This window comes from Salmo salar, chromosome ssa19, assembly GCF_905237065.1.
Source record: "Salmo salar chromosome ssa19, Ssal_v3.1, whole genome shotgun sequence".
Lineage (NCBI taxonomy): Eukaryota > Metazoa > Chordata > Actinopteri > Salmoniformes > Salmonidae > Salmo > Salmo salar.
The window spans coordinates 31,365,251-31,509,429 of record NC_059460.1 but is presented as its reverse complement, the minus strand read 5'-3'; the positions used below and the strand labels follow the sequence as shown (position 1 = coordinate 31,509,429).

The following is a 144,179-nucleotide window of genomic DNA, read 5'->3' as shown; positions in this document are numbered from 1 at the left end:
TAGTAATTTATGAAAACGGATTTAAACATATGTTTAAAAAAATACAATGTTGACACTGGTATGTTGAGAATATTGGGATGTCGAGAAAAAAACTTTACTACCTGTATCAGCTAAGTGGGATGGGAAATACTGAGTAGGGTCTCTACTAACCAAATAGGGGGCAGAGAAAAACCAGCAGCAGGCCATGCAACACAGTCCCCCTCAAAAACGAAACATATTTGGTTAGTAAAGATCCTACTGAGTATTTCCCAAACCCACTTAGCTGAGACAGTTAGAAAAAAAAGTATGTCAACAACCCAATATGTATTACAGTGTATTGCATTGTGGGCTATGGAGGGCTGTAAAAAGGGCCAGCAGCAGGCAGTGTGACACAATCCCACTCAAAAGACCCAACTGAGGATTTTTCCACCCCAGGCATGTTGGCATTTATTGACATGAATCTTGCCCTGGTGGCAGCTCTGCTGAGTGGTCACTAGCTAGCACCCTAACCCTAACTGATTTGAAACCTAACCTTAACCACACTGCTAACCTTAAATTAAGCTAATTTCTGTTTTCATAAATTTTTACAAAGAAGCCCATTTTGACTTTGCAGCTTCCCCATCTAGTGGAAATCGCTCAGCTCTGCCTCCAGGGCAGAGTGAGAAAGAAAAAAATGCAGCAGGCCATGTGACACAGTCCCCCTCAAAAAGTAACCATGTTAGGTTAGTAGAGACCCTACTGAGTATTTTCCACCCCAGTTTATATGAGATGGTAGTCATTTTTTTTCTCTACAACACAATAAGTATCCCATATACAGCAGTGGAGGTTGCTGAGGGGAGAACGGTTCATAATGGCTGGAACGGAGTAAATGGAATGAAACACATGGAATACTGTGTTGTGTTTGATAGCATTCCACCTATTCCATTCCAGCCATTACCACAAGCCCATCCTTCCCAATTAAGGTGCCAACAACCTCCGATGATCTACAGTATATTGCATATGGAGGGAGCAAAGTAAGGTGGTAACAGCATTACGTATAATGTTGCGTTCACATGCCAGTCGGAACTTGGAAACAATGACATTTCTCATTTTCTAACTCGTTGTACTAAGATGATCCCAGTTTCCCACTATCAGAATCAACCAATCGGAAGCTCTACGCAAATAACTTACACTCATTTTAACTTGGAGGTTCCGAGTTTCCGATAGCATATGAACACGGCATTAGACCTGTTGCCCACCAGAAGAGATCTAGTTTAATTATACCAATTCTATTGAGTAATTACAGTAATATACACTGCCGTTCAAAAGTTTGGGGTCACTTAGAAATGTCCTTGTTTTTGAAAGAAAAGCCCAAAAATGTGCCCATTAAAATAACCTCAACTTGATCAGAAATACAGTGTAGACATTGCTAATGTTGTAAATGACTATTGTAGCTGGACACGGCTGATTTTTAATGGAATATCTGCATAGGCGTACAGAGGCCCATTATCAGCTACCATCAAACCTGTGTTCCAATGGCACGTTGTGTTAACTAATCCAAGTTTATCATTTAAAAGGCTAATTGATCATTAGAAAGAAAACCATTTTGCAATTCTGTTAGCACAGCTGAAAACTGTTGTTCTAATTAAAGAAGCAATAAAACTGGCCCTCTTTAGACTAGTTGAGTATCTGGAGCGTCAGCTTTTGTGGGTTCGATTACAGGCTCAAAATGGCCAGAAACAAAGACCTTTCTTCTGAAACTCAGTCAGTCTCTTTATCATAAATAGTCCGGGTGGCCATTTGATTAATTGTTCAGTAGTCTCATTTCTTGGGGGTAGAAGCTGTTAAGGAGATTTTTGGACCTAGATTTGGCACTCCTATACTATGACTTGGGTGACTGGAGTCTTTGACAATTTTTTGGGCCTTCTTCTGACACCGCCTGGTATATAGGTCCTGGATTACAGGAAGCTTGGCCCCACAGATGTATTGGGCCGTACGCACTACCCTCTGTAGCACCTTATGGTCAGATACCGAGCAGTTGCCATACCAGCCGGTGATGCAACCGGTCAGGATATTCTCGATGGTGGAGCTGTATAACTTTTTGAGGATCTGGGGACCTATACCAAATCGTTTCAGTCTCCTGAGGGGGAAAAGGTGTTGTCGTGCCCTCTCCACGACTGTCTTGGTGTGCTTACACCATGATAGTTTGTTGGGAATGTGGACACCAAGGAACTTGAAACTCTCGACCCGCTCCACTTCAGCCCTGTCGATGTAAATGGGGGGGCTGTTCTGCCCTCCTTTTCCTATAGTCCACGATCATCTCCTTTGTCTTGCTCACATTGAGGGAGAGGTTTTTGGCCTGGCACCGCACTGACAGATCTTTGACCTCCTCCCTATAGGCTGTTTCATCGTTGTTGGTGATCAGGCCTACCAATGTTGTGTCATCAGCAAACTTAATGATGGTGTTGGGAGTCGTGCTTGGCCACACAGTTGTGGGTGAACAGGGAGTACAGGAGGGGACTAAGCACACACCTGAGGGGCACCGGTGTTGAGGATCAGCATTGCAGATGTGTTGTTGCCTACCCTTAACACCTGGGGGCAGCCTGCCAGGAAGTCCAGGATCCAGTTGCAGAGTGAGGTGTCCCAGGGTCCTTAGCTTAGTGATGAGCTTTGTGGGCACTATTGTGTTGAACGCTGAGCTGTAGTCAAAGAACAGTATTCTCACATAGGTGTTCCTTTTGTCCAGGTGGGAAAGGGCAGTATAGAGTGCGATTGAGATTGCATCATCTGTGGATCTATTGGGGCGGTATGTGAATTGGAGATGGTCTAGGGTTTCCAGGATGATGGTGTTGATGTGAGCCATGACCAGCCTTTCAAAGCACTTCATGGCTACGGACATGAGTGCTACAGGGCGGTAGTCATTTAGGCAGGTTACCTTCACATTCTTTGGCACAGGGACTATGGTGGTCTGCTTAAAACATGTGGGTATTACAGACTCGGTCAGGGAGAGGTTGAAAATGTCAGTGAAGACACTTGCCAGTATACGCCATGGTAATTCATCTAGCCTCGCAGCCTTGTGAATGTTGACCTGTTTAAAGGTGTTGCTCACATTGGCGAGATGTGAGCTAGAGAAAGTGATAACACAGCCGTCCGGAACAGCTGTTGCTCTCATGCATGCTTCAGTGTTGCTTGCCTCGAAGCAAACAAAAAAGGTATTTAGCTTGTCTGGCAGGCTTGCATCACTGGGGAGCTCGCGGCTGGGTTCCCTTTGTAGTCCATAATAGTTTGCAAACCCTGCCACAACCGATGAACGTAAGAGCCGGTGTAGTAGGTTTCAGTCTTAGTCCTGTATTGACACTTTGGCCGTTTGATGGTTTGTCTGAGGGCATAGCGGGATTTCATATAAGTGTCCGGATTAGTGTCTTGCTCCTTGAAAGCAGCAGCTCTAGCCTTTAGCTCAGTGCGGATGTTGCCTGTAATCCATGGCTTCTGGTTGGGATATGTACGTACGGTCACTGTGGGGACGACGTCCTCAATGCACTTATTGATGAAGCCGGTGACTGAGGTGGTATACTCCCCAATGCCATTGGATGAATCACGGAATATAATCCAGTCTGTGCTAGAAAAACAGTCTTGTAGCGTACCATCCGCCACATCGGACCACTTCCATATTGAGTGAGTCACTGGTACTTCCTGCTTTAGATTTTGCTTGTAAGCAGGAATCAGGAGGATAGAGATATGGTCAGATTTGCCAAATGGAGGGAGAGGGATAGCTTTGTATCCATCTCTGTGTGTGGAGTAAAGGTGGTCTAGAATCTTTTTTCTTCTTGTTGCACATGTGACATGCTGGTAGAAACTAGATGGAACAGATTTAAGTTTGCCTGGATTAATAAATCCTCTCAGGGATAGGCGTCCCGCTAGCGGGACAACTTCCGTTGAAACTGGAGGTCACGCAATTCAAATAAATAATCATAAAAATTATGGATATTAAACATTTATGTACATACAAGTGTCTTATATCGGTTGAAAGCTTAAATTCTTGTTAGCCTAACTGCACTGTCCGATTTACAGTAGCTAATACAGCGAAAGCATGCCATGCAATTGTTTGAGGATGGCGATCAAATATTTTTACACCGGCACAGGTTTCATAAATTCACAAATAGCGATGAAATATTCACTTACTTGTTGAAAATCTTGCTCTGATTTGTCATCGAAAGGGTCCCAGCTATAACATGTAGTGTCGTTTTGTTAGATAAAATCCTTCTTTATATCCCAAAAAGTCAGTTTAGTTGGCACCATCGATTTGAGTAATCCACTCGTTCAACATGCAGAGAAAATAATCAGAAAATCTACCCCTAAACTTTGTTTCAAAAAGTCAAAATACATTTCTATTTACTCCTCAGATACCCTAAAATGTAATCAAACTATAATATTTCTAATGGAAAGAAGTATGTTCAATAGGAAACCGATTTTAGCAGGTGCGCCTTGTCTTCAAGGTGCGCCCAAACACGAATTTCCAAGACTGTGTCCCTGTACTAAAACTGATATTTCTTATTCGTTTTGGAAGTTACAAGCCTGAAACCTTGAACATGGACTGCTGACACCCTGTGGAAGCAATAGGAATTGCATCCTGGGAACTAGAATTCAGTATGCCCCTATACTTTCCATTGTAAGAGCATGGCTTCTCAACAAACCAAAAAACTCAGGTTGGTTTTTCTTTGGATTTTCTCCGACCATAGCTATTGTGTTATAGTCTCCTACATTATTTTAACATTTCTACAAACTTCAAAGTGTTTTCTTTCCAATGGTAGCAATTATATGCATATCCTGGCTTCAGGGCTTGAGAAACGGGCCGTTTACTTTGGGCGTTAGTCAGGCGGAAATTTAGAAAAAAAGGGGCCTAGCCCTTTTTTATTTATTTATTTCACCTTTATTTAACCAGGTAGGCTAGTTGAGAACAAGTTCTCATTTGCAGCTGCGACCTGGCCAAGATAAAGCATTCGACACATACAACAACACAGAGATACACATGGAATAAACAAAACATACAGTCAATAATACAGTAGAACAAAAGGAAACAAAAAGTCTATATACAGTGAGTGCAAATGAGGTAAGTTAAGGCAATAAATAGGCCATGGTGGCGAAGTAATTACAATATAGCAATTAAACACTGGGATGGTAGATGTGCAGAAGATGAATGTGCAAGTAGAGATACTGTGGTGCAAAGGAGCAAGATAAATAAATACAGTATGGGGATGAGGTAGGTAGATAGATGGGCTGTTTACAGATGAGCTATGTACAGGTGCAGTGATCTGTGAGCTGCTCTGACAGCTGGTGCTTAAAACTATTGAGGGAGATATGAGTCTCCAGCTACTCGGAGCGCCGCTTCTGGATGAGCATTTTCTTGTTTGCTTATGGCCTTATACAGCTCGCTGAGTGCGGTTTTAGTGCCAGCATCGATTTGTGGTGGTATATAGACGGCTACGAATAATGTAGATGCTAGATAGTAGATAGTGTGGTCCACAGCTTATGTTATTAAAGGGAAATTCCTTAAATATACATAATTGGTTTAAAAATACCAGTATTTATGTAAACTTTCAAAAGAATGCTGGTATTAATAATAATTGTATCTGTATTTGTTTCCTATGTGGTTGCAATGCTGTGCAACACAGTTGTACTGCACTAGTGCAACAACAACAAAAATCGATATTCCCAGGCTTAGCGTTTTTGCAGGGTGACTCTTATTTTGAAGAAAATAAATCCGTGTTTGCACTGCCAGCATAATGATCTGCTGCCAGCAGAATGGGTAATACCAGACTAGAAAAGGCAAAGCGAGAGGGTTTACTCCCCCGGAATCTGTCCATGAAAAGAAGACCAAGAAGTCAATAAGTGCCAAATTTGGTCAACAAAAATGTTATTGCTAATTTGCTACGTGAGGCTTATTTTATCGAATAGAAGTTGTGTAGTGGTTAGGTTGTTAGGAATGTACTGGTATAAGTGGACGCACGTGCCATTTCGGCCAAAATAATACAAACATGAATTCGGAGTTGTGCTGTTGTTTACAAGGCGTATCTGCCGTCTCACTGGCTAGAGAATGATCACACAAAGAAACACAAAGAAATACATGACACAGAATGTCCACCCCACATCACACCCTGATCTAACCAAAATAGAGGAAATAAAACGTCTTTCTCAGGTCAGGCCATGACACCATGTCATAGCTTGCAATGATTATTATTTTGCGGAAACCCAAATTTAGCTTCTAAAGTCGTTACAAGTTACTATGATATTCCTTCTTAATTGGCTAGATAACTGTTAGGGTTGAACTGGCTATTTGTTTGCATAACTTATATAATATACCAGGGAAGCTATGCTACAATATTAAGTATATAAACTACGGATAAATCAACTGTTGAAGAACTACAACCGGCGACAGGAAGTGCGTCACTAGGCTGGGACCAGCCTGCACGCCGACGATAGGAGGAGCAAGTTTAAACCACGCTCCTCCTCCCTCTGACAGGCCAGCATTGAGCGGGAACTATCTCTGTCAGAGTATATAAGAGAGAACAATAGGATGTGTCGCTCTCTTCTCTGTCTGCCCTGCGAGGTGTCACAGAGAGACCGTATATATACGAACCACCTATTTACCACACACGTGTTTGCATTAATTAAAGAACAAATAAATCAGAAGTTACTATGTGCTGACTATTTTGTTCTGATACCAGAATTGAATTGACACAACTTTAACATAACGTTATGGGGAAAATATATATATAGATATGGCAACTCCTCTCTTGCTCTAAAAAAAAAGTTTTCAGGCCTTTTGGGTAGGTTTTGAGTACTTATTGGGCTAGAAATGTTAGCTTGACTTGGGAACCCTGGTGAGCAGTGCTTGACGTGGACTGAAATAGTACGCATTTTGGGTGCCGGTACAATTTATATTTAGGTGCTGGAGCTCCACAATACTTTTGAGCTAATTTCCTATTAGAGGAACAGGAGCTCAAGCAGTCGGAAATTTTAGGTGCTGGTACTGCGCTCCGGTAAGCTCCTGCCCAAGTCGAGTACTATTTCAGTCCACGTCAAGCACTGCTCACCAGAGTTCCCAATTCAAGCTAAAATGTCTAGCCGAATAAGCACCCAAAACCTACCAAAAGGCCTGAAAAAAAAATTTAACAGGAAGAGAGGAGTTGCCATATCTATATTTATTTTTTTTCCATAACGTTATCTAGCCAATTAAGAAGGAATATCATAGTAAAGACTTTAGAAGCTAAATTTGGGTTTCCTCAAAAGAATAATCATTGCAAGGTATGACATGGCATAATAAAGGAATTTGAATATGTGACGAGAAAATATAATTTGTCTTTATTAAACTCGCCAGATTATTTTCCATCAATGGATGTTGATTTAACTAGTTTGACTGCTATGATTAAGCAATAAGGCACCAGGGGGTATGGTGTATATGACCAATATACCACAGTTAAGGGCTGTTCTTAAGCACGACGCAATGCGTGCCTAAGACGGTAACTACCGTAACCGTCAATCTAATGCATTCTTAATAACACAAGGCTACAACAACTATAAACTGAAGTTATTTATTGAATTGGTTTTCGATCTCCAGGTAGGCCACACAAGTGGCACAAATTGATTTGCAATGACTCCAGTGATATCGTAATTTCAACATATTTATTGTATCGAATGGTAGCCTAGAATTGCATATACTTTAAATGGCTACTTGATGGCCAACAAAGGCAAGTGTATAATTCTCCACATTTAGCCTAATGTCAGTTTCATTGAGGACTTTCCCCATAAAAATAACCACACGAGGGCGTTCCGTAACTTCCATTTCAAATTTCCACTCGGGCAGCCCCCAAAACAAAACACATGAGCATGCATAAAGCACTTCGCTTGATACCGTTTTCTTTAAGCAGTCAACATTAGAATGAAGTCTAAACCATCTCCGAGCGGATTTACAGTACCAGTCAAAAGTTTGGGTCACACCTACACATTCAAGGGGTTTTCTTTATTTAGACTATTTTCTACATTGTAGAATAATAGTGAATACATCAAAACTATGAAATAAAACAATTGGTATCATGTAGTAATCAAAATATATTTAACATTTGAGATTCTTCAAAGTAACCACCCTTTGCCTTGATGACAGCTTTGCACAAGCTTGGCATACTTTCAACCAGCTTCACCTGGAATGCTTTTCCAACAGTCTTGAAGGAGTTCCCACATATGCTGAGCACTTGTTGGCTGCTTTTCCTTCACTCTGCGGTCCAACTCATCCCAAACCATCTCAGTTAGGTTGAGGTCGGGTGATTGTGGAGGCCAGGCCATCTGATGCAGCACTCCATCACTTTCCTTCTTGGTCAAATATCCCTTACACAACCTGGAGGTGTGTTGGGTCATTGTCCTGTTGAAAAACATATGAAAATCCCACTAAGTGCAAAGCAGATGGGACAGCGTATCGCTGGAGAGTGGTAGCCATGCTAGTTAAGTGTGCCTTGTTACTTTTATTTTTTACTTATCTATTTTTTACTTAACACTTATTTTTCTTAAAACTGCATCGTTAGTAAGTAAGCATTTCACTGTAAGGTCTACACCTGTTGTATTCGGCGCATGTGACAAATAAAATTTGATTTGATTCGAATTCTAAATACACTGCTCAAAAAAATAAAGGGAACACTTAAAACCTCTTGAGGATACCCTAGGATAGGGTAGGGCCACAGCGCATTTTGAAAAAAAATCGTTCCCATTTTCAACGGCCTACTAATCAAACTCAGAAGCTAGGGCGTGCATATACTTATTATATATGGATAGAAAACACCCTAAAGTTTCTAAAACTGTTTGAATGGTGTCTGTGAGTATAACAGAACTCAAATGGCAGTCAAAACCCCAAGACCGATTGAAACAGGAAGTGGAATTCAGAATTGTGGACTCGACTTCTCATCTTTCCCTATAAATCACACCGTTAACCATGGTTCAGTGAGCACTTCCTATTGCTTCCACTAGATGTCGCCAGTCTTTTCACAGTGGTTTGAGCCTTATACAGTCGAAACTCAGTGAATGAGACTCATTGGAAATTGGTCACAGGGGATGGGCCATCACCATTATGACGCCGGCGGCCATGTCTACCCCCACCTTTGGAAACGGTTTTAAAGGCAATGAAATCATCCCCCTCGAATCTTATTGGCTCTCTTGGTGTTACAGGCCCTGAAGATTAATGTTTTACAACGTTTGACATGTTTGAACGAACCTACAGGCGGGAGAATCTCATTTTATCCGGAACTTCAGCCCTGCGCTTGGAGAGAGCCCTAGGACGCGCTACCAACAGCAGGCTAATGGAACGTGAAGTATGGACTTTTTCGACCAAAAATACATCTGTTGTGGACCTGGGATTCCTGGAAGTGCTTTCTGATGAAGACAACTAAAGGTAGGCGATTATTGACAATATTATACAAGATGAGATGTGACATGCGATTGTTCCAAGATGGCGCCGAGCTCTGTATATTAGCTCATTTTCTGAGTATCGCATCTCCTTTTATCGCAAAGTGTGATTACCCAGTAAAGTTAATTTAAAATCTGGTATGACAGGTGTTCTCAAGAGATATTCATCTATAAATGTTAGATTGACAATATAAATTTAAAAAATCGTTATCGGATAGTAATTTAGGGAATTGTAGCATTGTTTACCGGGACGCATTTGAGGGGAAATTATTTAGTCAACGTCAGACGCCGATGTAAAATGCTGTTTTTATATATAAATATGACCTTTATTGAACAAAAGAATGCATGCATTGTATAACATGATGTCCTAGGTGTGTCATCTGATGAAGTTTGTATAAGGTTAGTGCTGCATTTAGCTGTTTTTTGATTATTTGTGATGCAAGTGGTTGGTCGGAAAATGGCTATGTTGCTGCTTTTTACGATGGACTCATCTAACATGATCTAATGATTTGCTTTTCCTGTAAAACCTTTTTGAAATCGGACGACGTGGGTCGATTCAGAAGAGGTGTATCTATAAAAAAAATATATATATATATATTATTATTTTTTTTTTTTAATTATGATTTTTTTTTAATGCTAATTGGCGATATGATTTTTCGCTGGATTTTGATCCCGCTGACGGGATGAGACGCTGAAGAGACAACACAATGTAACTCCAAGTCAATCACACTTCTGTGAAATCAAACTGTCCACTTGGGAAGCAACACTGATTGACAATACATTTCACATGCTGTTGTGCAAATGGAATAGACAACAGGTGGAAATTATAGGCAATTAGCAAGACACCCCCAATAAAGGAGTGGTTCTGCAGGTGGGGACCATAGACCACTTCTCAGTTCCTATGCTTCCTGGCTGATGTTTTGGTCACTTTTGAATGCTGGCGGTGCTTTCACTCTAGTGGTAGCATGAGACGGAGTCTACAACCCACACAAGTGGCTCAGGTAGTGCAGCTCATCCAGGATGGCACATCAATGCGAGCTGTGGCAAGAAGGTTTGCTGTGTCTGTCAGCGTAGTGTCCAGAGCATGGAGGCGCTACCAGGAGACAGGCCAGTACATCAGGAGACGTGGAGGAGGCCGTAGGAGGGCAACAACCCAGCAGCAGGACCGCTACCTCCGCCTTTGTGCAAGGAGGAGCAGGAGAAGCACTGCCAGAGCCCTGCAAAATGACCTCCAGCAGGCCACAAATGTGCATGTGTCTGCTCAAACGGTCAGAAACAGACTCCATGAGGGTGGTATGAGGGCCCGACGTCCACAGGTGGGGATTGTGCTTACAGCCCAACACCGTGCAGAATGTTTGGCATTTGCCAGAGAACATCAAGATTGGCAAATTCGCCACTGGCGCACTGTGCTCTTCACAGATGAAAGCAGGTTCACACTGAGCACATGTGACAGACGTGACAGAGTCTGGAGACGCCGTGGAGAACGTTCTGCTGCCTGCAACATCCTCCAGCATGACCGGTTTGGCGGTGGGTCAGTCATGGTGTGAGGTGGCATTTCTTTGGGGGGCCACACAGCCCTCCATGTGCTCGCCAGAGGTAGCATGACTGTCATTAGGTACCGAGATGAGATCCTCAGACCCCTTGTGACACATATGCTGGTGCGGTTGGCCCTGGGTTCCTCCTAATGCAAGACAATGCTAGACCTCATGTGGCTGGAGTGTGTCAGCAGTTCCTGCAAGAGGAAGGCATTGATGCTATGGACTGGCCCGCCCGTTCCCCAGACCTGAATCCAATTGAGCACATCTGGGACATCATGTCTCGCTCCATCCACCTACGCCAAGTTGCACCACAGACTGTCCAGGAGTTGGCGGATGCTTTAGTCCAGGTCTGGGAGGAGATCCCTCAGGAGACCATCCGCCACCTCATCAGGAGCATGCCCAGGCGTTGTAGGGAGGACATACAGGCACGTGGAGGCCACATACACTACTGAGCCTCATTTTGACTTGTTTTAAGGACATTACATCAAAGTTGGATCAGCCTGTAGTGTGGTTTTCCACTTTAATTTTGAGTGTGACTCCAAATCCAGACCTCCATGGGTTGATAAATTGGATTTCCATTGATTATTTTTGTGTGATTTTGTTGTCAGCGCATTCAACTATGTAAAGAAAAAAGTATTTAATAAGATTATTTCTTTCATTCAGATCTAGGATGAGTTGTTTAAGTGTTCCCTTTATTTTTTTGAGCAGTATATATCACCGACAGTGTCACCAGCAAAGCACCCCCACACCGTCATACCTCCATGCTTCACGGTGGGAACCACACATGCGGAGATCATCTGTTCACCTACTCTGCGTCTCACAAAGACACAGCGGTTGGAACCAAAAATCTCAAATTTGGACTCATTAGACCAAAGGACAGATTTCCACCTGTCTAATGTCCATTGCACATGTTTTTTTGCCCAAGCAAGTCGTCTTATTATTGGTTTCCTTTAGTAGTGGTTTCTTTGCATCAATTCGACCATGAAGGCCTGATTCACGCAGTCTCCTCTGAACAGTTGATGTTGAGATGTCTTTTACTTGAACTCTGTGAAGCATTTATTTTGGCTGCAATTTCTGAGGCTGGTAACTCTACCTTATCCTCTGCAGCAGAGGTAACTCTGGTTCTTCCTTTCCTGTGGCGGTCCTCATGAGAGCCAGTCTCAGCATAACGCTTGGTGGTTTTTGCGACTGCACTTGAAGAAACTTGAAAAGTTCTTGAAATTTTCCGGATTGACTGACCTTCATGTCTTTAAGTAATGATGGACTGTTGTTTCGCTTTCCTTATTTTTGGCTCCCGAGTGGCGCAGCGGTCGAAGACACTGCATCTCAGGGCAAGAGGCTTCACTGCAGTCTCTGGTTTGAATCCAGGCTGCATCACATCCGGCTGCGATTGGGAGTCCCATTAGGGCGGCGCGCAATTGGCCCAGTGCCGGCCGTGGTAGGCCATCATTGTAAATAAGAATTTGTTCTTAAATGACTTGCCTAGTTAATTTTTTTTAAAGCTGTTCTTGCCATAATATGGACTTGGTCTTTTACAAAATAGGGCTATCTTCTGTATACCACCCCTACCTTGTCACAACACAACTGATTGGCTCAAACGCATTAGGAAGGAAATAAATTCCACAAGGCACACCTGTTAATTGAAACACATTCCAGGTACCTACCTCTTGAAGCTGGTTGTGAGAATACCAAGAGTGTGCAAAGCTGTCAAGGCAAAGAGTGGCTACTTTGAAGAATTTGTTTAACACTATTTTGATTTCTACATGATTCTATATGTGTTATTTCATAATGTTGATGTCTTCACTATTATTCTACGATGTAAAACTAAAGAAAACCCCTTGAATGATTAGGTGTGTCCAAACTTTTGACTTATAATATCATGCGCTCTAGTGCGCCCGAAGTCGTTTTGTAGTGCTTTTTGTGTCCCTTATTTCTTGATGTGCATCAGTTCCAGAGTATTAATAGGTTTTATGGGAATAGGTTTGGAAATAGCTGTCACCATAATGACAATCTAAATAGCCTACCTACAACTGGTAAAAAGTTGTCACAATGTGTGCGCCTGCTGCTCTCTCCTCTCGATCACTTGCCTCAGCCAATACCTGTCGTGCTCGCTCAACACACCCAGCCCTCACCACCACACACTCAGCAACAGCCTGTATCACAGCTTGACAGTGAAGAGCAGGTCACAGTGAAATATACTGCTCAAAAAAATAAAGGGAACACTTAAACAACACAATGTAACTCCAAGTCAATCACACTTCTGTGAAATCAAACTGTCCACTTAGGAAGCAACACTGATTGACAATACATTTCACATGCTGTTGTGCAAATGGAATAGACAACATGTGGAAATTATAGGCAATTAGCAAGACACCCCCAATAAAGGAGTGGTTCTGCAGGTGGTAACCACAGACCACTTCTCAGTTCCTATGCTTCCTGGCTAATGTTTTGGTCACTTTTGAATGCTGGCGGTGCTTTCACTCTAGTGGTAGCATGAGACGGAGTCTACAACCCACACAAGTGGCTCAGGTAGTGCAGCTCATCCAGGATGGCACATCAATGCGAGCTGTGGCAAGAAGGTTTGCTGTGTCTGTCAGCGTAGTGTCCAGATCATGGAGGCACTACCAGGAGACAGGCCCGTACATCAGGAGACGTGGAGGAGGCCGTAGGAGGGCAACAACCCAGCAGCAGGACCACTACCTCTGCCTTTGTGCAAGGAGAAGCAGGAGGAGCACTGCCAGAGCCCTGCAAAATGACCTCCAGCAGGCTACAAATATGCATGTGTCTGCTCAAACGGTCAGAAACAGACTCCATGAGGGTGGTATGAGGGCCCGATGTCCACAGGTGGGGGTTGTGCTTACATCCCAACACCGTGCAGGACGTTTGGCATTTGCCAGAGAACACCAAAATTGGCAAATTCGCCACTGGCGCCCTGTGCTCTTCACAGATGAAAGCAGGTTCACACTGAGCACATGTGACAGACGTGACAGTCTGGAGACGCCGTGGAGAACGTTCTGCTGCCTGCAACATCCTCCAGCATGACCGGTTTGGCGGTGGGTCAGGCATGGTGTGGGGTGGCATTTCTTTGGGGGGCCGCACAGCCCTCCATGTGCTCGCCAGAGGTAGCCTGACTGCCATTAGGTACCGAGATGAGATCCTCAGACCCCTTGTGAGACCATATGCTGGTGCGGTTGGCCCTGGGTTCCTCCTAATGCAAGACAATGCTAGACCTCATGTGGCTGGAGTGTGTCAGCAGTTCCTGCAAGAGGAAGGCATTGATGCTATGGACTGGCCCGCCCGTTCCCCAGACCTGAATCCAATTGAGCACATCTGGGACATCATGTCTCGCTCCATCCACCAACGCCACGTTGCACCACAGACTGTCCAGGAGTTGGCGGATGCTTTAGTCCAGGTCTGGGAGGAGATCCCTCAGGAGACCATCCGCCACCTCACCAGGAGCATGCCCAGGCGTTGTAGGGAGGTCATACAGGCACGTGGAGGCAACACACACTACTGAGCCTCATTTTTACTTGTTTTAAGGACATTACATCAAAGTTGGATCAGCCTGTAGTGTGGTTTTCCACTTTAATTTTGAGTGTGACTCCAAATCCAGACCTCCATGGGTTGATAAATTGGATTTCCATTGATTATTTTTGTGTGATTTTGTTGTCAGCACATTCAACTATGTAAAGAAAAAAGTATTTAGTAAGATTATTTCATTCATTCAGATCTAGGATGTGTTATTTTAGTGTTCCCTTTATTTTTTTGAGCAGTGTATATGTCTTTTAAGATAAATGCCATGACGGCCGCGGTGCAATTTAGAAATAGCCCAAAAACCTTGTACCAATACATTTTCACCCGCGACATCGTTTTCAAGGTAGCCCAATTTACAGAAAACTACGAACATGGCAACACTGCAGCCCCCCCCCAGCCCCCCCCCCCGTTTCCTGACATATGAAAGCCACTCCCCTCCTCACGATTCCAGAGAATTGAAACCAACAACTGAGCTGAGACAGTAGCAGTAGGTTACACCGAGTCTTAGTAGTAATATCAAAGATCTTCCTCTCTGGTATGTATCGAATTCGCTGTAGTAATGTGGCTGAAACTATAGAACTTTTGAATCAAAAAAAGTTAAGTTGTCTAATCTGTGTAGGTTTACTGGATCCGCTGAGTATTCCCTGTGGACAGAGTTACTGTAAAATCTATAATGGTAACTGGGTTCAGGATCACCAAAATGATCCCTTCCACATCTGCCTTAAGTGCAGACAGACGTACACCCCAAGACCTGAACTATATAGAAACACCAAGCTTGATGAAGTGGTGGAAAAAATAGAAAAGACTGGACTGCAAGCTGATGACACTGGATCTGGAAACATAGTCATATACTCCAAGTCATATACTGAGGAAATACTGAGGAAACATACTGAGGAGATACTGCGCAAACATATGCTGAGAAGTCAGCACCTGGTCAGCATGAACAAGGTATGGATAATAACTATTTCCTTCTGCAGTGACAACTACATGGAGTAGATGTAGAAAGAAGGGTGGCTTATTATGAAATCATAGCTGTAGCCTACTTTGTACAATGTACTTTGGATGTGTCGGGTCGCGTAAATTCGAATCTGGTGTCAGAACAAAGAGAAACTCTGGTCTCTAGTACTGTTTCACAGTTGTTTATTAAGCTAAGTAAATAGTGATAAACGCAATGTTCGTATATACGGGCTCACTGTAGCACCTCGCAGGGCAGACAGAGAACTGAGTGACACATCCTTTGCTTTTCATTAAATACTCTGACAGAGATAGTTCCCGCTCACTGCTGGCCTGTCAGAGGGAGGATGAGCGTGGTTTAAACTTACTCATCCTATCGTTGGCGTGCAGGCTGGTCCCAGCCTCTAGACGCATCTTTGTTGCCAAGCATAGTTGTCTTCTAGCTTATCTTCGTGTGTGTACCCGAGAGTCAGACACCCAAGGACAGTGCCTGTTCTTGTGCCACAGCCATTCTCCCCTCTATTAGTTCCTCACATACACCTGTCCTTGAGCGGCCCCACAACCAGGCATTATGTGTGTGTGTGTCACGAGTCTACTCTGCCTACACTACTAGCCAGCAACCCTCCAGTTAGTCATGTCTATTATATGTTGCTCAATCTATGTTAATACAATATAAACCTCTTATGTTTAGCATTAGTATTCATAAGTTATGCACCACAACTAATTTTATTATATAGGTTTAAATAGTTTTATTATATTGGTTATGCAAACAAATAGTTGGTCAAACCCTAACAGATGTCATGTGAAGATTACACTGGCCCCACCCATCTACCAGACACAGTTCAAGAACAATCCAAGATTCAGGAAGAGTGTATCACACAGAGAATAATGTTCTAACACCACAGTATTATTGCCTCAATACCACTGTGTGTTTGCCAACAGAAAAAGATGAGTGGGAGCAAGACACGCAAACAAGAAGCCCAGTCACCAGCTCCCTCTTCCAGCAGACAGGACTTGGTAAGCTCTGGCAAGTGTGTACAGTGGTTCCTCCTTTAAAAGTTGTCAGCTTACACCGCAGGACTAAGAGGTAATTTGTGGTTTAGTACGGTACCCTGCGTCACCACTTCATTGCTCCAGACCAGAGCAAGGGGGAGTTAGAGCACTGATTGTGCTTTTGTGTCCTACTGTGTCTCTAACTGACAATGAATGGGTGTCATAAACCTGAATAGAAACTGGTAATTGTGCACGACTTCAGTATTACTTACTAAAACTGTTGTTACACTTAGATATTTATTACTTTATTTTGCTCTTACTGTAGTGCTGTAGGCCACTCCCGACAGGTCACATTGTACAGCGCCTGAGTGGCGCAATGTTCTAAGACAGTGCATAGCAGTGCAAGCTGTGTTGTTACAGATGCTAGTTCATTACCCGTGCCGGTCTTGACTGGGAGCCTTATGTGATAACAGTAGATTTTTCTCCCTCTTAAAAACAGAAATAAATCATTCTAAATAACAAACTGGATTTATTTACAAATTAGTAACAATGTCTCACCCCATGTTCAAGAATTGCCTTTTTCTCCCCACCCCACCACACTGGCAAAACTTTAAGGGGCATTGCACTAATAATGGCGCTGACTAGAGAAACGTTCCCACTGTTCTGTTCTTAGTGCCAGTCTGCATGTTCATACTAAAACAATAACTAATATTGGCATCTTTATGCTTTCATTAATAAAATAATGATAAAAATACTCTTTCAAAATACCAATGTTTATTTAGTTATGGATCCATAATGAATTACTATGGGAATAAATATCACTGAATTACAGAAATCCTCCAATCCTCTATATGTCCTACCTTAGGCAACATGATTCTCACTAGTGTTGAGTAATGTGTTGTTAAGTGGTGTAGGTCTTATTTATTTAAAGAGCACATTGAAGATAGAAGCAATAGGATTTGAGGCAATGGCCTTCAACTATTTTAGCACCGTTTTGCGCTGCTCTGAGACAAGCATTGGGACTGGTCTTGATAAATCAATAAGATTTTTATTTTCACTGAATCTCCGTTTGGGTATTAGTTAGCCTAGAATTAGAAAATTAGGGTGTAGAAGTGTTATGCTCTTAGTGTAACCTTTTTTTAACTAGGCAAGTCAGTTATGAACAAAATCTAATTCACAAGGACAGCCTACTCCTTCCTCCCCGTCAGGGAATTGGACCCCGGTCTCCCGCGTGCCCGCAGGAGACAGGATTTTTAGCTAAATAGCCCAGTACTGTAATCCCAACCGTCACGATTTCTGTTTCATCCTAATGGAAACCCAGGGGGTTCCTTGGAGTAGAAACACCATAATATTAATCAAATTAATTAAGCAAGTACCAGTCAAAAGTTTGGACACACCTACTCATTCCAGAGTTTTTCTTTATTTGTATTATTTTCCATATTGTAGAATAATAGTGAAGACATCACAACTGTGAAATAACACATATGGAATCAGTTAAAAACAAATTCCTATTTACAAGGACAGCCTACTCCTTCCTCCCCATTGGGGAATTGAACCCCGGTCTCCCGTGTGCCCGCATTCTCTAGTACAGCTGTTGTTGAAGGCTATCAAATGCTTCTCAAAGATGCCCTCTGGTGGTCAAACTAGCGCTAATTTAGCATTAATGGTACCAGTGGTTGGCACTTAAATAAAGTGCCATAGAATTCTGCAGCACCATGCAAGCTGTGCCGCAATACGCTGCAAGTTTTAAAGGAGAAACCACTGTATGTGCACAGTTGGTACATGTGTGTTCAGTAATACCCTCCTGATTTAATATTGTTGGTGATATCATGCTCCCCCCTTTTAACTTGAATGTCTGTATGTGACTGGCTCACCTGCCCCCAACTTATAACTTTAAGGAGTTTCAGGATCCAGAGCCAGGGAAGATACAGGAACTGTATGCCCAAATGGATGACATCCTGGATAGGGTGACTCAAAACAACTTCCACCAATCAATGAATGCAATAACTGAGCTCACCATGAACACAGAGGGCAGACTGAGGGCCATAACTGACCTCATATATGAGAGGGCCATAGCACACCCTGCCAGCTCTGTGGTCTATGCCAACATGTGCCACTACCTCATGGGGGTAAGTCTCTATCTGTACAATTCTCCGTCTGTCTGTATTTTGTCTGTCTCTCACAAAGGTGATTGCTATTTTTTTTGTAAAAATGCCAATGACCAGACATGGAGAACAGTTGGACATCTTACAGATTTTGCCTTTAATCATCTGTTACAGTGCAAAGGGTTTAACACTTTCTAGGGCAGTGTTCCCCAACTGGCGTGTCTTTTTATTTATAATTACATTTTATTCATAAAATCTGTTTTTATTGTTGGGCACAAGACTGACTGTAAAAACACCAGGAAATCAGCTCTAAGTAATTTTAATTTTGGAAATATGTTCATGTGATCATATACAAATGTATGCAAGGTTTGAAATTAATGTTTTAGTCCGGTTTCTTTCGGTCATTTTGCAGTCTACTAATTCTATGTAATTATGTTCCGGCCCCCCGACCATCCTATCAAGAAAAAAAATCAGACCAGGAATCTAATTGCTGATTCCTGGTCTAAGGGGTCGGGCATAGGCAACGATTCAAAGGTAAATGCACAGGAGCCAGGTGCAAACAAAAAGGCTTATAGTAAGAAAAGGCTAATTAAATCCTGGCTCTTAGACTTTAAATTTAGAAAACAAAAGCATGAAGTCCAGAGGACTAATCTATAGCGCAAACCATAAAGGTCTCAGCCATTCCGCTCTACCCAGCGGTGAGAGCTGCACACCTTTTAAGTCTTTAGGCAGTCAATTAGAGTGTTGCCACACCCTTGTAAGGGAACAATGCTCAGCTGGAGCTTGTTCTCCTAGCCAACATTCCTGGTGCTGGCTTGGCCCTGCTGCACCACACCCACTAATTTTTTTTTACCCCCCCCCCCCCCTGCATATCTTCCCCCCTCAGCTCAAAGTACCCACGGCTGCCGTACCAGGAGTGACACAAAATTTCCGCAAGATGCTTCTGAACCGAGTCATGACAGACTTTGAGAACATGGGGAGGGACAGTCATGAAATCTTGCAGAAGAAGATGGACACCATCACCAAGGTATCACATTCATCTCTTTCGACGCACTGCCCATTACATTATAGACCAACACTTTGAGAAATTCTGATCTAAATTATATTAATCCCTCAGCATTTTACTGGTGCTCTAATGCATAATTGATTATGTGCCTTAACCTTGCATGGTGTTCTTCCCCTGAATTGATCATTGGAAAACGTTTTCTTATCTAACTAGTCACACATCGTATACTATAGTTTAATTTGTTTACTGATTCCTTCCAGGAGGAGGATGGCCAGCAACTGAGGGAAGAGCTGGAGGAGGTCAAGGCCAAGGTGCGGAGGCAGTCTCTAGGCAACATCCAGTTCATGTGCGAGTTGTACAGGTTGAAGATGATTACGGAGGCCATCATGCACGACACCATCGTAAAGCTGTTGAAGAACCACGAGGATGATTCGCTGGAGTGTTTGTGCACCTTACTCTCCACCATCGGCAAGGAATTGGACTTTGAGAAGGCCAGGGTACAGCATTGTCTCTGTCCATCCTCCCATCTGTCTGTTTTTTATCTTTTTTATTTAGTTTAAATCCATGATAGCAAAATCCATGGCATTTAACAAGTACAGTGCATCATTTTTTATCACAAATGATCTGATAGATTAATCCAATAGATTCAAATCTATCAATCAGTCAAAAGCATTCACTTGGACTGTCTACTTCCACAGCCCAGAATGGATCAGTACTGCAACCAGATTGAGAAGATTGTGAAGAATAGGACAATCTCCCCCAGAATCACAAGCATGCTGCAAAATGTGCTGGATCTCCGAAAGGTATGACCAGTTATTCTTCTTATTGCTTTTAACATCCATATCTAACTTCTTGGATGTCTCTTTTTTTGCTCTATGCTCTAAAGCCCTAGTATGTAGTTTATATGCATCAATTTCAGGAATTAGTTCTGTAAGTTCTATAATTGATTCATTATTGCATTGTCGTTTATGTAATATTAGTAATGTTTTGTGTGTGTGTTGGGGGGGTGTGTGTATGCATTTTCTCTCTAGACAGAAATACCCCAGCTTGCTGAAAAGATGGAGAAGACCAGACTGCAAGCTGACGATCACACTGGACCTGCAGATACGGAACCTCTTTTGCGGCCTCATTATAAGTCATCACCCATGAAGAAACAGGAGCTGATTAGCATATTTACACCACTACAGGAGAACGTATGTCCTCATGATGATAAACTGAAAGCTGAAGACCATGAGACAGACTCTGCAGGGAGGGCTGCAGCAGGGCGGGCTACCAAGAAGGTATTCATGGGATACCGTTATAGGCTAAGGATAAGAGGTACATAGAAATGTTGCAGGCTTTACCCATCAGCTAGTGTAGATAGACATATGTCAACCTGAATAAAGATCATGCTGATGTATGTGTCACAAAGGGATATGTTTTGATCCATTGTGTGATGCCAATTACAACTGTCTGTATGTTTGTCCACAGAAAAAGGTTATTGTGCCCTTTAAAACATGCCAGCAGATAATCCAGGAGAGAGAGGAGGAGCTACAGAAACTGAGACAGGAAGTGGAGTCTCTAAAGGTCAGACATCAGGGGTGTATTCATTAGTCGGATTCCATTGCAAAACGTTTTGTAACGTAAACAAGAATTTCTATTGGACAGAGTTAAGCGTTAAAAAGAGGGGCAAAGTTCTGTTTTTTTTGTTACCGATTTGCCTCATGATCTGTCAACTCTCGCACATTTTCTCTGACCTTCACATTGGAGTGCTGCTGCAGGCTCTTTGCATATCTTGACCAATCAGATTCACGGAAATCACAGGTAGCGCAGACCATGCACAACGCAAAAAGCTCAAGTCGCGCTCTCCACTTTGCTCTGGTATTTATTTAACAAGCTGATAACACATCACTCCCAACAAACACAAGCAAAAACTCTTACATATATGTGGCAGCCTATACACCTATACATTTGCGATCTGACATGCTGTATTGCATGGAAACAATATTATTTTTCAGTCCGATCAACTAAGCTACTTACAACAGCAGCTGCGTAGTCTAACGTATTATGCACCCCCCACCCCCCCCCCCCATATCCTGCTTTTAAAAGGTCATTCATATGAACAAGTTCAAGGTTGCAGCAGTTTGACAGGGCTTTCATCTTCCCCAAGGCCAGGAGTTTTTCCAGAAGTTTTTTTTAAAGCATGTGACTTGATTAGAAAAACTCTGGTCCCATCAGGTGAATCACGTCATACTGTATAAGGTCCGGAATTTCTTCTCCTTCAATGAGGAATCAAGCAAGTACAATTGATATTCATCCCATGGCTCCGTTATTCTCCACCGTTCTCCCAAAGTGTGCAGCTGCACACTCCCCATAATGGATTTAACAATGATGGATTTAACTCCCTCCAGCCAATGCATTTCAATTATAATCAAGACAGGGAGTGTGCAAGTCCATACTTTGGGAGAAGTGTGGAGAGTCGGAACAAAGCAGATGCTTAACAAACTTTCTGAGACAAACACCTTGAAACGGACGACTCTTTCTCTCTCTCTCTGTCTTTTGACAGTGCTTATCTCAGGCTACACTGGAGGACGGTGAGAGGTTCTTCACCAAATTGATTGAGACAAGGTGCTCAGAGGTGAGAGAGCGGATCCAAGCAAAAGAGAAGGAGATGGTGAGTGAGGCTGAGGGACTCATACAGACACTTGAGCAGGAGCTTGATGAGCTGAAGAGGACTGAAACAGAGGGTAGGCAGCTTCCACACATAGAGGACGTCCCCCATTTCTTCCAGGTAAGATCAGGAGCTCTCTAATAAAGTGTTACAGGTTTTCAAAAGACAGATTGAGCATTGATATTAAGAAGTAAACATTTTTTGATCAGTTTGAACCAAAAGCAATTACTTCCTTGTATTGGTAGTCATACATATCGTTCTTTACATAAGTGGTCACCCCCTTGGGTTATTTTGTGGTGGGTAATATTTCCATATACGGTACCAGTGAAAAGTTGGACACACCTACTCATTCATGGGTTTTTCTTTATTTTTACTATTTTCCACATTGTAGAATAACACATGGAATCATGTAGTAACCAAAAAAGTGTTAAACAAATCAAAATATATACTGCTCAAAAAAATAAAGGGAACACTTAAACAAGACATCCTAGATCTGAATGAAAGAAATTATCTTATTAAATACTTTTTTCTTTACATAGTTGAATGTGCTTACAAAAGAATCACACAAAAATAATCAATGGAAATCCAATTTATCAACCCATGGAGGTCTGGATTTGGAGTCACACTCAAAATTAAAGTGGAAAACCACACTACAGGCTGATCCAACTTTGATGTAATGTCCTTAAAACAAGTCAAAATGAGGCTCAGTAGTGTGTGTGTCCTCCACGTGCCTGTATGACCTCCCTACAACGCCTGGGCATGCTCCTGATGAGGTGGCGGATGGTCTCCTGAGGGATCTCCTGAGGGATCTCCTCCCAGACCTGGACTAAAGCATCCGCCAACTCCTGGACAGTCTGTGGTGCAACTTGGCGTTGGTGGATGGAGCGAGACATGATGTCCCAGATGTGCTCAATTGGATTCAGGTCTGGGGAACGGGCAGGCCAGTCCATAGCATCAATGCCTTCCTCTTGCAGAAACTGCTGACACACTCCAGCCACATGAGGTCTAGCATTGTCTTGCATTAGGAGGAACCCAGGGCCAACCGCACCAGCATATGGTCTCACAAGGGGTCTGAGGATCTCATCTCGGTACCTAATGGCAGTCAGGCTACCTCTGGCGAGCACATGGAGGGCTGTGCGGCCCCCCAAAGAAATGCCACCCCACACCATGACTGACCCACTGCCAAACCGGTCATGCTGAAGGATGTTGCAGGCAGCAGAACGTTCTCCACGGCGTCTCCAGACTCTGTCACGTCTGTCACATGTGCTCAGTGTGAACCTGCTTTCATCTGTGAAGAGCACAGTGCGCCAGTGGCGAATTTGCCAATCTTGGTGTTCTCTGGCAAATCCCAAACGTCCTGCACGGTGTTGGGCTGTAAGCACAACCCCCACCTGTGGACGTCGGGCCCTCATACCACCCTCATGGAGTCTGTTTCTGATCGTTTGAGCAGACACATGCACATTTGTGGCCTGCTGGAGGTCATTTTGCAGGGCTCTGGCAGTGCTCCTCCTGCTCCTCCTTGCACAAAGGTGGAGGTAGCGGTCCTGCTGCTGGGTTGTTGCCCTCCTACGGCCTCCTCCACGTCTCCTGATGTACTGGCCTGTCTCCTGGTAGCGCCTCCATGCTCTGGACACTACGCTGACAGACACAGCAAACCTTCTTGCCACAGCTCGCATTGATGTGCCATCCTGGATGAGCTGCACTACTTGAGCCACTTGTGTGGGTTGTAGACTCCGTCTCATGCTACCACTAGAGTGAAAGCAAACGCCAGCATTCAAAAGTGACCAAAACATCAGCCAGGAAGCATAGGAACTGAGAAGTGGTCTGTGGTCACCACCTGCAGAACCACTCCTTTATTGGGGGTGTCTTGTTAATTGCCTATAATTTCCACCTGTTGTCTATTCCATTTGCACAACAGCATGTGACATTTATTGTCAATCAGTGTTGCTTCCTAAGTGGACAGTTTGATTTCACAGAAGTGTGATTGACTTGGAGTTACATTGTGTTGTTTAAGTGTTCCCTTAATTTTTTTGAGCAGTGTATTTGAGATTCTTCAAAATAGCCACCCTTTGCCTGGACAGCTTTGCACACTCTTGGCATTCTCTAAACCAGTTTCATGAGATAGTCACCTGGAATGCATTTCAATTAATAACAGGTGTGTCTTGTTAAAATCTAATTTGTGGAATTTCTTTCCTTCATAATGCGTTTGTGCCAATCAGTTGTTGTGACAAGGTAGGGGTTGTATACAGAAGATAGCCCTATTTGGTAAAAGACCAAGTCCATATTATGGCAAGAACATCTCAAATAATAAGCAAAGAGAAACAACAGTCCATCATTACTTTAAGACAAAAATGTCAGTCAATCCAGAATATTTCACGAACATAGAAAGATTTTCAAGTGCAGTCGCAAAAACCATCAAGTGCCATGAAACTGCGCCATGAAACTGGCTCTCATGAGGACCTCCACAGGAACGGAAGACCCAGAGTTCATTAGAGTTACCAGCCTCAGAAAGTGTAGCCCAAATAAATGCTTCACAGAGTTCAAGTAACAGACACATCTCAATATCAACTGTTCAGAGGAGACTGCGTGAATCAGACCTACATGGTCAAATTGCTGCAAAGAAACCACTACTAAAGGACCAATGAGAAGAAGAGACTTGCTTGGGCCAAGAAACACAAGCAATGGACATTAGACCGGTGGAAATCTGTCCTTTGGTCTGATGAGTCCAAATTTGAAATCTTTGGTTGCAACCACTGTGTCTTTGTGAGATGCAGAGTAGGTGAACGGATGATCTCCATGTGTAGTTCCTACCGTGAAGTATGGATGAGGAGGTGTGGTGGTGCTTTGCTGGTGACACTGTCTGTGATTTATTTAGAATTCAAGGTACACTTAACCAGCATGGCTACCACAGCATTCTGCAGCGATACGCCATGCCATCTGGTTTGCGCTTAGTGGGACTACCATTTGTTTTTCAACAGGACAATGTAAGGGCTATTTGACCAAAAAGGAGAGTGATGGAGTGCTGCATCAGATGACCTGGCCTCCACAATCACCCGACCTCAACCCAATTGAGATTGTTTGGGATGAGTTGGACCGCAGAATGAAGGAAAAGCAGCCAACAAGTGCTCAGCATATGTGGGAACTCCTTCAAGACTGTTGGTGAAGGTGGTTGAGGCAATGCCAAGAGTTTGCAAAGCTGTCATCAAGGCAAAGGGTGGCTACTTTGAATAATCTAAAATATATTTTGATTTGTTTAACACTTTTTCTTTTGGTTATTGCATGATTCCATATGTGTTATTTCATAGTTTTGATGTCTTCACTATTATTCTACAATGTAGAAAATAGAAAAAATAAACCCTAGAATGATTGGTACAGTATGTATATGGGTGAATCTACAGAAGTGGTGCAAATTACAGTCCCACCCCAAAAAAACAATAAACAAACAGTTAAGTCTTCAAACATGGGACATTTATTTACATAATGATGTGTTCTAATATAATTCAAGGCATTAACAAATTAATATTGTACAAAGTCATTGTTTATACACCTATTTATATTAAGGTGGCTGTCCCAAATCCTGACTCCTAAACTTCAAGTTTGAAAATAAGGCAATTCATGATTTTTGTAATAAAATAAAAAAAACACTTTCTTATCTTGGCGTCTGTGACGGCATGGGCAGTGCCATTGAGGTTATCTCCATTTTAAAAGTTGCTTGTCCCATACTCTACCAACTGAGCTACAGAGGACCACCATGTGGACAAGTGCACACTTCAGGAGAAAGTTTTTAAATTATAGAGATTCATAGCCAGAAGGGGGGCTTCAATCCTCCAAGATCCCAAACATTGTCATCTAATTGGCCAAAGCATAGATGTCTATAATGTGCTGTACTGTATTCTACAGTACTATGCTATACTGTACTCTATTGTACTCAAGTTTAAAAGTTGACTTGAGTTTCTTACAATTGAAGAAGGGGCCCATGGACTCTTGATCTAGTGGTCTTGAGACCACTCAAGACCACACATTAGGTCTTTAAAGAGCGACTGCCCCTAAATGCAACTTCTCGTTTTGAAAACGGCCTATGTAGCATCGATATGAACAGTACTGACTGGCTGAGTAGTAGTGCAGATGGATTTATTTCAAATTTCAACAGACATGCATTGCTTTAGTAGCCTGGCATAACCATCCTGATAATGGCTCTTATTCAATTCATTTCTATAAACTCTAAATAGAATAGAAATGGAGTTATATGCCTCCTCAGGCTGGTTAGGCAGGTTATTGGTTATTTTCAAATGTTCACATCAAAAGGCTATTGCACAGAAAAACATGGACAGTCGGGTGCATCGCAAGTTCAGAACGTGGACTGCTAGACAGTGACATTTTAAACTAAAGCACTGATCATTGGGAACAAAATCAGAATGACTCCTTAGGGAAAGAAGGCGTAATCCATACATCTAAATAACAAAGTAGGAAGCCTAGCCTACAAAACCCCAAATTTAAAAATGGTAAACTCTCTAAAGGCCTGACCGGATTATTATTTTATTTAACTAGGCAAGTCCGTTAAGAACAAGTTCTTATTTACAATGACGGCCTACCAGAAGGCAAAAGGCCTCCTGCGGGGACGGGGGCTGGGATTAAAAATAAAAAATAAAATAGAAATGTAGGACAAAACCTGGACAACGCTGGGCCAATTGTGCGTCACCCTGTGGGATTCCGAATCATGGCCGGATGTGATACAGCCTGGATTCAAATCAGGGACTTTAGTGATGCCTCTTGCACTGAGATGCAGTTCCTTAGACCGCTGCGCCACTCGGGAGCCCCGAGTGGCGCATGCATGCATACAGTGTATTCAGACCCCTTGACTTTTTCCACATTTTGTTACGTTAAAGTCTTGTTCTAAAATGTATTAAATCGTTTTTTCCCCTCGTCAATCTACACACTATACCCCATAAGGACAAAGCAAAATGTATAAAAGGTTTTTTATGCAAATGTTAAAAAAGAAACAGAACTATCACATTTACATAAGTATTCAGACTCTTTACTCAGTACTTTGTTGAAGCACCTTTGGCAGCGATTACAGCCTTGAGTCTTCTCAAGGTTTCTCAAACCTTGGCACACCTGCACAGCTATTTTCAGGTCTCCAGACATTCAGAAAATTGTCCCGAAGCCACTCCTGTGTTGTCTTGGCTGTGTGCTTAGGGTCATTGTTCTGTTGGAAGGTGAACCACTGCCCCAGTCTGAAGTCCTGAGCGCCCTGGGGCAGGTTTTCATAAAGGATCTCTGTGTACTTTGCTCCGTTCATCTTTCCCTCATTCCTGACTAGTCTCCCAGTCCCTGCTGCTGAACAACATCCCCACAGCATGATGCTGCTACCACCATGCTTCACCGTAGGGATGGTTCCAGGTTTCCTCCAGATGTGACGTTTGGCATTCGGGCCGAAGAGTTCAATGTTGGTTTCATCAGACCAGAGAATCTTGTTTCTCATGGTCTGAGAGTCCTTTAGGTGCCTTTTGGCAAACTCCAAGCGGGCAGTCATATTTGTTTTTTACTGAGGAGTGGCTTTTGTCTGTCCACTACCATAAAGACCTGGTTGGTGGAGTGGTGCAGAGATAGTTGTTCTTCTGGAAGATTCTCCCATCTCCACAGAGGAACTCTGGAGCTCTGTCCGAGTGACCATCGGGTTCTTGGTCACCTCCCTGACAAATGATTTTCTCTCCCGATTGCTCAGTTTGGCCCGGTGGCCAGCTCTAAGAAGATTCTTGGTGGTTCCAAACTTCTTTCATTTAATTAAGAATGATGGAGGCCACTATGTTATTGGGGACCTTCAATGGTGCAGAAATGTTTTGGTATCCTGCCCCAGATCCGTGCCTCGACACAATCCTGTTTCGGAGCTCTACGTACAATTCCTTCGACCTCGTAGCTTGGTTTTTGCTCTGACATGCACTGTCAACTTTGGGACCTTTATATATATATATATATACATACATACATACATACATACATACATACATACATACATACATACATACATGCATGCATGCATGCATGCATGCATACATGCATACATACACATACACACACACACACAGGTGTGTGCCTTTCCAAATCATGTCCAATCAACTGAATTTACCACATGTGGACTCCAAGTTGTAGAAACAGCAAGAATGATCAATGAAAACATGATGCACCTGAGCTCAATGTTGAGTCTCATAGCAAAGGGTCTGAATACTTATGCTTTCGATTTGTCATTATGGGGTATTGTGTGTAGATTGAGGATTTTATTTTTTTATAAAATTTTAGAATAAGTCTAACGTAACAAAATGTGGGAAAAGGGGGGATTTTTATATATTTTTATGTTTAGAATTGATCTTCCACTTAGATTTTTTTAGAGAGTGACGATTTAATCCATTTTAACCCCACTTTGTAACACACAGGGTGAATACTTATGAAGGGCTCTTAGGTTTCACTGTAACTATTTATATGGACACCTGTTGTGTTTTACCATTTCATCAGTGTATTTACTGTCTTTCTGAATTGGATTTGTACGGTTTCTGATTTACTGAATGTTTATTTGTCTGTCTGTAGAAATTGCCCAGCATCACTGAAGCTTTTGGAAAAGTGAAGAGGATATATGCCACTAAACTCCAAAAGCTATTTGAAAATACCTCCAAGAGACAATTTAAGATGTTTTATGAAATAGGTACTCATTAAGGATTATAGCTGTACTATTTGTTTTAGCATAAACCAGATTCCTTCAGACATAATTCTTATTATTTTTTTATCAACAGTTGAAGAAATGCTGGAACCATACAGTAAGCATTACCATTACAGCACAATTGGCCCAATTTTTTTAAAGGGGCAATCGGGGGCAACAACTCGTCAACCTGCCACTTTTTGGGGTAAACAGCTGAGGGATGGAGCTAGTGAAATGTAACTTCTCTCAAACTCTTAGCCAGTGCTATAGAGGACGAGGATTGACCATCCATGAGATCAAAATTATTGTGTTTTGTTTTTTGAAGCTATGTGATTATTTACAAACAAGTTTTTATATAAGCTCATATTTTGGTTTGTGGTAGAATTAAAAAAGTTGAACTACGCTCACATGGCATTTCTAACTCATGTTCCTGAAGAATCAATGGCTATATTTATAATTTAATTAAAATGGATGTACCAATCCCAGATTGTCTCTCTCTTGCCCTCTTTCTCTCGCCCTCTCTCACAGCCATCACTTCTCTTGACAGACAGGAGGTGGAAGAAAAGGACCTGGTAAGATCTGTCCAGAAAATGTGTGTTTAGTAATAATCTCCTGGTTCTATATTGTTTGTTTACTCCCCCACCTGCCCCCTAATTTATGACTTGAAGGAGGACTTTGTGGACCTAGATACAGTGAAGACAGAGGAAATATATGCACAAATGGATGACATCCTGGACAGGCTGACTCCTAAGAACTTCCATCAGTCGATGAAGGTAGTGAGTGCATTTACCATTGACACAGAGGACAAACTCAAGGGCTTTATTGACCGCATATATAAGAATGCCATTAAATACCCTACCTACGCTGATGTCTACGCCAAGGTGTGCCACCATCACCAACTCATGGGGGTAAGTCTACATGTTAAAGTTTTCTGTCTATTTCTCACCGTCTAAATCCCAGAGGTGATCGCAAAAAAATGACTTGTTTTTGTCTTTTTCCTTCTCTCTGTCCATCTTGCTCTCTCACTTGCTCTCTCTGACACAATAACAACAACCCATCAACCTTCAATGAGTTTTACCTCCCACATATCCTGCCTTTTCAGCTGAAAATACCCGGAGTGACAGTACCTTTCCGCAAGCTGCTGCTGAACCGATGCCAGAAGGGCTTTGAGAAAGACAATAGTAAGATCTTAAAGGAAATGCAGCGAGAACTGGACGCGATCACTGAGGTAGTCAAAATTACTTGAACTTGATCTATACTGAACAAAAAAAGAAAACGCAACATGCAACAATTTCAAAGATTTTACTGAGTTACAGTTCATATCAGTCAATTGAAATACATTCATTAAGCCCTAATCTATGGATTCCACATGACTGGGAATATTATACCTTACATGACTTGTCACAGATACCTTAATTTATTTTTTTAAAGTAGGTGCATGGATCAGAAAACCAGTCAGTATCTGGTATGACCACCATTTGCCTCATGCAGCGCGACACATCTCCTTCACATAGAGTTGATCAGGCTGTTGATTGTGGCCTGTGGAATGTTGTCCCACTCCTCTTCAATAGCTATGCGATGTTGCTGGATATTTGCGGGAACTGCAACAGGCTGACGTACAAGTCGATCCAGAGCATCCCAGACATACTCAGTAGGTGATGTCTGAGTATGCAGACAATGGAAGAACTGGGACATTTTTTTCAGGTTCCATGAACTGTGTACAGATCCTTGCGACATGGGGCCATGTATTATCATGCTGAAACATGAGGTGATGGCGGCGGATGAATGGCACAAGAATGAGCCTCAGGATCTCGTCACGGTGTCTCTGCATTCAAATTGTCATCGATAAAATGCAATTGTGTTTGTTGTCCTTAGCTTGCCTATACCATAACCCCACCACCATCATGGGGCAGTCATTTCACAACGTTGACATCAGCAAACTGCTCATCCATACGCCATACATGTGGTCTGCAGTTGTGAGGCCAGTTGCACATACCACCAAATTCTCTAAAACAACAGCTTATGGTGGAGAAATTAACTTTAAATTCTCTGGCAACAGCTCTGGTGGACATTCCTTCAGTCAGCATGCCAATTGCACCCTGTTTCAACTTGAGACATCTGTGGCATTGGGTTGTGACAACTGCACATTTGTAGAGTGGCCTTTTATTGTCCCCATTACAAGGTGCACCTGTGTAATGATCATGCTGTTTAATCAGCTTCTTGATATTCCACACCTGTCGGGTGGATGGATTATTTTAACAGGGATGTAAACACATTTCTACATAACATATGAAATAAGCTTTTTGTGCATATGGAACATTGCTGGGATCTTTTATTTCAGCTCATGAAACATGGGACCAACACTTTACATGTTGCGTTTTATATTTTTGTTCAGTATACATTACATGCACATAATTTCTCCTCATAATGCCTTATACTTTCTAAACAATTGTAATTGATTTAAAGGGAAAGTTTGAGATTTTGCCAATGAAGCCCTACTTTCCCAGAGTCAGATGAACTCGTGGATACCATTTGTATGTCTCGGTGTTCAGTTTGAAGGAAGTTGCTAGGTAGCTTTAGCGCAATAACTGGAAGTCTATTAGACTTTGTCATTGCGCTAAAGCTACCTAGCAACTTCCTTCAAACTGAACACCGAGACTTACAAATGGTATCCACAAGTTCATCTGACGGGGAAGTATAGTCGTGGCCAAAAGTTTTGAAAATGACGCAAATATTAATCTTCACAAAGTCTGCTGCCTCAGTGTCTTTAGGTATTTTTGTCAGATGGAACTATGGAATACTGAAGCATAATTACAAGCATTTCATAAGTGTCAAAGGCTTTTATTGACAATTACATGAAGTTGATGCAAAGACTCAATATTTGCAGTGTTGACCCATCTTTTTCAAGACCTCTGCAATCCACCCTAGCATGCTGTCAATTAACTTCTGGGCCACATCCTGACTGATGGCAGCCCATTCTTGCATAATCAATGCTTAGAGTTTGTCAGAATTTGTGGGTTTTTGTTTGTCCACCCGCCTCTTGAGAATTGACCACAAGTTTTCAATGGGATTTAAGGTCTGGGGAGTTTCTTGGCCATGGACCCAAAATATCGATGTTTTGTTCCCCGAGCCACTTAGTTATCACTTTTGCCTTATGGCACGGTGCTCCATCATGCTGGAAAAGGCATTGTTCGTCACCAAACTGTTCCTGGATGGTTGGGAGAAGTTGCTCTCGGAGGATGTGTTGGTACCATTTTTTTATTCATGGCTGTGTTCTTAGGAAACATTGTGAGTGAGCCCATTCCCTTGGCTGAGAAGCAACCCCACACATGAATGGTCTCAGGATGCTTTACTGTTGGCATGACACAGGACTGATGGTAGCGCTCACCTGACCTTCTCCGGACAAGCTTTTTCCGGATGCCCCAAACAATTGGAAAGGGGATTCAGAGAAAATGACTTTACCCCAGTCCTCAGCAGTCCAATCCCTGTACCTTTTGCAGAATATCAGTCTGTCCCTGATGTTTTTCCTGGAGAGAAGTGGCTTCTTTGCTGCCCTTCTTGACACCAGGCCATCCTCAAAGTCTTCGCCTCACTGTGCGTGCAGATGCACTCACACCTGCCTGCTGCTATTCCTGAGTAAGCTCTGTATTGGTGGTGCCCCAATCCCGCAGTTGAATCAACTTTAGGAGACGGTCCTGGCGCTTGCTGGACTTTCTTGGGCGCCCTGAAGCCTTCCTCACAACAATTGAACCGCTATCTCCTTGAAGTTCTTGATGATCCGATAACTGGTTGATTTAGGTGCAATCTTACCTGCAGCAATATCCAGTGAAGCCCTTTTTGTGCAAAGCAATGATCCTTGCAGATCCTTGCAGGTAACCACGGTTGACAGAGGAAAAACAATGATTACAAGCACCACCCTCCTTTTGAAGCTTCCAGTCTGTTATTCGAACTCAATCAGCATGACAGAGTGATCTCCAGCCTTGTCCTCGCCAACACTCACACCTGTGTTAATGAGAGAATCACTGACATGATGTCAGCTGGTCCTTTTGTGGCAGGGCTGAAATACAGTGGAAATGTTTTTGGGGGATTCAGTTCATTTGCATGGCAAAGAGGGACTTTGCAATTCATTGCAATTCATCTGATCACTCTTCATAACATTCTGGAGTGTATGCAAATTGCCACCACAAAAACTGAGACAGCAGACTTTGTGAAAATTAATATTTGTGTCATTCTCAAAACTTTTGGCCACGACTGTAGATAGTTTGGGATTGTGGTCATGAAGCCCCCTTTCACTTTTGGTCTCCTAGCCTTTAACCTTACATTGAAGAATTTATTCCCTTCAACTGATCATTGTAACGCTTGTAACAACTCACTAACTTGTACCTTGTTTAGTCCAATGCAATTTTGATTAGTTCAAGGCAGGCTCACCAAATCTCCCTGATTCCTTCCAGAAGGAGGACCAACAGCGACTGAGGGAGGAGCTGGAGGAGACGAAGGCAGATGGGCAGCGGGAGTTGCTATGCAACATCAAGTTCATGTGCGAGTTGTTCAAGCTAAAGATGATTATGGAGGCTGTCATGCACAACTGCATTGTAAAGCTACTAAAGAATGGTGATGATGGTTCACTGGAGGGCCTGTGCACATTACTCTTCACCATCGGCAAGGACTTAGAGGAGGATTCTCAGGAGGCTGAGGTACAACTACATATCATCTGTCTCTTGTCTGTTTGTCTTTCTGATTTATAAATGTGATCACTAATAGCCAGTCTATACTTCCACAGCCCAGAATGGATCAGCACTACAGGCAGATTGTGGTGATCATTAAGAAAAAGAGGACGTCCCCCAGAATCCGCTACATGCTGTGTGACGCGATGGACCTCAGAGAGGTATGACACGTATTAATGTCAATTGACCTTCAACTGCTGTTTGTCTTTGGTTGTCTGTGTGTGTCTCTCTCGCATATCCTTTAATCTTATATGGCTGATATTAGATTGTCATTTTTGTTGATGTTTTACACTGTTCTCTTTCTCTAGCTCAATTTGGGGAAAAATAAAGACAATTGAAGCCAAGAACCAGATGTTTTCTATGAGGTTAAATGATGTCCCGTGTAGCTCAGTTGGTAGAGCATGGCGCTTGCAACGCCAGGGTTGTGGGTTTGATTCCCAAGGGGGACCCGTATGAAAATGTATGGACTCAATACTGTAAGATGCTCTGGATAGGAGCATCTGCTTAATGACTTAAATGTAAATGTTAAAACACACATCGATCACATTGGAAAATTATATTGAAATATTGATAGTTCATAATAATTGAGTCATAAGATGTACCGTATCCTACAATAAATTCATTTTTTTCCTCTGCAAATTTCTGTCTACTTTATTTGTTTAATTACATGTAAATATAGTGAGACTGGAGTTGAGTTCATGAGATTGAAGGAGTGGCATGGGAAACGCCACCGTAACTCACATCAATATCGACTGGAGATACCATCCACTGGCACTAAGTGATACAACACCCACACACTACCTGGTTTGCAATCCACCCATTTTTCAGCCTTCTAGTAAGAAATTCACTACCATTCAAAAGTTTGGGGTCACTTAGAAATGTCCTTGTTTTTGAAAGAAATCACATTTTTTGTCCATTTAAAATAACAACAAATTCATCAGAAATACACTGTAGACATTGTTAATGTTGTAAATTACTATTATAGCTGGAAATGGCTGATTTAAAAAATAAAAAATGGAATAGCTAAACTCAGCAAAAAAAGAAATGTCATCTCACTGTCAACTGCATTTATTTTCAATAAACTTAACATGTGTAAATATGTGTATGAACATAAGATTCAACAACAGACATAAACTGAACAAGTTCCACAGACATGTGACTAACAGAAATGGAATAATGTGTCCCTGAACAAAGAGGGGTCAAAATCAAAAGTAACAGTCAGTATCTGGCGTAAGTACTGCAGTGCAGCTCCTCATAGACTGCACCAGATTTTCAAGTTCTTGCTGTGAGATGTTACCCCACTCTTCCACCAAGGCACCTGCAAGTTCCCGGACATTTCTGGGGGGAATGGCCCTAGCCCTCACCCTCCAATCCAACAGGTCCCAGATGTGAGATCCGGGCTCTTTGCTGGCCATGGCAGAACACTGACATTCCTGTCTTGCAGGAAATCACACACAGAACGAGCAGTATGGCTGGTGGCATTGTCATGCTGGAGAGTCATGTCAGGATGAGCCTGCAGGAAGGGTACCACATGAGGTAGGAGGAATTCATCCCTGTAACGCACAGCGTTGAGATTGCCTGTAATCACAACAAGCTCAGTCCGATGATGCTGTGACACACCGCCCCAGACCATGACGGACCCTCCACGTCCAAATCAATCCCGCTCCAGAGTACGGGCTCATTCCTTCGATAAAGACAAAACCACGACTCGTCAGTGAAGAGCACTTTTTGCCAGTCCTGTCTGGTCCTGCGACGGTGGGTTTGTGCCCATAGGCAACGTTGTTGCCAGTGATGTCTGGTGAGGACCTGCCTTACAACAGGCCTACAGGCCCTCAGTCCAGCCTCTCTCAGACTATTGCGGACAGTCTGAGCACTGATGGAGGGATTGTGCGTTCCTGGGGTAACTCGGGCAGTTGTTGTTGCCATCCTGTACCTGTCCCGCAGGTGTGATGTTCGGATGTACCAATCCTGTGCAGGTGTTGTTACACATGGTCTGCCACTGCGAGGATGATCAGCTGTCCATCCTGTCTCCCTGTAGCGCTGTCTTAGGCGTCTCACAGTACGGACATTGCAATTTATTTCCCTGGCCACATCTGCAGTCCTCATGCCTCCTTGCAGCATGCCTAATGCACGTTCATGCAGGGACCCTGGGCATCTTTCTTTTGGTGTTTTTCAGAGTCAGTAGAAAGGCCTCTTTAGTGTCCTAAGTTTTCAGAACTGTGACCTTAATTGCATACCGTCTGTAAGCTGTTAGTGTCTTAACGATCGTTCCACAGGTGCAAGTTCATTAATTGTTTATGGTTCATTGAACAAGCATGGGAAACAGTGTTTAAACCCTTTACAATGAAGATCTGTGAAGTTATTTTAATTTTTACAAATTATCTTCAAATGGCAGGGTCCTGAAAAAGGGACGTTTCTTTTTTTGCTGAGTTTACATAGGCTCACAGAGGCCCATTATCAGCAACCATCACTCCTGTTTTCCAATGGCACATTGTGTTAGCTAATCAGAGTTTATCATTTTAAAAGGCTTTTCATTAGAAAACCCTTTTGAAATTATGTTAGCACAGCTGAAAACTGTTGTTCTGATTAAAGAAGCAATAAAACTGGCGTTCTTTCGACTAGTTGACTATATGGAGCATCATCATTTGTGGTTTTGATTACAGGCTCAAAATGGCTAGAAACAAAGACCTTTCTTCTGAAACTCGTCAGTCTATTCTTGTTCTGAGAAATGAAGGCTATTCCATGTGAGAAATTGCCAAGAAACTGAAGATCTCGTACAAAGCTGTGTACTACTCCCTTCACAGAACAGCGCAAACTGGCTCTAACCAGAATAGAAAGAGGAGTGGGAGTCTCCGGTGCACAACTGAGCAAGAGGACAAGTACATTAGTTTCGTCTAGTTTGAGAAACAGACGCCTCACAAGTCCTCAACTGGCAGCGTCATTAAATAGTACCCGCAAAACACCAGTCTCAACGTCAGCAGTGAAGACGCGACTCCGGGATGCTGGCCCTCTTGGCAGAGTTGCAAAAAAAAAAAGCCATATCTCAGACTGGCCAATAAAAATCAAAGATTAAGATGGGGAAAAGAACACAGACACTGGACAGAGATATTACTTTTTCTGTGTAACTCTGCCTGGAAGGCCAGCATCCCGGAGTCGCCTCTTCGCTTTTGACATTGAGACTGGTGTTTTGCGGGTACTATTTAATGAAGCTGCCAGTTGAGGACTTGTGAAGCATCTGTTTCTCAAACTAGACACTCTTATGTACTTGTCCTCTGTCATCTCACATGATTAAATTAGGCACTAATTTATGGATTTCGCAAGACTGGGTAGTGGTGTAGCCATGGGTAGGCCCACCCACTTGGGAGCCAGGCCCAGCCAATTAGAGTGAATTTTTTCCACACAAAAGGGCTTTATTACAGACAGAAATACTCCTCACTTTCATCAGCTGTCCGGGTGGCTGGTCTCAGACAATCCCTCATTAGAAGAAGCTGGATGTGGAGGTCCTGGGCTAGCGTGATTACACGTGGTCTGCGGTTGTGAGGCCGGTTGGACGTACTGCCAAATTCTCTAAAACGACATTTGAAGCGGCTTATGGTAGAGAAATTAACATTACATTTTGTGGTAACAGCTTTGTAGACATTCCTGCAGTCAGCGTGCTAATTGCGTGCTCCCTCAACTTCAGACATCTGTGGCATTGTGTTGTGTGACAAAACTGCACATTTTAAAGTGGTGACCTTGTATTGTCCCCAGCAGCACAAGGTGCACCTGTGTAATGATCATGCTGTTTAATGATCTTGATATGCAACACCTATCAGGTGGATGGATTACCTTGGCAAAGGAGAAATGCTCACTAACATGGATGTAAACACATTTGTATCAGGTGTTGTTTTGTGTATCAATTCATAAACCATGTGCCATGGAATTGGCACATCAAAAATCTAGAGGTATCTGTGTATCAATCCACCGCATCCACCGATGTTGCACTTCCGCATCTGCGGTGGAAGGTGACACATCTAGAGTGATGTTTGTCAGACCATGAAACATCCTGAAAATCGGTCTTCTCACAAAATCGGCTGTAGCGTCCGAACGGTTTAGCCGACAAATTCTTATGACCACTCTATGGAAAAATGAGACTCTCACTAACAAGATGGTGTGCTCTCTACGACCCCACCACAGGCGTCTGAAGTCGGTACAGCCGATCTGCCAACTTCTGTCTGTAGCGTCCGAACAGTTTGGGCTACACACTAACCTGATCTTTCTTATATCTCTTATCTGTTGTTCCATGTAGTGAATCTGTTATTCAATGCATTTGTATTGGTTATTAGCAGTAAGGACAATTTTAAAAAAAATCAAAAACATTTTAGATATCTTTTTTTATACTTTAAGGGGTCTTAAAATTCTAAATGAAATAGTAAAATGATTCTTGTTATGACCTTCTGAAAATAATTCCATATACCTTAATAGACTGTTATGGGTTTTAATGCGGGGCCGACAGACAAGTTCATACGACTTCCATTTGCCTCCTCCATTTTTGTGGTAATTCTGATAGACATTTCCATATATTTTTGTTAGCTGCATGTGTGACATACAGTTGAAGTCAGAAGTTTACATACACCTCAGCCAAATATATTTAAACTCAGTTTTTCACCATTCCTAACATTTAATCCAAGTAAAAATTCCCTGTCTTTCAGTTAGGATCACCACTTTATTTTAAGAATGTGAAATGTCAGAGTAATGGTGGAGAGAATTATTTATTTCAGCTTTCATTTCTTTCTTTCTTTCAACTTTGGATTTATGCTTGGGGTCGTTGTCCACTTGGAGGACCCATTTGTGACCAAGCTTTAACTTCCTGACTGATGTCTTGAGATGTTGCTTCAATATAGCCACATCATTTTCCTCCCTCATGATGCCATCTGTTTTGACCATCGTGAAGTGTACCAGTCCCTCCTGCAGCAAAGCACCCCCACAACATGATGCCACCACCCCCGTGCTTCACGGTTGGGATGGTGTTCTTCGACTTGCAAGCTTCCCCCTTTTTCCTCCAAACATAACGATGGTCATTATGGCCAAACAGTTCTATTTTTGTTTCATCAGTCATTTTTCCAAAAAGTGCAATCTTTGTCCCCATGTGCAGTTGCAAACCGTAGTCTGGCTTTTTTATGGCTGTTTTGTAGCTGTGGCTTCTTCCTTGGTGAGCTGCCTTTCAGGTTTTGTTGATATAGGACTTGTTTTACTGTGGATATAGTTACTTTCGTCCCTGTTTCGTCCAGCATCTTCACAAGGTCCTTTGCTGTTGTTCTGGGATTGATTTGCACTTTTCACACCAAAGTGCGTTAATCTCTAGGAGACAGAACGCATCTCCTTCCTGAGCGGTACGACAGCTGCCTGGTCCCATGGTGTTTATACTTGCGTACTATTGTTTGTACAGATGAACGTGGTACCTTCAGGTGTTTGGACATTTCTCCCAAGGATGAACCAGACTTGTGGAGGTTTACAATTGTTTTTCTGAGGTCTTGGCTGATTTCTTTCGATTTTTCCATGATGTCAAGCAACGAGGCACTGAGTTTGAAGGTAGGCGTTTAAATACATCCACAGGTACACCTCCAATTGACTCAAATGATGTCAATTAGCCTGTCAGAAGCTTCTAAAGCCATGACATCATTTTCTGGAATTTTCCAAGCTGTTTAAAGGCACAGTCACCTTAATGTATGTAAACTTCTGACTCTTCTTGGAATTGTGATACAGTGAATGATAAGTGAAATAATCTGTCTGTAAACAATTGTTGGAAAAATTACTTGTGTTATGCACAAAGTAGATGTCCTAACCGACTTGCCAAAACTATAGTTTGTTAACAAGAAATTTGTGGAGTGGTTGAAAAACGAGTTTTAATAACTCCAACCTAAGTGTATGTAAACTTCCGACTTCAACTCCACCGATCCTATTTTATAATATGCTACATGACCAAAATTATGTGGATACCCACTCATCGAACATCTCATTCTAAAATCATGGGCATTAATATGGAGTTGGTCCCCTCTTTGCTGCTGTAACAGCCTCCACTCTCCTGGGAAGGCTTTCCACTAGATGTTGGAACATTGCTGCGGGGACTTAGTGAGGTCGGGGCCTAATGTTGGGCAATTAGGCCTGGCTCACAGTCGGCATTCCATTTCATCCCAGGGGTGTTTGATGGGGTTGAGGTCAGGGCTGTGCAGGCCAGTCAAGTTGACATTTTAGTCATTTAGCAGACGCTCTTATCCAGAGCAACTTACAGTAGTGAATGCATACAATTCATACTTTTTAAATTTTTTTACATACTGGTCCCCCGTGGGAATCAAACCCACAACCCTGGCGTTGCAAACACCATGCTCTACCAACTGAGACACACGGGACCACCAAGTTCTTCCACACCGATCTAGACAAACCTTTTCTGTGTGGACTTCGCTTTGTGCACGGGGGAAATGTCATGCAGAAACAGGAAAGGTCCTTCCACCAAATTGTTGAGCAAAGTTGGAAGCACAGAATCGTCTAGAACAGAGGTTCTTAAACTTTTTCAGCCTGGGTCCCAAATTAGAAATTCTGTGTTTTCCTGGGACCCAAGCTTAGGAAAATATGCAACTATACGTAAATAGCAGTACATTTCATTGCCCTAATGCCTAAAACAAATGCTATATAGACAAAACCAAAAATAACAATGAAATTAAATATTCATATAAATATCTATTTGTTTATTTCTCCCATTAAAAACACTCTTACATATCTGTCTAGGTTGGAGCTGTTGCTGTTAAAATATAATACATAATTTTCATTCTGAACTGGAATAAACTAATTGATCACATCACATAGATGTGTAACAGAACACACACACACACAAGTAACAGTACAGATGAAAAATGGTCAGGCCTACTGTACATCTTACTGTAGAAATTATTGTTAACAGTTCCAACCTAGACTTTCTTTTAAAATACAATACATAAGAAAACAAACACACACACACACACACACACACACACACACACACACACACACACACACACACACACACACACACACACACACACACACACACACACACACACACACACACACACAGAGTCCTAATGAGAGGTGTGTGGCTGGTTGAAGTTTTCAACAAGCATGTCTATTCTGGGCTCAGTATTTGACGGGGCAGCACTGAGGTCATGCTCAGCATTGAGACTGTTTCTGTACTTGTTTTTTCAGTATGTCAGAGTTGAGAACCCTGACTCACATAGGTATGTGATGCCAAACTGGATCAGAACACCTACTGCTTTCTTAGTCAGGCAGGAGACCGCTTCCTGCTGTAGATGAGCAACCCAGATCTGTGTGTGTGTTTGCTTCAAAAAGCATCTTGCTTCAATCAGTTTATTCCAGTTCAGAATACAAATTATCACTTGTATTTTAACGTCAACAGTTCCAACCTAGACTAGTTTAACAATAATTTCTACAGTAAGATGTACAGTAGGCCCGATCATTTTTCATCTTCATCTGTACTGTTTCTAAGGGATGCACTATCAGTAACTAGCTAGCTTGCTTTGGCTAATGTTAGCTATTAGCTGTGTACAAGGCCAGAGGATTGTTTGAAAGAGAAACTCACATCTACTACTATGAGAGTTAGTACGTACTTCTGCTTATCATTGCCTGTTATAAAATTACAACAATACCTTGCTAGCTGATTTACTGTTCACTCTCAAAGCACTGTTTCCTGAAGCATTCTGCCCTGTTCTAAAATAACTCCCTGGGTTTACCATCATGCTGTGGATGTTTGGTCAGGACGTGCCGTTTTATTAATTTGTTCGTTTTGAGAGACTCATTACTTAGCACTTCCCCGCACAAAACACATTGTGGACGCTCCTCGTTATTTCTCAAAGTTTGTATGAAAGAGAGAGAAACTCATCCCTGCATTTGCGTTTCATGACAATTTAGCTCAGTCAGAACTTGTGGCTAGCATGAGTACATTTGATGACAGTGATGAGTGATGGCGAGTAGGAATGACAAGTCAGTGGCTGACAGCACATCATCTGCTCCTGAATGACAGTTTTGTATCGTGTGTGTCGCGGAGTGATCTTCAAAAAAACTGCAGAAAAAAGATCAGGTGAACCACGAAGCACACGGGCATCTCCCACTCATGCAGCTGCAAAACTGAGCAGAGAGAGCGTAGATGCACTTGGCCAAATAAGTTCCAGTAATTAATGAAATAATTACAAATTTACTCTGACACATCGCGACACACCTTTAACAGGTCAGTGGATCGCGACCCATACTTTAAGAAAGGCTGGTCTAGAATGTCGTATGCTGTGGGCTATACTCGGCCTTGTCTCAGGATGGTAAGTTGGTGGTTGAAGATATCCCTCTAGTGGTGTGGGGGCTGTGCTTTGGCAAAGTGGGTGGGGTTATATCCTGCCTGTTTGGCCCTGTCCGGGGGTATCATCGGATGGGACCACAGTGTCTCCTGACCCCTCCTGTCTCAGCCTCCAGTATTTATGCTGCAGTAGTTTATGTGTCGGGGGGCTAGGGTCAGTCTGTTATATCTGGAGTATTTCTCCTGTTTTATCCGGTGTCCTGTGTGAATTTAAGTATGCTCTCTCTAATTCTCTCTTTCTCTCTTTCTCTCTCTCTCTCTCAGAGGGCCTGAGCCCTAGGACCATGCCTCAGGACTACCTGGCATGATGACACCTTGCTGTCCCCAGTCCACCTGGCCGTGCTGCTGCTCCAGTTTCAACTGTTCTGCCTGCGGCTATGGAACCCTGACCTGTTCACCGGACGTGCTACCTGTCCCAGACCTGCTGTTTTCAACTCTCTAGAGACAGCAGGAGCGGTAGAGATACTCTCAATGATCGGCTATGAAAAGCCAACTGACATTTACTCTTGAGGTGCTGACTTGTTGCACCCTCGACAACTACTATGATTATTATTATTTGACCATGCTGGTCATTTATGAACATTTGAACATCTTGGCCATGTTCTGTTATAATCTCCACCCGGCACAGCCAGAAGAGGACAGGCCACCCCTCATAGCCTGGTTCCTCTCTAGGTTTCTTCCTAGGTTTTGGCCTTTCTAGGAAGTTTTTCCTAGCCACCCTGCTTCTACACCTGCATTACTTGCTGTTTGGGGTTTTAGGCTGGGTTTCTGTACAGCACTTTGAGATATCAGCTGATGTAAGAAGACACGCTCCTCAGTGCGAGTGCGGGGAGCCGGCGCAGGACGTACCAGGCTGGGGAGGCGCACTGGAGGCCTGGTGCGTGGAGCCGGCGCAGGTTGCACCGGACTGATGACACGCTCCTCAGGGCGAGTGCGGGGAGCCGGCACAATTGGAGGCAGCTGAATATCGTTGCCTCTAATTGGGGATCATACTTAGTGTGTCCCTTTTCCCACCTGCGTTGTGGGATATTGTTTTGTGTGAGTGCCTTTGTGCGCTACGTTTTGTACGTTCGTTAATTCTTTGTTGTTTTGAAGTTTCACTGTAATAAATATGTGAAACTCTACTCATGCTGCGCCTTGGTCCGATGATTTATATAACGATCGTGACAGGAGCGCTGTTTTTTTCCCCCGTATTAGTCCTCCTGTGTATCATAGTTTTGGCCACCCTCACTAACGACGGCCATTTGCCTATTGGATTTCCTGTCATCAACCTCTTGCCTGATCTCCCGGACTACGTTACTAGCCTTTTCCCTGACTGTACTGTTTCCATTTTGGACCCCCTGTGTATGACCTTCTGCCTGCCCCTGGACCCAGCTACCTGCCTCCTCCTGTGGTTCTTTACAAATAAACACCTGCTGCGCCCTGCTCTTGAAACCAGCTCTCTGTCTCCCATCATGTTCATTACACAATTCTTCAGCCATTCCTGGACCTTTGACCAAAAACAAGCTACACATGGACAGTACCAACATAAATGATCAAATGGCTCTCTCTTCGCAGGAAAATTTGCAGAGCTGGGAAGATTGTATCCCCCATAGATATAACATTATATTGGTTGCTTGAATTTTGTATAATAATTGATAATGAAACATTTTGAGTTTTGAATCTGGTGTTGTTTTGCGTATAAGTTCATAAACCACGTGCAATGGAATCGATGTCAATTTTTTTATTCTTAAATTAAACTGGTATATATTTTTTTACCACAATATTCTTTAACCAATGTTGGTCTTTAATGCAGGGCCGACAAGTTCCTTACTTTTTCCGCCTTCCACTTGCCTCTTCCATTTTTGCCGTAATGCTGCAATTAGTTGGTTGATATTTTGGGTAGAGCAGACATTTCCATATAAAGATGATTTCGTTTTCAAATAACCCAAAGTGAGAGGTCATAATCTGAATAAAGGATGAAGGCCATTCTTGATCATGGGGTGAGACATTCTTACTAATTTACTAGAGAACCAGTTCGGATTAAAGTATAACTTTTGTATGATTGACGCCTTTAGTGAGAGGTCTAATTCTTTATTTTTCTATAATTTCTGCTCTCCGACTTCATGTTCATTATATAAATGGGCCCTTTTAATTTTGTCTGGCTTGCCATTCCAAATAAAATTGAATATTTTTCTCATATGATTTAAAAAACAAGTCGCTAGATGTAGGCAAGACCATAAGCAAATATTTAACCTGGGATATAACTAAGGAGTTAATGAAGCTGCCAGTTGAGGACTTGTGAGGTTGCTGATAATGGGCCTCTGTACTCCGATGTAAATATTCCATAAAAAATCTTCAGTTTCCAGCTACACTAGTCATTTACAACATTAACAATGTCTACACTGTATTTCTGATCAATGTTATGTTATTTTAATGGACAAAAAATATGCTTTTCTTTCAAAAACAAGGACATTTCTAAGTGACCCCAAACTTTTGAATGGTAGTGTATGTAGTGGGTATTCTTTCCAAGTCACAGTATTTCCTTTATAACATCTTTAATGACATCACAAAATAATAAACAAAATGACAGTGTTCTATAGATTGCCTCTGACCATTCCCCGTTATTAAAATTGTTCCAGTTTTCACTTTTTGAATGAGTTTCAGCATGAAAAAGTCTGTTGAAACAAAGTCATTTCTTTGGTGAATCTTGATAGCGCAGGCCTGAATCTTCTCCCTCTTTATTTACATCAGGGTGTGAGTTGTAAACCCCCTAGTTCTTTCCTTCCCCCTCTATGGTGAGAGGGGGTCTGATTTGAAGTTATTCATTGCAAACCTGATATGACCTATTTGGATTTTCGTGGACAGTCATGACAAAGGTCTGATTTCATTATTACTGAAACAAGATCCAAGTGGTAAATATCAAGACCCAGTCCATTCAAAAAAGCCTCTTACACTTCAGTGTTGTGATGCAAAAATTCTAGCAAAATGATTAGCGCATAGAATTTAAAAGGTATTTCGGATATTATTCATCCTAATCAGACAGGTTTTTTACATGGACATTTACATTGGAGATAATATAAGACAAGTACTAGAAACAATCCAACACTATGAAAAATCTGGGAAACCAGGCCTGGTATTCATTGGCGACTTTGAAAAGGCCTTTGATAAAGTACGACTGGAGTTGATATATAAATGCCGGGAATATTAAAATTGTGGAGAATCTGTTATAAAATGGGTTAAAGTTATGTATAGTAACCCTAGATGTAAAATAGTAAATAAGGGCTACTTCTCAGATAGTTTTAAATAGTACCCGCAAAACACCAGTCTCAACGTTAGCAGTGAAGAGGTGACTCTGGGATACTGGCCTTCTAGGCAGAGTTGCAAAGAAAAAGCCATATCTCTGTCCAGTGTATGTGTTCTTTTCCCCATCTTAATCTTTTCTTTTTATTGGCCAGTCTGAGATATGGCTTTTTCTTTGCAACTCTGCCTAGAAGGCCAGAATCCCGGAGTTGCCTCTTCACTGTTGACGTTGAGACTGGTGTTTTGCGGGTACAATTTAAAACTATCTGAGAAGTAGCCCTTATTTACTACCTGACCTGGCCCGGCTATCCTGGAAGGGTATTGAACTCATCCCGTCAGTAGAGGATGCCTGGTTGCTCTTCAGATGTGCTTTCCTCTCCATTTTAAATAAGCATGTCCCATTCAAAAAATGTAGAACTAAGAACAAATATAGCCCTTGGTTCACCCCAGACTTGACTGTCCTTTACCAGCACAAAAACATCCTGTGGCGTTGTGCATTACATTTACATTTTACATTTTAGTCATTTAGCAGACGCTCTTATCCAGAGCGACTTACAGTAGTGAATGCATACATTTCATACAATTTCATGCATTTTTTTTGTACTTGTACTTGTGCATTAGCATCGAATAGTCCCCGCGATATGCAACTCTTCAGGGAAGTCAAGAACCAATATACTCAGTCAGTTAGGAAAGCTAAGGCTACCTTTTTCAAACAGAAATTTGCTTCCTGTAGCACTAATTCCAAAAAGTTTTGGGACACTGTAAAGTCCATGGAGAATAAGAGCACCTCCTCCCAGCTGCCCACTGCACTAAGTATAGGAAACACTGTCACCACCGATAAATCTACGATAATAAGCATTTTTCAATAAGCATTTTTCCACGGCTGGCCATGCTTTCCACCTGGCTACCCCGACCCCGGCTAACACCTCAGCACCCCCTGCAGGAACTTGCCCAAAACTCCCTGCTTCTCCTTCACCCAAATCCAAACAGCTGATGTTCTGAAAGAGCTGCAAAATCTGGACTCCGACAAATCAACTGGGCTGGACAATCTGGACCCTCTCTTTCTAAAATTATACTCCGAAATTGTTGCAACCCCTATTACTAGCCTATTCAACCTCTCTTTCGTATCATCTGAGAACCCCAAAGATTGGAAAGCTGCCGCGGTCATCCCCCTCTTCAAAGGGGGAGACACTCTAGACCCAAACTGTTATAGACCTATATCCATCCTGGCCTGGCCAAGGCTTTCGACACTTTGCTAACAAACCTCCAAACGAGCTTCAACGCCATACAACACTCCTTCCGTGGCCTCCAACTGCTTTTAAATGCTAGTAAAACTAAGTGCATGCTCTTCAACCGACTGCTGCCCGCACTCTCCCGCCCGACTAGCATCACTACTCTGGATGGTTCTGACTTCGAATATGTGGACAACTACAAATACCTAGGTGTCTGGTTAGACTGTAAACTCTCCTTCCAGACTCACATTAAGCATCTCCAATCCAAAATTAAATCTAGAATCGGCTTCCTATTTCGCAACAAAGCCTCCTTCACTCATGCCGCCAAACATACCCTCGTAAAACTGACTATCCTACCGATCCTTGACTTCGGCGATGTCATTTAAAAAATAGCCCCCAACACTCTACTCAGCAAACTGGATGTAGTGCCATTCGCAGTGCCATTCGTTTTATCACCAAAGCCCATATACTACCCACCACTGCGACCTCTATGCTCTCTTTGGCCAAACCCACCGACTCCAGATCATCTATAAGCCTTTGCTAGGTAAAGCCCTGCCTTATCTCAGCTCACTGGTCACCATAGCAACACCCACCCGTAGCACGCGCTCCAGCAGGTATATTGCACGGGTCATCCCCAAAGCCAACACTTCCTTTGGCCGCCTTTCCATCCAGTTCTCTGCTGCCAATGACTGGAACAAATTGCAAAAATCTCTGAAGCTGGAGTCTTATTTCTCCCTCTCTAACGTTAAGCATCAGCTGTCAGAACAGCTTACCGATCACTGTACCTGTACACAGCCAATCTGTAAATACCACACCCGACTACACCATCCCCATATTATTACTTACCCTTTTGCTCTTTTGCACCCCAGTATCTCTACTTGCACGTCATCATCTACACATATATCACGTCAGTATTAATGCTAAGTTGTAATTATTTTTAGCCTCTATGGCCTATTTATTGCCTACCTCCCTACTCTTCTAAATTTGCACATACATAGATCTTTCTATTTTTCTTTTCCTTTGTGTTATTGACTGTACGTTTGTTTATGTGTAACTCTGTTGTTGTTTTTGTTCTTGGCCAGGTCGCAGTTATAAATGAGAACTTGTTCTCAACTGGCCTACCTGGTTAAATAAAGGTGAAATACATTTAAAAAAAATTAAACCTTTATTTAAAGTTTGATTTGATTCAGTCCTATTTTTTCATTTAGATTTGTACAATATTTATTGTACATTTTTTGTTGAATCCTGGGTTGAATTGAAACAATAGCTGTCGATGACTGCAAATGCTATATAGGCTTAAATAATCTAAAAATATATATAAATGCAACATGCAACAATTTCAAAGATTTTACTGAGTTAGAGTTCATATAAGGAAATCAGTCAATTTAAATGAATTCATTAGGCCCTAATCTATGGATTTCACATGACTGCAAATACAGATATGCATCTGTTGGTCACAGATACCTTAAAAAAAAGGTAGCGGTATGGATCAGAAAACCAGTAAGTATCAGGTGTGACCACCGTTTGCCTCATACAGCGCAACAAATCTCCTTCACATAGAGTTGTGTCACGTCTGCTCCCGCTTCTCCTCTCTGGCGCTCGAGGTTGCCAGGCTGCTCATCATTAAGCACACCTGTCACCATTGTTATGCGCACCAGCGCTTCATCGGACTCACCTGGACTCCATCACGTCATTGATTGCCACCCCTATATCTGTCACTTCCTCAGTTTCATCCCAGTTTCTGCAATGATGTTGTTGTGTTTCTCCTGTCCAGACGCTGTTCTTGTTTTCCTCTTCAATGGCTGTGCGAAGTTGCTGGATATTGGCAGGAACTGGAACATGCTGTCGAACACGTCTATCCAGAACATCCTAAACATGCTGTTAGGTTCTACATGAACTGTGTAAAAACTGATGGACAACTATAAATTCAGCTCTCCACCCTTATCAGTGACCATAACCATATGATTGCCTTTCCTTTACTCAGTACATTCCAAGCCCCTGGCTCATATTCAACCTTAACTGACTCCACCATGCACATTCCTCCTACAGATAACCATTAACTTCTGGTGTAGAAACAAGACTGTGGCCCTTCCTTTCCATAGGATACCTGATGATTAACAATATTTCAAGTTTAGAAGTCAGAACCCATCAATGCTCAATGGGTGACATGTCTGGTGAGTATGCAGGCCATAGAAGAACTGGGAAATATTCAGCTTCCAGGAATTGTGTACAGATCCTTGCGACATGGGGTGTGCATTATCATGCTGAAACATTAGGTGATGACGGCGGATGAATGGCATTACTATGGCCCTCAGGATTGCATCACCATCAATAACATGCAATTGTATTTGTTATCTGCAGTTATCCAAAATGCAGTCAGGACCCTGGTGAGGACAACAAGCACGCAGATGAGCTTCCCTTAGATGGTTTCTGACAGTTTGTACAGAAATTCTTCGGTTGTGCAAACCCACAGTTTCATCAGCTGTCTCTCAGATCATGTGGGAAGGTCCTGGCCTGGCAGGTGTGGAGGTCCTGCATGGTGTGGATACACGTGGTCTACAGTTGTGAGGCCGGTTGGATGTACTGCCAAATTCTCTAAAACAATGTTGGAGGTGGCTTATGGTAGAGAAATGTATATTCAATTCAACTCTGTTGGACATTCCTGCAGTCACCATGCCAATTGCATGCTCAAACAAAACTTGAGACATCTGTGGCATTGTGTTGTGTGACAAAATTGCACATTGTATAGTGGCCTTTTATTGTCCCCAGCACTAGGTGCACCTGTATAATGAAGCACCAGGAGAGGGGAAATATAGACTCATGGACTTTTGAGGAGATGTAAAGGTGCGTTCAGGATTCCTGGAGATGGGAGGAATTGCTCGACGGAGGTGGACCGTGGGCTCAGGCTGGGGAGTATCGCCGCCCGCAGTGGGAGATCGAGGCGGCGATAGCTGAGAGGCGCTGGTACGAAGCGAGGGAGCGCAACAGGCACGAGAGGCTTTTGGGGGGGCACACGGGGAGTGTGGCGGAACCAGGAAGGAATTCTGGGCCAACTCCCCGTGCTTACGGCAGGCAGCGTGGTACTGGTAAGGCACCGTGTTATGCTGTGAAGCGCACGGTGTCTCCAGTGCGCGTGCATAGCCTGGTGCGCTATAGGCCAGCCCCCCGCAAGTGCCATGCGAGTGCAGGCATCGAGCCAGGACGGATTGTGCCAGCTCAGCGTGTCTGGTCTCCAGTGCGCCTTTTCGGTCCAGGTTCTCCTGCACCGGCTCTGCGCACTGTGTCTCCAGGGCGCTGGGAGGGTCCAGTTCACCCAATGCCTGCGCTCCGCCCGTGCCGGGCCAAAGTGGGCATTCAGCCTGGAGTGTGGGTAAATGGCCTAAGTACCAGAACTCCAGTGCTCCCCCACAGCCTGGTTTATCCTGTGCCTCCTCCTCGGTCCAGGCCTCCAGTGGATCTCCCCATCCTGGTCCGTCCTGTGCCTCCTCCTAGGACCAGGCCTCCAGTGGGTCTCCCCATCCTGGTCCGTCCTGTGCCTTCTCCTAGGACCAGGCCTCCAGTGGGTCTCGCCAGTCCGGAGCCGCCAGAGCTGCCCGCCAGTCCGGAGCCACCAGAGCCGCCAGTCCGGAGCCGCCAGAGCCGCCCGCCAGTCCGGAGTCGCCAGAGCCGCCCGCCAGTCCGGAGCCGCCAGAGCCGCCCGCCAGTCCGGAGCCGCCAGTCCGGAGCCGCCAGAGCCGCCTGCCTGTCCGGAGCCGCCAGAGCCGCCCGCCTGTCCGGAGCCGCCAGAGCCGCTCCTCAGCCTGGTGAGTCCTGTGCCCAGGGCCAGGCCTCCTTCATGTCTCCTCAGCCTGGTGAATCCTGGGCCAGAGCCGCCAGAGCCGCCCGCCAGCCTGGAGCCACCCGCCAGCCTGGTGAGTCCTGTGCCTGCGCCCAGGGCCTTCTTCATGTCTCCCCAGCCTGGTGAGTCCTGTGCCTGCGCCCAGGGCCAGGCCTCCTTCATGTCTCCCCAGCCTGGTGAGTCCTGTGCCTGCGCCCAGGGCCAGGCCTCCTTCATGTCTCCCCAGCCTGGTGAATCCTGGGCCAGAGCCGCCGGAGCCGCCCGCCTGTCCGGAGCTGCCGCCAGAGTCGCCCGCCAGCCGGTCGCCGCCAGAGTCGCCCGCCAGCCGGTCGCCGCCAGAGTCGCCCACCAGTCCTCCGGCGCGGCCAGGGGTGCCACCTAAGTGGGCAACGCCGAGGGTGGAGCGGAGGCCACGTCCCGCACCTGAGCCGCCGCCGTAAAAAGGCCCACCCGGACCCTCCCCTTCAGAGTCAGGTTTTGCGGCCGGAGTCCGCACCTTTGGTGGGGGTACTGTAACGCCCTGGCCATAGAGGGGTTTTTGTTCTTTATTTTGGTTAGGCCAGGGTGTTACATTGGGTGGGCGTTCTATGTTTATTTTTCTATGGTTTTGTATTTCTTTGTTTTGGGCCGTGTGTGGCTCCCAATCAGGCACAGCTGTCGTTCGTTGTTGCTGATTGGGAGTAACACATAAGGAGCCTGTTTTTCCTTTGGGTTTTGTGGGGGATTGTTTCTGTTTTGTGTTTGCACCTGACAGACTGTGTGGCTGTCGGTTTTCTTGTTTTTGTATTGGGATTTCTGAGGTGTTTGTAATTCACGCCATGCTCTATCATTGGATATTGGCGAGGCGTTCCGCTAGCGACACATCTAGATGTAAGAGGTTAAATTGGGGTCATAGGGACTGTTTCGAAGGGCTAAAAAGGTCACATCTTTACAAAACTTCATATGTGTGATTAGGCAACCCTCATGAACTGTAAATCAGTCATTTCTCCCAACAGATGTCCAAGAAAAAAACTCACACACACATCCAGGATGGAGTGACACAGTGTGGGGCTTAAAGACACACAGAGCCTGCAAGAGTAGAAACCTATTCTAAAGCTTAAGTGGATAGTGCACGGCAGAAATCAACACCAAGCGAGCGATGGAGAGGAACCACTATCACTGCCCGGCCATCCCGAGTTCAACTGGCCAGTCAATTGGACATTTCTGCAGTATATTAGAGCATGTCAAATTCGTGATAGTAAATGCCCATTGAAAGACATTGCAAATGCACAGTACATTTGCAATAAGTTTAAACAGTGATAAATTGTCACCAAATTGACATGCTGAAATCAACACTAACGAGATATGGAGAAAAACCACTATCACTGCCCGGCCATTCCGAGTTCAATTGCCCATTTCTGCAGTATATTAGATCATGTCAAATTCGTGACTGTAAATTCCCATTCTATGACATTGCAAATGGACAGTACATTTCCAATGTTTTTAATGAGGGCTTTACCATCACCAAATGGACATGATGAAATCAACACCAACGAGCAATGGGAAAGAACCACTATCCTTGCCTGGCCATCCCGAGTTCAACGGGCCAGTCAATTGGGCATTTCTGCAGTATATTAGAGCATGTCAAATTCGTAATGGTAAATGCCCATTGAAAGACATTGCAAATGGACAGCCGTGCGCCTGGTGATCGGAACGGGTTACCAGGAGCACATTTTTTAAAGGGTTTGTAATGCCTTTAGGGGGGTGCAAGGGGTCCACGGCTGGGTAGGGAGCACCCCCACCCGTGCCCATCCAATAGGACATAAAAAAAATAAAAAATGACTATCACTTCTCTCTCATCATACATGACAAATAGACCATCTAGGTTGATTCAGGGCTTAACATAGTGATATATATAATTTGGTCAGTATAAATGCCATTTGGACATGGTTCACTGACTTTTGGGTTCGGAAGCCGACTTCCTATGATCATATATGGCAAATGGACATAACATCCTGATTTGGCACTTTCAATACTTATATGTGGCATTTGGACATTTCTTATGCCATTTGGCCATGGTTCACTGACTTTTGGGTTCAGAAACCGACTTCCTATGATCATATATGGCAAATGGACATAACATCCTGATTTGGCACTTTCAATACTTATATGTGGCATTTGGACATTTCTTATGCCATTTGGCCATGGTTCACTGACTTGACTTTCTATGGTCATATATTGCAAATGGACAAAACATCAGCCTTATGGACAACTCAATAAAATAAGACAAAGGTATGTTCATACAGTTGTTATATATGTATAATTGACAAAAATAAAACAAAAGAATTTCAAACACTGTCCAGAATGCACTTTTTTAGAGGGCAGGAATTTTCTAAATTTGACCTTTGGGTCTTGACTTTATGTCCATTAGCAATATGAAAATGTACAGTTGAGCGCGCTCGCCATCTTTGGGATTTTTGCTGTATGACACTTGGCATTTGCCCTATGCCAGTTGCCAGTCTGAATTGGCATCCATTTGAGTGGTATTTGTGTATATTCGTGTATATATGTTTCGCCCAATGGCAATAAGATGCCATTAATTTTTGTCTATTTCATGGGGGTCTTCCCTTACCCTAGTAAAAGGGTATTTGCGACCCCCAAAGTGTCCAGTCCCCACTCCCCCATGAGTGCTCTAGGGCACAGCGTCCCGCGGTGTTTTAGGGACCACAACCTGCCACCTCTCCCGTAGCTGGCTCCTTTCATGCCTGCAGTAGCACGCCATCATCCAGCCGCAGTCTCTCAGACTTTGACCACAAAGCACTCACTCACGGCCCTCTCTCCGCTCACAGTGGCGGCACCTGTCTGCAGTACAGGGCTGACGGGACCTGGCGTTGGCGTTGGAGTGGCGTGCCCCTACCCTGTGCACCACTGCGAAGTCATACGGCTGAACCTGCACCAACCAGCGTGCAACCTGCCCATCTGGCTCTTTGAAAGACATGAGCCACTATAGATTAGAGTGGTCAGTCCTTACAGTAAAGGACAGGCCACCCAGGTAGTACTTGAGGTGTTTGATGGAAGCCATAACAGCCAGGAGCTCCCGCCGGGTGACACGGGTGTTTGTTGAATGTTTTGCTGAAGTACGCCACCACTCTCTCCCCCTCTGGCCCCATCTGGGCCAGCACCCCACCCATGCTCACATTGCTCACGTCTGTGTCCAGGATAAAGGGCAAGGTGAGGTCAGGGGGGGCAAGCACAGGGGCCTTGATCAGTGCACGTTTCAGGGTGTTGAAGGTCTCCTCGCACTCCACTGTCCAAGTGAAGGCCTTGTCCTTCGGCAGCAGGCGGTTCAGGGGAGCAGCGATGCTTGAGAAGCCCCATACAAACCTCCTGTAGTATGAGGCCAGACCCAGGAAGCTCTTCAGCTGATGCTGGTCGGTGGGGGTGGTCCAGTCTCGGACAGCCCCCACTTTGTCCTCCATGGTGCTGATACCCTCCTTCCCCACTTGGTGGCCCAAGGAGGACACCTCTCTCATCATTAAGTGACACTTCTCGGGGTGGAGCTTCAGGCCCGCGGCAGCCACCCTCTCCAGCACATGCCATAGCGCCCCCAGGGCTGACTGGAAGGAGCTGTCATGGGCCAGGATGTCATCGAGGTATACCAGACACTCCTGTCGGGGGATGCTATCCAGCAGCCTGTCCATCAAATGCTCAAAAGTAGCTGGAGCGTTGCCCAGACCGAAGCACAAGACCTTGAACTGCCAGTGTCCTCTGTTAGTGGAGAACGCAGTTTTGGCTCTGGCCTCTGGGGAGACTAGTGCCGCCCACGGGCTGTCTGAGGTCTCGATGAAGTCTGCCCGCTGCATCTCCAACGCAGCCTTGTCTGCCGCCTCCTGGTGTGCCAGCAGGATACGGTGGGGATGCATCTTGATGGGCCGAGCATCACCTGTGTTGATCTCATGCTGCACCAGATGAGTATGACCCACCTCTTCCTCACTCAGCGCAAAGCTGTCTCTGAATTCAAACAGCAACTGTCACAACCGTTCCTGCTGCTCAGGCTCAAGACCAACACAGTTCCTCCCCCATATCTCCCTCACTGCAGACAGTGTCCTCTCCTCTCCCATCTGGAGTAGCTAGGCTGGGGTGGTGTGACATTAGGGGGGGCCATGGTGACTGCCGGCCTTCCTTAGAAGCTCAGTGTGCCCCTATTTAGGTCCAACTGGCAGCCTGTGCTCCTAAGAAAGTCCAACTCCAGGATACAAGGATCCTGCACAGCCGCCACCCACACAGGATCGTACAGTCCTGTCCCATACTGTCAGTGTCATTATTCCCTTCCCTTTCATGGGTGCCAGCTCACCTGTGACTGTGTGGAGCTGCACTGTTGTGGGCCCAGTGTCCACCAGGGCAGAGCAGGGCACCCCCTCTACAGTGACATGACAAAAGTTCCCAACACAGGTCAGGCCCACCACAACAACAGGCTCCATCTGCTTGCACTCGTCTGCTTCTGGAGAAGTGGAGCCTTGCTCCCCTGTCCGTGCCGATGGGCTCCTCCTGACGATGGTGGTGGTTGAGAAAGAGAGCCCCATCTATGCAGACCCTGAGCCATTTCCCTGAGCTCTGGGGGACCTGGGGCAATCCCGGCGCAGATGGCCTTGCTGGCCACACCTCCAGCAGACCATCGGACAAGGGCGTCTGGATAATTTTTTTTTACCCGATTTAATCTGGTTACTAATCCTACCCAGTAACTAGAATATGCATATACTTATTATATATGGATAGAAAACACTCTAAAGTTTCTAAAACTGTTTGAATGGTGTCTGTGAGTATAACAGAACTCATTTGGCAGGCAAAACCCTGAGACATTTTCTGACAGGAAGTGGATACCTGATGTGTTGTATTGACTTTAAACCTATCCCATTGAAAAACACAGGGGCTGAGGAATATTTTGGCACTTCCTATTGCTTCCACTAGATGTCACCAGCCTTTACAAAGTGTTTTGAGTCTTCTGGAGGGAGATCTGACCGAACAAGAGCCATGGAACGATGATGTCCCATTAGACACCTGGCGCGCGAGTTCATGTTGGGTACCCTCGTTCCAATACGTTATAAAAGAGTATGCATTCGTCCACCTTGAATATTATTCATGTTCTGGTTAAAAAAGGCCCTAATGATTTATGCTATACAACGTTTGACATGTTTGAACGAACGGAAATATTTTTTTCCCCTCGTTCATGACGAGAAGTCCGGCTGGCTTAGATCATGTGCTAACAAGACGGAGATTTTTGGACATAAATGATGAGCTTTTTTGAACAAAACTACATTCGTTATGGACCTGTGATACCTGGAAGTGACATCTGATGAAGAGAATCAAAGGTAATGGATTATTTACATAGTATTTTCGATTTTAGATCTCCCCAACATGACGTCTAGTCTGTATCGCAACGCGTATTTTTCTGGGCGCAGTGCTCAGATTATTGCAAAGTGTGATTTCCCAGTAAGGTTATTTTTAAATCTGGCAAGTTGATTGCGTTCAAGAGATGTAAATCTATAATTCTTTAAATGACAATATAATATTTTACCAATGTTTTCTAATTTTAATTATTTAATTTGTGACGCTGACTTGACTGCCGGTTATTGGAGGGAAACGATTTCCTCAACATCAATGCCATAGTAAAACGCTGTTTTTGGATATAAATATGAACTTGATAGAACTAAAAATCCATGCATTGTCTAACATAATGTCCTAGGAGTGTCATCTGATGGAGATTGTAAAAGGTTAGTGCATCATTTTAGCTGGTTTTATGGTTTTGGTGACCCTGTCTTTGACTTGACAAAACATTACACACAACTCTTGTAAATGTACTGTCCTAACATACTCTAAATTTATGCTTTCGCCGTAAAACCTTTTTGAAATCGTAAAACGTGATTAGATTAAGGAGATGTTTATCTTTCAAATGGTGTAAAATAGTTGTATTTTTGAAAAATTTGAATTTTGACATTTATTTGGATTCAAATTTGCCGCTCTTGAAATGCACCTGCTGTTGATGGAGTGCACCACGGGTGGCACGCTAGCGTCCCACCTAGCCCATAGAGGCTAGCACACTAGCACCCGTAGTGGCTCTCCAGGCTGCCTGCGTCTATTACTCAGTTCAGAAAACAGCGGCCCGGGCTGTACACACTGTCCAAAGTGTCTCCTCAATGCTCCCACTAAAGCCCCATAATCACGTCTGTTCTCGGGCTAATCAATATCAAACAGGACAGAGCATCATCAGTGAGGCACAAAGCCAACTGCAGTGCCATATCTTCATTCGACCACCCCCCAAAATGAGCTAACAGTTCAAACTGAGCATGAAAAGCTTCCCAAGCCGCCTTACTGGAGTACTTCAGGGTCTTAACAGATACAGACGCAATCGGGGACTCGGCGCCACCATTTATGTTTACATCCTGAGCCTCAGATTACTCGCCCCGCAGTGTCGACGTCACCCCTTCGGTCCGCCCACCAGAATGCGTGCAAAGCACAGTCGACGAAGCACTCATGCCCGCTTCAGCCGCCATCCTTCTACCGGTCACCCTCAAGCGACCTATGTGCTCCGATGCCCTGGCAATCTCCTCAGCCAGATCCTCCGACGTCCATGCATACGCACCTCCTTGGCCATAATTGTCCCCTACCTCCACCTTCTCTCAAAGCATTTTCAACCCCCGTTCTCACTTACGTTAGCTAGCCACGGTTGCCAGCTAGCTAGCTGGCTAACTTTTATCTACATTTTTACTTCTGACACCAATGTAAGGACTTGACTAGATCATAAAGGAACAATTGTCCAGAAAGAGGATGGAGTTTACGAATTCACGGTGTATTAACTCAACTCCACACAGGCTACTGTTTGGCCGTAGCCCATGCCAAATAAAAGAAGGATACCCATATAAAACAACCATGCCCATCTCTTGTGAAGACCAGACATAAGAGAGAGAACAATGGCTAAACATGGCCTTAGACTTGCAATGCTCCACCCCCCCTCCCAAGAACATTCAAGGCATTCCCGTGGTTGGGTTGGCAGATAGCAGGTTGATTGGCATGTCGGACCCTTGCGAACACTGGGAACTGGAAAGTACAACAAAACCAACGAACAGCATAACACACAGCTGTCTGTGCAGGTCGCTACAATATATATTGCACCTCACACAACGCGCATCAACACTGCCTGGTTGGGGAGAGCTGTGCGCACTGTGATTGACGTAAAGTTACATTTTTAGTAGCGCTGCACACAGGCATAAATGTTGGTCTAATTTGCTCGTAAGTCTACTAAAGTGAGCCATTGTCCTTGTGTTCTTGGCTATTTATATTGGTTTGTTCACAAGCTAGGTTGTTTTTCAATATTTGAATGTATGCTTCAACGAAGACACATCGGCTAATAGTCAGATTCTCATATCTCACAAGCAGGCACAAGGTAACCTCTTGCCCTTAAAGGGGCAGCTGAACATTTGTCTCATTTGTTTAATTTTGGTTAAAAGACTCGTCACAAAAAATCTAATAAAATTGAGCAATATACCACCACTTCTTATTAGCAATGTTTTAGAAACATTACAAAGCATGCTCATCCATTTTTTGTTTTTGGTGTAATTATGGCAAAAAGATATTTGGGCTTTTAAAAAATCTGAGTGACTGGTAGATTTTTAAATCTACCTGCCACAGGGGCTGGTGGAAACAACAAGTTAGTTTCAAGCCCTGAACTGATCTATTTTGTTTTCAAAGTTCGAAATATAATATGGTCTGAGAAGAACAATATTGACAATATGCTGTGATAATGTATTAAGCCTGCCTACTGCACAAACCTTATTCATACAGAACTGTTTTAATCAGATCAAATAAAATGTTATTTGTCACATACACATGGTTAGCAGATGTCAATGCGAGTATAGCGAAATGCTTGTACTTCTGGTTCTGACAGTGCAGTAATATCTAACAAGTAATCTAACAATTCCCCAACAACTACCTAATACTCACAAATCTAAAAGGGGTGAATGAGAATATGTACATATAAATATATGGATGAGCGATGGCCGAGCGGCATAGGAAAGGTGCAATAGGAAAGGTGCAATAGAATAAAGTATATTCATAGGATATGAGTAATGTAAGATATGAACATTTATTAAAGTGCCATTATTTAAAGTGGCGTTGTTTAAAGTGAATAGTGATCCATTTGTTAAAGTGACTAGTGATCCATTTGTTAAAGTGGCAAGTGATTTGGTCTCCATGTAGGCAGCAGCCTCTCTGAGTTAGTGATTGCTGTTTAGCAGTCTGATGGCCTTGAGATAGAATCTGTTCTTCAGTCTCTCGGTCCCAGCTTTGATGCACCTGTACTGACCTCGCCTTCTGGATGGTAGCGGTGTGAACATGCAGTGACTCGGGTGGTTGTTGTCTTTGATGATATTTTTTGCCTTCCTGTGACATCGGGTGCTAGAGGTTGGTTTCCTGACAACACACTCCTAGTGCCCTCACCTCCTCCCTGTAGGCTGTCTTGTTGTTGTTTGTAATCAAGCCCAATACTGTTGTGTCATCTGCAAACTTGATGATTGAGTTGGAGGCGTGCATGGCCACACAGTAGTGGGTGAACAGGGAGTGCAGGAGGGGGCTGAGCACACACCCTTGTGGGGCCCCAGTGTTGAGGGCCAGCGAGATGGAGATGTTGTTTCCTACCTTCACCACCTGGGAGGGCGGCCCGTCAGAAAGTCCAGGACCCAATTGCACAGGGCGGGGTTGAGGCCCAGGGCCTCCAACTTGATGATGAGCTTGGAAGGTACTATGGTGTTGAATGCTGAGCTGTAGTCAATGAACAGCATTCTTACATAGGTATTCCTCTTGTCCAGATGGAATAGGGCAGTGTGCAGTGTGATGGCGATTGAATCGTCTGTGGACCTGTTAGGGCGCTACGCAAACTAAAGTGGGTCTAGGATGGCCGGTAAGGTGGAGGTGATGTGATCCTTGACTAGTCTCTCAAAGCACTTCATGACGACAGAAGTGAGTGCTATGGGGCGGTAGTCCTTTAGTTCAGTTATCTTTGCCTTCTTGGGTACTGGAAAATGGTAGCCATCTTGAAGCATGTGGGGACAGCAGACTGGGATAAGGAGTGATTGCATATGTCTGTAAACACACCAGCCAGCTGGTCTGCGCATGCTCTGAGGACGCTGCTAGGGATGCCGTCTGGGCCAGCAGCCTTGCGAGGGTTAACACGTTTAAATGTCTTACTCAGGTTGGCCAAGGAGGTGGTAGGGGGGGGGCGCAGTTCCTGTTAGTGGGCCGCGATGGTGGCACTGTATTATCCTCAAAGTGGGCAAAGAAGGTGTTTAGTTTGTATGGAAGTGTGATGTCGATGTCTGTGATGTGGCTGGTTTTCTTTTTGTAGTCCATGATTTCCTGTAGACCCTGCCACATACATTTCACGTCTGAGCCGTTGAATTGTGACTCCACTTTGTCCCTGTACCGGCATTTCGCTTTTTTGATTGCCATGCGGAGGGAATATCTACACTGTTTATATTCAACCATATTCCCAGACCTCTTTCCATGGTTAAATGCGGTGATTCGCTCTTTCAGTTTTGCGCGAATGCCGCCATCCATCCACGGTTTCTGGTTAGGGTAGGTTTTAATAGGCACAGTGGGTAAAACATCTCCAATGCACTTCCTTATAAATTCAATCCCAGAGTCAGCGTATAGGTCGGTGTTATTCTCTGAGGCTGACCGGACCATATCCCAGTCCGCGTGATCAAAACAATCTTGAAGCGTGGATTCCGATTGGTCAGACCAGCGTTGAATGGTTCTAGTCACTGGTACATCCTGTTTGAGTTTCTGCCAATAAGACGGTAGGAGCAAGATGGTGTCATGGTCGGATTTGCCGAAGGGAGGGTGGGAGAGGGCTTTGTATGCATCGCAGAAGTTAGAGTAGCAGTGGTAAAGTGTATTACCCCCTCGCGTAGTGCAATTTATATGCTGATAGAATTTAGGTAGCCTTGTTCTCAAATTTGCTTTGTTCAAATCCCCAACTACAATAAATGCAGCCTCAGGGTATATGGTTTCCAGTTTACATAGAGTCCAGTGAAGTTCCTTGAGGGCCTTCTTGGTGTCTGCTTGAGGTGGAATGTACACAGCTGTGACGATAACTGACGAGAATTCACTTGGAAGGTAATATGGCCGGCATTTGATTGTGAGGAATTCTAGGTTGGGTGAGCAAAAGGACTTGAGTTCCTGTATGTTGTTATGATTACACCATGAGTCGTTAATCATGAAGCATACACCCCCCTCCCTTTCTCTTCCCAAAGAGGTGTTTACCTCTGTCGGCGCGATGCATGGAGAAGCCCAGTGGCTGAACCGATCCCGACAACATATCCCAAGAGAGCCATGTTTCCATGAAACAGAGAATGTTACAATCTCTGATGTCTCTCTGGACGGCAACCCTTGCTTGAATTTCGTCTACCTTGTTGTCATAAAACGGGACATTGGCGAGTAGTATACTTAAAAGTGGTGGGCAATGTGCACGTCTACGGAGCCTGACCAGGAGGAGCTCAGTCTGCCCCTTCTGTGGCACCGTTGTCTTGGGTCGGCTTCTGGGATTAGATCCATTGTCCTGGGTGGTGGTTCAAACAGAGGATCCACTTCGGGAAAGTCATATTCCTGGTCGTAATGTTGGTAAGTTGATGTCACTCTTATATCCAATAGTTCTTCCCGGCTGTATGTAATAAGACTTAAGATTTCCTGGCATAACAATGTAATAAATAATACATTAAAAAAAAATGCTGCATAGTTTCCTAAGGACTCGAAGGTTAATGTTACATTATTTAAGTCATGTTTTTTTTATCTGAGCAGTAGATCTCAGAAAAGGTTGGTGACCACTGGCCTAAGGGATTTCCATATCGCCCCTATGCTACACCACTGCTGTCTTCCTTTCCTACAAGCGTTTATTCAAGTTGGATAATCTTAGGAGGTCGACAGAAGTCGCACCATTGGAAGACATACACTGCAGCTTGGACTGTAGCCTACAAAAGTTTAGTATTCCTGCTCTTTTCCCGTGATCCATCAAACACATTTAGTGTGCCATCATAGTGGTTTCTGACTTGTGGTCAGACTCGTTTAGGTGGAACAAACTTACATTTGTTTTTTCTATTCTGATTTGAATGTCATTGAGAAAACAGAAAGGTGTCAAATATTTTTTTGCAAACATCCTTTCTGAATTTAAAAGTAATCCTACAAGAAGTCATCTAGTTTTCAAAAGTATCTTTAATCTGATTACAATATTTTTTTCTGGTAACATAACGTATTACAGTTACAGTTTTTTTTATCTATTACTCTCCAACCATGCCTATCAGAATGTTACTCCCCAACCCTGCCTATCAGAATGTGTTTGTGGTTGTCATTCAGTATCGCCATAGTGGCCTACGTTTTGGTATGGGACCATGACAACATTTCACCAGTGGCACTCTACTTTTACTCCAATTCACTATAAGTGACTTGAACGCTACTATGTTTTACAATGGTGCCTCAAATGCTCATTTGATGTGCCAAGTGTGCCAAAACAATTGCAACCTTAGACACCAGATGTATTAAATGTTTGTTTCAACTACGGGAGATGAACATGTAGGTGGTAACTGGGGTTTCCTGGACCAGATCGCCAGCCTTCAGTGGGTCTGTGATAATATCAAGGACATTGTGGAAGACCAGTCACCATCTTTGGACAATCTGCTGGGGGTATCAGTACCTCCATTCTGGTAGGTATGAAAGAGACAATATGACACAGCAGTGAGATGGTCAGGTGCAGAACAGGTGTGGTTGTCACCAAAACTATAGATAGTAGCATTTTTTGACCCAATGGCTCTATCTATCACCTGACAGGTGTTGTCTCCATTGGCTGAGGGCCTGTTTCACAGAACCATCGCTATGAGTGGAGTGGCACCACTGGTGGCCCATTACACCAATAACCCACTGGCCAACTCCAAGGTACCTATCTTCCCATGAATATCGAACAGAATAGGCCAGGTCCACGCCTCCCCTGTCCCCATTTTTGAAATTTTATTTTACCTCACCTTTATTTAATCAGGTAGGCTAGTTGAGAACAAGTTCTCATTTACAACTGCAACCTGGCCAAGATAAAGCAAAGCAGTTCGACACATACAACAACACAGAGTTACACATGGAATAAACAAACATACAGTCAATAATACAGTTGGAAAAGTCTATATACAGTGTGTGCAAATGAGGTAAGATAAGGGAGGTAAGGCAATAAATAGGCCATGGTGGCGAAGTAATTACAATATAGCAATTAAACACTGGAGTGATAGATGTGCAAAAGATGAATGTGCAAGTAGAGATACTGGGGTGCAAAGGAGCAAGATAAATAAATACAGTATGGGAATGAGGTAGTTGGATGGGCTATTTACAGATGGGCTATGTACATGTGCAGTGATCTGTGAGCTGCTCTGACAGCTGGTGCTTAAAGTTAGTGAGGAAGATATGAGTCTCCAGCTTCAGTGTTCTTTGCAGTTCGTTCCAGTCATTGGCAGCAGAGAACTGGAAGGAAAGACAGCCAAAGGCTTTGGGGGTGACCAGTGAAATATACCTGCTGGAGCGCGTGCTACGGGTGGGTGCTGCTATGGTGACCAGTGAGCTGAGATAAGGCGGGGCTTTACCTAGCAAAGACCTGTAGATGACGTGGAGCCAGTGGGTTTGGCGACGAGTATGAAGCAAGGGCCAGCCAACGAGAGCGTACAGGTCGCAGTGGTGGGTAGTATATGGGGCTTTGGTGACAAAACGGATGGCACTGTGATAGACTGCATCCAGTTTGTTGAGTAGAGTGTTGGAGGCTATTTTGTAAATGACATTGCCGAAATCGAGGATCAGTAGGATGGTCAGTTTTACGAGGGTATGTTTGGCAGCATGAGTGAAGGATGCTTTGTTGCGAAATAGGAAGCCGATTCTAGATTTATTTTTGGATTGGAGATGCTTAATGTGAGTCTGGAAGGAGAGTTTACAGTCTAAACAGACACCTAGGTATTTGTAGTTGTCCACATATTCTAAGTCAGAACCGTCCAGAGTAGTGATGCTGGACGGGCGGGCAGGTGCGGGCAGCAATCTGTTGAAGAGCATGCATTTAGTTTTACTTGCATTTAAGAGCAGTTGGAGGCCACGGAAGGAGAGTTGTATGGCATTGAAGCTTGTCTGGAGGTTAGTTAACACAGTGTCCAAAGAAGGGCCAGAAGTATGTTACAAAACTGGTTACAATATGAATAACATGATAGGCCTGAGTATGATCTGAAAGAGTAACCAGTCTTTCTCTGAAAGGGTATATTGTCAGGTGAATTCCTATCCCCTTCCAGATGATAGCCAATCTGACAGAGTGTGATGACAGCACTACTTAGAAGATTGTGCAGTGCATCAGAGGGAAACCCCAATAAAAAAGTAAGGTGATCTCTCTCACGCTTTTTTGGTTGCTACATGATTCCATATGTGTCATTTCATAGTTTTGATGTCTTCACTATTATTCTACAATGTAGAAAATAGTAAAAATAAAGGAAAATCCTTGGATGAGTAGGTGTGTCCAATCTTTTGACTGGTACTGTATATATAGGGCTGTTTACACCAGCAGTCACGAGTCATGAAGGCAGTCAAATTCCAAATGACTGTTTAGTCTTGGTAATTAGGCTTCTCCAAGCTCTGATGCTGCTGATGGTCATTAGTAGCCTACCAACTTGATAACTGCCTGGTACTCAGCACTCTATTGTCCATCTAATCAATCTGACATCAATGCAAATCTAATTAAAAATCTAATCAAACACTTCATGAGAGCCCATGAGCTCATATCGCGCCATATTTCTATAGGCTATGCAACTGGGAGACAAAAGAGATTGATGGCCGCTAATAAAAAGACGAGGATCACGTCAGCTTTCTGTAGGCTAGGCCTACTATATTTATTTCTCCACTTTCCTAATATTAAGCACATTGCTCATATTTACAACAGGAGTATAGCCTATCTGGCTGGCATAAAAATAAACCACAGGGAAAAGCGCCCTCCATTCATTATTTAAGTGCATAGATGACATGTATTTTTTCCCACTGCCCCTGTTTCGATACAGGTGCATGATAATGGTCCATTCTAAATCTAAACAAATGTCACACATATATATTATTTAGTATATGTAAAGACAATAATAAATCAAGAATAGTCTAATGGGTGACAATATTAGCCTGTCACTTGTTAATTACAGTTGAAGTCGGAAGTTTACATACACCTTAGCCAAATACATTTAGACTCAGTTTTTCACAATTCCTGACATTTAATTCGAGTAAATATTCCCTGTTTTAGGTCAGTTAGGATCACCACTTAATTTCAAGAATGTGAAATGTCAGAATAATAGTAGAGAGAAGTTTACATACACTCAATTAGTATTTGCTAGCATTGCCTTTTAATTGTTTAACTTGGGTCAAACGTTTCAGGTAGCCTTCCACAAGCATCACACAATAAGTTGGGTGAATTTTCACCCATTCCTCCTGACAGAGCTGGTGTAACTGAGTCAGGTTTGTAGGCCTCCTTGCTCGCACACGCTTTTTCAGATCTGACCACAACTTTCCGTTGGATTGAGGTCAGGGCTTTGTGATGCCCACTCCAATACCTTGACTTTGTTGTCCTTAAGCCATTTTGCCACAACTTTGGAAGTATGCTTGGGGTCATTGTCCATTTGGAAGACCCATTTGCGACCAAGATTTTACTTCCTGACTGATGTCTAGAGATGTTGCTTCAATATATCCACATAATTTTCCTACCTCATGATGCCATCTATTTTGTGAAGTGCACCAGTCCATCCTGCAGCAAAGCACCCCCACAACATGATGCTGCCACCCCCGTGCTTCATGGTTGGGATGGTGTTCTTTAGGGTGCATTACGGCCACCAAGGGGATGTCGCCGTGAAATTCGAGGCCTCATCAAGTGCTTGTCAAAATTGAATGACAGACTATTGGAGTGGGTACAGCCTGTGCAAGAAACTAAGCACAGCTAATGCCTTTCAAGCAACTTTTTTCAAATCATCATTAGAGTCTTACCATGCAGCCTTACAATGTATTAAAAATCATAACATATAGCCCGATGTTTGTAGAACAACTAAAGTTACATTAATAACTCTAAATTAAGTGTATAGGAGTACCTATTTCTTTGCTAACCGCTCAACACAGAATATGTGCCCACTCCCTCAAATCTTTTGGAGAAAATATTTATATTTTATTCAGCTTTGTTCAATTGTATTCTTCATACTATAAAATAAAATAATGCAATGAAATTATAAACAAACCTTGTCTGTTAAATGAACTAGTGTAGCCCACAGCCATTTGGCATAGCCACATCAGTACCTAACATAAGGACAACTCAGAGCATGCTATTCTTTTCTGAAATAGACTACATTTTCTTCATATAATGCTTCTTTAGACCTGTCTAAAATAAATAGATTTATTGTGAAGGTGTAGGCTATATTACATGGATGTATTATACCTTTTAAAATGGCTTGTAGGCTTTGTGGAAACCAGGAGATGCTAAATGTGTTTATGTTAATTAAAGGTAAATTAGCTTGAGACCGACAGTTATTTGCTTGACAATCACAGGCTGATGAAATTTCGTTACCGCAGCACCAGTCAAGAAGATACAGACAGCTCAAGAGGTATGTTTAGATATGCAGAAATATACATATATTTTGCCATAGAATAAGCAAAATGATAATGGCTCTAGATCACAGGAAAAAGCTGTCTCAGGATTTTTAAAAAGTGCAAAATAAGGAAGAGGGGCCTAGCAGCCCTCCGGACCACCCCCCCAGTCATCCTCACCTACTTTTGCCCCCTCAAATTTTTGTGGTGCTTGACACCTCTGTCTGTTTGTACTAGTGAAATTCTAACAACATCAGTGTACTCAAAATACTTATTAGGAAAGGTCAAGAACGGAGGGGGACATGCCATAAAAAATGGCAGAGATATAACAATTTAAAATTCACATGCTTACTGGCTTGTAGCTACTGAAAGCTTTACACAAAATTTAAGCGGTGGAGCAAGAATGTTGCATCACCAACCCCCGAACCCTCTCTCGCCACTTCGCATTCCATTGCTAATGTAACGGCCGTCGAAAGGAGTAGACCAAGGCGCAGCGTGGTGAGTGCTCATCATTAACTTTTAATAGAACACTTTCAACAAGACAAGAAAACAAACGACAGCTAAACAGTTCTGTCAGGAACATGAACTAAACAGAAAGTAACCACCCACGAAACCCAAAGGAAAACAGGCTGCCTAAGTATGGCTCCCAATCAGAGACAATGATATCCTCTAGAGGATCCCTTCCCGCTCTGATCCCGCTAACGGGATTTATTGACAAGATACCATGGCGGGAAATTCTAAACTGCAAGAATCTAATAATTTCAATTTCTCAAACAATCAACTATTTTTCACCATTTGAAAGATAAACATCTCCTAAATCCAACCACATTGTCCGATTTCAAAGAGGCTTTACGGCGAAAGCATAAAGTTAGGTTATGTTAGGAGAGTACATTGAAAATAGCTGTGTGTAATGTTTTGTCAATTCAAAGACGGGCGTCACCAAAAGCAGAAAACCAGCTAAAATTATGCACTAACCTTTGACAATCTTCATCAGATGACACTCCTAGGACATTATGTTATACATTACATGCATTTTTTGTTCCATCAAGTTCATATTTATATCCAAAAACAGCATTTTACAGTGGCGGTGAAATTCAGATTTTTTTTTCCCTCAAATGCTTCCAGTGAATCAGCGTTACAATTTACAAAATTACTATTCGAAAACATTGGTAAATTATAATATTGTCATTCAAAGAATTATAGATTAACATCTCGTAAATGCTACCGCATTGCCAGATTTCAAAATAACTTTACTGAGAAATCACACTTTGCAATAAACGGGGTGCTATGCTAAGAACAATAGGCTAGGATATACAGGTTAGCACCATCTTGTAACCATCTAATATCAATAATGCTATTGTAAATAATCCCTTACCTTTGATTATCTTCATCAGAAGGCACTTCCAGGAATCCCAGGTCCACAACAAATGTGGTTTCTTTCGACAAAGTTCATAATTTATGTCCAAATAACTCAAGTTTTCCATGTTGTTAGCGTGTTAAGTAGGCTCCTCAAAATGTAGGGCGGGGGGGAAAAAGTCACGACGAAAAGTAAAAAAAAAAATCTATTTACGTTCGTTCAAACATGTCAAACGTTGTTTAGCATCAATCTTTAGGGCCATTTTTAACGTGAAACATCAGTAATATTTCAACCCGACCTCTCCTGTGTCTTGAAAAACGTTTTGAAAAATGTCTCGCCTCACATGAACTCGCAGGTGCGCGCAATAATGAAGTGACGACATCCCAGGGACGTCAACTTCTCTTCCTTCTCATTCGTTCTCTGTTCATCATAGACGCTTCAAACAACTTTATAAAGACCGTTGGCATCTAGTGGAAGCCGTAGGAAGTGCTTAATGAATCCTTTGTCACTGTGTGATCTATTCGCAATGACTTGAAAATAGTACCGCCACAAAATTCTCATTTCCTGCTTGTATTTTTCTCAGGTTTTTGCCTGCCATATGAGTTTTGTTATACTTACAGACACCATTCAAACAGTTTTAGAAAATTCAGAGTGTGTTCTATCCAAATCTGTTAATAATATGCATATCCTAGCTTCTGAGTTGGTGTAGGAGGCAGTTAAAAATGGGCACATGTCACGAATTCCACCGAAGGTGACTCCCCTGCCTGCTCGGGCGGCGCTCGGCGGTCGTCGTCACCGGCCTACTAGCCGCAGCTGATCCCTTTTTCTTTTTCGTTTGGTATGTCTTATTGTTTGCACCTGTTCCCCATTTTGTTCTCTTGATTTATGGTTATTTAAGCCTGTTTAGGCCGCCCAGGTTTGTGCGGGATTATTTGCGTCAGTGTGTTTGTTATTGGATGTGCTGGCGATCGTATAGTGTTGTTTTATGTGTGTGCTGTGCGCCTGTTGTTTTTGGGCACCTCGCATTTTCACGCCGGTTGTGTTGGCGTCGACCGTTTTTGTTGTGTTAAGGAATAAACACATTATCTCCTTACCTCTGCTCTCTGCGCCTGACTCCTACCACCACTCCTAGCATTTACTGACAGAATCCCGCACCAGCTATGGAGTCAGCAGGAGCAGCCTCCCCTCCTCTCCCATCGATGGAAGAACGGGTCCTCCATCATACCACCATTCTCCACCGAATCAGCTCAGCGATGGATCAGATGATGGAGAGGATGGACCGATGGGAGAGGAGTGGCCTTCCTACCGCATCCCCAGCACCAACTCCCCCCCCAACAGCTACCCCTCCACCGGCGTCCGGAACCGGAGCCTTGCGCCTGGCTCTCCCCAGGGAGTACGATGGAGCGGCGGCTGGGTGCCAGGGGTTCCTGCTACAGTTGGAGTTGTACCTGGCTACCGTTCGTCTGACTCCCTCAGGAGAGGAGAGCGTAAGCGTCCTCGTCTCCTGCTTAACGGGACGTGCCCTGGAGTGGCCCAACGCAGTGTGGTATGGCCCAGACTCGGCAAGGGATCACTACCCCGGCTGTTCCACCTGCGGCAGGAGACGAGGAGCGCACAGGACTTTGCTCTGGAGTTCCGGACTCTGGCTGCTGGAGCGGGGTGGAACGACAGGGCCCTGATGGACCACTATCGTTGTAGCCTCCGGGAGGACGTCAGCCGGGAGCTAGCGTGTCGGGACACCACCCTCTCACTGGATTAACTAATAGACATGTCCATTCGTCTCGACAACCTGCTCGCTGCTCGCGGGCGTCCGGACCGGGCCCTGTTGGTTCCACCTCCAGGTCCTCCAGCTCCCGTCCCTATGGAGCTAGGGGGGGCCGTGTCCAGGGGAACCGGAGGAGGAGGCTCCTCCTGTACCCAGTGTGGTCGGAGAGGACACACTACCGACCGGTGCTGGGGGAGCTCCTCTGGGAATCGGGATGGCAGGCAGAGCACTCCTCGTTCACCTCAGGTGAGTAAGCACCAACCTCACCCAGAGCTCCCTGTTGGTCATATGTTCGTTTTAGTAACTTTCCCCTTGTTTTCTCCCTCTTTCCAGCATAAGGCGCTAGTCGATTCAGGCGCAGCTGGAAACTTTATGGATCGTGGGCTCGCGTTAAGGCTAGGGATTCCCCTGGTGTCGTTGGACCAATCTTTCCCCGTGCACTCCTTAGATAGCCGACCATTAGGGTCAGGACTGGTCAGGGAGGCCACGGTGCCACTGGACATAGTAACGCAGGGGGATCATGGGGAACGGATTAGTCTCTTCCTCATTGATTCGCCTGCATTTCCGGTGGTGCTGGGGCTTCTCTGGCTGGCCAATCACAATCCCAATATTTCGTGGAGACAGGGGGCTCTCAGAGGGTGGTCAGAGGAGTGCTCAGGCAGGTGTAAGGGAGTTTCCATCGGTGCGACGACGGTGGAGAGTCCAGACCAGGTTTCCACTGTGCGCATTCACTCAGAGTATGCCGATTTGGCTATCGCTTTCTGTAAAAAGAGGGCGACCTGATTACCACCTCATCGACGAGGGGATTGCGTGATAAACCTCCAGGTAAACGCTACACTTCCCAGGAGTCACGTGTACCCATTGTCACAGGAGGAGACGTTGGCTATGGAGACATATGTCACGGAATCTCTGAGACAAGGGTACATTCGGCCCTCCATGTCACCCGTCTCCTCGAGTTTCTTTTTCGTGAAGAAAAAGGATGGTGGGCTGCGTCCGTGCATTGATTATTGAGGTCTAAATTCTATCACAGTAGGGTTTAGTTACCCGCTACCTCTCATCGCTATGGCGGTGGAATCATTTCACGGCGCGCGTTTTTTCACGAAATTGGACCTCAGGAGCACATACAATCTGGTGTGTATCCGGGGAGGAGACGAGTGGAAAACCGCATTCAGTACCACATCGGGCCACTATGAGTACCTCGTCATGCCGTATGGGTTAAAGAATGCTCCAGCCGTCTTTCAATCCTTTGTTGACGAGATTCTCAGGGACCTGCACGGGCAGGGGGTGGTGGTGTATATTGATGACATCCTGATCTATTCCGCCACCCGCTCCGCGCATGTCTCCCTGATGCGCAAGGTGCTTGGGCGACTGCTGGAGAATGACCTGTACGTTAAGGCTGAGAAATGTGAGTTTTTCAAACGAGCCGTTTCCTTCCTGGGGTATCGCATTTCCACCTCGGGGGTGGTGATGGAGGATGACCGCGTTAAAGCCGTGCGTAATTGGCCGACTCCGACCACAGTAAAGGAGGTGCGCGGTTTTTAGGGTTTGCCAATTACTACCGGAGGTTTATCCGGGGCTTTGGTCAAGTTGCTGCTCCCATTACCTCACTGCTGAAGGGGGGTCCGGCACGCTTGCGCTGGTCAGCAGAGGCGAACAGAGCGTTCAGTCGCCTGAAGGAGCTGTTTACCGACGCTCCCGTGCTGGCTCATCCGGATCCCTCTTTGGCATTCATAGTGGAGGTGGACGCGTCCGAGACTGGGGTGGGGGCCGTGCTATTACAGCGCTCGGGCACGCCACCCAAACTCCGCCCGTGCGCTTTCTTTTCCAGGAAGCTCGGGCCGGCGGAGCAGAACTATGACGTGGGGGATCGGGAGTTGTTAGCTGTGGTCAAGGCTCTGAAGGTGTGGAGACATTGGCTTGAGGGGGCTAAGCACACTTTTCCTCAACTGGACTGACCACCGTAATCTCGAGTACATCCGGGCAGCTAGGAGACTGAATACGCATCAGGCCAGGTGGGCCATGTTTTTTACCCGTTCCGGTTCACGATCTCTTATCGGCCAGGTGCACAGAACACGAAGGCCGACGCACTGTCCCGCCTATATGACACCGAGGAGAGGGCCATCGATCCGGCTCCCATCATTCCAGCGTCGTGCTTGGTAGCTCCGGTGGTATGGGAGTTGGACGCGGAGATCGAGCGGGCTTTACGGTTGGAACCTGCACCATTGCAGTGTCCGGCAGGTGTCCAGTACGTGCCGCTTGGTCTCCGTGATCGATTGATTCGATGGGCCCATAATCTCCCCTCTTCGGGTCACCCTGGGATCGAGAGGACAGTGCGGAACCTGAGGGGAAAGTACTGGTGGTCCACCTTGGCCAAGGACGTGTGGTTGTATGTTTCCTCCTGCTCGGTGTGCGCTCAGAGCAAGGCTCCTCGACACCTGCCTAGAGGGAAATTACACCCCCTCCCCGTTCCACAGCGGCCGTGGTCGCACTTGTCAGTGGACTTCCTCACTGACCTTCCCGTCTCTCAGGGAAACACCACTATCCTGGTCGTTGTGGATCGGTTCTCGAAGTCCTGCCGTCTCATCCCGTTGCCCGGTCTCCCTACAGCTCTGCAGACTGCGGAGGCCCTGTTTACCCATGTCTTCCGGCACTACGGGGTGCCCGAGGACATCGTTTCTGATCGGGGTCCCCAGTTCACGTCCAGAGTTTGGAGGGCGTTCATGGAACGTTTGGGGGTCTCGGTCAGCCTGACCTTGGGTTTCCACCCCGAAAGTAATGGGCAGGTGGAGAGGGTGAACCAAGAGGTGGGTAGGTTTCTAAGGACGTATTGCCGGGACCGGCCCAGGGAATGGGCGAGATACGTCCCATGGGCAGAAATAGCCGAAAATTCCCTACGTCACTCATCGACCAACATGTCACCGTTCCAGTGCGTGTTGGGCTACCAGCCGGTCCTGGCTCCATGGCACCAGAGCCAGACCGAGGCTCCTGCGGTGGAGGATTGGGTGCAGCGCTCGAAGGACACTTGGAGAGCCGTCCAAGACGCACTCACTAAGGCGAGTGGACGGCAGAAGAAGAGCGCTGACCAGCACCGCAGTGAGACCCCTGTGTTTGCACCAGGGGATCGAGTCTGGCTCTCGGCTAGAAACCTGCCCCTCCGCTTGCCCTGCCGGAAGCTGGGTCCGCAGTGTGTAGGGCCGTTTAAAGTCCTGAGGAGGATAAACGAGGTGTGTTACCGGTTACAACTTCCATCTTACTACCGTATTAACCCCTCGTTTCATGTGTCTCTCCTCAGGCCGGTGGTGGCTGGTCCCATGCAGGAAGGTGAGGTTCCGGAGGTTCCTCCACCCCGCTGGACATTGGGGGGTCCCCGGCGTATAAGATACGCGCCATTCTGGACTCCAGACTTCGGGGGGGGGGGGGGCCTACAGTACCTCGTCGACTGGGAGGGGTACGGCGCGGAGGAGAGGTGCTGGGTACCTAGGAAAGACATTTTGGACCCCCCACTACTGAGGGAATTCCACCGCCTTCATGGGGATCGCCCTGCGCCTCATCCTCCGGGTCGCCCTCGAGGCCGGTGGCGGCGCGCTGCGGGAGCCGCGCGTCAGGAGGGGGGTACTGTCACGAATTCCACCGAAGGTGACTCCCCTGCCTGCTCGGGCGGCGCTCGGCGGTCATTGTCACCGGCCTACTACCCGCCGCTGATCCCTTTTTCCTTTTCGTTTGGTATGTCTTATTGTTTGCACCTGTTCCCCATTTTGTTCTCTTGATTTATGGTTACAAAGAAACAAAGAAATACAAAACATAGAAAAAAGGACATAGAATGCCCACCCTAGTCACACCCTGGCCTAACCAAAATAGAGAACATAACCCTTTCTATGGCCAGGGCGTGACAGTACTCCTCCCAAAGGTGCGGACTCCAGCCGCAAAACCTGACTCTAAAGGGCAGGGTCCAGGTGGGCCTTCCTTACAGCGGCGGCTCTGGTGCGGGAAGTGGACCCCGCTCCACCTTCGGCTTGGCCCACTTAGGTGGCACATCTGGAGTGGGGACCCTCGCCGCCGACCCCGGACTGGGGACCCTCGCAGCGGGCCCCGGACAGGCGGGCGACTCTGGCAGCTCCGGACTGGCGGGCGACTCTGCAGGAGGCCTGGCTCTGGGCGCAGGCACAGGACTCACCAGGCTGGGGAGACATGCAGGAGGCCTGGCTCTGGGAGCAGGCACAGGACTCACCAGGCTGGGGAGACATGCAGGAGGCCTGGCTCTGGGAGCAGGCACAGGACTCACCAGGCTGGGGAGACATGCAGGATGCCTTGCTCTGGGAGCAGGCACAGGATAAACCGGGCTGTGGGGGAGCACTGGAGCTCTGGTGCGTAGGCTTGACACCACCCATCCTGGCTGAGTTGTCACTGTAGCCCGGCACTGGCGAAGCGCTGGCACAGGGCGAACTGGGCTGTGCTGGGAAATGATAGCTGCCGTGCGTAGAGCAGGTGCAGGGTAGGCTGGACCTAGGAGACGCACTGGTGGCCAGATGTGCTGCGCCGGTGCACTTCTCCCTGGCTGAGTGCCAACTCTAGCAAGGCAATGCTGAGGAGCCCGTATTGACCTATAGCTGCGCACTGGTGACACAGTGCGTAACTCAGCATAACAGGGTGCTTGCTTGATCCGTCGCTCCCCATAATAAGCACGGGGAGTTGGCTCAGGTCTCCAACCTGACTTACCCCAACTCCCCGTGTGCCCCCCCCCCAAAAAAAAAATGTTTTGGGGCTACCTCTCAGGCTCCAGTAGCTGACTTGACTGTTCCTCCCAGTATCGCCGTTCCGCCTTCGCTGCCTCGATCTCCCACTGCGGGCGGCGATACTCCCCAGGCGTTGTCCAGGGTCCCTTTCTGTCCAAAATCATCTCCCAAGTCCAGGAGTCCATAACCCTCTGTTCCTCTATACCACACTGCTTGGTCTTCTTGTGGTGGGTGGATCTGTAATGGCCATCGAAAGGAGTAGACCAAGGCGCAGCATGGTGAGTGCTCATCATTAACTTTTAATAGAATACTTTCAACAAGACAAGAAAACGAACAACAGCTAAACAGTTCTGTCAGGAACATGAACTAAACAGAAAGTAACCACCCACGAAACCCAAAGGAAAACAGGCTGCTTAAGTATGGCTCCCAATCAGAGACAACGATATACAGCTGTCCCTGATTGAGAACCATACCCGGCCAAAACAAAGAAATACAAAACATAGAAAAAAGGACATAGAATGCCCACCCTAGTCACACCCTGGCCTAACCAAAATAGAGAACAAAACCCTCTATGGCCAGGGCGTGACAGCTAACGTAAATAGAAAAGTTTATGTACAGTACCAGTCAAAAGTTTGGACACAGCTATTCATTCAGGTGTTTTTCTTTATTTGTATTATTTTCTACGTTGTAGAATAAGAGTAAAGACATCAAAAAAATGTTAAACAAATCAAAATATATTTTATATTTGAGATTCTTCAAAGTAGCCACCCTTTGCCTTGATGACAGCTTTGCACACTCTTGGCATTCTCCATTTCCTCATTGACATGAAGGCTATGTTTTCTCCCCATCAAAAAAAATAATGGGACATTCAAAACTTTAAGTTGAAAACTCAGTGCAAAGTTCTAAATAGCATTTGATCATCTGTTCAATATATAAATTCAATATAGTTCAAAGTGTTATTGGCCCTTGCCCTGCGATCCAGGTCTTGGTGCATTCTTGTCAGAGGTTGTAACTTGTTATGGCTTGGCTATAGGCGATATCAAGTAGCAAAATCAGACATTTGGAATAAAAAAATTACTTAAATCTTAATTTTTTTAGATTAACTGAAAATAATATTTTTATTTCCAATGTGGAGGAATTTGTAAACCGTTCTGACTAGATGGAGTACAGCTACAACCAGAACGGACTTTTTCATAGCAGGTTAGTAGAATTTACACAGCAGATTAGGATAATTAACGTGGCAGGTTAGGAGGCTTAGGTTAGGGTTATAGGAAAGGTTTAGGGTAAAATGCTCTCCTAACCTGCTACTATAGTCACAACCGGTTGTAGCTGTCCGTTAAACTATGTGCCAGGGGTTTCCTTTGGCAGTGACGTAACCACTGGTCTGGATTATGCACGTCATTGGATGTAACAACGGAATAGTAGGCCTTCTTTTTGCTTAATAAGTGGAATGCACTGTTAAACGCTACATCCCGAGGGAGTTCGTGCTGATTGTACGGAGATTGTGACAACCGGTTAAATGGCGTCCATTGGGAAGACAAGAACAAGATGTATGTCAGAAGACGCATACTTAGAAAACGGAGGAGGAATGGAGGGGAAAGAGAGGCAGAGGAGGTATAAAAGAGAGAGGGAGGAAGGGGTGAGCTTAAGTCGGTTTAAAATGACGGAAAAAGGGAGATGGTTTGTTAAAGAAATGTAAGCAGAGTGAACTGAAGACTGGAAGAGAAATGGAAGTGAATGAGGGCGAAGTTTCCGAGGTTGTAGGTGTGGTGAAGTTCTCGTAGCCCGAGGCTTTAAGTCTGTGACAGTAGGAGTGAAGTTTTTTGAAAAAGTGGATCCTTGCTTTTTGGCTGATCCATTTGTGGTTTCACGGTGGGTGAAAACAGAGTTGGGTGCTGTGGAATTGGTGAGGGTAACCAGAAGTGGTCTTGTGATAATTGTTTGTGTTTCTGCTGGTCAGAGGGACGAATGGGGGCAAGAGATGTGAATTGTTTTGCTCTCAAGAAAAGGGCACAATTGAAAGGGCTAGCGGTAAATGTAAAGGTTGACCAAATGAAGGGGAAGATTCCCGATGTTTGTGAAGATCGTCGTTTGGTGTGAAGCAGAATGGGTGGCGCGAGTGGGGAAACAGAAGGGTCGTTGTCTTATCTTTTGAGTTTTGATGTTTAGTCTTTGCCCGACAAAGTGATGTTAGGATATCAAATCAAATTGTATTTGTCACATGCGCCGAATACCTTACAGTAAAATGCTTAATTACAAGCCCTTAACCACCAATACAGTTTTAAGAAAATCCCTAAAAAAGTAAGAAATAAGAAAAACAAATAATTAAAGAGCAGCAGTAAATAACAATAGCGGGGCTATATACAGGGGGTACCGGTACAGAATCAATGTGCAGGGGGCACCGGTGTCGAGGTAATTATGTTCATGTAGGTAGAGTTATTATAGTGGCTATTCATAGATAATAACAGAGAGCAGCAGCAGCGTGGGGAGGTGGGGGGCAATGCAAATAGTCTGGGTAGCCATTTGATTAGCTGTTCAGGAGTCTTATGGCTTGGGGCTAGAAGCTGTTTAGAATCCTCCTTGACCTAGACTTGGCGCTCAGGTACCGGTACTTGCCGTGCTGTAGCAGAGAGCACAGTCTATGACTTGGGAGGCTGGAGTCTTTGACAATTTTTAGGAACTTCCTCGGACACTGCCTGGTATAGAGGTCCTGGATGGCAGGAAGCTTGGCCCCAGTGATGTACTGGGCCATACGCACTACCCTCTGTAGTGCCTTTTAATTTATTTTAAGAATTCTTCTTTTTTTTTTACATACAGGTTTTTTCTCATTGAGATAACATCTCTTTTCCAAGAGAGACCTGGTCCAATAGCAGCAGAGGGAACAACGTTTCAGACAAAACAACTTACATACACTAACACAACATTAAACAAAACTATAAACACACAGAGTACAACAAAAACATTGTACATTAAAAACACAAACGTCTTGACTAAAAACAGCTGGCCTAAATTACACTCTTCTATGATATATACATCGATCAAGTGTTTAAACTCCACCAACGAAACTAGATCATCACATTTTAAAATGTTCAGGAGAGAATTCCAGGACCACAGAGCTAAGTAACTAAAACTATTTCTACCATGACCTGTTTGTCACGGCTGTCAAAACGAGAGGACCAAGGTGCAGCGTGTGTGTAGTTCCACATTTTATTTACTCTGTGAAACTATGCAATACATCAAATAACTGAATAGACAAAACAAACCGTGACGCAGAGGAGAAACAAACACTACTCAAAAATAATCACCCACAAAACCCAGGAAGAAAAACCCCTACTTAAGTATGATCTCCAATTAGAGACAACGAGGACCAGCTGCCTCTAATTAGAGATCATCCCAAACAAACCAACAGAAATACAAAAACTACAACCTAAGAACATAGAAATAGAACACATAGAATAAACCCCCCTGTCACGCCCTGACCTACTCTACCATAGAAAATAACAGCTTACCATGGTCAGGACGTGACACTGTTCTAATGTTTGGTACTGTTAGAAGCAAATCAGAATGGGACCGTAATTTATATTTATTTACTGACCTGACTAAAAAAGAGCAGAGATAAAATGGCATTTTACCCAATATGGCCTTATAAATCAGTGTATACCAGTGTTTAAGCCTACGCAAGATCAATGACGATCAGCCAACAGCACTGTAGAGATCACAATGATGTGTTAGACGTTTCTGATTTGTAATGAACCTGAGTGCTGCATGATACACTGAATCAAGTGGTCTCAGGGTAGTGGCTGAGGCCTGCATATACAAAACATCACTAAAATCTAAAACCATACATACATACATTTAAGTCATTTAGCAGACGCTCTTATCCAGAGCGACTTACAAAATGGTGCATTCACCTTATGATATCCAGTGGAACAACCACTTTACAATAGTGCATCTAAATATTTTAAGGGGGGGGGTTAGAAGGATTACTTTATCCTATCCTAGGTATTCCTTAAAGAGGTGGGGTTTCAGGTGTCTCCGGAAGGTGGTGATTGACTCCGCTGTCCTGGCGTCGTGAGGGAGCTTGTTCCACCATTGGGGTGCCAGAGCAGCGAACAGTTTTGACTGGGCTGAGCGGGAACTGTGCTTCCTCAGAGGTAGGGGGGCCAGCAGGCCAGTGGTGGATGAACGCAGTGCCCTTGTTTGGGTGTAGGGCCTGATCAGAGCCTGAAGGTATGGAGGTGCCGTTCCCTTCACAGCTCCGTAGGCAATCACCATGGTCTTGTAGCGGATGCGAGCTTCAACTGGAAGCCAGTGGAGAGAGCGGAGGAGCGGGGTGACGTGAGAGAACTTGGGAAGGTTGAACACCAGACGGGCTGCGGCGTTCTGGATGAGTTGTAGGGGTTTAATGGCACAGGCAGGGAGCCCAGCCAACAGCGAGTTGCAGTAATCCAGACGGGAGATGACAAGTGCCTGGATTAGGACCTGCGCCGCTTCCTGTGTGAGGCAGGGTCGTACTCTGCGAATGTTGTAGAGCATGAACCTACAGGATCGGGTCACCGCCTTGATGTTAGTGGAGAACGACAGGGTGTTGTCCAGGATCACGCCAAGGTTCTTAGCACTCTGGGAGGAGGACACAAGGGAGTTGTCAACCGTGATGGCGAGATCATGGAACGGGCAGTCCTTCCCCGGGAGGAAGAGCAGCTCCGTCTTGCCGAGGTTCAGCTTGAGCTGGTGATCCGTCATCCACACTGATATGTCTGACAGACATGCAGAGATGCGATTCGCCGCCTGGTTATCAGAAGGGGGAAAGGAGAAGATTAATTGTGTGTCGTCTGCATAGCAATGATAGGAGAGACCATGTGAGGATATGACAGAGCCAAGTGACTTGGTGTATAGCGAGAATAGGAGAGGGCCTAGAACAGAGCCCTGGGGGACACCAGTGGTGAGAGCGCATGGTGCGGAGACAGATTCTCGCCACGCCACCTGGTAGGAGCGACCTGTCAGGTAGGACGCAATCCAAGCGTGGGCCGCGCCGGAGATGCCCAACTCGGAGAGGGTGGACAGGAGGATCTGATGGTTCACAAAAACCGACAGTAATGTACATCGTACCAGCTCCTTCCTGGCCTCAAAAGAAAAACAAGCCTTATGCCGGTAATAAAATCCTATTTTCAGCTTGAGCTTCCTTATCAAGTTCTCATCATGCACAGTGAAGCTCAGTTTATCATCAACCCACACACCCAAATATTTGTACACTTTAACTTGCTCTATAGAATGTCCAGCCAATTTAGCAATGACATGATTTGTAACATGCCTGTTACATACCATGCATTTTGTTGTACCCGAATTTAGAATCAGCTTTAAATCATACAGATTCTGTTGTATGATGTTAAATGCTCTTTAGGCATTTTCAAAAGCTAAAGATAAACTACTACCACTTGAATAAAGAACAGTATCATCTGCATAAAAATGAACATCCGCTGTTTCAATAAGATCCCCAATGTTGTTGATATACAAAATGAACAACAGTGGGCCCAAAATAGAACCTTGCGGAACACCTGAGCACACCTCTATGGACTCAGATTTACAACCATCCGCCATTACACAATGTGTACGATTTGATAGGTAATTTATAAACCAATATAGAGCATGACCAGTCATTCCACAACATTTCAACCTTTGCACTAACACAGCATGGTCCACGGTGTCAAAAGCCTTCGACAAATCAATAAAAACAGACACACAATGTAACTTCTTATCAAGAGCACAGTGGATGTAATTTAAAACCTTCAATGTTGCTGAAACAGTGCTGTGGTCAGACCTAAAACCTGATTGCGGTCAGAGGCTGAGCTGTTGCCATACCAGGCAGTGATGCAACCCGTCAGGATGCTCTCGATGGTGCCACTGTAAAACCTTTTGAGGATCTGAGGACCCGTAGCAAAAAAAAATTGTCTCCTGAGGGGAAGTGGGTTGTGTTATATTTTATCCTGTACGAGCTTTTGTGCTGAATACGTTACGTTATTACAGGTATCAAGTATGTGGCAGCAGTGTATAGGACGGAGGTTCCTAGGTGTGAGAAGTGTGCAGAGACAAAGGAATGTGTAGCATTGGGGAAGGTAGTGGCATGTGTTAATTGTAGGGCTGCCCATAGGGTTGGGATCAGAAATGTCCTGTGCGAGAGAGGCAGGTTGAGGTTTCCAGGGTTAGAGTACTGTGGAAGTTGTCATATGCTGAGGCAGTTAAGAAAGTAGAGGAAGATGGGTCAAGTGGGAGGGATCTTAAGAGGAGTGGTGTGAGTATTAGATCTGTACAAGTACAGAGGGTTAAACTAACAAGTGATATATGTTTCATTGAGATTGATAGGATTTTTTTTTGCATTGATAGCAATGGTTATCAACTGTACTTAAGGGATGGAATGTAAGTCGCAGGCAATTGAGGTTGTGGTGGCAGCTGCAGAGAAGTATTTTGGGTGTGCAAGACTTTACGTCAGAATAGTTACAGGGTGTGTTAAGTGGTGGTGTCCCCTCCTTTCAGTCTGTTGGCCTGAGGTAGGACTAAATAGATTTAAATAGTGGAGAAGGGTGGTGTTCTTTTTTATTATTATACATTTTTTTGTGAGTGTAGTGTTAGATGGTAGGGTATTTGTTTATTCATTTTTTCAAGCAAAGTATAGGGAGTTGTACTCCAGTCTTGTAGGTGGGGGTAATGCAACATTCATTGGATGCCAACCACCCTTAAATCTCATCGAAGAAGAAGTAGTAGTAGTAGTCGTAGTAGTAGCAGCAGCAGCCCTTCAATTTGAAAAATGGAGGGCCCGGCAATCTAACGTTATCTAGTTGACGAATTATGTTCCGTGCATATCGGTTATAAAATGTAATTATATAACCAATAAAACTCTAAATATAATATTTGAATTTATCTAAATATATGATAATACGGCTATCCACTAAGATACGTAAACTGTCCGTGGATTTTTAAAATTGTTTTGTTTTATTGAATCTGCAGGAGTTGATTTCAACTCCAAGGAGAAAGAAAGCTAGCATAGTGATGCGTGCTAGCCACTTCCTTGTTCGTCCAAACTGGATTGTTATGGCAAGCGTAAAGAAATGTCATTACTAAAAAGTAAAACGTTTTTATTTCTTATTTTCAGCACTTTGGGAATATATTTTTAAAGCCGACCTGAGCTGCGATTTTCTTCCAAGAAACATTTCCTTTCAAGCAGGAGACATCGGGCCTGCTACACTCAACATGGAATGCAGTTACAAGACACTGCCTAGCTAGCTACAGTTGCTAGCTAGCTCTGGCTAGCTAGATGGTACATCTTTGGAATCTTACAGTCTGGGATTATAATCATTGATTTATTTGACATATTCAATTAATTTCATCGAGGCAAACATTAGATTATGGATTTTTTGGAGATGATGAATGCGATGGATTAGCGTTTGTAATAGCTCACTGCTAGTTACTGTCTGACTAGCTAGTTATATTAACTTGTTAGTGCTAGTTTGCTAGCTAGCCAATTTGTTGCAAATGTTTTGTGTACCAAGGAACATAACACTGAAGACAACCAATGTTACCAAAAGTATATATCACATATTTTTGATAAATGCCTAACTCGGAGGTAATTCGCGAGGGTCGGGGAAGAAGCCCATCCGCACAGAGAAGTGCCAGACCGGAGCGGCGCAGTAGCGTTAGAACTATAAGCGGTGCTACTCAGCAGCGAGAGAAACACCGGGAGAAGAGGCTGTCGTCTAGTAGAAAGAAACACAGTCACGCTAGGGAGAAAGAACCATGGCATACGCCAGATGAACCAGGCAGTGAACGGAGACGCACTCTCGAAAGAGAAGGTGAACCTCGGACTTTGGTGGAATATGACGACGTGAGTTCCCAATCAGAACGCTTTTCTGGGAGCCCTTCACCTAAACCAGAACCGCATGCTCGGATTTCGGCCGATCGATTTAGCAAAATTGAGTTTACAGACATCAACGGACCGACATCCCGAGGGAGATGGTCTCGGAGAGACCGGGATATAGTGCATCTCAGGAAGGATGAACAAACCAGTGGTTCATCCGAGAGGAATAGACAAGAGAAGGAACCGAAAAGAAAGGAACGCCAGAGCAGTGAGAGGGGGACTTCGAAATCTCGTGGCGGGAGTAGCCTTAGTGCCACCAAAAACAACCGAGATGGTGCGAGAAACAGTGACAGTAACGGCAAGAAGACGTCTACAACATTGCCGTCCATGTCTTTGGATAAAAGGGAGTCTAAACGGCACAAAAGTAAGTCACGGTCTGAAAAAGAGGCCTTGTCTGCATACAGGGATGCACCACAATCATACCGAGATGACTGTGAAGAACTCGGAGCCTCCAGAAGAAGTCCTGGTTTCAAGGCAGAAAGTCCACATGGGACAACTTATTCCTATGGATACCAGTCTCCCAGTGGTAGTTATAATAAACAGTTTATATGTAGAAGTCCCAGTTATGAGAACAAAAGGCTGTCCCCTAGTTTGACATACTACAGCCGAGATGCTGAGGTCTATGGCGCCTACAACATTTCAAAGTCGCCCAGTTCATACTCAAGCAACAAAAGAAAGCGGTCACCAATGAGCCCATTCAACAGGCGCAGTTCTCCAAGCTATGGCCGACATAGTCCATTTGAACAGGGAGAACTTGTCTCAAGTCCCTACGGTACCAGTCGGCGATCACGAAGTCCATACCGAAAGTCACTCAGCCCAAGTCCAGTCATAAGGTAAGCAGTCAATCAGATGGTACTGTACCTGTATTAAAGTCAAAGATAACACGCCTGGTATAATTTCAGGTGTCAATTGTCTAACTACCTGCCTGACTGTCTGATTTGGACCATTGTTTTAGCTACTCTTGTGTGATCATGTTCAATATTGTGTTTTATGCCCTTGGATTGCTGAGTTAAGAACGTGCCGTAAGCACACTGCACAGCTAGCTTGAAATGTTGCAAATGGAGCCATCCAATCTGCACCCTTTGGGTGGCTCAACCCATTGGAATGTTGTCAAGGAGGCCGGTTACATGGGTTGTGAAGCAGAGCATCACTGGTTCGAGCCTAGTATGGACAGTGGAGGAAGCTAAGCTGTTAGCAGCACACTGACCCCCATTACACATGCTTCCTCATTATGTAAATATGATTACACAGAAGGCCTTAGTTTGGAAGAGAGGCCATCTCCTTTTCAAAATGCAAGATGGCTTAAGACAACAGAACGCTTACAACAGATGGCCTATGAAGTGTTGAATTAACTTGGCACACGGAAACTGTGACAGTAACAGCATGCACATTTGGCTTATCAATAGTAAGTAAGCCCTTGACTGGTACTCTGTCATGGGGCAGCTAGGTGCTTTAAATGCTGCCTGCCATTGTATCAGTACCCAAATGTACAAGTGTAATGTATCTAGATACCCATATCCATTAACGTATTGTAACATGATAAAAAATGTTAGCTAGCTAGTCACTTTGATGCATTCCATACATTCTGACTGATACATTATTTCTGCTGCTTGTCATGTTGTGTGCAGACTTCATCCACAGGAGCCACTGGAAGACACCAGAGTTTCAAATTCCTTTGCTTTGGTTGACTAACTTATGCAACACTAAATTACATGGGAATGGTTACAAAGTTAATATTTTGAATCATCCATTTTCTTTGTTTTTATTTACTAAAGTTTCAATGTTTGAAATAAGATTTCACATTGGACTACACGTGCCACCTCAAGGCTCCAGACTACAACCATTTTAGTCGCACCCTTTGACTTGGTTGTGCGAGTAAAAATGTTAATTGGTTGCATCAGTGCAAGCTGCACATTCTACATGGTCACCTCACTCAAAACTTCCTATTTTTTAGGAGGCTAAAATCCTCATGATTCCAGTAATGAAAGTGTCTGCCTGTCGCGGTACATGTTTCACTAGGGTCTGCTGCTGTGTTGAGGTAGCCTCTCGCTCCTTTCCCGGGGGAAAAATGGTCTGATTGTATAATATTTTAAAATCCAATTGCTGGCAAAGCACTGCTCTCCTGTTGACAGCTTTCTGTAGGTATACTTTTATTTCTCAGCTCTCAATTTTTAGCTGAGTAGCAATTATTTACAACCACAATATTTTATATTCATGTTTCCATATTAAAGGACCCATGAGCACCAACGTGAAGTAAATAGAAGTATGTCAAATGAAAGCTGAGTCTATTTAAAATAATTATTAAGGCATATATATACTAGGGATCTGACAAATTGATCATTTTAAAGTTTGCATTTCCTTCTCATTTAACTTCTCAAAATATTGCCATACAAGACTCCGCTGCTGTCGTTTGCATTTCTCTTTCATTTTTCCAACTGTTAACGACAATGATGTAGTGGTGGAGTTTTCGCCAAAGTAATTGATTCCTCGACTCCTTGCACGTCGACTCCCGGTATCGAGTAACATTTGTGTGTCAAGATTCAATTTCCACTTCGAATTGACTCCTAAGATTCAGTATTTTTGGAACGGAGTAGACTGATTTAGTTACGGTACTTACGAGAAAACAAACACACATCTTTCATAGTGAGCTAGTGAGGGATGGACAGAGGGGAGGAGCACAACCAGGGTGGGAAATTCACTTTTTGGTCCAAAAGGCAGCTACTGTGGCAGGTAATGTAAAAACACAACAACAAATCTACCAGCTCCAATTTTTTACCAGCCAATAATGTTCTCTCCATATTTACACAAATGTTTTATAAAAAATACAAGGGATGAGCATGCTTTCTAATGTTTCTAAAACAGGTCATGTATTACTAGTAAGAAGTAATGGGGTATATTACTTAATTTCATTTGTCACCTGCGCCTTTTTAACCAATGTATGTTTAAAATCATTTAGATCCAATAATAACTGATAAACAGTTCCACAACTGACCATCAAGAATTAACAAAGTGCCTGCCCTGCCACAAAATGCAGAGTGACATATGTATTATAGACTGGGTGGTTCGAGCCCTAAATGCTGATTGACTGAAAGCTGTGGTATGAGACTGTATACCACAGGTATGACACATTTATTTTTACGGTTCTTATGTTTGTAATCAGTTTATAATAGCAATAAGGCGCTTTGTGGTACATTGCCAATATACCACAGCTACGGGCTGTATCCAGGCATTCCTGGGTCGTACATAAGGGCCTTATTGTTTAACTATAGTTCAGGGCTCTACGCTGACATTTTTTACAAAGAGTACATGATGTGGTCTAAAGTAGAAATGTAGAAGCACACAAATCTACTAAAAGTTCATAAATATAAAAGTGCAATCATTGGGCGAGACATGTTCCGCTGGCCCTTTTTAAGGGACAGATCATTACTGCTCTAACTTGGGCACTCACTTGTCTGTGATTTAAAAAATATATATATATCAGACTTTGATGTCTTCATACCAGACTATGTGAGCGGAATTGAGCGGTCGGAAATCACGCTCCGTGCTCAAGGAGTGATTCCTCGACTCCTTTTCCAACCACTCAGCTAAAAAACACCCCATGCTCACAGGGGAGAAAACGTCTGCTCCAAATTCGCTCCATTCATTAAAATCACAATTTAACCAACACCCATCTATTTTTCGGACTACCTGGATCTATCACTTGGTTTTGAAGTATTGATTGAATTGAATTTATTTTTGGTTACAGACATATACAACAAAATGTACAATGTGGACCCAGAGGACTTCACTTGAAAGTATTAATTACCCACGCTTTCCAAAGTGGTCCTCGATGGTAAAAACAAAACCATATGATTTGAATGAAAAGTATTTTTAATAAACATGAAAAGGTGAATGTAAGAAGCAAACATCATTTCAAGTAGGCTACATGTCATATTAAACAGCATATAGATCAGGAGCCAGACAGGGAGCCGAAAATGAATTATTTAGGCTATATTATTTCAAGGATATAGCCTTCAAAGAAAGACATTGTGAAGCATTTGCAAGTGCGACACAATCGGCTGGTAGGGACGTAAAGCGCTCAGAATTTAAACAACATTTTGTTGTATTAAATCATTATAGTCTATAAATTGAGCATATAGGTAGTGACCCTGTTCACTCATGATTGCACGGCCAGGCACGACTCAAACACCATCATTAAGTTTGCCAATGACACAACAGTGGCCATGCTTCCTGCCATCCAGGACCTCTATACCAGGCGGTGACAGGGGAAGGCCCTAAAAATTGTCAGACTCCAGCCACCCTAGTCATAGACTTTCTCTCTGCTACCGCATGGCAAGCGGTACTGGAGTGCCAAGTCTAGGTCCAAGAGGCTTCTAAACAGCTTCTACCCCGAAGCCATAAGACTCCTGAACATCTAGTCAAATGACTACCCGGGCTATTTGCATTGCCCCCCCTCTCCACACCACTGCTACTCTCTGTTGTCATCTATGCATACCGTAATTTCCGGACTATTAAGCGCACCTGAATATAAACCGCACCCACTGAATTTAAAAAATATATATTATTTTGAACATAAATAAGCCGCACATGTCTATAAGCCGCAGGTGCCTACCGGTACATTGAAACAAATTAACTTTACACAGGCTTTAACGAAACACGGCTTGTAACAAAGCAAAACAAAATTAGCAGTAAGCTTAAGTTGTCTTTTTGCACTGAGTCAATTCCTCACGCTGCTGTTTCCAACGTCTTATCATTGACTCATTAAGACCAAGCTCCCGTGCAGCAGCTCTATTTCCTTTTCCAACAGCCAGATAAATCGCCTTCAACTTGAAAGCTGCATCATATGCATTTCTCCGTGTCTTTGCCATGATGAGGGTGACAAAATGACTACCGTAATCAGAATGATGGGAAGTTTGAGAGCGCTCGATTTAATCTAAACAGTAAACCAAAAAGTTGTTTGATCGTAACCCGTTCGGCAATTTCATTGGTCTAATGAAAGCTTCATGCCGCCAAAAAAGTAAGCACGTCACAGAATGTGTTTTTTTTGGAAAGCGGGAAAAATCCATATATTAGCCGCGTCATTGTTTAAGCCGCGAGGTTCAAAGCCTGGGAAAAAGTTGCGGCTTATAGTCCGGAATTTACGGTAGTCACTTTAATCAACTCTACCTACATGTACATACTACCTCAACTAACCGGTGCCCCTGCACATTGACTCTGTACCGGCACCCCCCTGTATATATTTATTTTTTTAACAATTAAACCGCAATAGTACAGTTTGACCATCTTGAGACTCAGGAGCCAGTATACACTTCCCCAAAATAGTCTGAAAATTCTAGAAATCTGGCATGAAATTTGATGTTTTTGTTGATAAAAAAAGTGCTTCTCGTTGAATGACAAACACTTTATTAACCCTTAGCCTACAATTTCTGCTGCCCCGTGGAAATCGATTTAATAACATCACCATCAAAATTCGTCTGTTTTTAAGATTGGGAGATGTTTTTTGTATGGGCTGCCTCTCAATTCATTGTCTGAAGGTCCCCAGTACCAGCAACACAAAAAAATGAATGGAAGTATATATGGAGATAGTTTAATTAGTGAATCTGTTCAATTCGTTTCAATTGGATAATAGCAGTAACGCCAAATTGAGTGTTTCATCAAGGGGCGCAGACTCAATAGCCTTGGTTTCTCAAATGACTGCCTTGCCAGGTTCACCAACTACTTCTCAGATAGAGTTCAGTGTGTCAAATCGGAGGGCCTGTTGTCCGGACCTCTGGCAGTCTCTATGGGGGTGCCACAGGGTTCAATTCTCAGGCCGACTCTTTCTCTGTATATGTCAATGATGTCGCACTTGCTGCTGGTGATTCTCTGATCCACCTCTACGCAGACGACACCATTCTGTATACATCTGGCCATTCCTTGGACACGGTGTTAACAAACCTCCAAACGAGCTTCAATGGCATACAACACTCCTTCCGTGGCCTCCAACTGCTCTTAAATGCTTGTAAAACTAAATGCATGCTCTTCAACCGATTGCTGCCTGCACCTGCCTGCCCATCCAGCATCACTACTCTGGACGGTTCTGACTTAGAATATGTGGACAACTACAAATACCTAGGTGTCTGGTTAGACTGTAAACTCTCCTTCCAGACTCACATTAAGCATCTCCAATCCAAAAATAAATCTAGAATCGGCTTCCTATTTCGCAACAAAGCCTCCTTCACTCATGCTGCCAAACATACCCTCGTAAAACTGACTATCCTACCGATCCTTGACTTCGGCGACGTAATTTACAAAATAGCTTCCAACACTCTACTCAGCGAATTGGATGCAGTCTATCACGGTGCCATCCGTTTTGTCACCAAAGCCCCATATACTACCCACCACTGCGACCTGTATGCTCTCGTTGGCTGGCCCTCGCTACATATTCGTCGCTAAACCCACTGGCTCCAGGTCATCTATAAGTCTTTGCTAGGTAAAGCCCAGCCTTATCTCAGCTAACTGGTCACCATAGCAGCACCCATCCGTAGCATGCACTCCAGCAGGTATATTTCACTGGTCATGCCCAAAGCCAACACCTCCTTTGGCCGCCTTTCCTTCCAGTTCTCTGCTGCCAATGACTGGAACGAATTCCAGCTTACCTGTACACAGCCCATCTGTAAATAACACACCCAACTACCTCATCCCCATATTGTTATTTATTTTTTGCTCTTTTGCACCCCAGTATCTCTACTTGCACATCATCTGCACATCTGTCACTCTAGTGTTAATGCTAAATTGTAATTATTTTGCCACTATGGCCTATTTATTGCCTTACCTCTCTAATCTTACTACATTTGCACACACTGTACATAGACTTCTCTATTGTGTTATTGACTGTACGTTTGCTTATCTCATGTGTAACTCTGTGTTGTTTTTGTCGCACTGCTTTGCTTTATCTTGGCCAGGTCGCAGTTGTAAATGAGAACTTGTTCTCAACTGGCCTAAATAATTAGTTAAATAAAGGTGAAATAAAATAAAAAGGGGTCTTAAAATTCAAAATCAAATAGCTAAATTCTCCTTGGTATGACCATGATAAAACAATTCTATATGTTAGCTTAGAATCTGTCATCACGCCCAGCATTTTATCCACAACAAGTCAATTTGATGGAAACGCATCTCTTGTGGGGAAAAAGTGCATATTGTCTTCATGCTGATTAAAAAATATATATATATTTGCATTTATCTGTCGCCAATTGGATGGAAACCTAGCTACTCAGAGACATTGGTGTAAATATGAGGTCAGGGTGGAATCTGGATCGCCTGAGAGAGCTCTGCTTTGTGAAACGGTACGACTGTTTTACTAGATTGTGATTAAGGTTGTAATGATGCTTGTAATGGCTCTGAATATAAATGTCCATTTCAGTAGTCTGCTAGATTAGGTAGACACTAGGTAGACATTATGCACCTTTTTAATGAGAACTTTTCTCCTGGGATAAAGGTTCATCATACAACCTGTCTCTCCTTTCTCCAGGCGATCTGGCAAGTCTCGAAGCAGGAGCCCGTATTCCTCGAGGCACTCCCGCTCACGCAGCCGCCACCGCCACTCTTGCTCCCATAGTCGACCTTCCAGCCTCTCCCCCAGCACTCTGACCTTCAAGAGCAGCCTAGCGGCCGAGCTCAGCAAGCAGAAGAAGGCAAAAGCTGCCGAGGCAGCCGCCCGGGCCAAGAGCTCCAGCAACGCCTCCAATTCCACCAAGGGCCCCTCTACAGGCTCCCACCAGTCCAGCCCCAAGGCCAACCCCACCATCAAGAAGGGCCGGCCCCCTTCCCTGCCGCCTCCCGATAAGGGTCCCAGGACCCCTGTGTTGAGCCAGCCCCAGTCCCCTGCAGACAGGACCTCCAAGAGGAGCACAGAGCCCCATCAGCCCAGCAGGGACAGAGAGCGGCACCCCTCGGTGCAACGGGACAAGAGGAAAGCACCAGCATCCGGACAGGGCAAAGAGAAGGGGCGAGTAGCTGCCCCGACTGCCTCTACACTGACATCTCTACTCCTGCCCCTTCACGTCCTCGAGCACTTAGATGGAGCAGACAGGTAAAGGGAACGTAATAGAAAAGAGCTTTTATCATTTTCATCACTCCACCTCTCTGTGCAGTTTCATAGCCTAACTTCTCATTCTCTTCTTCCCCTGTGCAGCTTGAAGGAGGTCTTACCTTCGCTCTCAGGGAAGAAGCCAGCAGAGCATCAGAAGGCCTGCCACCTCCTTGCCGACCTGCCCCTTCCTCCTGAGCTCCCCGGAGGCGGCGCCTCCTCCCCCCACAGCCCATACAACGAGAAGAAGACCACCACACTTCACCGCCGGCCCAAGTATGTCTGGGCCCCTTGGCCTTCCGTGTCTGCTCTGTGGAACCATTATACTCACCCTACCTCTTCCATGGCCTATGCTCCTTGAGTCTCAACTGCCTGGTGTTGACCACCACTGCTTGACCTAATCTCTAGTTGGTTTGTTTGTCTCCCAGGATCTGCGGCCCACGTTTTGGGGAGATCAAGGAGACTGAGATAGACTGGGGGAAACGGTGCGTGGACAAGTTTGAGATTATTGGCATCACGGGAGAGGGCACCTACGGCCAGGTGTACAAGGCAAAAGACAAAGACACAGGTGAGGACTACTTAATGCTTTCTTTTCTCAACATTTCATGTAGATCATAGGCTACGCCCTATCTTCCTGGTAGCTCATATTATAATAATTATTTGACTATCAACATTTTAAAGCAAAAACTCACTCTACTCAAAATGGATGTCTTTCTATGCCCTGTGTATCTATTATGTATGAACTTGTTGTAGCAGGATCAAGGGTGTGGGGTTTCCACGTCACCAAGTTCAATAACAAAACAGGCACCAATAGCCCAAATAGAATGCAAAGGGGAAGTTTATTAGGGATTTTGGTACACGGGTGAATTCCCCCTTCTTTCCCCATCACCTCACAGTCCATAAGCCGTTCCGTTTTCCAGGGGTAATCCTCACACTCAGGTTCTCAGCCAATCTGGTCTGGTACATGGGGGGTAGTCCAACAGTCCAGGTCACAACGGGCAATCACACAGATTTTGCTGTCGTTTCTCTCACTCTTCATACCTCTCTTGTCTCACCTCTGCCCCTTTGTGTAGGCTGCTCCCTTCTTTATCCCCAAGCACTCCCTGGCTTAACAATTCAGTCTTGCCTCTTTGGGGCAGGAAGTCCATATAAGGCTTGTGGGTAGAGCCAGCGACCTGCAAGCTATCTTTCCTCAATTACCACTCACTCCCCTCACCTCTCCCTGCCGTCTGCCACAATGTATTTTATAATATACTCTGCCCTTTATCTCTATCCCCATGGTGTAGCTGAGATGGTGGCCTTGAAGAAGGTGCGTCTGGACAACGAGAAGGAGGGCTTCCCTATCACCGCCATCAGGGAGATCAAGATCCTCCGGCAGCTCAACCACAAGAGCATCATCAACATGAAGGAGATAGTCACCGACAAGGAGGATGCCCTGGACTTCAAGAACGACAAAGGTCCATATGACAAACCCTCTGTATTAGCATGTCCGCACTCCATTCCCTAAATAGTGCACCACTTTTGACCAGAGCCCTATGGGACCTGGTCAAATGTAGTGCACTATAGGGAAAAGCAATGTATCTGCATTGTTTGTCTATGCATCTGTTTTCCTTCTATATGATCCATCCTCCTCCAACAGGTGCATTCTACCTGGTGTTTGAGTATATGGACCATGACCTGATGGGCCTCTTGGAGTCAGGCCTGGTCCACTTCAACGAGAGCCACATCAAGTCCTTCATGAGGCAGCTGCTGGAGGGCCTTGACTACTGCCACAAAAAGAACTTTCTGCACAGGGACATCAAGTGCTCCAACATCCTGCTCAATAACAAGTGAGTACTCCTCAGGATAGCTAGCCTGCTGGTCCCATATCTGTCGGTGCTGTCTTGTCAACTCCTATGGTCGTTGTCACGCCAAAGCACAAGCAGCTCTGGGGCCAGGCTAAAGGATAGCCAACGTCAAAGAACCTATTTCTATCCACTACGGTGGCAGTGTCTGACAGAAAGGGTTTGGAAGTCAAGTTAAAGCAGTGTTCTGTTCTCTCCACCAGGGGTCAAATAAAGCTGGCAGATTTTGGACTGGCTCGACTTTATAACTCTGATGAGAGGTACGTGTCCCGATATGGCTTACAGTTGATTACTGCCCATAGTTATTGGATTTTCAGATGTATTACTCTATATATGTTTCATCAAACATATAGGTGTCAACTGTTTTGTTGTGGATGACATTATTGACACTGATGCATTTGTCATTTTTCTGTCCCTGTCTTGTAGCCGCCCGTACACCAACAAGGTGATCACCCTGTGGTACAGACCCCCTGAGCTTTTGCTGGGGGAGGAGAGGTACACACCTGCCATTGACGTGTGGAGCTGCGGGTAAGAGACACATACATTGTGTTGACATTCGGTGTGGTGTTTCACTGGCTTATGAGATTCATGATTCTTGAACCAAGGACAGATGATGGGTCATGGTTCTATAAAGATGATAATGTATTCATTCTGTTTTTGTCTGAAATCCAGGTGCATTCTGGGGGAGCTGTTCACAAAGAAGCCCATTTTCCAAGCCAACCAGGAGCTTGCCCAGTTAGAGCTGATCAGGTACGTTGTGGTCAGAGGAAAAGGGTACTATAAATCTGTCATTGTCGTATTCGTTTAAAGAGTCACTATTAAGAAATTGCTCTGTCATTTCCTGGTTGCTAAAATTCTAATTTCAGTATGTGACAAAACAAGAAAATAGAGTAGAGCAGGGCTCTCCAACCGTGTTCCTGGAGAGCAACGGTCCAGTAGGTTTTTGCGCCAACCCTAATCTAGCGCACCGGACTCTAATAACTAGTTGATTGATAAGCTGACTCAGGTTAGTTACAACTGGGGTTGGAGCGAAAACCTACAGGAACAGAGTTGGAGAGCCCTGGTGTAGAGAATCATTGTACCATCTGAACTGCTGTGAAATATATTTTCCATAACCAAAAATATAATATTTTCAGCTGTTTGAAGCTGGTGTACAAAACTGAAAGTAAAAGACGCAAAAACAAAACTTGAAAACAAGAAGCATAGAAATGGCGCACACACAGAACAGATCTACCACTTCTTAGATTTGCTTTCGATGATTGACCGATCTATAACTCACATTTCTATGTGAATTTTGTCAGGTCTCCCAGAAATGTACCTATTGCAGTTTTAACTGTCTGAAAGGCCTTCAGCTATCTCGTTTGATAGTCTTCCTGATGGGGCACAATATTGAACTCTAGGCCAAACTGATGGCTTCTCTCCCTTCCAGTCGTATCTGTGGCAGCCCCTGCCCTGCCGTGTGGCCAGACGTCATCAAGCTGCCCTACTTCAACACCATGAAACCAAAGAAACAGTACCGGCGGCGGTTACGAGAGGAGTATGCTTTGTGAGTTAATCAGCTTGTTTGAATTCAGTAAATGTGTTCGTCATTGACGTATAAAAAGAATACATAGCATTATCCTTTGGCTGTGTTTGACTAATCACTTGGTCTTTCTCTCTGGTCAGTATTCCACCCTCAGCCCTGGACCTGTTTGACCACATGATGTCCCTGGACCCCAGTAAGCGCTGCACGGCCGAGGCGGCGCTAAGCAGTGAATTCCTCAAAGACGTGGACCCAACCAAGATGCCCCCACCAGAGTATGTTTGGGAAAAGCCATTACACCTCAGTGTCTGTGATCCATCACTGTAGAATCTACACTACTGTTCAAAAGTTTGGGGTCACTTAGAAATGTCCTTGTTTTTTAAAGAAAAGCTAAACATTTTGTCCATTAAAATAACATCAAATTGATCAGAAGTCCAGTGTAGACATTGTTAATGTTGTAAATGAATATTGTAGCTGGAAACGGCAGATTTTTTTTAATGGAATATCTATATAGCCGTACGGAGGCCCATTATCAGCAACTATCATTCCTGTGTTCCAATTGCACGTTGTGTTAGCTAATCCAAGTTTATCATTTTAAAAAGCTAATTGATCATTAGAAAACCTTTTTGTAGTTGTTAGCACAGCTGAAAAATGTTGTTCTGATTTAAAGAAGCAATAAAACTGACCTTTAGACTAGTTGAGTATCTGGAGCATCAGCATTTCTGTGTTCGATTACAGGCTCAAAATGGCCAGAAACAAAGCACTTTCTTCTGAAACATTGTCGTTCTGAGAAATGAAGGCTATTCCATGCGAGAAATTGCCAAGAAACTGAAGATCTCGTCCCCATTGCTCTTTTCCAGTCTCCCCCTGTGGCAGGACTGCCACGAGTTGTGGAGTAAGAAGCGGCGGAAACAGAAGCAAATGCCAGAGGAGCTGTCAGCTCCCAAGGCCCCCCGTAAGGAGCTGGGGCTGGGAGATGACAGTCGTAGCAACACCCCCCAGGGCTTCCCACCACCCGGGGGGCTCAAAGCCCAGCCTGTGGCTGCCTCGGCCCTAATGGGTGAGTGAATGGGTCTGTAGTCTCGTACCGCAAAGTCAACCCACCATACTTGCCTCATGCCTTGTCAGTTACACACTAACAACAACTTGGAGTGACTTAAGTTACTTTTTAGTAAATCATGTTTTCCTTTGTCTCCCGTAGACCCAAAAGGTCCCAACTGCCAGCTGACCCAGGAACAGCTGGCGGTCCTCATCAAGCTGCTTGGCCAGTCCAAGAGCACTGTCAACGCAGCCCAGATCGCAAAGGTCAACTCTGAGACACTGCAGCAGCTCTCCAAGGTCCTGCCACCAGCGCCCTCCGACTCCAACCAGCCCCCAGAGCCACCACCTCCGCCCAAGCACCCTCTGCTGGGTGGAGCACCCCGCACGCCCCCCATGCCCAAGCTCCCATCACCACCTCCCTCGTCGGTTTCGCAGGGGAAGCCTGAAGGTGAAGCATCGTCAGCCACCCAGACGGCGGTCACCATGCTGCTGGCCCAGCTCCTCCAGGCCCAACAGAGGCAAGAGGCCAGGGACGAGGCAGTCGGCAGAAACCCACTAGCAGGACGGCCTCCGCCACCCCCAGAGCCCATCCCTGTCTCACCAGGTAACTACACTCATATATAGACATTTTGCAAGTTGTGACTGTTGTGACCATCCAGTAGGCTTATCTGTCTCTAATTTCTATACACAATGAATTTAATGTTGGATAGAACTCCAACTAGAACTATCCCTTTGCATTGAATTAACATCATGTCTTGTGCTTTTCCCCCTTAGTGTCTGAGAGGAGTGGAGTATCCTCCAGACCCATCCTACCCCCAGACCAGAGACCCCCTGAACCTCCAGAGCCCCCTCCCTGCTGCGAGGACCTGGACTACCGGCAGAAGATGGAGCCCAAGGCTGGCCACCTGCCGCCCATGCTGACCTCAGGTGAGGGAGGAAGGTTCCCGGAGCAAGTTTACTCACCACACCCCGGCGCAGAAGGACCGGACTATGGCGGTGACTACAGCCGCCCACCCCCTCCACCCTTCCCTCCTGCAGGTTTTGGCGACAGCTACATGGGCCACATGCTGGGGGGTGGCTTGCCCCCCCACGCCCTGAGGGAGGTGTTCACCAGCAGTGCTCCGACCCCCGGCTCGTCCTCAGCTGCCGGGTCCCTGGCCCCCTCGCTCCAGGAGCCCTACCCTTCAGGCACAGGGGGAGGTAGAGGTGGCAGTAGCATGGTGTTCAGCGGGGACAAAGACCACCGTTTTGAGTACAATCAAAGCCCCTCCTTGCTTGTGGAAGGGCAGGTCAACCCCACCACCATCCAGCTCTACAACCATGCCACCCCTCCCCCGCCCATCCCACCTCCGGGCCAGTCCTGGGGCTCCCCTTCCCAGGCCGGGGCCCCATCTATGCCCCTTGGCTTCAACACAAATGTGAACTCAACAGCCATCCGAAGGCGAGGCCTCCCCTTCTGATTGGCTGTGGCATAGTGAACAGGGCGGGGTGTGACGATGGAAACACTCCAGACTTGAGGACTCAAAAGAAGCTGAGCCCAAACCCTCTCAGGCTGACCAGAGAGATCTGGAAATGCACACCTGATTTGTAATCATTTAAAAAAAATCTGTGTCAAGCATTGTAGTTCTAATTTATCTGGAATGTGGGGTATGTTGCGGGGGCTTTTCTTGCTCGTACCATTTTGTATATTTTTTTGTAATCTATTCTGCTTCTGTCTTTTAAATTAAACACACCTTTTTCGAGTGTACATTTACCAGGCTAGGTATGCGTTTTAAATATGTACTTTAGCCGTTCTTTAATTACTCCCGAACAGACTATTATTAATATTTTTTGCACTACTGACTAAAGAAGGCGAGAACAATTTAGGTATGAAATGAATGAAGTGCTATATCTGCACAATTATAAAAAGACCAGTTATGTCGTTTTTTGGGGTTAAGAATATGTTGCAACCAGGAGGTCTCAATTGATAGGGCTTCTTTGGGCTTGTATTTGATGAAAAGTTAGTGTTATTGTCACATCCACAAGTACAGTAAAATGCTTAACTTGCAAGCTCTACCCAACAGTGAAGAGATCATTGGTTCCAGAAAGACTGGTAGCACTTGGGTGAATGCAGTAAAACTGATAGCCACTGAATGACTTGATTGAAGGTTGTGTTCACTTTAAATTCCACAAGCCCTCTGCCAATTGCCATTGTAAAATCATATGTAAAACAAAAAGAGATGTAACCCAAGTTCAAAAAGGAGACAAGAAACTATCCTTTTGTACTAAAATGTGATTTTTTTTCTCCATTTGGCAAATGTTTATTAAAAAAATGCCAACAATGCTTTCGTTGAGTGTACTTTTTTGATGAACGACAGTCATGAGGTATCATCAGTTTCTGTAAACACAGTTGCAACATCGCAGGACTTACGTGAATGTTTGCTAAACAGACCAGGCCGGGGTTTGAGAAGTCAATGTGAAAATTCTTCCTTTTTTATTTAATTTTCTCAGTCTAAAGGCACAACCTAGATTCCAGTCAATGTATTAAATCGTTGAACATGTTATTACTACAACCTTGTGAAAGTGACAAACTAACATTTTAATTTTCATGAACTTTTATATCAAACGAGTGTCTATGATTTGAAAGCCTGCACTTGTGCAGTTTGGCGCGAGACGACCGTTTGACCTGATGACGTGTTTCTATGCATGAGCTTAGCTAGCCGACATCGCCTACATGTGTGATCTGGGATTTCTATTGGAGAAGTAGTTTTGGCCTGTCTTCATACTGTACTGTCTTTGTTATCATACCTGAACATAGTAACCACTGGAGTGCAGTGTAAGTCAACCAACAACTGAGCAAAAATTTGACAGTTGACTGAGAAACAGACAATTTAAATTCATAGCCTAGAAAAGACAAACTGATGAATGACTGATTAGATGCTCGTTGATTTTTCTATACAATACTATTTTGGGTTGGAAGTTTTGCTGCCAAAAGAAGGCATGGATGAATGACGATGAGATGAAGGCAGGAAACACCTGGGATGAAGTCAAGAAAGCCACCCAGGACAGAGTTCACTGGAGATGCACCGTTAAGGCCCTTTGTTCCACTAGGAGTAAGTCAAGACTTTGGTAAAAATGTCTACATATCCAAGGCTGATGGCCTGTGTGAGAAGGAAAGACTCATTAAACACAACTGTGGCTTCGGTTGTGTTTAATGACTAAATGCTAGGTGGCAAGGCGGCAAGCGGTACCGGAGTGCCAAGTCTAGGACCAAAAGGCAACTTAACATTATCTATGCATAGTCACTTTACCCCTACCTACCCCTGCACATTGTCTCGGGACCGGTACCCCCTCTATATAGCCTCGTTATTATTTTGTTACTTTTGATCATTTTTACTTTAGTTTATTTGGTAAATATTTTCTTAACTCTTTCTTGAACTGCGTTGTTGGTTAAGGGCTTGTAAGTAAATATTTCATGGTAAGGTCTACACCTTTGATTTGATTTGCTGCCTCTTGTGCAGGTGCTATAGCAAAAAGGCAGACTATTGTTGTTGCCACCCCCAGGGCAGTTACTATAGCACAAGGGCAGATTATATTGATGTTACTGCCCACGAGGTAAGTACTTTTGATGTTACTGCTCCCGGCGCAGGTACTATAGCATAAGAGCAGATTCTATTGATTTTGCTGCCATTGGGGTAGTAACCATAGTAAGTGCAGAAACTACTCATGTTGCTGCCTCTGGGGCAGGTACTATAGTGTATGGGCAGACACTATTGATGTTTCTGCATCTGGGGCAGTTACTATAGCAGAAGGGCAGATACTGTTGATGAACTCAAACTGTCTTGTATTTTTTTGTATGAACTGTTTGTCATTGTGGCCATCGTTGTGACTACCCAGCATTTTTCCATTTATTGAATGAAAGGTGACATTTTTGAAAATTATTAAAGGAAGCTTAATATAATTTTTTAAAGATACAGCATCTATATTTAATTGCTAGCAAGAGTTATTTTCTTTGTAGGGCAGAATTGCCTAATACTTCTATCACATGTAAAATAAGTACAAGGCTAGGGAAATTACAAGACTTGCCGGCTTTAAAATAGACATGAACAATCAGACATGAACGACCAAAGGAAATTGCAGAAAGACACAAAGTACTGCATCCACTCTTCGAAGACAATAGACTAAAAGGGAGACGTGTAGCTCTCGTAGTCAACAAGCTGTTGATGAACAACTGTTCCGAGACACCAAGACCACTCCATGGCTATTCTAACACCATTAATGGTAGGGATTGTAATAAATAAAAGGAAATGACACAATTCAACAATTAATAAACTATAAATACACTATACTATTCAAGTTTATGTATAGTATTTATAAATAGATAAAAGATAGGACATTTCATGAAATAATAAATCCCCAAATACAAGGAACTGGAACACAAAAGTACCCAAAGCACGAAATTAGGCAGGAATCAACAAGGTAGAAATAAAAACATGACAAACAGATTACATAAAAAGCACAGTATGTGGGTATGTAAGGGTGTATATGTGAGGGGAGTGAACACTCTCGCTTTGTCACAACTCCTCTTCCCACACACACATTCCAGAGCCCATGTGTGTGTGGGAACAGAAGTTGTGACAGAGCGAGTGTTCACTTTTGCGCAGACATGGGATATACATTTTAAAATTAAAATATATAGTTTGTTTGTTTTTGTCCTATCATGATTGTGCCAACCCTATATTCTAGACACCGACCTGAGCGACTCACCCACTAAGGAGAAGTCCAGATCCGTTTTATAGGCCTGCTGAAAGTAGCCTACGCAGCCATGACAGAAAGGTGAACGCAATCAGAGACACACTAAAGCAGCACCGCCCCCTCATGAATCTGAGCCTTGGTCCAAAAGCTAAAGCCCCCGGATGGGTGAGCATCATGTACAAGGATTTTCTCAAAGCTGCTAATGAGAACCTTGACGACCTCATAACTAGCCAGTAGGAATTCCGATGGAGTACCCCACCCAGGTAGTGGCAGTGCTGGTAAAACTGACTGCAGTAACCCATGGGGAGGGAATCACACTCGAACAATCAGAGAGGGGACATATGATTGTGGCCCTGGCGGCACAGAATATTCAAACGGTTTGACTGCACAGAGGTGCTTGGGAAGATGGGTCACAACGGGGGACCAGCTTGTGTGGGTATTGGGGGGAAGGGAGGTATCCGGGCTCCATCAACTAGGACTAGATATTGGTTAATCAAATCTTCCCATTTCTGCTCAATTTGGCATGCCTTCTTAAACAGCCCAACTGTATACGCATTCACTCATCAAGTCTTCTCATAAGTTGTGCTCGGGGATTTGAATTTCTGCTTTTGTGTTGTTGTTGTGTGTGTGTGTGTGTGTGGGGGGGGGCATCCCACAACTGTTGACAGAAATCTAGAATTCCTACTACCGGCTGTTGTTATGGGTAATAATCCTTCGTAGAAGTGCTTATATTAGTAAGCATACTATTCGACAATTGTGGAAATCAATATATCATGTTAATATACAGTACCAGTACCACAATAACATACGCACTATACACACACATAGATTTAGAACTGTAGATATATGGTAGTGGTGGAGTAGGGGCCTGAGGGAACACAGTGTGTTGTGAAATCTGTGATATGTATTGTAATGTTTTTAAAATTGTATAAACTGCTTAAATTTTGCTGGACCCCAGGACCCAATGGGGATCCATAATAAATCCAAATACCAGTCAGAAGTTTGGACAAACCTACTCATTCCAGGGTTTTTATTTATTTTTGCTATTTTCTACATTGTAGAATAATAGTGAGGACATCAAAACTATGAAATAACACATATGTTGAGCACTTGTTGCCTGCTTTTCCTTCACTCTGTGGTCCAACTCATCCCAAACCATCTCAATTGGGTTGAGGTCGGGTGATTGTGACTCAATTATTATGGTGGGAGATTATAATACGGTTTTAAGTACCTCAATGGACTGTAAAGGAAATCACACACGGGCTCCCGAGTGGCGCAGCAGATTAAGGCACTACATCTCAGTGCAAGAGGTGTCACTGCAGGCTCCCATAGGGCGGTGCACAATTGGCCCAGCGTCATCCAGTTTTGGCCAGGGTAGGCCTTCATTGTAAATAAGAATTTGTTCTAAACTGGAGTGCCTAGTTAAATAAAGGTTAAATAAAATGTTTAAATAAATTGTGGAGTCCAGGTCATCTGATGCATCACTCTCCTTCTTAGTCAAATAGCCCTTACACAGCCTGGAGGTGTGTTTTGGGTCATTATCCTGTTGAAAAACAAATGATAGTCCCACAAAGCGCAAACCAGATGGCATGACATATCGCTGCAGAATGCTGTGGTAGCTATGCTGGTTAATTGTGCCTTGAATTCTAAATAAATCACAGACAGTGTTACCAGCAAAGCACCCCCACACCATCACACCTCCTCCATGCTTCACGGTGGGAACCATACACACAGAGATCATTCGTTCACTTACTCTGCATCTCACAAGACACAGTGGTTGGACTCATGAAACCAAAGGACAGATTTACACCAGTCTAATGTCCATTGCTTGTGTTTCTTCACCCAAGCAAGTCTCTTCTTATTATTGGTGTCATATAGTAGTGGTTTCTTTGCAGCAATTCAACCATGAAGGCCTGATTCACGCTGTCTCCTCTGAATAGTTGATGTTGCGATGTGTCTGTTACTTGAACTCTGTGAAGCATTTATTCGGGCTGCAATCCTCTGGGTCTTCCTTTCCTGTGGCGGTCCTCATGAGAGCCAGTTTGATCATAGCGCTTGATGGTTTTTGCGACTGCACTTGAAGAAACTTTCAAAGTCCGGATTGACTGACCTTCATGATGGACAGTCATTTCTCTTAGTTATTTGTGCTGTTCTTGACATAATATGGACTTGGTCTTTTACCAAATAGGGCTATCTTCTGTATACCCCCCCTACCTTGATACAACACAACTGATTGTCTCACATGCATTAAAAAGGAACTTTTAACAAGGCACACCAGTTAATTGAAATACATTCCAGGTGACTACCTCATGAAGTTGGTTGAGAGAATGCCAAGAGTGTGCAAAGCTGTCATCAAGGCAAAGGGTGGCTACTACCAATATTTTTGGTTACTACATGATTCCATATGTGTTATGTCATAGTTTTGATGTCTTCATTTTTATTCTACAATGTCCAAAATAGTAAAAATAAAGAAAAACCCCTGAATGAGTAGATGTGTCCGAACTTTTGACTGGTACTGTATATAATAATTTATCGAGCTTAGAGGCAATACATGATTCAATTATTATGGTGGTAGATAATAAAACAGTTTTAAGTACATCAATGGACTTTAAAGGAAATCACACTACAAGCTATCACCCTCATGCACTTAAGGAAATTACTAATATTATTGATATATTGGAACTAGTGGACATATAGAGGCTTAAATATCCTGACCTAGTGAGATATACATGGCGGAGGCTCAATCAAGCTAGTCGTCTTGGCTATTTTCTTATGTCATTTTTGCTGGCACCAAAAGATAAAATAGTATTGATAAGGGACAGAATGCTGTTGGACCATCAAATAATTGGTATACACATTACTCTTACAGAATTTCGGTGAGGACGAGGATATTGGAAATTTAATCAAAGCCTACTGGATGACAAATAGATTTTAACCAACGCAGAAGAATTCCTAACTGCCTTTTTCCTACATAACGTAGGTACAGCAGATCCCTTTATTTTATGGGACACTTTTAAATGTGTCTTTAGAGGCCATGTAATTCAATACTCATCTTTAAAACAAAAACAATTTAGGTCAAAAGAGTTCATCTTAAAACCTCTCTGGGGTATGTGGGACGCTAGCGCGGGACACCCTAACAGCCAGTGAAATAGCAGGGCGCCAAATTCAAAACAACAAAACTCCTCATAATTCAAATTTCTGAAACATACAACTATTATATCCCATTTTAAAGATACACTTCTCGTTAATCCAACCACATTGTCCGATTTCAAAAAGGCTTTACGGCAAAAGCATAACATTAGATTATGTTAGGACTGCACCTAGACAAGAAAAACCACACAGCCAAACCACAAGCAAGGAGAGGCGTCACAAAAACCAGAAATACAGCTAAAATGAATCACTAACCTTTGATGATCTTCATCAGATGGCACTCATAGGACTTCATGTTACACAATACATGTATGTTTTGCTCGATAAAGTTCATATTTATATCCAAAAAAACCATTTTACATTGGCGTGTAATGTTCAGAAATGTTTTGCCTCCCAAAACTTCCGGTGAATGAGCACATCAATTTACAAAAATACTCATCATAAACGTTGATAAAATATTCAACTGTTATTCAAAGAATTATAGATACACTTCTCCTTAATGCAACCGCTGTGTCAGATTGCAAAAAAGCGTTACAGCGAAAGCACACTTTGCAATAATCTGAGTACGGCGCTCAGTCACAAAACCAAACCCGCCATTTTGTGGAGTCAACAAAACTCAGAAATAGCATTATAAATATTCACTTACCTTTGATGATCTTCATCGGAATGCACTCCCAGGAATCCCAGTTCCACAATAAATGTTCATTTGTTTCGATAAAGTCCATCCTTTATGTCCAAATACCTCCATTATGTTCGCACATTCAGTCGAGTAATCCACTGCTTGCGCAGTGAGTAGAGACGAAAAGTAAAAACAGTTATATTACAGTTCATAGAAACATGTCAAACGATGTACAGAATCAATCTTTAGGATGTTTTTATCATAAATCTTCCATAATATTCCAACCGGATGATTCCTTTGTCTTCAAAAAAGAAAAGGAACACAGCGAACTCTCACATGAGCGCATGCCACTGAGCTCATGTCATTTTCTCAGTCATCTGATTCCAATGGCTCTTATTCTCTCCCCATTCATAGTAGAAGCATGAAACAACGACCCCACAGACACTGTATATTGGATAGGGAATCACTTGAAAAACTACAAACCTCAGATTTCCACACTTTCTGGTTGGATTTTTTTCTCAGGTTTTTGCCTGCCATATGAGTTCTGTTATACTCACAGACATCATTCAAACAGTTTTAGAAACTTCAGAGTGTTTTCTATCCACATCTACTAATAATATGCATATCTTAGCTTCTGGGACTGAGTAGCAGGCAGTTTACTCTGGGCACCTTCTTCATCCGGACGTCAAAATACTGCCCCCTACCCAAGAGAGGTTAAAAAAAGGAAATAGACGAAATAACACTACCGATATAGATAGCAATAAAAACTGTAACATAGAGGCACAGAATAAGTTAGAGGAAAAACAAAAAGAAATGGAGGAACTTATTCAAGAAAGATCACGTGTAATATATTATAAAAAATAATCCGAACTGGATGGAATATGGGGAAACATCGGCCAAATCTTTTTTTTAATCTTTTTAATAATTTACAGAAACTTGTTACAAATGACATCATTTGTAACAAGTCATCCATGATTCACCAAACAATATTTTGAAAGAGGAAGCGAAATACTTTAAGCCAGTGGCGACCCGTCACCTGTTTAGCAAAAAAAAAACATTTTAAATATTTTTGTTGCTTGTTTTGCATGTTATTTTGGCATTAATACGTGTCACATATCAGTTTGCAAACAATGTAAAATGAAAATGTTTTTGAGTTAATAAACATGGTCTCTTTTTTGCTTTCCTGCTCCAAAAGCTCCAAAATGCAGGTGTTTCAGCCTAGCTCAGAGTTTTCTGTGGTGGAGGGGCAGCCAGCAGAAAATAGAGTGTAGGAGTCGGTAATCTTCTCTAGTTGCGCCGGGATTGGCTCAGTGTTCTGTCACTCATGAGGACACGAACTCACCGCAAAATCTACAGGGAGAGCTAAAAAGTTCAAGCCCCCTTGGGTGCTGCCATAGATTTACATTAGAAGAGCCCATCCAAGAAGGCTCAAGGTCATTGGCCACAGATAAAATGATGTCAAAATCCGTTATATCTACCGTAGCTTTGATTGGACTGATCATGTCAACATCATACTTTCAAAATCTTCGCTAGCAAGCTACACAAGAAGTCATCATCATAAATCACATCAACAGTCTACTGTCAAATCCTTTTTAATCCTTGTCACATGAAAATAAATTATAGAAATGATAGAAATATAAGATGGCGTCGAAGAGGATGGGTGACATTTTACATGCTCCTAACCAACTATGCTATTTTGTTCGTTTTTTGCGTTGTTTGTAACTTATTTTTTTACTTATTTTGTACATAATGTTGCTGCTACCATCTCTTATGACCAAAAATAACTTCTGGACATCAGAACAGCGATTAATCACCATGAACTGGAAGAAGTGTTTTCCTTTTACGAGTCCGATGAGAAGGATATACTGCTTTCCCGGGAACAGGCCCAAATGCACTTAATTTTATCGTGAAGAAAAGACGGAGGAAAAGAAGACGCAGATCGGGCTGCCTTCTGAGTAAACTACTTGCAGTCATTGGAAAATAAAATTGATGACTTACAATTATGATTATCCTACCAACGGGACATTAACCTGTTTGGGATAGGGGGCAGTATTTTCACGGCCGGATAAAAAACGTACCCGATTTAATCTGGTTACTACTCCTGCCCAGAAACGAGAATATGCATATAATTAGTAGATTTGGATAGAAAACACTCTAAAGTTTCTAAAACTGTTTGAATGGTGTCTGTGAGTATAACAGAACTCATATGGCAGGCCAAAATCTGAGAAGATTCTATACAGGAAGTGCCCTGTCTGACAATTTGTTCTCCTTCTAGGGCATCTCTATCAAAAATACAGCATCTCTGCTGTAATGTGACATTTTCTAAGGCTTCCATTGGCTCTAGGAAGGCGCCAGTAAGTGCAATGAGAGCTCTCCAGTCTCTGGGCGAAAAACAGCAGGGGTTTTTGTGAGTGGTCCTGCTGAGAACAATGACACTGAGGCGTGCGCACGAGACGACTCCATGTTTTTCTTTCAGTGTTTGAATGAACACAACGTCGCCTGGTTGGAATATTATCGCTATTTTACGAGAAAAATAGCATACAAATTTATTTTAAACAGCGTTTGACATGCTTCGTAGTACAGTAATGGAATATTTTGAATTTTTTTGTCACGAAATGCGCCCGCGCGTCACCCTTCGGATAGTGACCTCAACGCACGAACAAAACGGAGCTATTTGGATATAACTATGGATTATTTCGAACCAAAACAACATTTGTTGTTGAAGTAGAAGTCCTGGAAGTGCATTCTGACAAAGAACAGTAAAGGTAATCCAATTTTTCTTATAGTAAATCTGAGTTTGGTGAGGGCCAAACTTGGTGGGTGTCAAATTAGCTAGCCGTGATGGCCGGGCTATCTACTCAGAATATTGCAAAATGTGCTTTCACCGAAAAGCTATTTTAAAATCTGACACCGCGATTGCATAAAGGAGTTCTGTATCTATAATTCTTAAAATAATTGTTATGTTTTTTGTGAACGTTTATCGTGAGTAATTTAGTAAATTCACCGGAAGCTGGTTTTTGATATAAATATGAACTTGATTGAACAAAACATGCATGTATTGTATAACATAATGTCCTAGGAGTGTCATCTGATGAAGATCATCAAAGGTTAGTGCTGCATTTAGCTGTGGTTTTGGTTTTTGTGACATATATGCTTGCTTTGAAAATGGCTGTGTGATTATTTTTGGGAGGGTACTCTCCTGACATAATCTAATGTTTTGCTTTCGCTGTAAAGTCTTTTTGGTAGCGGAACGTCTGTCCCTAACAGGTTAAAAACTGTAATATCTTATGTTTCACCGAGTCGTGGCTGAACGACGAAATGGATAATATAGAGCTGGCGGGATTTTCCATGCACTGGCAGAACAGAGAAGAAGCTACGTCTGGTAAGACAAGAGGTGGTATGTGTGTCTTTTTGTCTATAACAGCTGGTGCGCGATGTCTAATATTAAAGAAGTCTCGAGGTATTGCTCGCCTGAGGTAGAGTACCTTATGATAAGCTGTAGACCACACTATCTACCAAGAGAGTTCTCATCTATATTATTTGTAGCCGTCTATTTACCACAACAGACCGATGGTGGCACTAAGGCCGCACTCAACCAACTCTATAAGGCCAAAAGCAAACAAGAAAATGCTCATCAAGAAGCAGCGCTCCTACTGGCCGGGGACTTTAATAATGCAGGGAAACTTAAATTAATTTTACCAAATTTTTACCAGCATGTCACATGTGCAACCAGAATAAAGAAACTCTAGACCACCTTTACTCCACACACAGAGATGCATACAAAACTCTCCCCCGCCCTCCATTTCGCAAATCTGACCGTAATTCTATCCTCCTGATTCTTGCTTACAAGAAAAACTAAAGCAGGAAGTACCAGTGACTCGCTCAATACGGAAGTGGTCAGATGACGCGGATACTACGCTACAGTACTGTTTTGCTAGCACAGACTGAAATATGTTCCGGCATTCATCCAATGGCATTGAGGAGTATACCACCTTAGTTATCGGCTTCATCAATAAGTGCATCGACGACGTCGTCCCCACAGTGACCGTACGTACATATCCCAACCAGAAGCCACGGATTACAGGCAACATCTGCATCGAGCTGAAGGATAGAGCTGCCGCATTTAAGGAGAGGGACACTAATCCGGACGCTTACAAGAAGTCCCGCTATGCCCTCAGACGAACCATCAAACAAGCAAAGTGTCAATACAGGATTAAGATTGAGTCCTGCTGCACAACCTCTGACGCTCGTTGGATGTGGCAGGGCTTGAAAAGTATTACGGACTACAAAGGGAAACCCAGACACGAGCTGCCAAGTGACGCAAGCCTACCAGACGAGCTAAATGCCTTTTATGCTTGCTTCGAGTCAAGCAATACTGAAGCATGCACGAGAGCACCAGCTGTTCTGGACGACTGTGTGATAATGCTCTCGGAAGCCGATATGAGCAACACCTTTAAACAGGTCAACATTCACAAAGCCGCTGGACCAGACGGATTACCAGGACGTGTACTCAAAGCATGCACAGATACAACTGGCAAGTGTCTTCATTGACATTTTCAACCTCTCCCTGACTGAGTCTGAAATACATGTTTCAAGCAGACCACCACAGTCCCTGTGCCCAAGGAAGCGAAGGTGACATGCCTAAATGATTACCACCCTGTAGCACACACGTTGGTAGCCATGAAGTGCTTTGAAAGGCTGGTCATTGCTCACATCAAGAGCATCCACAGCAGATCCACAGATGACGCAATCTCAATCTCACTCCACACTGCCCTTTCCTACCTGGACAAAAGGAGCACCGATGTGAGAATGCTGTTCATTGACTACAGCTCAGCGCTCAACACCATTGTGCCCACAAAGCTCTTCACTAAGAACCCTGGGATTAAACACCTCCCTCTGCAACTGGAACCTGAACTTCCTGACAGGCCGCCCCCAGGTGGTAGCAACATTTCTGCCACGCTGATCCTCCACACTGGGGCCCCTCAGGGGTGTGCACTTAATCCCCTCGTGTACTCCGTTCACCCACGACTGCGTGGCTAAACACGACTCCAACACCATTATTAAGTTTGCTGACAACAACAGTGGTAGGCCTGATCATGACAACGATGAGACAGCCTATAGGGAGGTGGTCAGAGAACTGGCAGTGTGGTGCCAGGACAACCTCTCCCTCAATGTGAGCAAGACAAAGGAGCTGATCATGGACTACAAAAGGCGGGCCGAACAGGCCCCCATTAACATTGACGGGTCTGTAGTGGAGCGGGTGGAGAGTTTCAAGTTCTTTGGTGTCCACATCACCAACGAACTATCATGGTCCAAACACACCAAGACAGTCGTGAAGAGAGCTTGACAAAACCTTTTCCCCCTCAGGAGACTGAAAAGATTTGGTATGGGTCCCCAGATCCTCAAAAAGTTCTCCAGCTGCACCATTGAGAGCTTCCTGACCGGTTGAATCACCGACTGGTATGGCAACTGCTCGGCATCTGAGCTTAAGGTGCTACAGAGGGTAGTGCATACGGCCCAGTACATCACTGGGGCCAAGCTTCCTGCCATCCAGGACCTATATAATAGGCGTGTCAGAGGAATGCCCATAACATTGTCAGAGACTCCAGTCACCCAAGTCATAGACTGTTTTCTCTGCTACCGCACAACAAGTGGTACCGGAGCGCCAAGTCTAGGACCAAAAGGCTCCTTAACAGCTTCTACCCCCAAGCCATAAGACTGCTGAACAATCAATAAAATGGCCACCGAACTATTTACATTGACACCACCCCTCCTCCATTTGTTTTGTACACTGCTGCTACTCACTGTTCATTATCTATGCATAGTCACTCACCCCTACCTACATGTACAAATTACTTCAACGAACCTGTACCCCCGCAGACTGTCTCGGTATATAGCCTCGTCATTGTTATGTTATTGTGTTACTTTTTATAATTTTTTCTTTTTTACTTTTGTTTATTTGGTAAATATTTTCTTAACTCTTCCTGAACTGCACTGTTGGTTAAGGGTTTGTAAGTAAGCATTTCACGGTAAGGTCTACACTTGTATTCGGGGCATGTGACAAATAAAGTTTGATTTGATTTGAGAAAAAAACATACCGATGCGCATCGGCCATTGAACATAAACATTACACAACAAGTTGGAAATCGCAACTTGAGTGTCAGGAGGTCTATGTGTAGCTGGTGTATAGGAGTCAGCAGCAGGACAGCAGATAAGAGTAAATAAACATATTTTACTCAACAATTAATAAATCCAATACAAAAACAGAGCCCACAATAATGGATCTACCTACATAGAAACAATTACTCACAAACAAACATGGGGGAACAGAGGGTTAAATAATGAACAGGTAATTGGGGGATTGAAACCAGGTGTGTAAGACAAAGACAAAACAAATGGAAAATGAAAAGTGGATGGCTAGAAGACCGGTGACGTCGACCGCCGAATGCCGCCCGAACAAAGAGAGGGACCGACTTCGGCGGAAGTAGGAACATTGAGGGTATCTTTTCCAAGCTTAAAATGATAAACATTCACACGCAACACCATGGGCCAGAAAAGGATGACTATATTGACCGTGCTGTCAATCCAGCATGACTTCTGCCGCGTTCAAAACAACTGGAAACTCTTAACTGAGAAATCTCAGACTTCAGCGATGTAACGCCCTGGCCATAGAGTGTTTTTTTGTTCTTTATTTTGGTTAGGCCAGGGTGTTACATTGGGTGGGCGTTCTATGTTCTTTTTCTAGGTTTTTGTATTTCTGTGTTTTGGGCCATGTGTGGCTCTCAATCAGGCACAGCTGAAGTTCGTTGTTGTTGATTGGGAGTCACACATAAGGAGCATGTTTTTCCTTTGGGTTTTGTGGGTAATTGTTTCTGTTAGTGTTTTGTACTTGACAGGACTGTTTTGCTGTCGTCTTTTGTTTATTTTTGTAGTGTTCACTTTTTCATAAAAAATTCTAATGATGAACACATCCTCCGCTGCGTATTGGTCCACCTTTTCCGACGATGACTTCTCTATTTCATCTGACGACGAAGACAGCCGTTACAGAATTACCCACCAACAACGGACCAAGCAGCGGAGGAAGGAGAAGCGCCAGGAGAGGAGCGTTCAGGATTCGTGGACTTGGGAGGAAATCCTTGACGGGAAAGGACCATGGGCTCAAGCTGGGGATTATCGCCTCCCGCAGTGGGAGATTGAGGCGGCGAGAGCTGAGAGGCGCTGGTATGAGGAAAGGGAGCGCAGCAGACACGAGAGGCAGCCCCCCCAAAAAAATTGGGGGGAACACGGGGAGATTGGCGGAGTCAGGCGGTAGACCTGAGCCAACTCCCCGTGCTTACCGGAAGCAGCGTGGTACTGGTAAGACACCGTGTTATGCTGTGGAGCGCACGGTGTCCCCAGTGCGCGTGCATAGCCCGGTGCGCTACATACCAGCCCCCCGCAAGGTGCCATGCGAGTGCAGGTATCGAGCCAGGGCGGATGGTGCCAGCTCAGCGCGTCTGGTCTCCAGTGCGCCTCCTCGGTCCAGGTTATCCTGCGCCGGCGTTGCGTACTGTGTCTCCAGAGCGCTGGGAGGGTCCAGTTCGCCCAATGCCTGCTCTCCACCCGTGCCGGGCCAAAGTGGGCATTCAGCCTGGAGTAAGCATATCGAGCGTACATACCAGAAGTCCAGTGCTCCCCCACAGCCCGGTTTATCCTGTGCCTCCTCCTCGGTCCAGGCCTCCAGTGGGTCTCCCCATCCTGGTCCGTCCTGTGCCTCCTCCTAGGTCCAGGCCACCAGTGGGTCTCCCCATCCTGGTCCATCCTGTGCCTCCTCCTATGTACAGGCCACCAGTGGGTCTCCCCATCCTGGTCCATCCTGTTCCGCTTCCTAGGTCCAGGCCTCCAGTGGGTCTCCCCATCCTGGTCCGTCCTGTGCCTCCTCCTAGGACCAGGCCACCAGTGGGTCTCCCCATCCTGGTCCGTCCTGTGCCACCTCCCAGGACTAGGCCTCCAGTGGGTCTCGCCAGTCCGGAGCCGCCAAAGCTGCCCGCCAGTCCGGAGCCACCAGAGCTGCCCGCCAGTCCGGAGCCGCCAGAGCTGCCCGCCAGTCCGGAGCCACCAGAGCTGCCCGCCAATCAGGAGCCGCCAGAGCTGCCCGCCAGTCAAGGGCCGCCAGAGCCGCCCGCCTGTCCGGAGCCGCCAGAGCCGCCCGCCTGTCCGGAGCCGCCAGAGCCGCCCGCCAGTCAGGAGCCGCCAGAGCCGCCTGCCAGTCAAGGGCCGCCAGAGCCGCTACCTGTCCAGAGCTGCCCGCTTGTCCGGAGCCGCCAGAGCCGCCCGCCTGTCCGGAGCCGCCAGAGCCGCCCGCCTGTCCAGAGCCGCCAGAGCCGCCCGCCTGTCCAGAGCCGCCAGAGCCGCCCGCCTGTCCAGAGCAGTCAGAGCCGCCCGCCAGCCCGGTGAGTCCTGTGCCTACGCCTAGGGCCAAGCCTCTAACATGTCTCCTCAGCCTGGTGAATCCTGGGTCAGTGCCGCCAGAGCCGCCAGGGCCGCCCGCCACCTGGGCGCAGCCATCGCCGCCCGCCAGCCGGGCGCAACCAGGGTCGCCCGCCAGCCAGGCGCAGTCAGGGTCGCCCACCAGACCTTCGGCGCGGCCAGGTGCGCCACCTAAGAGGGCGACGCCGAGGGTGGAGCAGAGGCCACGTCCCGCACCTGAGCCGCCGCCATAGGAAGGCCCACCCGGACCCTCCCCTTCAGTGTCAGGTTTTGCGGCCGGAGTCCGCACCTTGGGGGGGGGTACTGTAACGCCCTGGCCATAGAGAGGGGTTTTTTGTTCTTTATTTTGGTTAGGCCAGGGTGTTACATTGGGTGGGCGTTCTATGTTCTTTTTCTAGGTTTTTGTATTTCTGTGTTTTGGGCCGTGTGTGGCTCTCAATCAGGCACAGCTGAAGTTTGTTGTTGTTGATTGGGAGTCACACATAAGGAGCATGTTTTTCCTTTGGGTTTTGTGGGTAATTGTTTCTGTTAGTGTTTTGTACCTGACAGGACTGTTTTGCTGTCGTCTTTTGTTTATTTTTGTAGTGTTCTCTTTTTCATAAAAAATTCTAATGATGAACACATCCTCCGCTGCGTATTGGTCCACCTTTTCCGACGATGACTTCTCTGTTTCATCTGATGACGAAGACAGCCGTTACAAGCGAGTACAAGACAACTGGGAAAAATGAGCCCCAACTGGGAAAATACGTTTTGAGCGGTCATCCAACTTGGAATTCCGAGTGGGGAGCTCTGGCCTCTTTCTTGAGATCCGACCTGCAAATAACTGACGACATGATTTAACCTTGTTTTTTCAGAGTTCCCAGTTGTCTTGAAAGCACCATAAATCCAGAGAATGACAGACTTTGATGACAAAGTTTCATTATAAACATGTGCCCAGATGAAGGACTGCCGCACCACATTCCTGTTCAAGTGAGCACAGCACAACGGTGAGTCCAAAAATGTATTGTATGCTGCTGCATAAATGATGCCAGGGAGATATGTATGTATACTATAGCTAAGAAACTAATACTAAGTGTATGTTGTGTAGTAAGCTGTTACTAGCCTATGTGTCTCACCCTAATAATTTGGTATTTTTCCCCCTCATAACTTAGCCTACGGTTCTGACTTGATACTGCACATGTAGACTATAGCCTTTTAGAGAAATGTCATCATCGAATATAATGACAGCAAGAGCTGTCATTGTCTGCTTAGATGTCCCCTTTATTTATCCTACAGTTCTGATTTGGTGTACAGGGAGAATACTCCACATTTCAAAAGTGCTGAACATATACTTACAGTTGAAGTCGGAAGTTTACATACACTTAGGTTGGAGTCATTAAAACTCGTTTCAACCACTACACATTTCTTGTTAACAAACTATAGTTTCGGCAAGTCGGTTAGGACATCTACTTTGTGCATGACACAAGTAATTTTTCCAACAATTGTTTAGACAGATTGTTTCACTTATAATTCACTGTATCACAATTCCAGTGGGTCAGAAGTTTACATACGTTGACTGAGAAGTTGACTGAGAGGTTTACATACGTTGACTGAGAAGTTTACATAAGTTGACTGTGCCTTTAAACAGCTTGGAAAATTCCAGAAAATGATGGCATGGCTTTAGAAGCTTCTGATAGGCTAATTGACATAATTTGAATAAATTGGAGATGTGGATGTATTTCAAGACCTACCTTCAAACTCAGTGACTCTTTGCTTGACATCATGGGAAAATCAAAAGAAATCAGCCAAGACCTCAGAAAGAAATTTGTAGACTTCCACAAGTCTGGTTCATCCTTATGAGCAATTTCCAAACACCTAAAGGTACCACGTTCATCTGTACAAACAACAGTACGCAAGTATAAACACCATGGGACCACACAGCTGTCCTACCACTCAGGAAGGAGACGCGTTCTGTCTCCTAGAGATGAACGTACTTTGGTGCGAAAAGTGCAAATCAATCCCAGAACAACAGATGCTGGAGGAAACAGGTACAAAAGTATCTATATCCACAGTAAAACAAGTCCTATATCGACATAACCTGAAAGGCCGCACAGCAAGGAAGAAGCTACTGCTACAAAACCCTCATAAAAAAGCCAGACGACGGTTTGCAACTGCACTTGGGGACAAAGATCATACTTTTTGGAGAAATGTCCTCTGGTCTGATGAAACAAAAATAGAACTGTTTGGCCATCATGACCATCGTTTGGAGGAACAAGGGGGAGGCTTGCAAGCTGAAGAACACCGTCCCAACCGTGAAGCACGGGGGTGGCAGCATCATGTTGTGGGGGTGCTTTGCTGCAGGAGGGACTGGTGCATTTCACAAAACAGACGGCATCATGAGCGAGGAACATTATGTGGATATATTGAAGCAACATCTCAAGACATCAGTCAGGAAGTTAAAGCTTGGTCGCAAATGGGTCTTCCAAATGGACAATGACCCCAAGCATACTTCCAAAGTTGTGGCAAAATGGCTTAAGGACAACAAAGTCAAGGTATTGGAGTGGCCATCACAAATCCCTGACCTCAATCCTATAGAGAATTTGTGGGCAGAGCTGAAAAAGCGTGTGCGAGCAAGGAGGCCTACAAAACTGACTGTTACACCAGCTCTGTCAGGAGGAATGGGACAAAATTCACCCAACTTATTGTGGGAAGCTTGTGGAAGGCTACCGAAAACGTTAGACCCAAGTTAAACAATTTAAAGGCAATGCTACCAAATACTAATTGAGTGTATGTAAACTTCTGAGCCACTGGGAATGTGATGAAAGAAATAAAAGCTGAAATAAATCATTCTCTCTACTATTATTCTGACATTTCACATTCTTAAAATAAAGTGGTGACCCTAACTGACCTAAGACAGGGAATTTTTACTAGGATTAAATGCCAGGAATTGTGAAAAACTGAGTTTAAATATATTTGGCTAAGGTGTATGTAAACTTCCGACTTCAACTCTACCTAGGGATAGCGTGTTCCTTTTTTCAGTTGGACTTCTGCCTATTTAGACACATTGAATGCACTACATTTATTTAGACTACATGGTGGTCAAATCTCTAAGTGAGAATGTCCCCAAAAAAACTTTGAGAAAGCTAAAGAAGCTTGGGATGGCGGGACTGGAGGGGGTTAGTAGAGACAGGCACTGATTCTCATGTAGCCCAAGCTGGGATGAATACTCTGTGGGTGTTTCTCAAAATGTATACTGCCTTGCTCCGAGCATGCAAATTGGAGAACTGGAGGGTCGGAGTATGAGTCCAAATCAAAGTATGCGAAACGGTGCATGGAGGACACTTCTCGATTGCATACTCTGTTTGTACATATTTTGAAGCATGCATCTACCTTGGATGACATTGGTTTTAGGTCATTTTTGCCTGTTAAATCATCTGATTAGCTACATTATTACAATTCACATATACAGTATCTAGCTGATAATTATGAAGTAAAATGGTTACTTTGTGTATATATTGTTTCGTCTCTATTGTTGCCTTTGTCCTGGCTGGAAGAAGGTTCGGTGAATGGGGAGATGCAGCGTGAGGTAATACAGTAGGGGGAGTGTGAGCGCTTCTCAAATGAAATGTTTTAGTGTTCTCCACACTCTCTTCCTCACAACAATGTACTTAAGAGAACGTCCTCTGAGAATGCACTTGGAGCATGAGCGTGTGGAACACAGTAGTATGCATATTGAGAAACATCCTGTGTCTCCGTCTCCTCTGCCCTGCAAGCATCACCCCAATCCATAGTTCAACTGGATACCATGTATTGTTGAGGATGGATTAAAGCCTATATGAATTGGAGCAGCAGTGTGTTTTTTTTATTGGGTTTTCAATAATGGATATGGAAAGTAAGCATTCGAACCCCATTGGTTCATGGCCATTCAGTGTTATCTTGGGACTTTTTGGGGAACAGCTCTGAGATATTTCTCTTATAGTTAAGAAGTGACCGAGCTTATTTCAAGATTCTATTCTTTTCACTTCCAGTTTTTAGGAAAAGGGAACAAAAATGATTTAGTAGTATAGTGCCCTAATGTACTCACACTTCCACTACGGTATAAAATTTGTTTCATTTGCTACACAGCTTTTTTAGTCAGTCAAACACATCTCATAGAGAATGGGGGTCAGTCTCCCAGAGTTGCAAGTGGGACTGTTAGATTATAGGTCTATTTTAGGTATTGTCTGTTGGCCTATAATCAATCAAATGTATTTTATGAAGCCCTTTTTACATCAGCAGTTGTCACAAAGTGCTATACAAATACACAAGGCCGCAGGGCAAGTCCGTTTTCCAGGACGTGTACTCCGAGAATAAGCTGACCTACTGGCAACTGTCTTCACTGGCATTTTCAACCTGTCCCTGACTGAGTCTGTAATACCAACATGTTTCAAGCAGGCCACCATAGTCCTTGTGCACAAGAACACTAAGGTAACCTGCCTAAATAACTACCGACTGTTGCCATGAACTGCTTTGAAAGGCTAGTTATGGCTCACATCAACACCATTGTCCCAGAAGCCCTAGACCCACTCCAATTTGCATACTGCCCCAATGGATCCACAGATGATGCAATCTATATTGCACTTCACACTGCCCTTTCCCACTTGGATAAAAGGAACACCTATGTGAGAATGCTATTCATTGACTACTGCTCAGCGTTCAACACCATAGTGCCCTCAAAGCTCATCACTAAGCTAAGGACCCTGGGACTAAACACCTCCCTCTGCAACTGGATCCTGGACTTCCTGACGGGCCGCCCCAAGTGGTAAGGGTAGGTAACAACACATCCGCCACGCTGATCCTCAACACGGGGCCCCTCAGGGGTGCGTGCTCAGTCCCCTCCTGTACTCCCTGTTCACTCACGACTGCATGGCCAGGCACGACTCCAACACCATCATTAAGTTTGCCGATGACACAACAGTGGTAGGCCTGATCACCGACAATGATGAGACTTGTGGTACCAGGACAACAACCTCTCCCTTAACGTGATCAAGACAAAGGAGATGATTGTGGACTACAGGAAAAGGATGGCCGAGCACGCACCCATTCTCATTGACGGGGCTGTAGTGGAGCAGGTTGAGAGCTTCAAGTTCCTTGGTGTCCACATCAACAACAAACTATCATGGTCCAAACACACCAAGACAGTCGTGAAGAGGGCACGACAAAGTCTATTCCCCCTCAGGAGACTGAAAATATTTGGCATGGGTCCTCAGGTCCTCAAAAAGTTCTCCAGCTGTACCATCGAGAGCATCCTGACTGGTTGCATCACTGCCTGGTATGGAAACTGCTCGGCCTCCGACCGCAAGGCACCACAGAGGGTAGTGCGCATGACCGAGGCCACGCTTCCTGCCATCCAGGACCTCTATTCCAGGTGGTGTCAGAGGACGGCCCTAAAAATGTTCAAAGCCTCCAGCCACCCTAGTCATATACTGTTCTCTCTGCTACCAAACAGCAAGCGTACCGGAGCGCCAAGTCTAGGTCCAAAATAGTTCTTAACAGCTTCTACCCCCAAGCCATAAGACTCCTGAACAGCTCATCAAATGGCTACCCAGACTATTTGCATTGCCCCCCCCCCCCTTTTACGCTGCTGCTACTCTGTTTATTATCTATGCATAGTCACTTTAATAACTCTACCTACATGTACATATTACCTCAATTACCTCAACTAACCAGTGCCCCCCCCCACATTGACTCGGTACCGGTACCCCTGTATATAGCCTCGCTATTGTTATTTTACTGCTGCTCTTAAATTATTTGTTACTTTTATCATCATTTTTTTTTCTTAACACTGCATTGTTGGGCTTGTAAGTAAGCATTTCACTGTAAGGTCTACACCTGTTGTATTCGGCGCATGTGACAAATAAAATTTGATTTGATTTCAAATACCCAGCCTAAAATCCAGAAGAGCAACCAATGCAGATATAGAAGCAAAGTGGCTAGGAAAAACTCCCTAGAACAGCAGGAACCTAGAAAAAAAAAACCTTGAACCTACAGATGTAGGATTTTAATTTGATCACCCTGTTGCAGGGGAACTTTCTTGCAATGTAGGAAATTTAAAGTGGCACTCCAGTCTTTCCTGTTTTGTTCTCTATTGCTCCTCTATTGTTCCTCAAGCAAAGGGGAAGCTGATGACATCACTTTTTTTTTGTTACATTTACGCTTTCCTATCAGACCAACTCATTGAATGCCCTACTCCTTGAAGTTTGCAGTTGTCTAAAAAACAATATTTTGCTCAAAACATATACATGTTTTACCTTTTAGTGTGTGTACTTTACTGTATTTATACTTGGGATATTGCTTTTCAACAGTAAAAGTTCAAAAATAGCTGAAGGACTTCTTTAAAACTGGTAGTGTATTTGAGGTTAAAGGCTTCTGACATTTGTAATTTTCACTTTACTTGAGACCTGATTTTTTCTTATGAAAAATGTATCTACCCCTACAAAAATGTCCATTAACTATAATCCACATAATAATTCACATTTACTGTTGCTGCAGGATTATTTTCCTGTTGTAACAACCTGGCTCAAATTAAGATCATATATATGTAACATCAAACTTAGACTATAACTGTCCTGTGAACGGTGCTTAACTTGGGCAGGAGCTCACCAGAACTGAGTACCGACACCTTACTACTTTAGTTCCTGCACATTGTGTCAATTGTGTGTCAATTGTGTTGGGCTTATATTATTAGATCAGAGATGGATTGTGAGTGACAAATCCCAGTGGTGGGAACACCTGAGAGAATACCCTGGTCTTAGGTTTCTACTTTTAAACAATGAAAAACTATAGCTGGGAATAGACCAACACTTGTGTAAAGTCAAAGGCTAAGACTAGTAGAGAATGTACCTCCTTCTCCTTGTCACTGTCAGCATACTCTGATACATCACTGTCCCCTGGTGAACAAAAGTAGAACGTTCGCATTTTCAGTCAACACAGGTACGTCGCCGGTGCTGTAGAGGGCAGATGTACAATTTATTGCAGTTGTGTGTACAGTGTACAATACTTTGAAGGAAGGACCCCCGCCTGCCCCGGCTGAGGAAAATGGCCGACGTAGAGATGGAAATCGAGTCTACAAGAATGAATAATAATGGGAACAAACACGTGTAAGACATTTTAGAAGATTACACAGTCATGCAATATATTTGTAGGACGTTTATCCGGCTCAGTGATTTTTGGCAAGTCGACGTTGTGGTCGTTGTATCTGTTTTCTTCAGCATTAAAACAGTACTAGGCTAGCTAGCTGGCTAACTATATAGAGCTAGCCTGCAATCTCGACTTAGCTAGCACCGAGTGGTCGAACGTGTTTGCCGACATGTTTACATGTTAGATATAAAGATAAACCACAGATAAACTATACCATAAACCAAACCCTAGTGCCATAACATGTGACTTTATATTCTAGCTATTTTGCTCGCTACCTATCTAACTAACAATACCTATTGCATCAGTATGAAGTTAACGTAGCAAGCTAGCCAGTGTTTGCGAGCAAGCTAACACGTTGAGTAATTCTCACAAAACTTGACATTTGACCAAACAATTTTCATTTTTCACGAAATGTTATATTGGATCAGAGAGATTAGGATCTGTACTTATCTATTCATAATTATGCTTATGTTTTTAGTTATTTTTTTACGGTTATGCATTTTACCACAATTTCCACAACTAACGTTACCAATGCAAAAATGCTCATTACTGTAACGTTACACTAACAGTTTTCAGTCAAAAAAAGTAAAACAAATCCATTTCTAATATTTTTTTACATTGATCCCGTAATGAAAAGGCCTGAGTTTAACATAGCACTGAAAATAAAAATATAAAAATACAATTACTTTTATGTATTTTGTAGTTTCTCATTACCATAACATAGCGGTTTTAATATTTTGTCATCACTTGTGTATACATTTTTATTTTTATGTACACATATTTGGATAAAGAACAAAAGTAAAACTTAGATTAAGCCAAAGTTTTATTTTTCCTAATATTTAAATAAAAAAATTGTGCATTATGGTAATGATGAGCAGGTTTCGGAGACTGCATGTTTCGGTAATAAGCGTTGCATAGTTTGCCATTGAAAAACTGTACTGATCTCTCTGAGATTCAGTAATTTGTTAATCGCAAATGATTTGCATAATACTAAAATCACTATTAATGCAATTTACTAAAATACCCCTTAATTACAGTATAAGTACTGTAATTACATGCATGTATTTTCAAAAGTAAAAAAAATAAAAATCTAAGGTCTTTACAGGTAGTATTGCTGTATTTGGACATTTGTGGTTGTAAGGCATTTAAGATGTATTTCTGGATTGAATGGGATGGTAGGGGCAAACGGCATAACACAATGTGTCTATAAAGTATCTAAATACATGAGATATGGACCAAAAACTGTCTTAGCATATTAAAGGTAGACTCAGCGATGTGACGTAGCTGCAGAAAGTAAACAGCATAGGGGGTCAATTTCCACCACAGCTAAGAGCGTTGAAGCGCAAACCCCAACTTCTCCGCTGTTTTGGTGCCCTGACTACCATGCTGTGAACAGCGTGATGCGAACCCATGCACAGATACTGTGTGTGACTGTTTTAGAGCTAAGTCTTGCATCTCGCTCATCTCAATATCTGCGGTACTGCTCGTGGCAATGTCATTTTGCTGAGTCTACCTTTAAACAACAGTATACAGTGGCAAGAAAAAGTATGTGAACCCTTTAGAATTACCTGGACTTCTGCATAAATTGGTCATAAAATTTGATCTGGTCTTCATCTAAGTCACAACAATAGACAAACACAGTCTGCTTAAACCAATAACACACAAACAATTATATGTTTTCATGTCTTTATTGAACACACCGTGTTAACATTCACAGTGCAGGGTGGGAAAAGTAGGTGAACGCTTGGTTTTAATAACTGGTTGACCCTACTTTGGCAGCAATAACCTCAACCAAACATTTTGCGGATCAGGAGGAATTTTGGACCATTCCTCTTTACAAAACTGTTTCAGTTCGGCAATGTTCGTGGGATGTCTGGTGTGAACCACTCTCTTGAGGTCATGCCACAGCATCTCAGTCAGGACTCTGACTGGGCCACTCCAGAAGGTGTATTTTCTTCTGTTGAAGCCATTTTGTTGTTCATTTACTTCTATGTTTTGGGTCGTTGTCCTGTTGCATCATCCAACTTCTTTTGAGCTTCAGCTGGCGGACAGATAGCCTTACATTCTCCTGCAAATTGTCTTGATAAACTTGGGAATTAATTTTTTTGTTGATGATAGCATGCTGTCCAGGCCCTGAGGCAGCAAAGCATCTCCAAACCATGATGCTCCCTTCACTATACTTTACAGTTGGGATGAGGTTTTGATGTTTGTGTGCTGTGCCTTTTTTTCTCCACACATAGTGTTGTGTGTTCCTTACAAACAATTCAACTGTAGTTTAATCTATCCACAGAATATTTTGCCAGTAGCGCTGTGGAACATCCAGATGCTCTTTTGCGAACTTCAGACGCGCAGCAATGTTTTTTTTTGGACAGCAGTGACTTCTTCCGTGGTGTCCTCCCATGAACACCATTCTTGTTTAGTGTTTTACGTATCGTAGACTCGTCAACAGAGATGTTAGCATGTTCCAGAGATTTCTTTAAGTCTTTAGCTGACACTCTTAAGATTCTTCTTAACCCCATTAAGCATTCTGCGCTGTGCTCTTGCAGTCATCTTTGCAGGACGGCTACTCCTAGGGAGAGTAGCAACAGTGCTGAACTTTCTCCATTTATAGACAATTTGTCTTACCGTGGACTGATGAACATGAAGGCTTTTAGAGATACTTTTGTAACCCTTTCCAGCTTTATGCAAGTCAACAATTCTTAATATTGGGTCTTCTGAGATCTCTTTTGTTCGAGGTATGGTTCACATCAGGCAATGCTTCTTGTGAATAGCAAACTCAAATTTAGTTTTTTATAGGGCAGGGCAGTTCTAATCATCATCTCCAATCTCGTCTCAATGATTGTACTCCAGGTTAGCTTTTGGAGAAGTCATTAGCCTAGGGGTTCACATACTTTTTCCAACCTACACTGTGAATGTTTAAATTATGTATTCAATATAGACAAGACAAATACAATAATGTGTGTGTTATTAGTTTAAGCAGACTGTGTTTGTCTTGTTGTGACTTAGATGAAGATCAGATCTAATTTTATGACCAATTTATGTAGAAATCCAGATACTTCCAAAGGGTTCACATACTTTTTCTTGCCACTGTAGGTAAGTGTGAAAACAAGTACAGATGTAAAAATGGGGGATATCCTACTTTAAGTGTTTGGGTTGCTCTTTGCTGAAACAGGAACTGCCGATTGTGGCTTAAAGTAAGTTAAATGGGGTTTATAGACCCCATATTTCTTGTACGTAATCAAATAAATTTTGTTTTTACAAAGAAAATCAAGGTTTAAGGAATGGGCCTAGTAAATAGATATAGTTTCCAGTACAGCTCACCCATTGACTATAAATGAGACTTAACTTATTATCATTACCGAAATTAAGGTTCTTATTACCTAAACTGACCTAAAAATTATGTTGTAATGAGAAATGTGTGTTTTGGTAATGAGTACCTTAACTCAATATGCAAATAATAGACAGCCATTATGAGTCAGAAAACAATTGACGACATCACTAAAGCCCATTGATGCCTCCATGTTGGTATGGTAATGGTTCTGATTTTTTTTCACAATTTGAGCTTTTTAGCCGTGCTGGTAATGAGAAGTCCAAGTGGGTTAAAGGGGGTGTTTGAGAATAAGAATCTCATTTTGAAGGCATCTAAGTGAATAAATTAACAACCTGTGCTCATCTAAGGACTACCCCTCTAGATTAGTGGTTCAGAAACTGGGGGGATAATATTTTGGGGGGATAGAAATGCCCCCAAAAATGTGGGAAAGTACTGTTTCCTCATGGCTAACTACCAGGAAGTTTGAAAAGACAGACTGAGTGGGCGGGGAGCTTATATTAATGAGGTCGCCTTGCCTGACAGCTCTTTGAAATGCCTATGTCAAGAAACTAGGATCTAGTGAGCAGTGTTGCAGTAAAATCATCAAGCTAATTTGTTGATATACAAAGCAACTCAAACAATTGCATCAATTATGTCCCAATTTCTTTTACATCTCCCGTTTGGCATGTCTCTTGTGATGCAGTTCACAGCAGCACTGACAGATGTGTTGACATGACAACTGCGTCAGAGTTTTGAACTACCCGTCCCCCAATTTTTATTCCATGCTGGCTGAAGACCTAGCTAGCCAGTAACTGTCTAACACCAGACACAGATGAACGGGGAGACATATAACACAGGAGGTTGGTGGCACCTTAGATTTGCCGTATTCATTCATGATATTTGCTGACACCCTACAGTCAAATGTTGGCACCAGTAGAGTAGCTACAGTATCTAGCTATATAAACCACGCCCCTCTGCAAACACGCCTTCTCTGATGTTGGTTACAAGGCTGTACTTATTTAAAATCGATAAGAGAATATCATGTTACCATTGATGTATTAAAATGAGAGTTGGGGTGATGTCACCCATTCCCCTTAATATTCCCTCCTCCTGAATCCAAGTGTTTGACATGGGGGAGAGGACAAGTAACTTTATGATCAAACTTTATCGATGTAGAAGCAACAGTTATTTTTCATACTTTGGTAATTATACTTACTTAATACATTTAAAAAAAAAAAAAATCCTTTATTTAACTAGGCAAGTCAGTTAAGAACAAATTCTTATTTACAATGACGGCCTACCCCGGCCAAACCCTCCCCTAACCCGGCCTTCCCTGTGGCTCAGTTGATAGAGCATGGTGTTTGCAACGCCAGCATGGTGTGTGCAGCGCCAGGGTTGTGGGTTCGATTCCCACGGGGGGCCAGTACAAAAAAAAAAAATGCATGAAATGTATGTATTCACTACTGTAAGTCGCTCTGGATAAGAGCGTCTGCTAAATGATTAAAATGTAAATGTAACCCGGATGACACTGGACCAATTGGGACTTTATTCTGGTTTCATCCAAATATCCAATTTCATGAAAAACATGATTTTTACTGTTCATGACCTTTAACAAAATTTCAACTTACTCCTGAAAGTTGTAATAGTAGAATGCACCAAGGTGCAAGTTTTAAATTGGGTAGTGCATCATCAGTTTTCCTCTTGTCATGTCAGTCATTACAGACCTATTTATAACATTTAATAAATGTACAGATCAACTAGCCCATTTCGTTGTAATTGAGTTACTCAAATATCACATGAACACACAAGACGTGTAGAAAATGTGTAGAATTGTAGGAAATTGGCTTTAAAACAGCAACAACAACAAAAATATGCACCCGATGACAAAATGTGTAGAATTGCAGGAAATAAGCTTTAACCTGCAACAAAAATTATCCACCAACAAGAGGGGTGCGGTAATGAGACGTCCACAGTCAGTGTTTTTACGTAATAAATATTATAGTTTAATGTAAACTTCAACGAGTATACCATTTTTATGATTTATGGACAAAATTCGGCAACATATTTAGTGTTTTATTCAAGTAAGTTAGGTTTTTCGAAAGTAACATTTTATAAAATGTTCTGTGAATTTAATCCGAACGCATTTCAGTAATGAGAATTTGGGGTGAAAAATGTGCATATTAATTTATTTAAAATAAGACACTGGCAAAAAAGTTGACATCTTAGTCTTCAGAATGATAGTGGATTTTTGCATATGCATCATAGTTTTGTAACACAATTTTATACAGATATGTTTAATACTGGTTTCATGAGATTCACCCAGCTAGCAGTAGGCTAAGTAACATTAACTATGGCGGTAAAGTCAGGAAGCAAGGATAGTAATGTTTTGGTAGATGAATGTTGTAACTAACCAAGTTACAAAAAAGTTATTGGTTTAAATTATATCTTTGACCAATCTCTTTTTATCTCCACAGGAAAGAAGATTTGGAGACCAATGAGAGAGTGGGAGTGAGGAGGAGAGTGCTGAACATTCTGAAGAAGAAGAGGACGATAAAGAGGTCGGAGAGGAGGAAGCTGAAATGAATGGAGAAAAGACAGCAGAGGGGTCCAAACATTACAGCGGTGGCAGCAAACACAAGAAAAAGAAACACAAACACCGCAGCAAGCACAAAAAACACAAACACGCCTCTGAAGAGGACAAGGACCGCAAGCGCAAACATAGACACAAACACAAGAAACACAAACGTAAAGATGGCTCCTCTCCATCCGCCCCTGGCATCAACAGCTCCTCTAGCCACAGAAAAACAGACATATCCCCTGTATCTGATGACAAGGCTTTATTGGAGGAGTTGGAGAAACAGAGGGCCATGATCAAAGCAGAGCTAGACAGCCAGATGATGGAGGGGGGCAAGGTGCAGTCAGGCATGGGCCTCATCCTACAGGGTTATAACTCTGGCTCTGAGGAGGGAGATGGAGATGGAGATGGGGGGGTCCGGAACGGGGAGCAGCGGCAGAGGAGCAGCATGGCAAAGCCCCCCTCCCCCAGGGGTAGGAGTGGTAAATCCAGACGGGACACCACAGAAGCAGGCAAGTCCAGCTCCAAGTGCCACAGTCGGAGCAAGTCCAGGGAGAGGACAGGCAAGGAGTCCAAGTCAGACAAAACGACCAAAGGCACCAAAAACACCGCCGCCAAAGACCGTGGCCGCAGCAAATCAAAAGAGAGGAAACGCTCCCGGAGCAGGTCCAAAGAGAGAAGCAAGAAGTCTCCTTCCCCCTCCAGCAGGAGATCAGAGCAGAGGGGCAGCCGTTTGGACAAACGCTCCTCGCCACAGAACGATGACAGACCAAACGCGGTGCACGGCAGCCGGAGGTCCAGATCACGGGAGCGCCCAGGGCGATCGGAGGTGGAGAAAGAGCCAGACAAGAGGCCGACCAAGTCCCCGTTTAAGGACACCTCGTCAGGGAAAGAGAATCGCTCTCCCCAAAGGCGAGGAGGAAGGGAGCTCAGCAGCCCCCAGAGGAGACGCAGCACCTCCCCACGCTCCACCAGAGACTCCCAACGGGCATCAGCTTCAGCCTCCACCTCCAAACAGGGCTCTCCTTCCAGAGCAGCCAGGTCCCCAACAAGGAGAGGCAGCAGTCGCTCCATAGACGCCAGGAGGAGGGATGCTGACAGACAGGGCTCCTCACCACTAAGGTCTGTTACTATGGAATAACCTGCAGTCCACCCCCTATTTCTCCAACTTTGAGTGCCAATGTTTTTATTTTTTTAAATGAGCCATCATTTATTTAAGCCTATATTATTACGAAATGTTTATGCAGTGCCTGTTTCTTGTCCCGTACTGAACAGCAGTAGAGGTCTGTACATGGCAAGGGCAACTATTACTTTTGTGATTTAGGATTGGGCATTAAGAATGTGCTACTATCCACCACTGATCTTCTAAGCTATCTCTCTCCTACAGGAAGCGAATACGGCCAGAAGCAGGACCAGGGGGTAGAGCGAGGTCACGGGAGACCAGCCCCAGAGGTGCTCCCCAAGGTCGCAGGATGAGCCGCTCTCCCTTCAGAAGAAGGTCTCCCTCGCCCTTCCGGAGACGGAGTAGATCTCCACTGAGACGCAGGTTAGACGAGACAAGCTGAAACTTTGTGTGTGTGGATGAGCTGGGCAAAATGGAATCTGCAAGAGTTCTTCCTCAAGCCTACAGAAATGTATTGAGATGATGCCTGTAAATAATTATAGTAATAGTAGTAATACTGTATTATTATTAGATACTGGACTCGTATAGCTAGTTCCTTTCCGACTGATTCCCTTTCAGATTCTATCTGGCTCTATTGATGAAGCTTTAGTGATGTCAGAGTAGGAGGCTCATAAGCCAAGGTTGTCTAAGGGTTTGTTAAGTGTTTAACAAACCATTCAGAAGAACACAAAGTGTTTCCTTTGTTGTGCGCTGCAGGTCACCAGAGAGGGACAGGTATGGCCGTCTCAGACAGTACGGCAGGCGCTCCAACTCCCGGGACCGGGACAGGAGGAGGAGACATGGCCGGGACGAGGACAAATTCAAGGGCAGTCTCTCTGAGGGCATGAAGGCCGACAAGGAGTCCTCCGAAGAGGAAGTGTGAGTAGAGGGAGAACACACACACACACACAATGCTATACTTGGCAATATGGTAATTCTCTGGGTGATTGTGTGTTCTTGTAAGTGGGTTTATTTTGTGCTCAGGTTCGAGGACTTTGACGGTGAGGAGGTGGATGAAGAGGCCCTCATAGAGCAGCGCCGCCAGCAGCGCCTAGCTATCGTCCAGGTCAGTTCCTCTCTCACTCTGCTGTTGGACTGTCCATAGCTGTTTCAGGGATCCCCAAGTCCAGCGTTTCATATATTTAGAGACACATCGCCTATTTTTTCTACTCAGATATGGGAATTTTCATGATTTGATTTTTCATGATACACCGCTGAAATTGTCCCACATCCAAACCAATATCTTATTTTTCCGGATTTCCATTGTTGTGACCTGTATGCCTAACACCTTTCTCCCTGCGCAGAAATATCGTGGTGGCAACGAGGACAGCATGACGTCTATGGCGTCGGATCCCAGTAGCCCCCAGAGCAGCACGCGGAGCCGCTCGCCCTCACCAGACGACATCCTGGAGCGCGTGGCGGCCGACGTGAAGGAGTACGAGCTGGAGAACCTGGACACGTTTGAGGAGAACATCAAGGCCAAGCAAGGCCTCATCACACAGGAGAAGGACGGTGAGTAAAGGGTTAGGCAAGGTGAAAATATATGCGCCCTATTTCCTACAGTAATGGTTGATACAACCATCCCAGCTCTGCAGATTTTGCTGTGAAGAGACAGAATCATTAGATTATTTGTTTTGGTACTGTCCATATGTTGCTTGTTTTTGGTCGCATGTCCAGGGATGGCTGTACAATTGCAACATTTACTTGGAGCTAACTCTGCAGATAGCGCTACTGGGTGATCTGAAATGTCATAGTCAATCGATCAATAATATAATAATACTTTTAGGAAACATTTTTATCTTTATTTACAATCTGTAGGAACTATGAGAATAGAAAGGTTCAGAACTTTTGTGAAACATCACAGCACGAAAAATAATTGGCAAATAGAAATCCAATATGGATGGTGTTAACCTCTGGGGTATGTGGGACGCTAGCGTGTGTTAGGACAGCACCTAGACAAGAAAAACCACACAGCCATTTTCCAAGCAAGGAGAGGCGTCACAAAAACCAGAAATACAGCTAAAAATGAATCACTAACCTTTGATGATCTTCATCAGATGGCACTCATAGGACTTCATGTTACACAATACATGTATGTTTTGCTCGATAAAGTTCATATTTATATCCAAAAACCCCACTTTACATTGGCGTGTAATGTTCAGAAATGTTTTGCCTCCCAAAACTTCCGGTGAATGAGCACATCAATTTACAGAAATACTCATCATAAACGTTGATAAAATATACAACTGTTATTCAAAGAATTATAGATACACTTCTCCTTAATGCAACCGCTGTGGTCAGATTTCAAAAAAGTTTTACGGCAAAAGCACACTTTGCAATAATCTGAATACAGCGCTCAGACACAAGAAAAAGCCATACAGATACCTGCCATTTTGGAGTCAATAGAAGTCACAAATAACATTATAAATATTCACTTACCTTTGATAATCTTCATCGCAATGCACTCCCAGGAATCCCAGTTCCCCAATAAATATTTGTTTTGTTTCGATAAAGTCCATATTTATGTCGAAATACCTCCTTTTTGTTCAGTCCAGCATTCCAAATCCACTGTGCTCGCGCAGTAAGTTCAGACGAAAAGTCAAAAAAGTTATATTACAGTTCGTAGAAACATGTCAAACGATGTATAGCATCAATCTTTAGGATGTTTTTATCATCAATCTTCGATAATATTCCAACCAGACAATTCCATTGTCTTCAGAAATGAAAAGGAACACACCTAACTCTCATGGGCGCGTGCCTGTCTGAGCTCATGTCATTTTCTCAGTCATCTGATTCCAATGGCTCTTATTCTCTCCCCATTCACAGTAGAAGCATGACACAACCTTATAAAGACTGTTGACATCTAGTGGAAGCCTTAGGAAGTGCAAAATGACCCCACAGACACTGTATACTGGATAGGCAATCACTTGAAAAACTACAAACCTCAGATTTCCCACTTCCTGGTTGGATTTTTTTCTCAGGTTTTTGCCAGGCATATGAGTTCTGTTATACACAGACATCATTCAAACAGTTTTAGAAACTTCAGTGTGTTTTCGATCCAAATCTACTTATAATATGCATATCCTACCTTTGGGCCTGAGTAGCAGGCAGTTTACTACGGGCACGCTTTTCATCCGGACGTCAAAATACTGCCACCTAGCCCGATGAAGTTAAACGACAGATGGGAGGGGTTGAATGGAGCTAAAGGGTGGGACTAATAACAAGGTAACTAATGTAAAATATACTGTGTCCGTAAAATGCATATACAGTTGAAGTCGGAAGTTTACATACACCTTAGCCAAATACATTTAAACTCAGTTTTCACAATTCCTTCCATTTAATCCTAGTAAAAATTCCCTGTATTAGGTCAGTTAGGATCACCACTTTATTTTTAGAATGTGAATTGTCAGAATAATAGTAGAGAGAATGACTTATTTCAGCTTTTATTTCTTTCATCACATTCCCAGTGAGTCAGAGGTTTAGTATTTAGTATTTGGTAGCATTGCCTTTAAATTGTTGAACTTGGGTCTAACGTTTCGGGTAGCCTTCCACAAACCTCCCACAATAAGTTGGGTGAATTTTGGCCCATTCCTCATGACAGAGCTGGTGTAACTGAGTCAGGTTTGTAGGCCTCCTTGCTTACACACACTTTTCCAGTTCTGCCCACAAATTCTCTATAGGATTGAGGTCAGGGCTTTGTGATGGCCACTCCAATACCTTGACTTTGTTGTCTTTAAGCCATTTTGCCACAACTTTGGAAGTATGCTTGGGGTCATTGTCCATTTGGAAGACCCATTTGCGACCAAGCTTTAACTTCCTGACTGATGTCTTGAGATGTTGCTTTATTATATCCACATCATTTTCCTGCCTCATGATGCCATCTATTTTGTGAAGTGCACCAGTCCCTCCTGCAGCAAAGCACCCCCACAATATGTTGCTGCCACCCCGTGCGTCACGGTTGGGATGGTGATCTTTGGCTTGCAAGCGTCTCCCTTTTTCCTCCAAACATAATGATGGTCATTATGGCCAAGCAGTTCTATTTTTGTTTCATCAGACCAGAGGACATTTCTCCAAAAAGTGTGATCTTTGTCCCCATGTGCAGTTGCTAACCGTAGTCTGGCTTTTTTATGGCAGTTTTGGAGCAGTGGCTTCTTCCTTGCTGAGCGGCCTTTCAGGTTATGCCGATATAGGACTCGTTTTACTGTGGATATAGATACTTTAGTACCTGTTTCCTCCAGCATAGATGGGAGGGTTGAGGGTAGCGAAAGGATAGGTGTAAAAACAAACAACATATAACTATTGTAAAATAGATTGTGTCCGTAAAATATATATAGTATGTATGAGCTGGAAGTAGAAGCCTAAGTGTTGTTCATTAGTTTAGTCCAATTAGGGGAGGGGTCATAGGGTTAGTGGAAAATAAAGGAAAAATATAAGAAAAATACAACAAATAAAAAAGAACTGTTCCCAACCACTGTCGCGCAATGTTATTTTAGGTGTATGTGACACAGCTCACTTGCCAGCCATGGTCCCAGCAATTTTCCGCCCAATGGGCAATATCAATTGTGCAAAAATACCTTAAGAAATAGGTTGAGATTCTCACGTGGCCCATTATATTAGGCTTTCTGTATTACTGGGGTATAACAGTCATATATGTAGTTTGAAGAGAGCAGACTTACTTTCTTTTGAGCTATTTTTAATAGCCTAACTTTTAGGAGTGAAACATGATGATCAATATTTATTTCCAGGCAATGTAGTGAACTATAGCCTAATCATATTTAGGAAGTACATTTCCTTCAAAAGATAACTGCCCCGTGTTTCTGCGACCATGCATAGGCTATAGCCTACTATACTTAATTCAGACCACACGCGCACCTGATCTCGCAGGTATGGCTACTGAACTGGAAGCAGCAAGAATGATGACAGCCACACTTGCTACGCTTTGCATATAGGATATAGCCTACGTTTTAGGAGGACGATTTGCAGGCAGAGACAAATAAATGGGTAATCAGTACTCATTGAAAATGAAAAGGCGCAACACTCGCTCACCATAGTAGCCTAACCTATGTGCGCGTTGTGCCTTTCTTTTCAATGATGATTCCATTTCTTGATTGCACTTTGACTCACGTTGGTTGAGCGCCCTCCACTTCTTTCCATTATCAGTATTTATTTGCGGACACTAGTAAACTACAGTGTAATCATATTTAAGTTAACTGCCACGTGATTCTCTGCTCGTAAGACAGCCTACTCTATTTCCATGAGACCACACATACTAGGCGTGTTACTAGGGAGGTAGGCTACTGAATTTGAATAATGCGGAAAAATGTGCTTTTAATACAATTCCGTAGGATAACGCATACAAATCAGATAGACGACCGTTTCCAAATAATCTGGTGGACAACAAAAATATTTGCCCGCTCCCGCCCGCAGCAGGAAAATTGCTGATGGTGCCGTAATGATTTTATTGTGTAGTTTCTGTGTTTTCATGTACCGTCTTTTTAAGCACATGACCAAATGAATTTCCCCCTAGTGGGATAATAAAGTTGATCTGAATTTGAATCTGTCTGTTTGGGAGAAAGCTGACAATGCAGTAGTGACGTAACACATACGACTAACATTGACCAATGCAGGGGTTGTAAATTAGTCTTCGGTCTGTAAGTAAGTGTTTGGGTCCCCTATGGTCATTCAGTTGCATTCCTTCAGGTCATATTTTTAGGCCAGAACGTGTGCCAGTCGGAGCATGTTTTCACTAATAACTCACAAATGTAATTTTTTTTAAATCTTGTTTCCTCCTCCCTCTTTCCGTTAGGACCCAAAAAGCCCTCGGCCCCGGATATGTTTACAGAATCGGACGACATGTTTGAAGCAGCCATTGATGTAAGTCTTACAGGAGCCTCATTCCCCTCCACTGATTTCAAACCATGTTTGTATCTCTGATCTTTAGTGCAACTCTGGACTAGACACGCAAGCCCGTCCTTATCTTCTGAATGATCTGTCTTTTGCAGTAGTTCATTATGTGAGTGTGGTTGAATGTTTGGTCATGTTGTGGTTGAACCATTGGTCGTATATATTTCTACAGAGTGCCAGGATGAGAGCAGCAGGTGTGGGGGGGAAGGACTTCAAAGAGAACCCCAACCTCCGGGACAACTGGACCGACGCAGAGGGTTACTACCGTAAGTGCCCTTGACTGTACACTGTACAAATGTTACTGTCATTCACTAATTCATCGATTAAAGGCGGCAGAGCTTTTTTTTCTCTCTCTATAAATCAGCCCTGTTTGGAAACAAGTCTTACAGTATTCAGTGTGGTCCTTTGATTTCACGATCATTCAATATAGTGCTATTTTAGGCCTGGAAACTGGATATCTCATTGAGAAATGTCCAACACTTTATAAACATGCCCCTCATCTCTTCCCTCTGTGTGCCACCTGTATGTTAGGTGTGAACATCGGGGAGACGCTGGACAAGCGCTACGACGTGTATGGCTACACAGGCCAGGGAATGTTTAGCAATGTGATCAGGGGCAGGGACACGGCCCGCGCCGGACAGGATGTGGCTGTCAAGATCATCCGCAACAACGAGCTCATGTAGGTCCTCAGGCAGGCAAGCCTCAGGACTCAAATGGCAACCCATTCCCTATATAGTCTACTACTTTTGACCAGCACTCTTGACCAGGGCCCATAGCTCTCTAGTCAAAAGTAGTGCACTGTATAGGCAATAAGGTGCCATTTGGGTTTGTCTGGTCTCTGTTTCACTTATTGTTATGGGAGCATATTGCCTTTACCACCCATACATTTGAATGTGCACTCTCATAAGTATTCCATCTACATCTATGTGAAGCGTCCAGGGTTTCCTTGGATGAGGGGAATTTATCAGATTTATTTATACAAATAAAAAACAATCAATGCTTACCTTGCTGATTTTGTTTTGGGTCTCCAGGCAGAAGACTGGCCTGAAAGAGCTGGAGTTCCTCAAGAGGCTCAACGACGCCGACCCCGACGACAAGTTCCACTGCCTGCGCCTCTTCAGACACTTCTACCACAAGCAGCACCTGTGTCTGGTGTTTGAGCCCCTCAGGTACTGGCTGGGAGACTACAACTACTGCACTGTCACCACACTATGGCTATGTATTAAATGGCGACCTATTATAGGGCACTTCTGGTCAAAATTAATGCAATTTAAAGAGAATAGGGTGCCATTTCAGACACACCGTATGTCCTTAGTGGCATTATACGCTGCAACGCGTTTGTCATCTAGCACACAGCTTCACTGGCTGTAACTCATGTCTTTCTGTGTCATTTCTGTACCCAGTATGAACTTGCGCGAGGTGTTGAAGAAGTATGGTAAGGATGTGGGCCTCCACATCAAGGCTGTCCGCTCCTACACCCAGCAGCTCTTCCTGGCCCTCAAGCTCCTCAAACGGTGCAACATCCTCCACGCTGACATCAAGCCCGACAACATCTTGGTACGAGGCCCATACTATCATTATATTAGGGATGTGACAAATGGAACATTTTGCTTAACTTTTAAACTGCAATTTTTTTTACGGTTTTCAGTAAAAAAGAAAAACAATCATAAAATTCCACATTAATTCACAATGCAGAATAATGGTCCTATTACGCATGTATGGCCGCTAGGGACCAGGCAATAAAGTTATATCTTCCGCTGTCAGATATACCCTTGAAAGCGCATCTGTTACGCTATGTTTGTTTGTAAGGGTACTCTACGGCTTTTTTAAATGCCAACACGAAACCTTCTCTGGAAATAGTTTCGAAACACCACTGAACGGGCATTTTACTTATCTGTAAAGGAATGCTGCTTCTGAAGCGGGACCAATGTCCATCAATACGCGACCAGAAGTTACAAGACCCAGCTCACAGATCACTGCACCTGTACATAGCCCAACCAACTACCTCAACCCATACTGTATTTATTTATTTATCTTGCTCCTTTGCACCCCAGTATCTCTACTTGCACATTCATCTTCTGTACATCTACCATTCCAGTGTTTAATTGCTATATTGTAATTACTTCGCCACCATGGCCTATTTATTGCCTTACCTCCCTTATCCTACCTCATTTGCACACACTGTATATAGACTTTTGTCTACTGTATTATTGACTGTATGTTTTGTTTATTCCATGTGTAACTCTGTGTTGTTGTATGTGTTGAACTGCTTTGCTTTATCTTGGCCAGGTCGCAGTTGTAAATGAGAACTTGTTCTCAACTAGCCTACCTGGTTAAATAAAGGTGAAATAAAAAAATCTTGACCTGTCTGCACGCAGACCACTCTCTCCTAAAAATGTACTTCAAAGTTTGTTAAATACCGTGACTTAACAAGACATTCAGTCTAAAGTAAATTCATCTTCTGTAAGGAACGGCGGAGACTTATTAATTGCTGTACTTCCAAGAACACAAACAATCGCATGTTTCATAGCGAGGGACGACGAGAGAGGGGAGCTTCACAGTATAGGCAGGTCGGCCACCAGAGTCAGAACCGTGCACTAGGCCTATCTATCGACAATCAAAAGCTGTATCTCGCAATGGAATGCTGTTCTTTGCCATTTCTTGGCATGCAATGTCTCGCAAATTCAGTAAAGCAGGGCCTATCATCAATGAATAGGCTAGGATATTCTACACACAACAGACTCGCATCATTAGCGAAGAGAAAGAGCAGGCTAGCCAACTGCACTGTGATTAAGATTTTCTGGGGGGTAAAATACAAAAATTCCATTAGGGATTTTTCTTAACGTTACGGATCCCTATTTTGTTTATAAACGTTCACACCCCTACATTTATATATATATCATCACATGACTGTTAACCACTGCACTGAGGCTGGGTCGTGTTCATAAGGCACCGAATGAAAGAAAGCGGACTGAAACAGGGAGGGACTGCCTGGATTCGTCCTATAAGAATCACTTGTTTTTTCGATTTCTGTATAGTTTTTTTTTAAGCGTTTTGCTACACTGCCCTAATGAATAAGACCCTGGTTTGATAGTCTGTTTTTCTGTCTCTCCCCACAAGGTCAATGAGTCGAAAACCATCCTGAAACTCTGCGATTTTGGCTCGGCGTCCCACGTGGCGGACAACGACATCACGCCGTACCTCGTCAGCAGATTCTACAGAGCTCCCGAAATCAGTAAGTTGTTGTTTGTTGACTATAAAGATTTTTCTGTAATAATCAGGGATTTAAACTCGTCACTTTAAACCTGCTTTGATCTCAAAATATTTATATTTTTATTTAACCTTTACTTAACTAGGCATGTCAGTTAAGAACAAATTCTTATTTACAATGACGGCCTACCAGAAGGCAAAAGGCCTGCTGGGACCGGGGCTGGGATAATAAAACAAAAAAATTGATATATAGGACAAAACACACGTCACGACAAGAGAGACACCACAACACTACATAAAGAGAGACCTAAGACAACAACTTTGTATGGCAGCAGCACAAAACATAGTACAAATATTATTGGGCAGAGACAACAATGTATCACGCGAAGCAGCCGCAACTGTCAAATCAAATTTTATTGGTCACATACACATGATTAGCAGATGTTATTGCCAGTGCTTCTAGTTCCGACAGTGCAGCAATGTCTAACATGTAATCTAACAATTCCACAACAACTACCTAATACACACAAATAAGTAAAGGAAAGGAATGGAATAAGAATATATACATATAAATACTGTCAGTAAGTATCCATGATTGAGTTTTTGAATGAAGAGATGGAGATAAATCATCCACGTGAATTGTGTAGATCTGTCTGACAAAAAGTTTGTATCACCCATTGAGCTATAAAATAGGCGTGAACAGATCTTCTTGACTTCTTCTCCCTGTGCAGGGCCTGTTCCAGTCATAAGCGGTCGCTTAGTGCCCCAGCCCAACACATGATGGGGGGGCAACCAAATCTTGCTATAGCCAGCCCTGTCCCTGTGTGATCACAAAATAATGTATGTTTCTCATATCAAAATGAATTACTGAGCACAGAATGCATCCCTATACGTCAACTACAAATTGAAAAATAATATACAGTATGTCATATCAGAATGAGTGCTTCATCTAATATCACGTGTGACAGCTGTGAGCCTACTCAACTTTTGGGAGGTGTGTGTGTGTAAAGTTGTCTGATGAGTAGGGTGAAGATGGTTTCAAATAGGCCTAGTGTGTTTTTCCCTTAATGCCACAATGAAAATTAAGATCATTATGCATTTATACTCCTTTCTACATTCCTCCTGCCCAATCACAGGTAGGTCTTTGGATATGAGCAAATCAGCCATTTTCTGCAGTAGCCGATTCTATTATGCACTAAAAAGTGTGAAGTTAAATTCAATGTGTTGTATTGGTGTGAATATCAGGGACAGGTTTGTGAGCAGAACATATAGAACATGGGAACAGGGTGGTAGGGCAAACCCTGTGGTATCACAATACTAGTTAGTAGTGATGCACCGATATTACATTTTTGGCCGATAGCGATAAATTCCTCGCCAAAAGAAACACAACCGATATTAAAAATTTTAGCGGCCTTTTAAGCATTCTAGTACAATTAAATAGTTAACACACACACATGGACGCAGCGGTCTAAGGCACTGCATCTCAGTGCAAGAGGCGTCATTACAGTCCCTGGTTCGAATCCAGGCTGTATCACCTCCGGCCATGATTGGGAGTCCCATATGGCGGCACACAATTGGCCCAGCGTCGTCCGGGCCGTTATTGTAAATAAGAATTTGTTCTTTACTGACTTGCCTAGTTAAATAATGGTTACACACACACCACTCTAACCAAGAAGTTATTTTGTTGGCATTTACGTACGTCCCCATTACCAGTAAAACATAATCAAAACCTATTTCTTTCACTTACTGTGCTGTTTCGTTGTTCATTTGTTCAGTCGTTTCATTCAACCATGATTTCGATGGAACGCCTTTTGAGTCTTTGCATGTCAAAAAAGATACACGTCATAATCTGTTTCAGTAGCTATAGTTAGCTGCCTAACTATATAGCTAGGTGTCATCATCTAAAAGAACCCTAATTTAAAAGACCGTTCTTATTTGATTAATGGTGGTCGGACCCATATGTGAAGCTAGCCACAATAGTGGATTTTGCAGTTAGCCATCAAAATATTTGTATTTATTTGCATCACTGTCAATGATATACTTTTATTTTGAAGGCAAACCGGAAATTCCACTATTGAACCTAATTCTTATTGTGGCTAGCTTCACAACACAGTCATGTCAAGCCTCACTAGCCAGGTGAAGCTAGCTGGCTGCTTATAAAATTAGCTTTGGGCAACAGGGTTAAGTAGCTGGCTAGCTATTTATTTTCATGAACTGAAGTTCAATTTCAAAGGGGAACAAGTGGCATCCCAGCTAATACTTACTCACAAGGATTCCTAAATCATTGCTAAGAATAATGAAAATGACTACAGTTTCTACTGGTCATTGTTTTCAGGCTGGTTGTATTGGTGCTAGCTAGGTACCAAGCTAAAGCTAGCTACCCCAGAAGTTGCGGTAGAACAAATGATGCTTTATTACCCACACAGTATTGTAAACACATCGTTTGTGGCTGGTGTTTGCTTGTTTGCAGACTTTTTTGTACAGCCTTGACAGTGCTACTGTATCTTTTTTTGACACACAAAGACCCAAACAGCATTGCATGTCGTGACGCTAATAGCAGTGACGCTATTACTGTGTAACTCCAGTAGGGCAACATCTAAAAATAGCGCACTTGGTAATGTGTACCGGTGCTCGACCAGTCGGCCAAAGCCAACATCACCCATGACAGAGAACAGTTGATTGTCAAGGGCAATGAATTCCATTATAATGGATTTCACCTTTGAGTTGTATCGCTGAAAATGTCTTACTCTTTCAAATGACTGCTCAATCCACACAGCAGACATTGTGGGCTAGGTTAGAAATGCTGTGTTGCACGTGTAGCGCAACATTTTACGTGGCGTTATTACGTCATGTACCTACGTTATATAGGTTTGCGCGGTAGCTTTGACATTGGTTTTTAACATTGGCGTTAAACTAGACATCGGGCCGATACCGATGTTGCCATTTTTAGCTAATATCGTCCGATTCCGATATGCTCACTGATATATTGTGCATCCCTTCCAGTTAGTATCGTGATACTTGACCTGGTATCACATCGTTAGTGAAATGTTGGTGTTGTAATAACCCCACTCTGAAAATGGGGACGTTTACACAGATTTTTTTGCGTGTTGCCTTGCAGATTTTTTTTTTCTTCACTTTATTGGGCCCTCACCAGTTTGCATCCCTGAATGATGGTCTCACATATTTAGATCACATTCTTTATGATGTCTCTCTCTGTTACAGTCATTGGGAAGCCATACGACTACAGCATAGACATGTGGTCGGTGGGCTGCACCCTATACGAACTCTACACAGGCAAGATCCTGTTCCCCGGCTCCTCCAACAACCACATGATCAAACTTGCCATGGACCTCAAGGGCAAGATGCCCAACAAGGTAAACTGTCCACATTACTGGACCTGGCTGGTTTCTTAGCCTCAACCTTTTTCTCAAAGTTAGATTTTGAGAGGAAGTCATAACCTGGGGCATTGTATACTGTGCTGTAAGGTACATGTAATGTTTCTTCTTTTCTTCTCAGATGATCCGGAAAGGCCTGTTTAAAGACCAGCACTTTGATCAGAACCTCAACTTCCTCTACATTGAAGTAGATAAAGTGACTGAAAGGGTTTGTATATGTTTTACTTTTCACCTGCTACATTTTCATGAAACAATCTAAGAAAGAGGGCAAAGCGGTTTCCCTGATTCTATCGATCTTCAGTCTGTGGTTCAAGCATAAATAACTTGCTAGGTTTGCCAGGCTAATCATGAAGGCTCATTCAGATGGTTAATGGTTTTTGAATGGTTCCACTGTCTTACAAAAAATCTCACTTCTGCTTCCACCCCCCTCCATTCCACCCCTCACCGTCCCATCCACAGGAGAAGGTGACAGTGATGAGCACTATCAACCCCACCAAGGACCTGTTGTGTGACATGGTGGGGGGCCAGCGGCTGCCCGAGGAGCAGAGGAAGAAGGTCCTGATCCTCAAAGACCTGATCGACGGCACGCTGATGCTGGACCCGGCCAAACGCATCAGTATCAACCAGGCCCTGCAGCACCCCTTCATCCAGGAGAAAATCTGACCTCAGACCAGCTCACACTATACCACTAGCCTGGTTCCAGATCCATTTGTGCTGTCTCGCCAACTATGGTCATTCTGATGTCAATTGCATGACAACAACAGTTGGCAAAACAGCACAAAACAGATCTGGGACCAGGCTACTATACCACCACCACCCAGAGCAGCGATGTCAGGTCGAATACTGCAGTATGGCAGTCAAAAAGACAAGACCAGACTCCCCATTAAGAATGTTATGGATGTATATTTTTCCCTCCCCCTATTTTGATTATGATGGGTACTATAACCTGGTATCTAGTTTTATTGTAAATAGGTCATTGAAAATTGACATTCAAAAAAGTGTTTTAACTGGCAATGAAATGACAGACATTGAAAGAATATAATTACTGTAAATATGTCTATTGCGTTGTTGGAAGAATCAGAGTGTTGATCGGTCTAGAAATTTGGGTCGTGTACTAGTCGCATCAAGAAGATGATACATAATGGCACATCTTCTGCAGTTTCTTTTTTATGATTACAAACATTGTTCATTCTGCTACGGTGCATGCTTAAGAATGTGCACTCTTTCGTTGTGCCCTAGACGTGTGTAGCGCAGGCCTGTGTAATGTAAATGCTCTGTGTGTGTAGCAGCATTTATGTCCCATATGTAATGGCAGCACAAGCCCCATTTCACAGGTCCCAGGCCTGTGCTTAAGGAATGGACTCAACAGTAGTACTGTACTCCCCTCAGAACAATAGGAATGTTCCATTTCAAGCACGACCATTGTGTTATTTTACAGACCAGCCACAACTTCTCACTTTTTCTCTCTCTCTGACACAGTCCTGGCTATAGCCTCGTGCATGAGCCTTGTGTGTAAAACACAGAACAATGCCAGCTTGTGGAAGCCACCACTCTCCCTCATTGTTCTCCTATGTTGTGTACACCCATGTAGTACCGGGTCGGATCCCCCTTTGTCTCCAGAACAGCCTGAATTATTCGGGGCGTGGAATCTACAAGTCTGAAACGTTCCGCAGGGATGTTGGTCCTTGCTAACGCAATGGCATCACACCACCGCCACCAGCCTGTACCGTTGACACCAGGCCGGATGGGTCCTGCTGCTTATGCCAAATCCTGACCCTGCCATCCGCTTGACGCAAAAGGATTCGTCAGACCAGGCAATTTTTTCCCACCTCTTTTTATTTATTTTTTTAACCCCTTTTTCTCCCCAATTTCATGGTATCTAATTGGTAGTTAGTCTTGTCTCATCGCTAACCTTGACAACGCTGGGCCAATTGTGCACCGCCCCATGGGTCTCCTGGTTGCGGCCGGCTGTGACAGAGCCTGGACTTGAACCCATAATCTCTTGTGGCATAGCTAGCACTGCGATGCAGTACCTTAGCCCACTGCGCCACTCGGGAGGCCCTATTTTTCCACTTCTCAATTGTCCAGTGTTGGTGATCGCGTGCCCACTGGAGCCTCTTATTCTTTTTAGCTGATAGGAGTGGAACCCTGTGTGCTCATCTGCCGCAATAGCCCAACCGTGACAAGAATCGACGAGTTGTGCGTTCCGAGATGCCCTTCTGCACACCACTTGTACTGTGCCGTTATTTATCTGTTTGTGGCTTGCACGATTATTGCCATTCTCCTTCGGCCCCTCACCAATGAGCTGTTTCCGCACCATTCTCGGGGACACCCTACACACTGTTGTGTGTGAAAAGCCCAGGAGGCAGCTGTTTATGAGATACTGGATCCGGCGTGCCTGGCACCGACGATCATATCACATACAAAGTCGCTTAGGTCACTCTTTTTGCCCGTTCTAACATTCAACCGAACAGTAACTGGATGCCTGTCTGCCTGCCTGCTTTATATACAGTCATGTCCAAAAGTCTTGAGAATGACACAAATATTAGTTATCACAAAGTTTGCTGCTTTTGTGTCTTTAGATATTTTTGTCAGATGTTACTATGGAATACTGAAGTATAATTACAAGCATTTCATAAGTATCAAAGGCTTTTATTGACAATTACATGAAGTTGATGCAAATAATCAATATTTGCAGGGTTGACCCTTCTTTTTCAAGACCTCTGCAATCCGCCCTGGCATTCTGTCAATTAACTTCTGGGCCACATCCTGACTAATGTCAGCCCATTCTTGCATGCTTGGGGTTTGTCAGAATTTGTGGGTTTTTGTTTGTCCACCCGCCTCTTGAGGATTGACCACAAGTTCTCAATGGGATTAAGGTCTAGGGAGTTTCCTGGCCATGGACCCAAAATATCGATGTTTTGTTCCCCGAGCCACTTAGTTATCACTTTTGCCTTATGGCAAGGTGCTCCATCATGCTGGAAAAGGCATTGTTCTTCACCAAGCTGTGCATGGATGGTTGGGAGAAGTTGCTCTCGGGGGATGTGTTGGTACCGTTCTTTATTCATGGCTGTGTTCTTAGGCAAAATTGTGAGTGAGCCCATTCCCTTGGCTGAGAAGCAACCCCACACATGAATGGTCTCGGAATGCTTTACTGTTGGCATGACACAGGACTGATGGTAGCGCTCACCATGTCTTCTTCGGACAAGCTTTTTTCCGGATGCCCCAAACAATTAGAAAGGGGATTCAGAGAAAATGACTTTACCCCAGTCCTCAGCAGTCCAATCCCTGTACCTTTTGCAGAATATCAGTCTGTCCCTGATGTTTTTCCTGGAGAGAGGTGGCTTCTTTGCTGCCCTTCTTGACACCAGGCCATCCTCAAAGTCTTCGCCTCACTGTGCGTGCAGATGCACTCACACCTGCCTGCTGCTATTCCTGAGCAAGCTCTGTACAGGTGGTGCCCCGATCCCGCAGTTGAATCAACTTTAGGAGACGGTCCTGGCGCTTGCTGGACTTTCTTGGGCCCCCTGAAGCCTTCTTCACCACAATTGAACCGCTCTCCTTGAAGTTTACATTTACATTTAAGTCATTTAGCAGACGCTCTTATCCAGAGCGACTTACAAATTGGTGCATTCACCTTATGATATCCAGTGGAACAACCACTTTACAATAGTGCATCTAAATCTTTTAAGGGGGGGGGGGGGGTTAGAAGGATTACTTTATCCTATCCTAGGTATTCCTTAAAGAGGTGGGGTTTCAGGTGTCTCCGGAAGGTGGTGATTGACTCCGCTGTCCTGGCGTCGTGAGGGAGCTTGTTCCACCATTGGGGTGTCAGAGCAGCGAACAGTTTTGACTGGGCTGAGCGGGAACTGTGCTTCCTCAGAGGTAGGGGGGCCAGCAGGCCAGAGGTGGATGAACGGATGAAGTTCTTGATGATCCGATAAATGGTTGATTTAGGTGCAATCATACTGGCAGCAATATCCTTGCCTGTGAAGCCCTTTTTGTGCAAAGCAATGATGACGGCACGTGTTTCCTTGTAGGTAACCATGATTGACAGAGGAAGAACAATGATTCCAAGCACCACCCTCCTTTTGAAGCTTCTAGTCTGTTATTCGAACTCAATCAGCATGACAGAGTGATCTCCAGCCATGTCCTCGTCAACACTCACACCTGTGTTAACGAGAGAATCACTGACATGATGTCAGCTGGTCCTTTTGTGGCAGGGCTGAAATGCAGTGGAAATGTTTTTGGCCGATTCAGTTCATTTGCATGGCAAAGAGGGACTTTTGCAATTAATTGCAATTCATCTGATCGCTCTTCATAACATTCTGGAGTATATGCAAATTGCCATCATACAAACTGAGGCAGCAAACTTTGTGAAAGTTAATATTTGTGTCATTCTCAAAACTTTTGGCCACGACTGTACAGTGCTTTCAGAAAGTATTCAGACCTCTTGACTTTTTCCACATTTTGTTATGTTAGTCTTATTCTAAAATACCCCATAATGACAAAGCAAAAAGTGTTTTCGAAATTGTTGTACATTTATAAAAAATCAAATTTTAAATATCACATTTGTATAAGTATTCAGACCCTTTACTCAGTACTTTGTTGAAGCACCTTTGGCAGCGATTACAGCCTCGAGTCTTCTTGGGTTTGACGCTACAAGCTTGGCACACCTGTATTTTGGGAGTTTCTCCCATTCTTCTCTGCAGATCCTCTAAAGCGCTGTCAGATTGCGTTACTGCAAAGCTATTTTCAGGTCTCTCCCGAGATGTTCGATTGGGTTCAAGTCTGGATTCTGGCTGGGCCACTCAAGGACATTCAGAGATTTGTCTCGAAGCCACTCCTGGCTGTGTGCTTAGGGTCGTTGTCCTGTCGGAAGGTGAACCTTCGCCCCAGTCTGAGAACCTGCTCCAGAGCGCTCAGGACTTCATCAAGGATCTCTCCGTACTTTGCTCCGTTCATCTTTCCCTCGATTCTGACTAGTCTCCCAGTCACTGCCACTGAAAAACATGCCCACAGCATGATGCTGCAACAACCATGCTTCACCATAGGGATGGTGCCATGTTTCCTCCAGAAATGCCGTTTCCTTCATCAGAACAGAGAATCTTCTTTCTCCTCATGGTCTACGAGTACTTTAGGTGCCTTTTTGGTAAACTCCAAGCGGGCTGTCATGTGAGTTACTGAGGAGTGGCTTCCGTCTGGCCAACCATAAAGGCCTGATTGGTGGAGTGCTGCAGAGATGGTTGTCCTTCTGGAAGGTTCTCCCATCTCCACAGAGGAATTCAGGAGCTCTGTCAGAGTGACCATTGTGTTTGGTCACCTACCTGACCAAAACCCTTCTCCCCCGATGGCGCAGTTTGGCCTAGTGGCCAGCTCTAGGAAGAGTCTTGGTGGTTCCTCTATGTTCTTGGGGACCTTCAATGCTGCAGACATTTTTGGGTACCTTTCCCCAGATCTGTGTCTCAATCAATTTAATTATAGAAACATCTGAAGGATAATTGATGAAACAGGATGCACCTGAGCTCAATTTCAAGTCTCACAATACTTATGTAAATAAGGTATTTCAATTTTTAATACATTTGCAAAAAAATCTGTTTTCGCTTTGTCAGTATGGGGTATAGTGTGAGGATTTTTTTTTTATTTAATCCGTTTTACAATAAGGCTGTAACGTAACAATGTGGGAAGGGGTCTGAATACTTTCCAAATGCACTGTATCAAGCCACTGCCACACTGTCTATAGGCACGATCCATTTTCCTGAATGGGTGGTGTACCTAATAAACTGGCCGGTGAGTGTATATTCTGTTACCATCGTCTTTCCTCATTTTAAAGATTTTCATGTTTGATTCGTTTGTTTTTTCACGGAGGAAAAAATGTGTGATTTACGCAAAGAATTGAGTTTCAGCTGATGTAAAAAGAGCACCTTCAGTGTACCACAACTTTTAGTAATAAAATATTTCATATTCAATACTGTTTTGTCACTCCTTTGTGCTGTACATTTGTATTGTACTTGAGAAGTGTATTTTCTCCCATATCCATTTCCTGTATTGAGCATTGCGTTGTAAATATTGATGTTAGTGGTGCTGTGGCTAAGGAAAATCGATAACTGGATAGAGGGCTTGTATGCAAGACTAGTTGAGTTTCTCTTAAGGTTTGGATGCTGACTGAGGAGACTTGTGAAAAGATTAACTCAGATTGACAGGTATCCCCATTTCTCTCTCCATTTAGCATTGAAGTTCTTGCCCTGTGAGAGCAGGGCCCTGACAGGCTGGCCCC

The 144,179-nt window shown here is 44.0% G+C and overlaps 3 protein-coding genes across 8 annotated transcripts; all 3 read left to right on the top strand.

Moving 5' to 3' along the window:
• Positions 1-14,920: 14,920 nt before the first annotated feature.
• On the top strand, positions 14,921-34,242 carry LOC106578729 (uncharacterized). 6 transcript variants are annotated; one of them, XM_045702226.1, is made up of 18 exons: positions 14,921-15,015; positions 15,100-15,428; positions 16,377-16,451; positions 18,326-18,556; positions 19,419-19,559; positions 19,799-20,035; positions 20,237-20,341; positions 20,570-20,818; positions 21,009-21,104; positions 22,084-22,308; positions 28,771-28,885; positions 28,974-29,084; positions 29,408-29,451; positions 29,548-29,787; positions 29,982-30,107; positions 33,331-33,573; positions 33,660-33,764; positions 33,912-34,242. In XM_045702226.1, the coding sequence occupies exons 2-18, from the start codon at positions 15,393-15,395 to the stop codon at positions 33,939-33,941; spliced, it is 2,409 nt and encodes an 802-aa protein (XP_045558182.1). In that variant the 5' UTR covers positions 14,921-15,015; positions 15,100-15,392; the 3' UTR covers positions 33,942-34,242. The 6 variants fall into 6 exon arrangements, with proteins under 6 accessions (XP_045558182.1, XP_045558181.1, XP_014013332.1 ...); XM_045702225.1 differs by having other exon boundaries at positions 14,927-15,428; positions 18,335-18,556; XM_014157857.1 differs by having other exon boundaries at positions 14,927-15,428; positions 28,974-28,997.
• A 46,233-nt stretch (positions 34,243-80,475) lies between these two features.
• LOC106578728 (cyclin-dependent kinase 13) lies at positions 80,476-96,537 on the top strand. The gene is made up of 15 exons (XM_014157856.2): positions 80,476-80,702; positions 80,980-82,574; positions 89,252-89,812; positions 89,915-90,085; positions 90,238-90,377; positions 91,096-91,266; positions 91,449-91,638; positions 91,857-91,913; positions 92,080-92,181; positions 92,326-92,403; positions 93,083-93,199; positions 93,319-93,450; positions 94,036-94,235; positions 94,377-94,820; positions 94,991-96,537. Exons 2-15 carry the CDS (start codon positions 81,436-81,438, stop codon positions 95,674-95,676), a joined length of 4,188 nt encoding a protein of 1,395 aa, XP_014013331.1. The 5' UTR covers positions 80,476-80,702; positions 80,980-81,435; the 3' UTR covers positions 95,677-96,537.
• Positions 96,538-118,162: 21,625 nt separating this feature from the next.
• Positions 118,163-139,533, top strand: LOC106578727 (serine/threonine-protein kinase PRP4 homolog). The gene is made up of 15 exons (XM_014157855.2): positions 118,163-118,306; positions 124,131-125,353; positions 125,619-125,777; positions 126,111-126,272; positions 126,378-126,459; positions 126,698-126,905; positions 131,200-131,267; positions 131,470-131,563; positions 131,829-131,976; positions 132,329-132,466; positions 132,701-132,854; positions 134,418-134,532; positions 137,730-137,881; positions 138,024-138,110; positions 138,362-139,533. Exons 2-15 carry the CDS (start codon positions 124,236-124,238, stop codon positions 138,563-138,565), a joined length of 2,889 nt encoding a protein of 962 aa, XP_014013330.2. The 5' UTR covers positions 118,163-118,306; positions 124,131-124,235; the 3' UTR covers positions 138,566-139,533.
• The last annotated feature ends 4,646 nt before the right edge of the window (positions 139,534-144,179 follow it).

Bases quoted from the DNA above. Each gene is read 5' to 3' on its own strand.
- LOC106578728 (XM_014157856.2), top strand. From the start codon at position 81,436: ATGCCTAACTCGGAGGTAATTCGCGAGGGTCGGGGAAGAAGCCCATCC. The intron at 92,182-92,325 runs GTAAGAGACACA...TCTGAAATCCAG, and splicing joins ATTGACGTGTGGAGCTGCGG to GTGCATTCTGGGGGAGCTGT. The intron at 94,821-94,990 runs GTAACTACACTC...TTTCCCCCTTAG, and splicing joins GCCCATCCCTGTCTCACCAG to TGTCTGAGAGGAGTGGAGTA.
- LOC106578727 (XM_014157855.2), top strand. From the start codon at position 124,236: ATGAATGGAGAAAAGACAGCAGAGGGGTCCAAACATTACAGCGGTGGC. The intron at 125,778-126,110 runs GTTAGACGAGAC...TGTGCGCTGCAG, and splicing joins AGATCTCCACTGAGACGCAG to GTCACCAGAGAGGGACAGGT. The intron at 126,906-131,199 runs GTGAGTAAAGGG...TCTTTCCGTTAG, and splicing joins CATCACACAGGAGAAGGACG to GACCCAAAAAGCCCTCGGCC.
- LOC106578729 (XM_045702223.1), top strand. From the start codon at position 15,018: ATGTATCGAATTCGCTGTAGTAATGTGGCTGAAACTATAGAACTTTTG. The intron at 16,452-18,325 runs GTAAGCTCTGGC...TATAACTTTAAG, and splicing joins CTTCCAGCAGACAGGACTTG to GAGTTTCAGGATCCAGAGCC. The intron at 28,886-28,973 runs GTACTCATTAAG...TTTTATCAACAG, and splicing joins TAAGATGTTTTATGAAATAG to TTGAAGAAATGCTGGAACCA.